Source organism: Myxine glutinosa, chromosome 6 (genome assembly GCF_964187855.1).
Source record: "Myxine glutinosa chromosome 6, kmMyxGlut1.1, whole genome shotgun sequence".
NCBI classification, from domain to species: Eukaryota; Metazoa; Chordata; class Myxini; order Myxiniformes; family Myxinidae; genus Myxine; species Myxine glutinosa.
Genome location: NC_136266.1, coordinates 176,693,476 through 176,837,654, shown reverse-complemented (window position 1 = coordinate 176,837,654; position 144,179 = coordinate 176,693,476). Strand labels below are relative to the sequence as shown.

General features: G+C 44.8%; 1 protein-coding gene across 1 annotated transcript; it reads left to right on the top strand.

The window, feature by feature from the left end:
* Positions 1-39,550: 39,550 nt before the first annotated feature.
* LOC137428975 (myosin light polypeptide 6) lies at positions 39,551-87,269 on the top strand. Its single transcript, XM_068118912.2, has 7 exons — positions 39,551-39,688; positions 39,770-39,797; positions 54,101-54,244; positions 57,993-58,166; positions 68,522-68,599; positions 68,880-68,920; positions 86,940-87,269. The coding sequence occupies exons 1-6, from the start codon at positions 39,686-39,688 to the stop codon at positions 68,906-68,908; spliced, it is 456 nt and encodes a 151-aa protein (XP_067975013.1). The 5' UTR covers positions 39,551-39,685; the 3' UTR covers positions 68,909-68,920; positions 86,940-87,269.
* Positions 87,270-144,179: the final 56,910 nt, after the last annotated feature.

Here is a 144,179-nt window from a genome sequence, read left to right as displayed (position 1 = left end):
GACAGTAGCAACGAATTTGTAAAGGTGTAGATTTTGTACATATGGGGTAAGGGCAAGGGTAGTGTAGGTGACAGGGGGGTGACGTACGGTAGGGACGAGCTTTCTCACTTCGCCCTCCGTACGCATTTCGCCTTGCATTGCCTTATTGGTGTGTACCCTTCTGACCTTACCCCTCGCTCATTGTCTTCCCCCTTTTGTCTCCCACATGACCATTGGGCGCCGAGGGGAGCGTGCGTGAGTCCTCCATTGTGCGCCCGGAATTCCCAGAACCAGCTGTCTGCATCGATGCACCACATGATGGACCACATGCCTGTGGCCGAGCACCACGTATGGACCCCATGGGTTGGGGCATGGCCCCTCTGCTGGAACCGGCCATGAGGGCCCGAAATCTTGCTGGCGGACCTTGGCCACAGGGCACCGATGCCCCACAGGTGAACCACACTAGTCGGCCCTGTGGGCCATAAATAAAGAAAAATAAAACGGACACATTGGGTGCATTTTTTATTACAAATAGGCCGCCAGTAAGAAAATCAAAGAAAGACAACAACTGGAAGACAATAATAATAACCAGCAGAGGGAGCCGAAGAGCAAGAGATCACCTGCAGGGTTAGGGGTTGTTGATTTATTTTTATTATTGAACATGCATTGAACACTGATGAACTATGGTGACTGCACCGATTGGTGCTTGAGGGTGCTTGTATTGGTGCGTTTTTGGGTGCTTTCATGGTGCGTCGATGCAGAGCAGACTGTCTCCCCCCCAGAAAGAACAATTACAGGTCCTGGGTTAGTTTTGTAAATAAAAGCAGAGTCATTGTAAATAATGCTCCCCACCGTCAGTGTGTAGTTTGAAGACCATTCCGCAATTCGGTTAACTGTGGGCGTAAGTCTGTTAGGCAGGGTGCAATGGAGCAGCGGGACACATTTATTTATGTTTTAAAACTGTCGCACTCAGGGTCAGGTTAAAAGTAGAGGGAACTACACCTACGTGTCACACTAAATAAAAGTTGTAGGCCCGGGCCGTGCCTAAGAGGAGGAGGGTGCAGTGTTGCGGATAAGAGGACTGTATTTTTTTTATTGTGTGTATTATTATTATTGTTATTCTGCGCCTCCTGCCTCCGGAGCTGTGTAAAGGTCAAAGGGCATCCCATAATTAGTCCATAAAGCATCCACACCACAGCTAATCATAGAATACCCCTGTTTGATAGCTTATATCTTATTATGTGTTTTAGGGTAAGGCTGTGTCTCCCATTAATTGAAATACTCCATTGCACCAGTGAAAGAGATAGATTCCCTTCATTCCCACTCCCAAAACTTCCATTCCCCCTTTTCGTCAATTGCCATTCGCATTGCCAACTGCATTTTGGGCGGTTTTCTCTTCATCTGCCATTGACCACGAGGCAGGGTTGGGGAAGAAAGGTGGGTCCCCACCTCGTCATAGAGGGGAGGAGTGAGTCAGCCCCACTCAACCAACCACGAACAAGGGGTTGGACTTGGAGAGGGTGTGGAAAGAAAGATCGAGGAGGTTCGCGAAGGTTGAGGGGCGGGGCCTATATAACCCGCAGGCAGGGCGTTTCCCGAGCGGCAGAAAGGAGATGAGCTTTTACAGCGAGGTGAGAGGGAGTCCAAGGAGTTGAGTCCGAGACAAGTCCAGAGTTGAGCTACAGATCGAGCCACCGAAACTGCGAGAGAAGTCCAGAGTTGAGCTGCAGATCGAGCCACCGCAACTGCATTTTTACTGCAGCTGGAGCCACCGAAACTGCAGCCACAGCAGCGTGAGGCCTGGACGGCAGTTTGGAGCAGGGCCGCGAAGGAGCGGCGGCTGCCCACGAGTCGATCGGTTGCAGGACCAGTTGGACCTCCCTATCCCGCAAGCCATCCATCTCCTGCCAGTCCTATCATCATTCCCCGCGTGAGTCTGTCCTTGTTTGTTCTGTCCCTGGGTTAATTAAGACTGCAGGTAAGCTAGCGTTGCACTGTGTATCTAATCTCGTCTGTAAATAAACGTGACTGCTTTCTTCTTGATTATATGTGTAGATAATAAATCCAATTACTCTTCTGTACGTCTTCTCATCTTATTCCTTTTCCTCTTTGTATTCGGTCGCTTTAGAGTTTTCCATATTGAGCAGCCGCGGAGCGATACGGCCAAAGTTTGGGGCAAATCGGGTATTAATCAAGGAAGCACTGTTCGGTCGTGGTAATACCACCGCTCGGTCAAAATAACATCTTTAACCGCGTCCGTAACAATATATATATATATATATATATACTGTTGCGGATCTTCGAAGCCCGTTCCCGTTACAAAGGGGAGATTAAACCCCTTTTTTCTCCCCTGGATCTTCGGGTCCGTGAGACCGAGTCGCCACTTCCGGGCAAACGTGGAAAAGGGTTTCGGGACAAATTCACATGTACCTTTGGTACCCATGCCGCAACGGAAGCTGGGATCGAGCCTCGCACGAGCCACGCTTAATCGAGTACGCCCGAGCGGATTTGCGTATCACGTGACTCGTGCTGTTACTTTTCTATTGGAACCCGATTAGAGTGGTTTTATTCGTACCATGCTAAGCCAATGATGGAAAAGATAGGATGGTCAAATCAGAAGAAAGAACAGGGTTTATTTACACTATGTACAAGGATTGGTAGAAGGAAAGGGACACAGGGCAGAGCTGAGTCAGTCTTAACCTTTCCCCAGACAATGGGCCCACTCACATACACGGGGAGATGGAGGAAGGATGTTCGCGCGCCAAACGCGCCTGCTTCGGTCGCTCCTGGAACAGCTCACCTGGCGTGGCCCTCTGGTGGTCACGGCACGTATCCCGGCGAAGGCAGGCTGGAGGAAAATCCTAGCGGCGCGTATGCAGGCAAAGGCAGGCAGGAGGAAATCGCAGGTCTGTGGCCCGGCGCGGGACGTTCTTTACAGCGCACGATTAATACTGCGCAGCGTGGGGAACAGGGCAAAGTTCGTGTACAACGAGGTAATTCAGTTCATAGGCGATACGATTCAATACGAGGCAATGCTGATGCGCGTTCTCAACTCATCTGCCGTATTCCTCCACTCATCTGACGTATTCCTCCACTCATCTGACGTATTCTCAGAACTCATCTGAGGTGGGGGGGGGGGGGCTCTGGGCAGGGTTATATGGCCCCGCCCCAGAGTCTCACTCGAATGTTCCAAACCCCGCCTCTGCCGCAGTGGTAAGCCACTCCCCTCGAGCCCTGATTGGCGGCTCGTGCTTACCAATGGCTCCTCCTGCCCCGCCTTCCATCGGCCTCAGTCGACTTGTTCAGGCCTTCCGAGTGGTATTTCAGCGCCAAAACCAAACCAAAGCGCCATAAGGACACCTAATTTCACTGGCCTACTCAATGCAAATCTAAACACAGGAAAGGGCTACGCTTACATTTACGAAGAAACAACTGAACTATCGCGAGGCTACATGTTGTGGTGTAACTAACTAAGAGGGGAAATTAACCTTTATTCCAAAACCGCAACACTACACCCCTCCCTCATCAGATTAGTCCCCAAGTCGAAACCACCAATGGAACGACCGGTAGAGAGTGACATGCAAAATTAACTTTACTTTTAAATGTGACACATAGGTGTGCACAGGTCGATGGTGCTGCACAGTTCGGCCTCCAAAATGGTCCTGGGGTGGGGGGAGAGACAAGGCACAACAAGCAAAGCGGAAAGCACACAATGGCACATAGAAAACAAGGCAACGCGGCGCGAGGGATGCGGAAGAGCGAGCAGAGCAGGCTCGTCCCTAACCGTCCGTACCCCCCCCCACCGTCGGCTACAATACCCGAGCCCCCCTTGTATTTACAATCCGTCTCTACATCTTGTCTCCCATATCCCCCTCTAATTCCAAATTCGTCTCCCAATCCCTCCCAGGAAGTAAGGGATGGAACAAACACAATGTCACCCTTACGTCGTGACGCGTCTTACAACTCAAACGGCCTACAGAGCCCTGGTGTGGAGCTTTGTCCTCCTCGGTGACTGGCAGTGGACGGTGCGAAGGGATTTCTCATCCTCACTACTCTAATAACATTAACTCATTTAACTACCCGGGGTCGTACCCTGCCAATCGGCCTCTTTAAACTAAGTGGTTCTAAGAACCCGAATTCCCATTGCCCACCCTGTGGTGCCCTACGAATTTGGGTCTCACTCCCGCAAATTTTCAATCTGTGCCCTTGCACAATTTCGAGGCTGGGTCGTGTGGCCCTACCAGCAGGTCTACCTACCTGCGCACCGCCGCCACTGAAGCCGCCACCCGAGCTTACCTGCTCCTGCGACTACCTAACCAGGGAAAGCCCTCCTCTGGCTCTTACCCCCTCTGTGCCTACCTTGGCATCGGGCAACCCGGGTCCTCTACTGGGATCCTCGGGCCCCACTCAACACTACAACTAACCGGCTCCCAGAGCCTAACTGCAGCCTCACCTGGCCGACAAACTAACAGTGGCGGAGTGCCCCAATAACTATACGCACCAATTAAGCCACACGCCCAGCCATGTCACTGACTCCTGCACCCAACAAAGCACTACTTGCTACTACCTGCACCACAGGTGTCAATATCCATACAATTTTGCCTATGCCCTCCACCTGGCTTTACACTACCCCCCCCCCCCACACCCCCGGGCTTCCGTGAATGGGTTCCACCTCCCCCCATTTACTCCTTCGCACCATGCATTCCACACCTTCTATTCCACACCAAGCATTCCACACTACTTATTCGCACACCATTTATCTCACACACAATTTTTCTCACACACCATTTATCTCGCACACCTTTTGTGCTCACACACCACTTTCCATACATCTTTTTTTCTCACTCCTCAAACCAATTCCATTTATTTTCCACACACAATTCCTCAAACACACAGCATCATATAGCTGACTACTTCCCCTAAAACTCGTGCTTCCCTGTCGTCCCTTTACACTATGCACTCCCTTTTCTTTATCATCCACCTAAGCTACCTACGTCCCCCCCATAGTCCAGGTGTCACTCCTTAAATGTTGGTCCCTAAGGTCTTCTAAATCCCTATCATTATCCTAGCCCTCCCTCGGCTAGCTTCGGTGCCCCATGGAGGTAACCATTGCTGGCACCTCCATGTGCCTATCACTGCCATCCCCCTAAACGAATGCTCATGGGCCCTGGTCGTGTGAGGAATGGTGACTACCATTCCCCCACGTGGGGTACACTACTCTCACAGCCCGCTTCACTAGGAGCCCCCATCTATGGAGGTGCATTGTCACGGCTCAGCCTCGAAGGGCCGAGCGATCCATGTGGGTGGTTGGTCTCCTGTATGGGGTGTCCGTCCGGCATTTTCGATCAAAGGGGGGAGGAATGGATGGGCCAAGGTGCAGGACTCCATCCCTGCATGGGGCCTCGCAGTCCCACGCACGATGACCCAACCGGCCACGGCCAGAGCACCGCACCTGACAAGGTGCGCGGCTCCGAAAACTCATACCTCCCCTTGAACCTCGCCGATTGCCTTTGCCGCCACGGCACGGCACCAACCATACAGTGTGGGGGCCGGTACGAATCGTGCACACCGGTCCTTGTGAGACCGACGCTGCACGAATTCCCTCCGGTCCCTGCAGCACACAACTCACCGGGGCCTCATGTCTGCTACCCGTCCCGCTAGGCGCTACCCCGGTCGGTGTCGATGCTTGAGCCACGTCCTCACCACTCATGACCCACAACATGCTCGCACACCCAGGCGCCCACGCGCCTCCCACACACTCCGTTATCACACACTCTTTTTTTACACACTCAGGTGTGCATTTTTCCTCATGCTCCGTACTCGTACCTGCACACCGAGGCGCACTCACGCCTTTCACACACTTCAGTACACACTTTTCCCGCACAGTCTGGTGTGCATTCTCCCTCGTACTCCATACTCATACTCTCTGGTGCACACCACCCAGGCGCACTCGCACCTTTCACGCAACCCATCATCGCACACCCTGGCGCACACTCTTTTTCCACGCACTCTTCTCATACACATTCCGTAATACCCTCAGGTGTGCACTCCTGTACACACTCTGTAAAAGGCTATGGTGTGCACTCTTGCACACACTCTGTAACACACTCTTTTCCTGCACACTCCGGCACACACTTTTCTGTTACACACTCGTCTCCTGCATACTCCGGCACACACTTTTCGGGTATGGACCCTCTCTCATACCGCGAACCATTTTCTCGCTCCACGTGATCTGGTATGGACTCCCTCTCATACCGCACAATGGCCCAACTGCGAACGCCCGGGTCTCGCCTTTGTCCCAAGCGCGCCGAAAACCCGTTCACGGCAAACACATTCACGCCATTTTCGCAACTCACCTCAGGGACCTCCTTCCCCGGCTGAACCTGCAAACTTTTTATTTCATTAGCAAGCCCGGCATCACGGTGCAAATACAGACTCTGTGCGTGTTCCATTTCCACCTCCCGCGATATGCTCCCCGTTTCTACCGTCTCTTCGGCCCCAATTATTTATTTTTCCTCAACAATCGTCGGCGCCCCCACAATTTTCTTTTCCAACTCAACCCTCGCCGGCGCCCCCGAAATTTTATTTTCCAATTTGATGATCGTCGGTTTTTCTACACCCCGTGTCATGACTCCCATAGCCCTGGTCAACTTGGCTGTCCTTCACTCTACCTCGCTCCCCACACGTTCCTCACACCGTGTCACCTCATCGCGTACCACCGCAACCTTCCCAGCCGGCTTGCACCCAATGTCCTCCCCTGCCTTCTTCATATCCCTATCCATTCGATCAAACGTTTTGTTCATTTCCTCCTTAAATAGAGTCATGAATAACTGCATGTCTTCAACACTCATTTGCACAACGGGTTTGGCCCCCGCCGCCACGTGCGAGGCGCCGCCACTTCCTTTACCTACTGCCGCACCATTTTCAGCTTCGTCCTCTACCAACTGCTCCTGTGGGTCCTGGGTCATTAATTCTTCCTCTTCTACCCCCACCGGTATTTGACCGCCTTGGCCAGCCATGGTACGAATTTAATTTGGTTTTACAACTAAATTTCGTCCACTCGTAATTTGGAGTGTGTGAAGTGCACTCTAGGTCCAATTATCACACACTCCCAAACACCAATTTGTCACGGCCAATTTGTCAAAAATATTTTAGGGTTCAAATCCCACTCCACTGACACCAAATTGTTGCGGATCTTCGAAGCCCGTTCCCGTTACAAAGGGGAGATTAAACCCCTTTTTCCCCCCTGGGTCTTCGGGTCCGCGAGACCAAGTCGCCAATTCTGGGCAAACGTGAAAAGGGTTTCAGGACAAATTCACCTGTACCTTTGGTACCCATGCTGCAACGGAAGCGGGGATCGAGACTCGCATGAGCCACGCTTAATCGAGTACGCCCGCGCGGAATGCGTATCACGTGACTCGTGCTGTTACTTTTCTATTGGAACCCGATTCGAGCGGTTTTATTTGTACCATGCAGAGACAATGATGGAAAAGACAGGATGGTCAAATCAGAAGAAAGAACAGGGTTTATTTACACTATGTACAAGGATTGGTAGAAGGAAAGGGACACAGGGCAGTGCTTAGTCAGTCTTAACTTAAGCCCAGACAATGGGCCCACTCACATACACGGGGAGATGGAGGAAGGATGTTTGCGCGCCAAACGCGCCTGCTTCGGTCGATCCTGGAACAGCTCACCTGGCATGGCCCTCTGGCGGTCACGGCACGTATCCCGGCGAAGGCAGGCAGGAGGAAAATCTTCGCGGCACGTATGCAGGCAAAGGCAGGCAGGAGGAAATAGCGCGTCTGTGGCCCGGCACAGGATGTTCTTTACAGTGCGCGATTAATACTGCGCAGAGCGCGGGGAACAGGGCAAAGTTCATGTACAACGAGGTAATTCAGTTCATAGGCGATACGATTCAATACAAGGCAATCCTGACGCGCATTCTCAACTCATCTGCCGTATTCTCAGAACTCATCTGTGGTGGGGGGGCTCTGGGCAGGGTTCTATGGCCCCGCCCCAGAGTCTCACTCGAATGTTCCAAACCACACCTCTGCCGCAGTGGTAAGCCACTCCCCTCGAGCCCTGATTGGCGACTCGTGCTTACCGATGGCTCCTCCTGCCCCGCCTTCCTTCGGCCTCGGTCGACTTGTTCAGGCCTGCCGTGTGGTATTTCAGCGCCAAAACCAAACCAAAGCGCCAAAAGGACACCTAATTTCACTGGCCTACTCAACGCAAAACTAAACACAGGAAAGGGCTACGCTTACATTTACAAAGAAATAACTGAACTATCGCGAGGCTACATGTTGTGGTGTAACTAATTAAGAGGGGAAATTAACCTTTATTCCAAAACGGCAACAATATATATATATATATATATATATATATATATATATATATATATATATATATATATATATATATATATATATATATATATATATATATATATATATATATATATATATATATATATATATATTGTTATAGATCGCGGTTAGATGTTATAGACCGAGCGGTGGTGTAAGACCGCGACCTAACAAAACTCACCCGATTCACCCAGACTTTGGCCGTATCGCACCCTAGCTGCTCAATGAGGGAAAAGACAAAAGCGACGCAATGTAAGAGGAAAAGGAATTAAAACGAGAAGACGTACAGACGAGTAATGGGGTTTATTATTTACACACACAAGCAAAAAGGAGCAATCAAGTTTATTTACAAGCACATAAGACGCAGGTGACACAGGGAAAATACTAGCTTATACAGACTTAATTAACTACCCAGGACAAAACAAACAAAGACGACTCACACGGGGAATTGCAGAGTGGATTGGCTGGAAGGCGGTGCGTGGCTGGAGGGGGAGGACGGCACGGAGCTGGCTGGAGCTTGATCCTGCACGGGACGTCGGGCGGGACCTCGACGGCCGCTGATGCCTCCGATCCTGTCGTGTGCGTGGGATCACGGGTCGGATCACGGTCAGAGCCGACGCGCTGGTGGGGGGTCTGGCGTGACGGGTTCTCTCCTCTCTTCTGTTGTTTGGTCCAACCACTCCGTCTCCAACGCAACCCCTCAACGCAATCACTGAACGCAACCACTGACGACCAACTCAGCTCTTTGTGACCCTCCTTGTCTCGGCTCAAAAGTGCATCTCCGTTTCTGCTTCCAAGCTCGACTCTGTAAAAACGCATCTCTCTCTTGGACACGCCCTGCCTTGGGTTATATAGGCCCCCGCCCCTCAACCTTTGCGAACCTCCCCGACCGCTCTTCCTCCGCCCTCTGTAGCCAAACCCCTGGCTCATGGTTGGTCGAGCGGGGCTGGTTCACTCCTCCCCTCTCTGACGAGGTGGGGAAACGCCTTCCTTCCCCCAACCCTGCCTCGTGGTCAATGGCGGCAATTGGATCGGAGGTAATATGGGCAATCGAGGGCTCAGCGGTGACGAGGGGGGATGTAATATGGAAATGGAGGTTTTGGGGATGGGAAGGAAAGGGAATCTATTCTCTTTCACTGGTGCAATGGAGTATTTCAATTAATGGAAGACACAGCCTTACACTAATACACAGAATAAGAGATAACTATCAACAGGTATATTCTATTACTTGGCTGACGTGTATGCTTGTGGACTATGGGACGCCCTTTTGGTCTTTACACAGCTCCGGAGGCAGGAGGCACAGAATAAACAATAATCACAATAGTACAGCACACAATCCAAAAAATATACAGTCCTCATATCCACAACACTGCACCCTCCTCCTCTTAGGCACGTCCCGGGCCTACAACTTTTATTTAGTGTGACACGTAGGTGTAGTTCCCTCTACTTTTAACCTGACCCTGAGTGCGACAGTTTTAAAACATAAATAAATGTGTCCCGCTGCTCCATTGCACCCTACCTAACAGACTTACGCCCACAGTTAACCGAATTGCGGAATGGTCTTCAAACTAAACACTGACGGTGGGGAGCATTATTTACACTGATGCTATTTTTATTTACAAAACTAACCCAGGACCTGTAATTGTTCTTTCTGGGGGGGAGACAGTCTGCTCTGCATCAATGCACCATGAAAGCACCTATAACGCACCAACACACCCTCAAGCACCAATCAGTGCAGTCACCACTGTTCATCAATAAAATAAATTCAACAACCCCTAACCCTGCAGGTGTCTCTTGCTCTTCGGCTCCCTCTGCTGGTGATTATTATTTGTCTTCCAGATGTTGTCATTTTCATTTTGCTTTGCTTACTGGCGGCCTATTTTCAATAAAGTGTGCCCAATGTGTCCTTCTTATTTATCTTTATTTATGGCCCACAGGGCCGACTACGTGTGGTTCACCTGTGGGGCATCGGTGCCCTGTGGCCAAGGTCCGCCAGCAAGATTTCGGGCCCTCATGGCCGGTTCCAGCAGAGGGGCCTTGCCCCAACCCATGGGGTCCATAAGTGGTGCTCGGCCACTGACATGTGGTCCATAATGTGGTGCATCGATGCAGACAGCTGGTTCTGGGAATTTCGGGCGCACAATGGCCGACCCACGCACGCTCCCCTCGGCGCCCAACGGCGCTCAGGTCCTCATGTGGGAGACAAAAAGGGGGGACAAGACAGATGAGCGAGGGGTAAGGTCTCAAGGGTACACATCAAAAAGGCAATGCAAGGCGAAATGCGTACGGAGGGCGAAGTGAGAAAGCTCGTCCCTACCGTACGTCACCCCCCTGTTACCTAGCCCACCCTTGCCCTTACCCCATATGTACAAAACCTACACATTACCAATTCGTCACTACTGTCACGTCTTCCCCATATTTCCCCTATATCAAATTCGTCACCACAATCCCTCTACTTCAAAAATTTGCCATCATCAATTCATCATCAATCCTCATAAGGAGGCAGAGATGGAACATCAAAGCACAATGTCACACCCACGTCATGATGCGTCTCACATTCCAAACATTTGCACAGTAAAAATAATTAAACATGGCATGGTGTGGAGTACCTGTCACCTCAGGTGAGTGGATGCAGATGGTGCGAGGAGATCCTTCATCCTAACTATCCTCTAAATGATTTTAACACACTTTACACTACCCGGGGTCTTTCTCTGGCCAAACCATTGGCCCTCTTACACTATGGGTTCTAAAAACCAATTCCCATTGGCCAAACTGTGGTGCTTTTCAATTTGGGGTCTCACTCCCCCGATTCATCTCCCGGTGCCCTCGCACAATTTCTGGGCTGTGGCGCGTACCTCTCCCAGTGGGTCTACCCACCTGCACACCTCCACCACTGCAGTTGCCTCCGAGCTTACCTGCTCCTCACCCTAACCTAACTACCTGGGGAAGGCCCTCTGGCGCTCTCCCCACTCGGTGCCCTCTCTGGCACTGGGCTACCCGGGTCCGTCCTCCGGATCCTCGGGCCCCATCCACAACTCTACCGGCTCCCAGAGCCCACCTGCGGCCTCACCTGGCCGACATCCTCACAGTGGTGGAGTGCCCAACCAACTACACACACTAACAGGCTACACGCCCAGCCATTTCCACAACACTAATGCACCCATTCACAACACCATTCTGCAACCGCACCACAGATGCCAATATCCAACCACAATTTACCTATACCCTCTACCTAACACTTGCACTACCCGCCCCGGGTATCCGTGATGGGGGTCCACTCTTCCCCCATTCACACCTTCGCACCATCCACTCCACTCCACAATTTCCACCATACTCACTCCACGACCATCCATTCCAATACTCCATACCATTTATTCCATACATCTGTCTTTCATTCACCTGTCGTTGCACACCTGTGCAATCTCACCTGGTGCCACCTGCACCCTCCTCCTCTTTCTGGACCAGTTGGTCAACGCAACACACATCACCATCACTCACTCATACACTGCTCCACACACCTGTTCAGTTGCACACCTGTGCAATCACACCTGTTCCATTCTCACCTGTTCAATCCTCACACACACGGCATCATCTCAGCTAACTTCTCCCCTCTGAAACTTGCGCTTCCCAGTCGTCCCTTTAAACTATTGCGCTCCCTCGTCATTATAATCCACACTAATCTACCTGCGTCCCCACTACCGGTATCAGTCACTAACTAAACTTAACGTCACCTAATGTCAATCCTCGCTAGATCCCTACACACCATATCCTAACCCACCCGGGCTAGTTTTCACTGCCATACACCCCATAATCTAGTGCTCCTTTGCCCCCACTTTTTGTGAGGGATGACAGAGTTGCCATCCCACCACATCGGGGGTCTCTCACTACCAATTTCGCTCGTCCAAATCCAACAATTCAAAAATTTTCCATTTACTGCCAATTCTATTCACTTTTCTAAATTTCGTTTTAAATCACTATCACTATCACCATCACCCGTCTACTTATTAGGTCCTCTCGGTGCGCCAATTCACATCTACAGCCCGGCTTCGTACAGCCGAGCAATGAACGCGGGTCGTTTTGTGCCAGCGGCTGGATACGTCCCGCATTCGGGGCAGGGACGGAGGCTTACCCGGGCCGAGATCCCATGCACCACCTCGGCGTGGAGCCATCCAATGTCCCGATCTCGACCTGCCGGCACGTCTCAATAGAAAGTGGTCGCCATGACGACCCTTCCTATCGGGCTGCCCACTCCGCCCAGTGGAGCCCGGACGCGGCCGTTCCACGCGAGGCCCAGCGTGGATCGCGCACGGCGGTTCTTTCGAAACCGCCGTGGTTCGGATCCCCGCCGGTTCTCGCGGCACGCGAAGCCCGGCACGCACCGAGGGTCCGAGTCGGCTATAAGTCGTTCTAACCTTTAACCCGGTTATCGTCGACCCTTCACCTGCAGGCTTACATGCATACGCTACCCCTTTCGTGCTCATACATGCAGCCGTTCCCATTCTCCTCGTACCTTTCCTTACACACCTCGGTACACTCATTCCGCTCACCGACTTGGTCACACACCTGACCACCGAACACCTTGGCACACATTCGTCGCTCGCACACCTCACTAATACACCTCTTCGCGCCCCTGTCTCGGTCACCTCCTTTGTGACAATCACAGGTGTGCTCTCACCCGCACACCCAACCACGTGTCTCACTACCAATTCCAGCGTGCATTCCCACTCACGCTCTACCATTCCAGGTGTGCATCCTTCTATTCCAGGTGTACATCCTCGCTCACCTGCCACCACCAACTCACGCTCCGTTTCACTCTCACTACTCTCACCTCCACTCTCGGTCGCGCACTCACCCTTACTCTTGACAGCATGCGCTTTCCCCATGCACCCGTCCGTTACACACCTTTCTCGCGCATCCTCCCGCGCACACTTCTTCGTTACTTCCTCCGTAACACTCACCACAGGCATGCATTCTCCCTTACTCTTGACAGCATGCGCTTTCCCCATGCACCCGTCCGTTACACACCTTTCTCGCGCATCCTCCCGCGCACACTTCTTCGTTACTTCCTCCGTAACACTCACCACAGGCATGCATTCTCCCTTACTCTTGACAGCATGCGCTTTCCCCATGCACCCGTCCGTTACACACCTTTCTCGCGCATCCTCCCGCGCACACTTTTTCGTTACTTCCTCCGTAACACTCACCACACCGCGCTTCCCTGTGCTCCCTCGCACACGCGCTTCGACCAACTCACTCTTGACGGCACACTCACTCCTCGGCGTGCACTTTTTCCTCACACACCCCATGGTCGGACATTCTCGCACACCTCTTTTTTTGCACACCTGTCCTGTCACACACCTCACCAATGGCCTTTCACGAACACCCGGATCCAAACCAATCCCCAAGCCGACTGAATCTCCCCTCACATCATGTACATTGCCACTCACCTCCGTACCTCGTCGCACCTCCTCTGCCACCTGCAAACTTTTTATTTGGTTAGTGAGCATCTCATCATGATTTGAACACAGACTTTGTACATTATCCATTTCTCCCTGCAATTCCCGGGCTACCTCCGTCATCTCTTCAATTTCAATGCCCACTTCCGCTTTTTCTGTACTCACGACGACCGTTGGCTTTAATAAAATTCCCTCTACCTCATCGGTCGCCGGCTTTTCCAAGCCCCGGGTCGCGATTTCTACCCCCGTCATTGTACCCGTGCTTTCCTCCGCTTCGCTCAACCAGCGCTTTTCGACTCGCGTTACCTCCTCGTGCACCCCTGGGACCCTTTCGCCCAACTTGCGGTCTCTGTCCCTCTGCTCCCCTTCCTCCCTATCGGCCCTCATTCCGTTCGTTATTTCTTCAATTTGGTTTCCCAATTTGTTCGTTATTGCTTCCTTTTGGTTTCCCAATTTGTTTAACAATCGCTCACTGTCAGCTTCCATTTGGTTTAACAATCGCTCACTGTCAGCTTCCATTTGGTTTAACAATCGCTCCCTGTTCCTGTCCAAAAGGGCCTCCATTTCAGCCATAATTAATTGCATGTCTTCCACCGTTGGTACAAAGGGCGCGGCAAAATTTGGTGCCGCTACACCCACATGCGTGAGGACGCCATTTTGTGCACCTGATACACCCTCAACCGCACCTTCTTTACTCTCCTCCACCATTTTTTTTCCTAAGTCCTGGGTCGATTCTACCCCGTCTATCTCTCCCACCGGCATCCCGTCGCCTTGAACAGCCATGGCGCGATTTCAAAATTCGGGTTTTGCTTAAAAAAAAAACAAATTTCGGCAGCTCGTAATTTTGACCAAAATTTTTTTTCTAGATGTTTTAAAAATTTGGTTCGGGCCCCGAATCTCACTCCCAGACACCAATTGTTATAGATCGCGGTTAGATGTTATAGACCGAGCGGTGGTGTAAGACCGCGACCTAACAAAACTCACCCGATTCACCCAGACTTTGGCCGTATCGCACCCTAGCTGCTCAATGAGGGAAAAGACAAAAGCGACGCAATGTAAGAGGAAAAGGAATTAAAACGAGAAGACGTACAGACGAGTAATGGGGTTTATTATTTACACACACAAGCAAAAAGGAGCAATCAAGTTTATTTACAAGCACATAAGACGCAGGTGACACAGGGAAAATACTAGCTTATACAGACTTAATTAACTACCCAGGACAAAACAAACAAAGACGACTCACACGGGGAATTGCAGAGTGGATTGGCTGGAAGGCGGTGCGTGGCTGGAGGGGGAGGACGGCACGGAGCTGGCTGGAGCTTGATCCTGCACGGGACGTCGGGCGGGACCTCGACGGCCGCTGATGCCTCCGATCCTGTCGTGTGCGTGGGATCACGGGTCGGATCACGGTCAGAGCCGACGCGCTGGTGGGGGGTCTGGCGTGACGGGTTCTCTCCTCTCTTCTGTTGTTTGGTCCAACCACTCCGTCTCCATCGCAACCCCTCAACGCAATCACTGAACGCAACCACTGACGACCAACTCAGCTCTTTGTGACCCTCCTTGTCTCGGCTCAAAAGTGCATCTCCGTTTCTGCTTCCAAGCTCGACTCTGTAAAAACGCATCTCTCTCTTGGACACGCCCTGCCTTGGGTTATATAGGCCCCCGCCCCTCAACCTTTGCGAACCTCCCCGACCGCTCTTCCTCCGCCCTCTGTAGCCAAACCCCTGGCTCATGGTTGGTCGAGCGGGGCTGGTTCACTCCTCCCCTCTCTGACGAGGTGGGGAAACGCCTTCCTTCCCCCAACCCTGCCTCGTGGTCAATGGCGGCAATTGGATCGGAGGTAATATGGGCAATCGAGGGCTCAGCGGTGACGAGAGGGGATGTAATATGGAAATGGAGGTTTTGGGGATGGGAAGGAAAGGGAATCTATTCTCTTTCACTGGTGCAATGGAGTATTTCAATTAATGGAAGACACAGCCTTACACTAATACACAGAATAAGAGATAACTATCAACAGGTATATTCTATTACTTGGCTGACGTGTATGCTTGTGGACTATGGGATGCCCTTTTGGTCTTTACACAGCTCCGGAGGCAGGAGGCACAGAATAAACAATAATCACAATAGTACAGCACACAATCCAAAAAATATACAGTCCTCATATCCACAACAATATATATATATACAGTCACGTGAAAAAGTAAGTACACCCCATGTAAAGATCCGGGCATTGACTTGGCCATTCCAGAACCCTCCATTTCTTTCTTTTCAGCCATTCCTTGGTGGATTTACTGGTATGTTTACGATCATTGTCATGTTGCAAGGTCTACCTTCGGTTGAGCTTCAGCTTTCCGACAGATGGCCTCACATTATCCTCAAGCACCCTCTGGTACAATGAAGAATTCATAGTGGATTCTATGATGGTGAGCTGCCCAGGCCCTGATGCAGCAAAGCTGCCCCAAACCATAATATTTCCAACACCATGCTTTACAGTTGGTATCAGGTTCTTGTGGTCAAATGCTGTCTTTGGTTTTCGCCAAACATGTCTTCTGGTACTGTGACTAAATAGCTCCACCTTTGACTCATCTGTCCAGAGCACATTGTTCCAGAAGTGCTGGTCTTTGCCTAGGTGTTCATTGGCAAACTTTAGTCTTGCCCTGATGTTCTTTCTGGACAGCAAAGGTTTCCTCCTGGCACACCTCCCATGTAGATCAAGTTTGTGCAGCCTCTTTCTCATGGTAGACTCATGCACTTTGACATCAACAGTGGCAAGAGCTACCTGTAGGTCCCGTGATGACATTCTGTGGTCCTTAGAGACTTCTTTCAGCATCTTGCGGTCTGCTCTCAGGCTGAACTTGCTGGGGCAGCCTGGCCTGATCAAGTTGGCAGTTGTTTGGAATCTTCTCCACTTGTAGATGATCTTCCGGACAGTCGAATGATTTATTTCAAATTTGTTGGAGATCTTTTTTAATCCCTTCCCAGACTCGTAGGCATATATAACCTTCTTTCTGAAGGCCTCAGATAGCTCTTTTGATCTAGGCATGGTGACGCCGAACACGTCAACAACAAAGAGCAAACCAAACTAAATGTCTGAGGTTTAAATAAGACAGGTTCCTCCAAGATCATCTCTAACGATGTTCTATTCATTTGCACCTGAGCTGGTGCACCTGATTCAAATTCTAGGTATTTGAAGTCGTGATAAATGTAGGGGTGTACTTACTTTTTCCACACGCGAAATTTGCATTTATGCTTATTTAAATTATACAATGGACTACAAAATGTAAATGTTTCATGATATTTGTTATATTATATCACCGTTATCTATCAATATTGTTGAAATGAAGATCAAATAGCTGTATGTTGAAATATGTTGAAAAAGTCATAACTTTACATGGGGTGTACTTACTTTTTCACGTGACTGTATATATATATATATATAAGACATGGATTGTGTGTATGTGTGCCATTCAGAGGGTGAATGGACAAGCCAAAAGATTTAAGTGACTTTGAACGAGGTATGGTAGTAGGTGCCAGGCACACCGGTTTGATTGTGTCAAGAACTGCAACGCTGCTGGGTATTTCACAATAAACAGTTTCCCATGTGTATCAAGAATGATCCACCACCCAAAGGACATCCAGCCAATGGTAGTCCAGTGGTCGTAAATGGCTCATTGATGAAAAAGGCGAAAGGAGGCCGACACGAATTGTGCAGAGCAACTCACGGGCTACAGTTAGTCAACTGACAGTCCAGTACAACATTGGTGCCGAAAGACCCATAAATTAATGCACAAACTGTCGTACCTTGACACGAATGGGGTATGGCAGCCGACGACCATACAGACAGAGTGCCACTTTTTCATTAATAAACAAGAACCTGCAGTTGCAGTGGGCTAAGGAACAAAAACACTGGACACTGGGGGATTGGAAAAACATTGCTTGGTCTGATCAGTCCTGGTTACCTCCGCCAAAGGTGGATGGAGGTTTTGTTTACCTCCACCACCAAATGTGGATGGGGGTTATGTTTTCACCCCTGTCTGTCCGTTTGTGAACAAAATATCTCAAAATGTTTTGGACGAATTTGGCAGAGATGTAGCGTATGTGACAAGGACGAAATTATTAGATTTTTGTGACGATCCTGATTCGGATCCGGCTACTAGAATTTTTAAGTGATTCTTCACCATTGGGAGATCGGGCTAAAACCAATATATAGCAGGATATCTCAAAAAGTTATGGATGGATTTGGGCGAAACTTGTTGGACAGGTTGTGTGTGTTACAACGACTAAGCGATTCGATTTCGGTAAAGATCTGAATATGGATTCGGCTACAAGAATTATATAATTTTTTAAAGTGATTCTTCACCATTGAGAGATTGGGTGAAAAGCGATTTATAACATGATATTTGAAAATTTTATGGACGAATTATGAATAAACTTGGTGGATGAGTTGGTTAGGTGACAAGACAAGCCGATTATATATTGGTTCAGGTCCGAATCCACATCCGGCCTATCAGTGGGATACAAAACGTAAACTGTTCACCAGGCGGAGGTATGCTCTTCACTGATGCCCATTCTCGTTCCTGCTGTTTCACACTGAGCGGAGGACTAGGGTATGGAGAAAACCACATGAGTACATGCATCTATCATGCCGGGTGCCATCATTGCAGGCTGCAGGTGGTGGTGTGGTGGTGTGGGGTGTGTTTTCATGGCACACATTAGGCCACTTGATAAGAGTGGAGCAACGTTTGACTGCCACAGGATATCTGAACATCATTGCCAATCATGTGCAATGTGCATCCCTTCATGGCAGCCCATCTGCGAATGGATTTCTTCAGCAGGATAACTCCCCATGCCACAAGGCTAGGATTGTCCAGGAATGGTTCAATGAACATGACAGTGAATTCACCTTACTGCAGTGGCCTGCCCTTTCACCAGATCTGAATCCAATTGAGCATCTGTGGGATGAGATGGAATGAGCTATTCGGAGTCGAGATCCACTACCAGCCAACTTGACAACTGTGGGAAGCATTGGAGTCAACATGGGTCAAATTCCCTGTGGAAAGCTTTCAACACCTTGTGGAGTCCATGCCCTGTGAAGTGCGGCTATGTTGAGGGCAAAAGGGCAAAATCTCAATATTAGGAAGGTGTTCCTAATGTTTTGTACACCGAGTGTATATACACAATGCGACCCACATCCCTGAGTGTGTGTGACCCACTCTCCCCCATGTGTGACCCGCTCCCCTGTGCAGTGTGCCTGATGTGGGAGGGATGGGAGCAGGGAGGGAGAGGATTTGAGCCACATTTTACATGAGATGTAATTACACATTTCAAACTGTATTTCACATGTGCATGTACATGCATTCACATGTTAATATAAGAAGTAAATAAATTATGTAGATTACATCATTTGTGGATCTGATAAATTGCAAGTCACCATTTTGTAAAACTAAATGTGCAGGTGCAGCATCTAACTCAATATGTCGAAAAGTCACACACGTCCATGCCCGTGGGATTCCCACGGGTGACCCCACTAGTGTGTGTGTATGTATGTATGTATATATATATATATATATATATATATATATATATATATATAATCTCCTTAGGTGATCCTGTCTGTCTGTCTGTCTAAATATATATATATATATATATATATATATATATATATATATATATATATATATATATATAATCTCCTTAGGTGATCCTGTCTGTCTGTCTGTCTGTCCGGGGTAGTGGCTACACCCGGTCTGGGAGTGGCCTCAAAAACAAATATCCACCATTTTGTTTCCTCGCATAGCTTTGAGGCCTCTTTTGTTAGGCCCGTGGTGTCTTGCTCTCTCTCACAGTTTTATTTAAACTCTAAATCGATATCTCATTTCATTTTTCACAGTCGCTAACATGCTTTTAGACTCGGTTGAAAAAAAACGGGAATAAAATTCGATGAAAGTTACCGTTTATAGAACAAAATGCATTTTCAAAGGTGGGTTAGGAAGGTTCTTCTTCTTCATTTTTTATGGACAGACAGCCAAATATTGAAGCGGCTTCACTATTTTTAAAAAACGCGTTTTTTTGACCGTTAAATATTGCCAATTGTCTTGGAATCTCAAAGATCGGTTGGCCTTCAAAGATATGCTTGCATCATAATAGTGCACCTGCGCTGAGGTTGTGCATCTGATATTTTGATTTGCGTCCTTAACCTACCTTTGTTTCGAATTGTGACCTAATAAACAAAAAACAACTTGGCAGGATATGCACGCTCACATCTGAGCCATCTCGCACTTGTTTCAATCTCAGTCCAGCTACAAACTATCACCCTGGTGCTTCACAGGCCTAGGGCATCAATGTGTGTGCCAGACCTGGGATGGACGACAAACTGGGTGTTCCGTCTGCCAGCATTAGTTGATGTATGGTAAAGATCCAATGGTGTCCTTGGCAAAGAGTAGGAGAGCTACCGCTGGCACACTGAACAAATAACAAATACCTGCCCTCACCTAAAGGTGGCATTGCATCAGCACTAAAGATGGCATTGCATCAGCAGCACAGGTTGCATCAGCGTTCCCCACAGCCAATTATATAGTAGGCCAAAAAATAATCGGAGAATTTCACGAACTGGGTGAACGCTACGGTTAATTAAAGTTTTCTCCGAAGGGTTATCCTCGTCGCCATGTGTTGTTCCTTCAAAATAACACCGATTCTGCTCAATTCAAAGTGGCTTTTATTGTGTGAGCAGCGAGCATGACGTCACTCCATACCCGCCAACCTGGATGTGACATATACATCCGTATCCAGTTGTTCTTTGTTCCCAGCATTGAGGTCGAGATGTTGCATACGTCACAATACGACAGCACGAATCTGTGCTGAATGTCCACTTACTAGTACCCGACTGCAAAGCCGCAATGAGCCGGCGAAGCCAAAGCCTCTTGCCACTATTTTACCAATCACTATGGCATAAGTAGGTTAGGTAGTTGGGAGTAGGTAGGTGGAGTAGGTACTGTAGGGAAAAGGAGGGCATTAAGCTCCAGGGGGCATTAGGCTCCACTACATTGTAAATCTTGAAAGTAAATATAATGCATTTACAATGTAGTGGAGCCTAATGCCCCCTGGAGCTTAATGCCCCTCTTTGCCCTACCTGGTAAGACTTGGTAAAAGAGAAGAGCAGACAGTCCTCCCCAATACCTACATACAATAAATGTCACAAGAAGCTTAAGGAAGTATCTATACGATGTGCGAGCTTCGGGCCCATTTTAAGAAATTTTAACTGGGCTTAACATACGTTTTCACAGTATGTGTTGTAGTCTTCTAACTTCAGTCGCTGTCAGGGCTGGTTCTCTCCGGGCACTGCGGCTGCCTCCACCAGAAGAAGTTAGCTTGCAGTAAGATCAGTGCCGACAGATCAGACGATAGCGCCGTTTCAACGGCAATGTGTGACTGTCGTTAATCAAACCGAGCTTTCTTTCTTTATGTAAAACGCTTATACCGGTAGGTGCAGGACAACATCATAAATCAGACAAACCTACTGAGCATGGGAGCATGGGATTGAAGCCAAGTTTGGCTTTTTAGGTCCACCACCAAAGAAGAGAAAAATTTCGAAAATGCCCCCAGAGTCGCGACTATTGTCGCGAAGGGTGCACTAACCGGAAGTTACGTAGTTCCGCAGGTGCCTAATGAGCTTTTTCGCAATTTTTTATGCTTACTTCAGCATCCGCAAGATGGCGACCTCCATGGAGCGATTTGGTGCGTCAAAGCTTCGAAATTCTTAAAGGATCCAGCAAAATCTGGCTTTTCAACATAAGATTGTGAATCAAAAAAGACGGGTGAAACAAACTCCTAATGAACTTTTTCGAAATTTTTTATGCATACTTCCGCATCCGCAAGATGGCGGCCTCCATGGAGCGATTTGGTGCGTCAAAGCGTCGAAATTCTCAAAGGATCCAGCAAAATCTGGCTTTTCAACATATTAGATTGTGAATCAAAAAAAGACGGGTGAAACAAACTCCTATTGAACTTTTCCGCAATTTTTTATGCATACTTCCGCATCCGCAAGATGGCGGCCTCAACGGAGCGATTTGGTGCGTCAAAGCTTCGAAATTCTCAAAGGATGCAGCAACATCTGGCTTTTCAACATAATACGTACGCGTTCATTCACAACACCGGCTTCGCCGGCTATTAAAGCTTTGTACCTGTTGTAAAGGACAAACAGGTAATGAGGGTGTGGTTTTAGGGTAGGTACTTTATACATGTGCACACTTCCCGATAAGGTGAACTAAGGTTCAAATTCCATTACACAGAGACAGTTATAATTATATGATGTATTTATTTTCCGAGCTATAACTTGTTCCTTTTTCGAATGTATTCATAATGTAAAGTACCATGGGATTAATGGTTCGACTACAGCAACAGTGATGATACAAACAGATCGTAGTTAATTCTTCGTGGAAACATCATGTTTACCTGTTATGTGCCCCCCAATGTCCCCCCTGATGTTCATTCCATGATGTTCATTCCATGATGTTCATTCCATGATGTTCATTCCATGATGTTCATTCCATGATGTTCGTTCTATGATGTTCGTTCTATGATGTTCCTTCCATTCCTTCGGGGAGCTCATTCCATGATGTTCCTTCAGTGAGCTCATTCCAATATGTTCCTTCGGTGAGCTCATTCCATAATGTTCCTTCAGTGAGCTCATTCCATTATGTTCCTTCGGCGAGCTCATTCCATGATGTTCCTTCGGGGGGCTCATTCAATGATGTTCATTCGGTGATGTTCCTTCCATGATATTCCTTCCTTCATTCGGTGATGTTCCTTCCATGATGTTCCTTCCATGATGTTCATTCGGTGATGTTCCTTCCATGATGTTCATTCGGTGATGTTCCTTCCATGATGTTCATTCGGTGATGTTCCTTCCATGATGTTCCTTCCATGATGTTCCTTCCATGATGTTCCTTCCATGATGTTCCTTCCATGATGTTCATTCGGTGATTTTCCTTCCATGATGTTCATTCGGTGATGTTCCTTCCATGATGTTCCTTCCATGATGTTCCGTCCATGATGTTCCGTCCATGATGTTCCTTCCATGATGTTCCTTCCATGATGTTCCTTCCATGATGTTCATTCAATGATGTTCCTTCGGTGAGCTCATTCAGTGATGTTCCTTCGGTGAGCTCATTCAGTGATGTTCATTCCGTGATGTTCCTTCCGTGATGTTCCTCCCACGATGTTCCTCCCACGATGTTCCTTCGGTGAGCTCATTCCATGATGTTCCTTCCATGATGTTCTTTCGGTGAGCTCATTCAATGATGTTCATTCGGTCATGTTCCTTCCATGGTGTTCCTTCCATGATGTTCCTTCATTGATGTTCCTTCATTGATGTTCCTTCCATGATGTTCCGTCCATGATGTTCCTTCCATGATGTGCATTCGGTGATGTTCCTTCCATGATGTTCCTTCCATGATGTTCCTTCCATGATGTTCATTCAATGATGTTCCTTTGGTGAGCTCATTCAATGATGTTCATTCCATGATGTTCCTTCGGTGAGCTCATTCCATGATGTTCCTTCGGTGAGCTCATTCCATGATGTTCATTCAATGATGTTCCTTTGGTGAGCTCATTCAATGATGTTCATTCCATGATGTTCCTTCGGTGAGCTCATTCCCTTCGGTGAGCTCATTCCATGATGTTACTTCCATGATGTTCTTTCCATGATGTTCCTTCGGTGAGCTCATTCCATGATGTTCCTTCAGTGAGCTCATTCCATGATGTTCCTTCGGTGAGCTCATTCCATGATGTTCCTTCAGTGAGCTCATTCAATGATGTTCATTCGGTGATGTTCCTTCCATGGTGTTCCTTCCATATTGTTCCTTCCATGATGTTCCTTCCATGATGTTCCTTCCATGATGTGCATTCAATGATGTTCATTCGGTGATGTTCCTTCCATGATATTCCTTCCATGATATTCCTTCCATGATGTTCCTTCCATGATATTCCTTCCATGATATTCCTTCCATGATATTCCTTCCATGATATTCCTTCCATGATGTTCCTTCCATGATGTTCCTTCGGTGAGCTCATTCCATGATGTTCCTTCAGTGAGCTCATTCAATGATGTTCATTCGGTGATGTTCCTTCCATGGTGTTCCTTCCATGTTGTTCCTTCCATGATGTTCCTTCCATGATGTTCTTCCATGATGTGCATTCAATGATGTTCATTCGGTGATGTTCCTTCCATGATATTCCTTCCATGTTCCTTCATGATATTCCTTCCATGATAGTTCCTTCCATGATATTCCTTCCATGATATTCCTTCCATGATATTCCTTCCATGATATTCCTTCCATGATATTCCTTCCATGATATTCCTTCCATGATGTTCCTTCCAATGATGTTCCTTCCATGATGTTCCTTCCATGATGTTCCTTCCATTATGTTCATTCAGTGATGTTCATTCAGCGATGTTCCTTCCATGATGTTCCTTCCATGATGTTCATTCCGTGATGTTCATTCCATGATGTTCATTCCGTGATGTTCATTCGGTGATGTTCATTCGGTGATGTTCATTCGGTGATGTTCATTCGGTGATTTTCCTTCCATGATGTTTCTTCCATGATGTTTCTTCCATGATGTTTCTTCCATGATGTTTCTTCCATGATGTTCCTTCCACGATGTTCCATCCATGATGTTCCTTCCATGATGTTCATTCGGAGGAGTTCTTCCATGATGTTCATTCAATGATGTTCCTTTGGTGAGCGCATTCAATGATGTTCATTCCATGATGTTCTTTCCGTGATGTTCTTTCCATGATGTTCTTTCCATGATGTTACTTTGCTGAGCTCATTCCATGATGTTCCTTCAGTGAGCTCATAAAATGATGTTCATTAAATGATGTTCCTTCCACGACGTTCCTTCCACGACGTTCCTTCCACGACCTCATTCGACGATGTTCCTTCCACGATGTTCCTTCGGTGAGCTCATTCGACGATGTTCCTTCCATGATGTTCCTTCCATGATGTTCCTTCCATGATGTTCCTTCCATGATGTTCCTTCCATGATGTTCCTCCCATGATGTCCCTCCCATGATGTGCATTCGGTGATATTCCTTCCATGATGTTCCTTCCATGATGTTCCTTCCATGATGTTCCTTCCATGATGTTCCTTCGGTGATGTTCCTCCCATGATGTTCCTCCCATGATGTGCATTCGGTGATATTCCTTCCATGATGTTCCTTCCATGATGTTCCTTCCATAATGTTCATTCGGAGAAGTTCCTTCCATTATGTTCATTCAATGATGTTCCTTTGGTGAGCTCATTCAATGATGTTCATTCCATGATGTTTTTTCCATGATGTTCTTTCCATTATGTTACTTTGGTGAGCTCATTCCATGATGTTCCTTCAGTGACCTCATTCCATGATGTTCCTTCAGTGAGCTCATTCCATGATGTTACTTCAGTGAGCTCATTCCATGATGTTACTTCCATGATGTTCTTTCCATGATGTTACTTCGGTGAGCTCATTCCATGATGTTCCTTCAGTGAGCTCATTCCATGATGTTACTTCAGTGAGATCATTCCATGAAGTTACTTCCATGATGTTCTTTCCGTGATGTTACTTCGGTGAGCTCATTCCATGATGTTCCTTCAGTGAGCTCATTCCATGATGTTACTTCCATGATGTTCTTTCCTTGATGCTGCTTTGGGGAGTTCATTCCATGATGTTCCTTCAGTGAGCTCATTCCATGATGTTACTTCAGTGAGCTCATTCCATGATGTTACTTCCATGATGTTCTTTCCATGATGTTACTTCGGTGAGCTCATTCCATGATGTTCCTTCGGTGAGCTCATTCCATGATGTTCCTTCGGTGAGCTCATTCCATGATGTTCCTTCCATGATGTTCCTTCCATGATGTTCCTTCCATGATGTTCCTTCCATGATGTGCATTCGGTGTTGTTCCTTCCATGATGTTCCTTCCATAATGTTCCTTCCATGATGTTCCTTCCATGTGCTCATTCCATGATGTTCCTTCGGTGAGCTCGTTCCATGATGTTCCTTCGGTGAGCTCATTCCATGTGCTCATTCCATGATGTTCCTTCGGTGAGCTCATTCCATGATGTTCCTTCCATGATGTTCCTTCCATGATGTTCCTTCCATGATGTTCCTTCCATGATGTGCATTCGGTGATATTCCTTCCATGATATTCCTTCCTTCATTCGGTGATGTTCCTTCCATGATGTTCCTTCCATGATGTTCATTCGGTGATGTTCCTTCCATGATATTCCTTCCATGATGTTCATTCGGAGAAGTTCCTTCCATGATGTTCATTCAATGATGTTCCTTTAGTGAGCTCATTCAATGATGTTCATTCCATGATGTTCTTTCCATGATGTTCTTTCCATGATGTTCTTTCCATGATGTTCTTTCCATGATGTTCTTTCCATGATGTTCTTTCCATGATGTTACTTTGCTGAGCTCATTCCATGATGTTCCTTTAGTGAGCTCATTAAATGATGTTCATTGAATGATGTTCCTTCCACGATGTTCCTTCCACGATGTTCCTTCCACGAGCTCATTCGACGATGTTCCTTCCACGATGTTCCTTCCACGATGTTCCTTCCACGATGTTCCTTCGGGGAGCTCATTCGACGATGTTCCTTCCATGATGTTCCTTCCACGATGTTCCTTCCATGATGTTCCTTCCATGATGTTCCCTCCATGATGTTCCTTCCATGATGTTCCTTCCATGATGTTCCTCCCATGATGTGCATTCGTTGATGTTCCTTCCATGATGTTCCTTCCATGATGTTCCTTCCATGATGTTCCTTCGGTGATGTTCCTTCCATGATGTTCATTCGGAGAAGTTCCTTCCATTATGTTCATTCAATGATGTTCCTTTGGTGAGCTCATTCAATGATGTTCATTCGGTCATGTTCCTTCCATGGTGTTCCTTCCATGATGTTCCTTCATTGATGTTCCTTCATTGATGTTCCTTCCATGATGTTCCGTCCATGATGTTCCTTCCATGATGTGCATTCGGTGATGTTCCTTCCATGATGTTCCTTCCATGATGTTCCTTCCATGATGTTCCTTCCATGATGTTCATTCAATGATGTTCTTTCCATGATGTTCTTTCCATGATGTTCATTCCATGATGTTCTTCCCATGATGTTCTTTCCATGATGTTACTTTGGTGAGATCATTGGTGAGAACATGATGTTCTTTCCATGATGTTCTTTCCATGATGTTACTTTGGTGAGCTCATTCCATGATGTTCCTTCAGTTAGCTCATTCCATGATGTTCCTTCAGTGAGCTCATTCCATGATGTTACTTCCATGATGTTCTTTCCATGATGTTACTTCGGTGAGCTCATTCCATGATATTCCTTCAGTGAGCTCATTCCATGATGTTACTTCAGTGAGCTCATTCCATGATGTTACTTCCATGATGTTCTTTCCATGATAATAATAATAATAATACATTTATTTTATATAGCGCTTTTCAAGAAGCCCAAAGGCGCTTTGACTGTACAAAAAACAAGTGCAAAAAGACAAAAATCAAGAGGTAAATAATCAAAGCAAAAGGAAGGAGAAGGAGAAGAGATAGTCAGGGGTTAAATGCTGTGGGTTAAATGTTGAATGCAGTGTTGAACAGGTGGGTCTTGAGTGATATTTTGAATGTGGTGAGTGAGGAGGAGTCTGATGGTGTGAGCTAGTGAGTTCCAGAGGGTGGGAGCAGCGATGGAGAAGGCCCTGTCCCCCCAGGATCTGAATTTGGTCCGCATGGTGGGGGGGGGGGGGGTCAGGAGGTTCGTACCAGCAGAGCGGAGGTTGCGGGTGGGAGTGTGTCTGGAGAGGAGGTCAGTCAGGTAGGATGGGGCCAGGTTATGGAGGGCTTTGTAGGTCAAGAGGAGGATTTTGTACTGGATTCTCTGGGGGATGGGGAGCCAGTGAAGCTTGTAAAGGACGGGGGTGATGTGGTCACGGGTCCGGGAATGGGTGAGTAAACGGGCAGGGAGTTCTGAATGTATTGGAGTTTATTGATGATTATTGAGGGTGAACCAAAGAGGAGGCTGTTGCAGTAGTCCAGACGGGAGGTGATGAAGGCGTGGATGAGGGTTTCTGCAGCCGTGGAGGAGAGGGATGGACGGAGACGGGCGATGCTTTTCAGGTGAAAAGGCTGTCTTTGTGATCTGTTTAGTGTATTTGTCGAAGGAGAGGGTTTGGTCGAAGATGATGCCAAGATTCCGGATGTGAGGGGAGGTGCATATTGGGAAACCGTCGATGTTGAGGGCAAAGTTATGGGTGGATTTGGTGAGCGTTTTTGGGCCAATGATGATTATTTCAGATTTATCATAGTTAAGTTTGAGGAAGTTGATTTGAAGCCAGGATTTTATTTCAGTGATGCAGTTTGTCAGGATAGAGTGGGTGGCGGTGGAGATGGACTTGGTGGAGATGAAAAGCTGGATGTCATCGGCGAAGCAGTGGAATTGGAGACCATGACGGCGGATTAAGTGACCAAGGGGGGACAGGTACAGGATGAAGAGGAGGGGGCCAATAACTGAACCTTGGGGGAGGGGAGCAGTGGGGCATTTGCAGTTATTGATGGAGATGAACTGGCGTCTGTCAGAGAGGCATGATTTGATCCAAGAGAGGGCAGTGCCGGTAATGTTAAAGGTGGTTTCAAGTCGGGTGATGAGGATGGTGTGAATGATGGTGTCAAAGGCGGCGCTGAGGTCGAGGAGGATGAGAATGTTGAGGTTGCCAGCGTCAGAGGAGAGGAGAAGGTCGTTGGTGATTTTGAGGAGAGCAGTTTCAGTACTGTGGTTGGAGCGGAATCCGGATTGGAATGTTTCATACAGGTTATTGGCAGAGAGGTGTTGTTTGAGTTGAGTGGCTACAGCGCGTTCCAAAACTTTTGACAGAAAGGGTAGGTTGGAGATGGGTCTGAAGTTGTTTAGGGTGTCAGGGTTGAGTCCAGGTTTTTTCAGAATGGGGGTAACAGCAGCAATTTTGAGGGATGGTGGGACGATGCCTGTAGACAGGGAGGAGTTTATTGTTGCAGTGATAAGTGGAGAGAGAGCAGGAAGGGAGGCCTTGACAAAGCTGGAGGGGATGGGGTCAAGAGTGCAGGTGGCAGTTTTCATTCCTATGAGGAGTTCAGAGAGGTCAGGAGGGGAGACTGGGGAGAACTGAGACAGGGGTTGGCAGGATAAGGGGGGGCAGGTCGTTTGAGGGGGAGCAGGTGCGGTGGTGGTTAAGCTGCTGTCGATGTTGTCAATTTTGCTTTGGAAGAATGAAAGGAAGGAGATGCAGTTGTCTACTGTGAATGACTGGGTGGTGGTGTTCAGGGGGCTGAGGAGTTTGTTTATTGTAGAGAAGAGTGCTTTTGGGTTTCCAGAGCCAGAGTGGATCATTTGAGAGTAGTAGGCGGAGCGGGCGTGGGAGAGGGCATCTTTGTAGTGTTGTAGGTGGTCCTTGTAGGCTTGGGAGTGAATTGTGAGACCTGTTTTATTGCGGAGTCTTTCAAGTTGGTGAGCACGAGTTTTCATCAGGCGGAGTTGAGGGGTAAACCACGGAGCAGAATGGGTGAAAGAAACTGTTTTGGTTTTTATAGGCGGAAGCTGGTCAAGGCAGGAGGAGAGAGTGTGGTTGTAGTAGTCAGTGAGGTCAGAAGGGGTGTGGAGGTCAACAAAGGGAGAAGTGGACATTTTTTCAGAGAGGGTGGATGAGAATGAGGTCGGTGAAAGAGCGTTTAGCTTACGGAAGTTGATAGTGCGATAATGCCTTGGTGCTGGGGTGGGGATGTTGATGGTCATAGTGATGGCTAAGTGGTCAGAGAGGGTGAGGTCGGAGCCAGAGAGATGGTGCAAAATTAATCCAGTAGAGCAGATAAGGTCCAGAATGTGCCCACGGTTATGGGTAGGAAAGTTGACATGTTGAGTGAGGTTAAAGCAGGTGAGTAAATCAGTGAAGTCAGTGGTTATTGTGGAGTCAGTGGAGTCCATGTGGATATTGAAATCACCGAGGAGGAGGATTGAGGGGGAGAGGGAACAGAGCTGGGTCAGAAAGTAGGAAAAGTCAGACAGGAATGATGGGTGTGGTTTGGGAGGGTGGTAGACGACAGACTGACTGTGTGTGAACAGAGAGTTTAAAAGCCAGGTGTTCAAATGATGGAGCAGATGAGATGGAGATGAGGCTGGTCTTGATGTCCTGTCGGTGAATTACGGCAATTCCACCACCTCGGCCCTCCGAGCGTGGTTTATTGATGTAAGAATGTCCATTGGGTGTAGTGAGGTTGAGTGAGAAGTAGTCCAGAGGTTGTTGCCAGGTTTCAGTGAGACAGAGAAAGTCCAGTTTATTTTCCAGAATGTCGTCGTTCAGGATGAGGCTTTTGTTGTTGAGGGACCGGGTATTGAACAGGGTGAGCTTGATGTTGCTTTGTACGGTGGGGATGAACTCAGGTGATTTAGCCAGGGTTTGCAGACAGGAAGTGCGATCGTGTGCGTTGCTGTGACCAGGTGCGCTGAGCCGACCAGAGTACGGGAATGGAATTACTTCGGTGAGCTCATTCCATGATGTTACTTCCATGATGTTCTTTCCATGATGTTACTTCGGTGAGCTCATTCAATGATGTTCCTTCAGTGAGCTCATTCCATGATGTTACTTCAGTGAGCTCATTCCATGATGTTACTTCCATGATGTTCTTTCCATGATGTTACTTCGGTGAGCTCATTCCATGATGTTCCTTCGGTGAGCTCATTCCATGATGTTCCTTCCATGATGTTCCTTCGGTGAGCTCATTCCATGATGTTCCTTCCATGATGTTCCTTCGGTGATGTTCCTTCCATGATGTTCCTTCCATGATGTTCCTTCCATGATGTTCCTTCCATGATGTTCCTTCCATGATGTTCATTCGGTGATTTTCCTTCCATGATGTTCATTCGGTGATGTTCCTTCCATGATGTTCCTTCCATGATGTTCCGTCCATGATGTTCCGTCCATGATGTTCCTTCCATGATGTTCCTTCCATGATGTTCCTTCCATGATGTTCATTCAATGATGTTCCTTCGGTGAGCTCATTCAGTGATGTTCCTTCGGTGAGCTCATTCAGTGATGTTCATTCCGTGATGTTCCTTCCGTGATGTTCCTCCCACGATGTTCCTCCCACGATGTTCCTTCGGTGAGCTCATTCCATGATGTTCCTTCCATGATGTTCTTTCGGTGAGCTCATTCAATGATGTTCATTCGGTCATGTTCCTTCCATGGTGTTCCTTCCATGATGTTCCTTCATTGATGTTCCTTCATTGATGTTCCTTCCATGATGTTCCGTCCATGATGTTCCTTCCATGATGTGCATTCGGTGATGTTCCTTCCATGATGTTCCTTCCATGATGTTCCTTCCATGATGTTCATTCAATGATGTTCCTTTGGTGAGCTCATTCAATGATGTTCATTCCATGATGTTCCTTCGGTGAGCTCATTCCATGATGTTCCTTCGGTGAGCTCATTCCATGATGTTCATTCAATGATGTTCCTTTGGTGAGCTCATTCAATGATGTTCATTCCATGATGTTCCTTCGGTGAGCTCATTCCATGATGTTACTTCCATGATGTTCTTTCCATGATGTTCCTTCGGTGAGCTCATTCCATGATGTTCCTTCAGTGAGCTCATTCCATGATGTTCCTTCGGTGAGCTCATTCCATGATGTTCCTTCAGTGAGCTCATTCAATGATGTTCATTCGGTGATGTTCCTTCCATGGTGTTCCTTCCATATTGTTCCTTCCATGATGTTCCTTCCATGATGTTCCTTCCATGATGTGCATTCAATGATGTTCATTCGGTGATGTTCCTTCCATGATATTCCTTCCATGATATTCCTTCCATGATGTTCCTTCCATGATATTCCTTCCATGATATTCCTTCCATGATATTCCTTCCATGATATTCCTTCCATGATGTTCCTTCCATGATGTTCCTTCGGTGAGCTCATTCCATGATGTTCCTTCAGTGAGCTCATTCAATGATGTTCATTCGGTGATGTTCCTTCCATGGTGTTCCTTCCATGTTGTTCCTTCCATGATGTTCCTTCCATGATGTTCCTTCCATGATGTGCATTCAATGATGTTCATTCGGTGATGTTCCTTCCATGATATTCCTTCCATGATATTCCTTCCATGATGTTCCTTCCATGATATTCCTTCCATGATATTCCTTCCATGATATTCCTTCCATGATATTCCTTCCATGATATTCCTTCCATGATATTCCTTCCATGATATTCCTTCCATGATATTCCTTCCATGATGTTCCTTCCATGATGTTCCTTCCATGATGTTCCTTCCATGATGTTCCTTCCATTATGTTCATTCAGTGATGTTCATTCAGCGATGTTCCTTCCATGATGTTCCTTCCATGATGTTCATTCCGTGATGTTCATTCCATGATGTTCATTCCGTGATGTTCATTCGGTGATGTTCATTCGGTGATGTTCATTCGGTGATGTTCATTCGGTGATTTTCCTTCCATGATGTTTCTTCCATGATGTTTCTTCCATGATGTTTCTTCCATGATGTTTCTTCCATGATGTTCCTTCCACGATGTTCCATCCATGATGTTCCTTCCATGATGTTCATTCGGAGGAGTTCCTTCCATGATGTTCATTCAATGATGTTCCTTTGGTGAGCGCATTCAATGATGTTCATTCCATGATGTTCTTTCCGTGATGTTCTTTCCATGATGTTCTTTCCATGATGTTACTTTGCTGAGCTCATTCCATGATGTTCCTTCAGTGAGCTCATAAAATGATGTTCATTAAATGATGTTCCTTCCACGACGTTCCTTCCACGACGTTCCTTCCACGACCTCATTCGACGATGTTCCTTCCACGATGTTCCTTCGGTGAGCTCATTCGACGATGTTCCTTCCATGATGTTCCTTCCATGATGTTCCTTCCATGATGTTCCTTCCATGATGTTCCTTCCATGATGTTCCTCCCATGATGTCCCTCCCATGATGTGCATTCGGTGATATTCCTTCCATGATGTTCCTTCCATGATGTTCCTTCCATGATGTTCCTTCCATGATGTTCCTTCGGTGATGTTCCTCCCATGATGTTCCTCCCATGATGTGCATTCGGTGATATTCCTTCCATGATGTTCCTTCCATGATGTTCCTTCCATAATGTTCATTCGGAGAAGTTCCTTCCATTATGTTCATTCAATGATGTTCCTTTGGTGAGCTCATTCAATGATGTTCATTCCATGATGTTTTTTCCATGATGTTCTTTCCATTATGTTACTTTGGTGAGCTCATTCCATGATGTTCCTTCAGTGACCTCATTCCATGATGTTCCTTCAGTGAGCTCATTCCATGATGTTACTTCAGTGAGCTCATTCCATGATGTTACTTCCATGATGTTCTTTCCATGATGTTACTTCGGTGAGCTCATTCCATGATGTTCCTTCAGTGAGCTCATTCCATGATGTTACTTCAGTGAGATCATTCCATGAAGTTACTTCCATGATGTTCTTTCCGTGATGTTACTTCGGTGAGCTCATTCCATGATGTTCCTTCAGTGAGCTCATTCCATGATGTTACTTCCATGATGTTCTTTCCTTGATGCTGCTTTGGGGAGTTCATTCCATGATGTTCCTTCAGTGAGCTCATTCCATGATGTTACTTCAGTGAGCTCATTCCATGATGTTACTTCCATGATGTTCTTTCCATGATGTTACTTCGGTGAGCTCATTCCATGATGTTCCTTCGGTGAGCTCATTCCATGATGTTCCTTCGGTGAGCTCATTCCATGATGTTCCTTCCATGATGTTCCTTCCATGATGTTCCTTCCATGATGTTCCTTCCATGATGTGCATTCGGTGTTGTTCCTTCCATGATGTTCCTTCCATAATGTTCCTTCCATGATGTTCCTTCCATGTGCTCATTCCATGATGTTCCTTCGGTGAGCTCGTTCCATGATGTTCCTTCGGTGAGCTCATTCCATGTGCTCATTCCATGATGTTCCTTCGGTGAGCTCATTCCATGATGTTCCTTCCATGATGTTCCTTCCATGATGTTCCTTCCATGATGTTCCTTCCATGATGTGCATTCGGTGATATTCCTTCCATGATATTCCTTCCTTCATTCGGTGATGTTCCTTCCATGATGTTCCTTCCATGATGTTCATTCGGTGATGTTCCTTCCATGATATTCCTTCCATGATGTTCATTCGGAGAAGTTCCTTCCATGATGTTCATTCAATGATGTTCCTTTAGTGAGCTCATTCAATGATGTTCATTCCATGATGTTCTTTCCATGATGTTCTTTCCATGATGTTCTTTCCATGATGTTCTTTCCATGATGTTCTTTCCATGATGTTCTTTCCATGATGTTACTTTGCTGAGCTCATTCCATGATGTTCCTTTAGTGAGCTCATTAAATGATGTTCATTGAATGATGTTCCTTCCACGATGTTCCTTCCACGATGTTCCTTCCACGAGCTCATTCGACGATGTTCCTTCCACGATGTTCCTTCCACGATGTTCCTTCCACGATGTTCCTTCGGGGAGCTCATTCGACGATGTTCCTTCCATGATGTTCCTTCCACGATGTTCCTTCCATGATGTTCCTTCCATGATGTTCCCTCCATGATGTTCCTTCCATGATGTTCCTTCCATGATGTTCCTCCCATGATGTGCATTCGTTGATGTTCCTTCCATGATGTTCCTTCCATGATGTTCCTTCCATGATGTTCCTTCGGTGATGTTCCTTCCATGATGTTCATTCGGAGAAGTTCCTTCCATTATGTTCATTCAATGATGTTCCTTTGGTGAGCTCATTCAATGATGTTCATTCGGTCATGTTCCTTCCATGGTGTTCCTTCCATGATGTTCCTTCATTGATGTTCCTTCATTGATGTTCCTTCCATGATGTTCCGTCCATGATGTTCCTTCCATGATGTGCATTCGGTGATGTTCCTTCCATGATGTTCCTTCCATGATGTTCCTTCCATGATGTTCCTTCCATGATGTTCATTCAATGATGTTCTTTCCATGATGTTCTTTCCATGATGTTCATTCCATGATGTTCTTCCCATGATGTTCTTTCCATGATGTTACTTTGGTGAGATCATTGGTGAGAACATGATGTTCTTTCCATGATGTTCTTTCCATGATGTTACTTTGGTGAGCTCATTCCATGATGTTCCTTCAGTTAGCTCATTCCATGATGTTCCTTCAGTGAGCTCATTCCATGATGTTACTTCCATGATGTTCTTTCCATGATGTTACTTCGGTGAGCTCATTCCATGATATTCCTTCAGTGAGCTCATTCCATGATGTTACTTCAGTGAGCTCATTCCATGATGTTACTTCCATGATGTTCTTTCCATGATAATAATAATAATAATACATTTATTTTATATAGCGCTTTTCAAGAAGCCCAAAGGCGCTTTGACTGTACAAAAAACAAGTGCAAAAAGACAAAAATCAAGAGGTAAATAATCAAAGCAAAAGGAAGGAGAAGGAGAAGAGATAGTCAGGGGTTAAATGCTGTGGGTTAAATGTTGAATGCAGTGTTGAACAGGTGGGTCTTGAGTGATATTTTGAATGTGGTGAGTGAGGAGGAGTCTGATGGTGTGAGCTAGTGAGTTCCAGAGGGTGGGAGCAGCGATGGAGAAGGCCCTGTCCCCCCAGGATCTGAATTTGGTCCGCATGGTGGGGGGGGGGGGGGGTCAGGAGGTTCGTACCAGCAGAGCGGAGGTTGCGGGTGGGAGTGTGTCTGGAGAGGAGGTCAGTCAGGTAGGATGGGGCCAGGTTATGGAGGGCTTTGTAGGTCAAGAGGAGGATTTTGTACTGGATTCTCTGGGGGATGGGGAGCCAGTGAAGCTTGTAAAGGACGGGGGTGATGTGGTCACGGGTCCGGGAATGGGTGAGTAAACGGGCAGGGAGTTCTGAATGTATTGGAGTTTATTGATGATTATTGAGGGTGAACCAAAGAGGAGGCTGTTGCAGTAGTCCAGACGGGAGGTGATGAAGGCGTGGATGAGGGTTTCTGCAGCCGTGGAGGAGAGGGATGGACGGAGACGGGCGATGCTTTTCAGGTGAAAAGGCTGTCTTTGTGATCTGTTTAGTGTATTTGTCGAAGGAGAGGGTTTGGTCGAAGATGATGCCAAGATTCCGGATGTGAGGGGAGGTGCATATTGGGAAACCGTCGATGTTGAGGGCAAAGTTATGGGTGGATTTGGTGAGCGTTTTTGGGCCAATGATGATTATTTCAGATTTATCATAGTTAAGTTTGAGGAAGTTGATTTGAAGCCAGGATTTTATTTCAGTGATGCAGTTTGTCAGGATAGAGTGGGTGGCGGTGGAGATGGACTTGGTGGAGATGAAAAGCTGGATGTCATCGGCGAAGCAGTGGAATTGGAGACCATGACGGCGGATTAAGTGACCAAGGGGGGACAGGTACAGGATGAAGAGGAGGGGGCCAATAACTGAACCTTGGGGGAGGGGAGCAGTGGGGCATTTGCAGTTATTGATGGAGATGAACTGGCGTCTGTCAGAGAGGCATGATTTGATCCAAGAGAGGGCAGTGCCGGTAATGTTAAAGGTGGTTTCAAGTCGGGTGATGAGGATGGTGTGAATGATGGTGTCAAAGGCGGCGCTGAGGTCGAGGAGGATGAGAATGTTGAGGTTGCCAGCGTCAGAGGAGAGGAGAAGGTCGTTGGTGATTTTGAGGAGAGCAGTTTCAGTACTGTGGTTGGAGCGGAATCCGGATTGGAATGTTTCATACAGGTTATTGGCAGAGAGGTGTTGTTTGAGTTGAGTGGCTACAGCGCGTTCCAAAACTTTTGACAGAAAGGGTAGGTTGGAGATGGGTCTGAAGTTGTTTAGGGTGTCAGGGTTGAGTCCAGGTTTTTTCAGAATGGGGGTAACAGCAGCAATTTTGAGGGATGGTGGGACGATGCCTGTAGACAGGGAGGAGTTTATTGTTGCAGTGATAAGTGGAGAGAGAGCAGGAAGGGAGGCCTTGACAAAGCTGGAGGGGATGGGGTCAAGAGTGCAGGTGGCAGTTTTCATTCCTATGAGGAGTTCAGAGAGGTCAGGAGGGGAGACTGGGGAGAACTGAGACAGGGGTTGGCAGGATAAGGGGGGGCAGGTCGTTTGAGGGGGAGCAGGTGCGGTGGTGGTTAAGCTGCTGTCGATGTTGTCAATTTTGCTTTGGAAGAATGAAAGGAAGGAGATGCAGTTGTCTACTGTGAATGACTGGGTGGTGGTGTTCAGGGGGCTGAGGAGTTTGTTTATTGTAGAGAAGAGTGCTTTTGGGTTTCCAGAGCCAGAGTGGATCATTTGAGAGTAGTAGGCGGAGCGGGCGTGGGAGAGGGCATCTTTGTAGTGTTGTAGGTGGTCCTTGTAGGCTTGGGAGTGAATTGTGAGACCTGTTTTATTGCGGAGTCTTTCAAGTTGGTGAGCACGAGTTTTCATCAGGCGGAGTTGAGGGGTAAACCACGGAGCAGAATGGGTGAAAGAAACTGTTTTGGTTTTTATAGGCGGAAGCTGGTCAAGGCAGGAGGAGAGAGTGTGGTTGTAGTAGTCAGTGAGGTCAGAAGGGGTGTGGAGGTCAACAAAGGGAGAAGTGGACATTTTTTCAGAGAGGGTGGATGAGAATGAGGTCGGTGAAAGAGCGTTTAGCTTACGGAAGTTGATAGTGCGATAATGCCTTGGTGCTGGGGTGGGGATGTTGATGGTCATAGTGATGGCTAAGTGGTCAGAGAGGGTGAGGTCGGAGCCAGAGAGATGGTGCAAAATTAATCCAGTAGAGCAGATAAGGTCCAGAATGTGCCCACGGTTATGGGTAGGAAAGTTGACATGTTGAGTGAGGTTAAAGCAGGTGAGTAAATCAGTGAAGTCAGTGGTTATTGTGGAGTCAGTGGAGTCCATGTGGATATTGAAATCACCGAGGAGGAGGATTGAGGGGGAGAGGGAACAGAGCTGGGTCAGAAAGTAGGAAAAGTCAGACAGGAATGATGGGTGTGGTTTGGGAGGGTGGTAGACGACAGACTGACTGTGTGTGAACAGAGAGTTTAAAAGCCAGGTGTTCAAATGATGGAGCAGATGAGATGGAGATGAGGCTGGTCTTGATGTCCTGTCGGTGAATTACGGCAATTCCACCACCTCGGCCCTCCGAGCGTGGTTTATTGATGTAAGAATGTCCATTGGGTGTAGTGAGGTTGAGTGAGAAGTAGTCCAGAGGTTGTTGCCAGGTTTCAGTGAGACAGAGAAAGTCCAGTTTATTTTCCAGAATGTCGTCGTTCAGGATGAGGCTTTTGTTGTTGAGGGACCGGGTATTGAACAGGGTGAGCTTGATGTTGCTTTGTACGGTGGGGATGAACTCAGGTGATTTAGCCAGGGTTTGCAGACAGGAAGTGCGATCGTGTGCGTTGCTGTGACCAGGTGCGCTGAGCCGACCAGAGTACGGGAATGGAATTACTTCGGTGAGCTCATTCCATGATGTTACTTCCATGATGTTCTTTCCATGATGTTACTTCGGTGAGCTCATTCAATGATGTTCCTTCAGTGAGCTCATTCCATGATGTTACTTCAGTGAGCTCATTCCATGATGTTACTTCCATGATGTTCTTTCCATGATGTTACTTCGGTGAGCTCATTCCATGATGTTCCTTCGGTGAGCTCATTCCATGATGTTCCTTCCATGATGTTCCTTCGGTGAGCTCATTCCATGATGTTCCTTCCATGATGTTCCTTCGGTGAGCTCATTCCATGATGTTCCTTCGGTGAGCTCATTCCATGATGTTCCTTCCATGATGTTCCTTCGGTGAGCTCATTCCATGATGTTCCTTCCATGATGCTCCTTCCATGATGTTCCTTCCATGATGTTCCTTCCATGATGTTCATTCCATGATGTTCATTCGGTGATGTTCATTCGGTGATGTTCCTTCCATGATGTTCCTTCCATGATGTTCCTTCAGTGAGCTCATTAAATGATGTTCCTTCCACGATGTTCTTTCCATGATGTTACTTTTTTGAGCTCATTCCATGATGTTCCTTCAGTGAGCTCATTAAACGATGTTCCTTCGTTGAGCTCATTCGATGATGTTCATTCCAGGATGTTCCCCGTGATGTTCCTTTTTAATATTCGCCTGTGTTGTTCAATCAAACAAGCGCAGTCAGTGTTTCGATGGGAAACCTCCACGGAGGGCCGGATGTTATTGTTTGAGTGTTAGCGGGATAGTCCGGTTGGTCGGGATAGCGGGATAGCCCGCTTAGTGTTTTCGCTTATGTTCTCCCCACTCATGGATTTGTTTCCCAGTCGAGTCGCATCCAACGAAAGAAAATGCCGTCCCTGATCCTGATGCGATGTTGGGAGCAAGCTGTACGTACTTTGTAGACGTCAAACATCTCACGTCCTTTCGAAAAGAGTAGGACATTGTGTGCAGATGCCGTAGCTACAAATTACCTGCGTATAAATGGAATGTTTTAGTTTGGACATATAAGATAAGTGATTTGATATTGATTATAAAGTTAGTGGAGTGGTAACACCCAGGGCGAGGCACAAACAACACAATAACTTCCTCGTGTCGAATTGCTTGCGCATCGCTGCATAAATTAAGAGAGGCGAAAAGTTTGAATGTTCCGTCTTTAAAAAAATAATAATCACATTTAATAAGGTTAGAATATCAATCGAGATTGGGGGGAGGAGTTAGATGGTGATGGAATAATGAAGAAGAACCCGCAACGATTTCACGACCTTTCTTTCGCTTTCAAAAGCTGCTCCTCTTCCTTGGCAAGCCACACCCCCTAACTTCAAGCTCCGCCCACTGAAGGCAATCAAGGCACGCCCCACACGGCACACGTTCACGATCAGACTCGTAGACATCATGGTGAGTTTCAGACTGTTAACCCGCTGCGGACACTTTCCTAACTAACTCGCCGCTAACATCGCCATGGTGTTTCTCTTGCAGTCGGACTTTTCGGAAGATCAGATTGCGGGTAAGCACGGCCCGGGACACACACGTGCGGACAATGGGCTTGTACACTGTAAAGGGGATGTGGCGGGAGTCCCGCTATGTACGATCGTGGTGATGTACGTGTAACGAGGGAGAACGCACGGATGGAGTTCACGACGTGAGAACGTTCAGCTCGATGAGTTGGTTGTTTGTGATGGCGGAGCGAGTTATAATGTGATGTTTGTTAACTCGTATAAAAGTTCACTCAACGTTTCGTTTATGGCATAGGAAGGTTTGTAACGTTTCACCCTTAAAAGTTAAATTACACCACTGGCACATGTACCCAAGTTAAACTTTACTATTTGGGATCAATTTGTTCTTTTAAAGTTTTATACCAACCTCTTTGCCCCCCCCTCTTCCCCTCCTCTTCCTCCCCCCCATTCCTCCCCCCCCCGTTCCTCCCCCCCGTTCCTCCCCCCCCGTTCCTCCCCCCCCCCCGTTCCTCCCCCCCCCCGTTCCTCCCCCCCGTTCCTCCCCCCCGTTCCTCCCCTCTTCCTCCCCCTTACCCTCCTTTGCCACCCTTCCCCCCTCCCCTTTCGGTTGTGGTATTGAAATGTGTGTGCAAGGTCTCTGTTGCCCTTCAATGGTTCCCCGAGACCCGAGTCGTGTGTACAGGGAGGCAAAGAAAGCGATAAACAAAGGCCGTGTGTCGGTGTCCTTATAAGGAGCTGACTCGCTCCACTCTCCCTCTCTCTCTGCATTCTTGAAGACTTTCATCGGTGTCTGCCACTTCCATTGGACGGCTATCCCACCCCCACCCGCCGGAATTGGGGAGCCTGGAATACCACTTCAACTTGCATGTTCTTTAGGTTTAATATGTTGATGTCGCATAAGGTCGTAAATATGTCAAACCTGCCACCCTTATTCTGTAAGTGCAGACCTCCATTTAATAATAATAATAATAATAATAATAATAATAATAATAATGGGTTTCCCTGACGAGGCTATTGTTGCCAACATATGGCTGTTTGTCCGTGCTCTGTCCTATTTAAATGCTGAGCATCAAGCAAGTAAGCAGCACGTGCCACATTTTAAGTCTGTGCCACATTTTAAGTTTTTCGCATGACTTCTCCAGGGTTCGAACCGCCGACCGCCCAGACTCAGAGTGGACCATTACATCACCCATTACATCACCCATTACATCACCCATTACATCACCGAAGCTGTTTTATTTTTGTTTGTTTTCGAAAACGGATGCCCCCATTCCATTTGCACACACGTGACACGTGCTACCTACGACCTGTGCCCTCGTAGCCCAATGGTTCGTGGGTTGGCACGCCACGAGCTTGCCCCAGACACCGTGCCGCTCTTCTGTGATGAAGTGCCGGTGTGTTCGGATGGTTGTGATTGGTGAGAGTCAGTACCTTGCCCAGTTAGCCGTTACTCGAGTAACAACGGGGGAACTTAGTTTGTTGAGAAAGGTCTCTGAGCAATGACCAGAGGACTTGCTTGAGAATGTAATGGCTGATTGAAGTTTGCTCGACTTTGCACACGCATGGCCTTGGTGAGGGTGTGGACGTGCGGTTATTGTTAATGTTAACTATAATGTCAGCTTGACTTCTTCACCATCAGAGGTGAAGGTTGATGGTAACTAAGAACTGTGTTGTGGAATCTTTTGACCACCTCAAAGTCTATACTTATGATGTTGGGTATCTGTGTATATATATATACATACATACATGTTCAAAACGCACCTGGTCACAAGTGTGCCGCACTGACCGGGTCCTCAGTCGAGGTCCTCGGCATCATCCCGTTTCGGCCCTTCAACCTCGATATCGTCAGCTGAGGTGGGCCAGCGGGGGCACATACACATCCACATGCAGCAACTGCACCTGGATGCGTACATACTCCCACCCCCAGCGAGTGCGAACAACAACAACAACAACAACAACACCAACACCAACACCACCTCCACATCCAGAATCCACAGCACCAAACAAACATGGTGGAACACTCAAACACCCACCTTTATACCATTCACCACTCGCCAACAAAACACACCAGATCATTCATACACACACATACACACCCATACACACATACACACACAACACCAACCAACCAACCACCTACCCTTACATCATACACCACTCAACACACAAAAATACACTCATGCAAAAATTAATTCATGCAAAAACACACACCCTCACCCACTCACTCATATACACAAAATAAGAAATAATAATGGTAACAAAAACAAAAAAAAACAGACAACCAACCTACACCGTTCGACGTGCCTCCATAAACCTCCTCCATATCCAAAATGATATATATATATCTTCTTTTTTTGGCAAAAGATTGATGCTAAAATTCAAAAATACCCAAAAATTCCATCACAATGGAGACATTTTCCAGTCAAAGTTTTTCACCCCAAGTTGTTCCATTCAAACCTGTCACTCTGTGAATAATTATATAATTAATCTCAACTTTCGAAGGGTTTATTCGCACGAGTTCAAACTACATGCTTAATTCGGTCACGAGGTCTTCTTGACTCACCTCTGATCAGCCTCGTATAAAGCTCGGTGTGGGCTTAACGGTTAAGGTGGGTGGCTTAGGGTCTTGAGTTCTAGTCCCTGTGGTGACGTTAAATAACCCCAAACGGATTGGCTCAGCCTGTCGTCTTTCCGAGGTCGGCAAAATGAGTACCAGCTTATTGCAAATGGGGAGCGCTGCATCAGTGGCACAGCTGTGCTTCCAGGAAATTATTGAACCAGCGGCCACAGACTGAATATTCAATAATAAGACTTGTATGAAGCAGCAGCTTCTTTGGCTTCATAATCGGACATCGTATGACTGGGTGACAATATTTCCAAATTTCCCTTTAAAGGCAGACGCCATTTTGGTATTGTCTGTTAAACAACGATTCTTTCTTTGCGAAACTTGGCTTATTGGCAAATGTAGACTGCCATGGAATGCAGTTTCCTACAGTTGGTTGGGGTCTCGTCTTTCTACCTTGCAGCTCTGATTGTGGAATCTCAAGTCATGGACATCATTACTCCCTCCAGGGAGTAATGCATTCACGTGTGTGTGTGTGTGTGTGTGTGTGTGTGTGTGTGTGTGTGTGTGTGTGTGTGTGTGTGTGTGTGTGTGTGTGTGTGTGTGTGTGTGTGTGTGTGTGTGTGTGTGTTCTCGTTCGTGAACAAGATATCTGGAAAAGTTCCGAACGGATTTGGATGAAAGTTGGTGGGATGATTGCCCTTGCGATAAGGAAGAATTGATTAGTTTTTGGTGAAGCTCAGGATATTATTCCCGATCCAGGAATTTTTTGAAGGATTTTTTTTACCATTGGAAGATAGGGCTCATTTTTTTTTAACATTACCTTCTATATGTTCTATATATTTCCCGGTGTGTACCCCGGTTTAGAATAGGTACACCGTATCCCTGCGCATCGTAACGGGCGACTAAGGGTTGGCGTCAGGAAGGGCATCCGGCCATAAAAACTGCCTCAAAAAGGGAACCATGAGGTCATGGGGCCCGCAAGGCTAACCCCTGCTTTAGCGGGGAAAAATGGCCTCAAAACGATCATTCATATATTCATTTATATTACCTTCTATATATTCTATATTTAAAATTGTGATATGAAAATAGTTTTCATATTTGTTGTAAATGTCGTTTAAACTCGTGGTTATGCTTTAGAGCGGTGTATTTTTTAGCGTCGTCTTCAATGTTCATTTTTTTTTCTAATAAAGACGTATTCTGTCATTTTAAAACCACCAAAGTGTGTATTAAGTTTCACCGTTTCATAAAATGTATCATTTGATACGAATAATGCTTTAAAACTGTTTTTTTTGTTTTGTTTTTACCTCAGAAGAGATATCAACATTTAGCTCAGCGAATGTCATTCACGGTGTCAGTATTTGATGAACTTATAAAGACTTAGTTCCAGATTTGTCAATGGCTGAGGTATATTAACAAACGAATAAAACAGATTTGGCAAAATTCCAACTTTTTTTTTTAAAGATCGCATATTCACCCAGGGTTGTGAGAGGCTGAAGAAGAAGAAACCTCGCATGGGCTTCCCAGATCAAATAAATAATTATGGTTCTGGCTCTGCGATTCTCAGGTTTATTACTCCCGCCAGGGAGTAACGCATTCGATCGTGTCCGTCCGTGTGTGTGTGTGAACAGGATATCTGGAAAAGTTCTGAACGGATTTGGATGAAAGTTGGTGGGATGATTGCCCTTGGGATAAGGAAGAATTGATTAGTTTTTGGTGAAGCTCAGGATATTATGCCGGATCCAGGAATTTCTTTTGGAAATTTTTTTGGGAAAGATTTTTTCTGTTTTACTGCATTAAAGCTTTTATTCTTATTCTTAAATGATGTTTTTCTCCTCTCATTCCGAGATATATCAAAATACATTCTCTGACAGTTAGGGCTTACTTTTTTTTTCATTTATTGTTTTGGGGAGAGGGGATGTTAAACAAAACGTATTATTCCAACTAAACCCACGGTGGGAGTATGCGCTCTACTGAGTGGCGTTCTAGTTGGTGCTTGTGATGTAATTAAGACACGCTGCCCATGCTGTGTTTGTTCTTTCCTTTTATGTACTGTGCAATGATCTCATACCTGCACTTCTTCCTGGTTACTCCCCTCCTCTTTTCTTGATCCATAATATGGTTGCTCATTAACCATTTGACATCACTCGATGGACACAAGGCTATTTCCCCGCCTCCACAAATCTAGCAGTCCACCAATGTTTATGGAACCACCTTCCTGTTCCCCATCCCCTTTCCCATTGATTACCTCCGCCACCGAAGGTGGATGGAGGCTGGAGGGTATGTATTCACCCCTGTTTCCCTCTGTTTTTTTTTTTTGTTTTTTTTTTATATGTTGGAGGCTCCAGGCATAGACTGTATAGCCCTCATCGAGGCCAGGCCTTAAAAGAGAAGAAAAGCGTATGATGAAAAGTGTATGATGTTTGTTTGCGAGAAAAATTAAAGCTAGCACTGTAGCTATAGTTTGAGTGACAGAGTAAGACCAGCAATCCTTACACGGAGAGTGTAAGATGGTTCCGGGCACCACTTTAACGCTCCGAAGTCAGAACGGTAGTACCACCCTGGGCAGTTGCTGTCTACAACTTACTACCTAAAGACAGGTGTAGCCGTGGCCTGTTTGTGAGCAGGCTTTCTATAAACGTTGTGGATGGATAATGACAAAACTTGGTGGATGAGTTGGTTAGGTGAGGAGAACAAGCCGATTCGATTTTGGTTCGAGTCCGAATGCAGATCCGGCCTTTCAGTGGATACAAAACATAAACTGTTCAGCCTGGCGGAGGTTTGCGCGATACCGAGGGCCGTTCTAGTTTTCTGTTTGGTTTTATCAACATACACTCCACAGTATCGTAATCCACTTGTCAGCAGCCTAATCGTTCGCCAGTTTAGTCCATATACGGGCTGCTTTAAAACTTGCAGCACAAGCTACATAATCAAATTCAAAATTGGGCTGTGACCTCAAACAAACTCTTACAGGATATCTTAGCAGGATATCTCAAGAAGTCGTGGACGGATTTGGACGAAACTTGGTGGACGGGTTGGGTGTGTGACAAGGACGATTCGATTCGATTTTGGTGAAGATCTGAATATGGATTGAGATATGAGAATTATTTAATTTTTTAAGTGATTCTTCACCATTGGGAGATGGGGACAAAAACTATACATAGCAGGATATCTCAAAGTTATAGATGGATTTGGACGAAACTCGTTGAACAGGTTGTGTGTGTGACAAGGAAAAATCTATTCAATTTCGGTGAAGATCCAGATCCAGATCCAGCTAGTAGAATGTTTTAAGTGATTCTTCACCATTGAGTGATATTGCCAACCAGGTGGAGGTATGTATGCTCTCCAGTGAATGCTGTTCTAGTTTGTTTATTTGTTTATATATGCGTTAAAAACTAAAAAAAAAAACACTGAACCAAATTCAACCAAATTTTGTTTGTTGCCTAAGGGTAGCCCTAGTATGGTTTCTGTCAGGGTGGCGTATCTGGGGGAGGGGGTTCATGGTGGGGGAAACACCCCACTTCTGTCTCTGTAAATGCATAACATATAGTGCCCCCAGTGGTATCCGGTATTACAAATCATCATCTTGTATGAAGAAAGTTTCAAGAACTTAACTTACTGTCTCACTCAAACTATCACTACCGGGCTAGCTTCAATCTCTCATTCTCGTAAACAAACACCATACACCTTTCTTATCTTTTATTTAAGGCCCGTCCTCGATGAGGGCTACACAGTCTGTGCCTGGAGCCTCCAACATAAAAAAGTAATAATAATAATAATATGCATTGCGGTGATGTTGAAATCTGAGAAAATAATTCGAAATTTTTGTAAAGTTAAATTTCACTCATTTTAAGCGGAGCTTCAAACCAAAAAAATCCAACACTGACCTCGTAAGCGAAGTGGAAGTGATTTTTGGCCACGCCATATATAAGCAGCAAAGCTGGTTCATGAAGGTGATGTTAGCTGAATTCCACGAGGATGGAAGATTATCGCTGGCAAATTATAGCGTGAATAGAGCAGAGTTTTTGTGAAGTGCAACATGTTGTCTTCTCATTAAATCCATTAGGAAAGTGACGGATACTTTTGTATAATTAATATGGTATGGTATATGGTTTCTGTCTGGGTAGCAATCTGAGGGAGGGGGTTCAGTGTGGGGGAGACCCTAATTCTTTATGTAAATGCTGTCATATGGCACCACTCCCATTATGTATGGGTGGGTATTACAAAGCATCCCTTCCATATTTTGGGGGAAATTCAGTTCTCCATAGCGATTGGATCTTCACCACTCCTACTGTAATTACCCCATGGGGGAAAGCAATTGATTCACTATGCATCTGTAGTCGAGGAACTACTTTATTACCCCGCACTCGCGAAGCGAAAAGCAGGGTTGGCATTCAGTTGCGTTTGTACATGTGGCGTGTCTGCATTTAAAAAATCCATTTTCTCGGCAACCGTTGGTCCAATTGACACGAAATTTTACCATAGGAGCGCCTCGGCCTGGAGAATTTTTTATTCATAATTATTACTTCATATGTCACGTGGTATGGACGCCATCTTGGAAAAACGTCACACCTCTATATCTCCCAAACCGCTCAATGGAAAAAGTTGAAACGTGGCTCATTGTCAAGCACTCTGGTGAATTGTCAAGTACTCCAAATATCCTTCCATTGCATTTTTTTTTTTTTTTTTTTTTCTATACTGAATCGAGGCTCGTGAAAGAGCTAACATTTACTTCACAAACAAATCAACCAGACAAACAAAATATATAAAAAGAGGGAGCGGAAGACAAGATGGGGAGAGAAGGGGAAGCACACAAACACAACATTTGAGAGCAGCAGGATGTGTGGAAGGGAGAGGGCTTGGGGGGAGGAGGCGTGGGAAGGGGGGAGGGAGAAGTATAAAACACAAGGACACCAAGGACTTCCAGGACAGAAGTTGGTATTTCAAAAAAGTGGAATTAGGGTGAAATTAGCGGGGGTAGAAAAGATCAAGGTTTTGGATGGGGGAAGATAAGAGATGGTGAACAACTGTTTTAAAGACCTGGAGGGTGGAGTGGGATTGAAGAGAGTGAGGGAGTTTATTCCAGAGGTGGGAGAAAACAGGAGTGAAGGTGAGCAGAGAGTCTTGATTTTGGCAGTTTGACCATAAGAGGGTTGCAGGCAGATCTTGTGCGACCTGTAGGAATATTTGCGGGACAGAGCCCAGAGAGAGCTGGGGGGGCAAGGCCAGAGAGGAGTCGGTTGAAGACAGAAAGACCACCAACCTGCCTGCGGTGAGTGAGTGAGAGGCCCTTGGAGTTAGCTTCATCGTGGGAGATTCCAATGATTCTGAATGCTTTGGTTTCAACAGCATGAAGACAAGCTAGGTGTGAAGCAGGAGCACCAGCCCAGAAGGGAGAGCAGTATTCCATTGAGCTGCGGATGAAAGCCTTGTATGTGGTGAGGAGCTCAGGTGTGCCAAGGAAGGACTTCGCACGATGGAGGATGCCCAGTCGGCGACTGGCTTTGGAGGCCAGATTTGAAATGTGGTTTTCCCAGGAAAGATCATGGCAGATTGTTACGGATTTATGTGAATTTATGTGAATTACTATTCAGGTCATTGCTTATTAATGTTTATTCGATTAAAGGTTGTTGTGATTAAAGGGTCAGGAGCCCTTCTGGGGAAAAGGAGACCGGAAACGGAAGGAGAAAACACACGAGGTCCGGGAGAAGCGGCGATCTTCTTCTTCCTCGCCCAGCTCCGACGCGAGCGGTGTCGATATTGAGCAGCGTGGGGGACGCTGCGTTTGAAAGCCCATCTGGCGAAAGGAGTTACCTGCGCGGGGTAATTACCGATTACACGTCAAGTTGCCGTGGGTTCGTGCACGGAACCAAGCGTCCGGCACAGTTCGCCTCAACATCTACAAGGACACGTACGGGTCGCACCTTGGGCCTCGCGCACTTTGCAAGCCGCGCTTTGCTTTGCCCGCTTTGCTTAGCAAGGTGGTGTGCGCTGCAGCAGCTGTCCCCGGTACGCGACGTGCACGTTTGGAACACGTCAGCCAGGGGTTCGTTCAACCGCCCGTGTGCGGAGAAGTTGACCTTCACCTTGGTCTGGAGGGGCCCAGAGACATTGTGAGGGACAGTGACCATTGAGGGGTCGTGAGTGGGGAAAGGGGGGACATATATAAGATGGCCATCTTAGTAATATTGGTGATTGATTGTTGATGGTTGTTGATTGCTTGGGGAATATATTATTGATTACTCCGGATCCTTGGTGTGGGGTTTCTTATTGACTGGAATTCATATTGATTGCGTTACGAAAGCGTATAAATCATAGATCTTTCTGGCGGAGTTCCTCTCACGGTCCGGGGGTCACCGAGACCAGGTAGTCACCGGGAGGACCACATAACAGAAATTGGGGGCTCGTCCAAATTACAATTTGCGGATTCGCAATTGGGTCTACGTCCGGGATCTATAAAATTTTCTAAATTTTAGTCAGGGAAAGAATTCCCAAGAGTGGGAACTTTTCCAACGTTCCCAAAATTGTTTTGCTCTGTCAACGAAACAACAACAACAACAACAACAACAAAAAAATAAAAAAAATAACAATAGCAATAATAGTAATACTGTTGCTTTTCTTTGTTGGAAATTTCTGGGGTGAAGGTTAACAGGTGTTACCAGTAGTCACCATGGCGTTTGTGGCACAGAACTTTGCGGTAACCCCTAGTGAGGCACAGTTCCGAGCATTACTAAAATCGGACCTCTTGAAATTGGCCAAACATTTTAACTTGGAGGTCCGAACTAATTTGAGGAAGGCAGAGTTGCAGACCACGGTGATACAGTCTATGGTGGGATTAGGAACATGGGACGAGTTAGCCTGGGAGTGGCTACCCGAAGAACCAGAAGACGTTGAGCTCCGGAAACTGGAGTTGCAATTACGGAGCCAGGAACGGATCAAAGAAGAAGAAAGGAAAGCAGAAAAGGAAAGAGCAGAAGAAGAAAGGAAAGCAGAAAAGGAAAGAGCAGAAGAAGAAAGGAAAGCAGAAAAGGAAAGAGCAGAAGAAGAAAGGAAAGCAGAAGAGAGTAGAGAAGAGAAACAAGCAGAGGAAAGGAGAGTGGAACGAGAACTCCAGGAAAGGTTAGAAGGGAGAAAAGCAGAGGAGAGGAGAGCTGCCAGGGAACTCGAAGCAGAGGAGAGAAAAGCCGAAAGGGAGTTGAAGGAACGTGATCTGGCGCTTCAGCAAGAAATTAAATTCAAGGAGCTGGATTTAATGAGAGAACGGGGAGAGGTACCACCCTTGCTGATGGGGTCGACACCTAGCCAGAACACCTGGGAGGTGGGCAGACATGTGAGGCTGGTTCCACCCTTCAGTGAAAAGGAAGTCACTCAATTTTTTCCACACTTTGAGAAAGTGGCTCGACAGTTAAACTGGCCGGAGGAGGCCTGGACCATACTAGTGCAAAGTGTGCTGGTGGGTAAAGCTCAAGAGATTTATTCGGCGCTACCAATGGACCAATGTGCAGATTATGAGGTATTGAAGAAGCACATCCTCAAAGCCTATGAATTGGTTCCTGAAGCTTACCGGCAAAAATTCAGGAATGCCAGGAAGAGGGAGAGTGAGACCCATGTGGAGTTTGCCAGAGTGAAAGAAAGCATGTTTGATCGGTGGTGTGAGTCGAAAGGAGTCGGGAACGACTTCGAAGCATTGCGTGACCTGATGCTGGTGGAGGAATTTCAACAGTGTGTCCACGAGGACATCAAAGTGTACCTGCAGGAAAAGAAAGTACCAAAGTTGTGGGACGCAGCCACCATGGCAGATGATTATGCCTTAACACACCGGATAGGGGTCCACACACCTAGCTCCTCGCCTAGACTTCAGCAGGGGAGTTATGGAACACCCGGTGCAGAGAACGACAATACATGGCGGCGGCCTCGAGAGGATTATGGGGACAACGCGGATACCCCAACTGTTCGAAATCAGAGGGCTACGGGCCCAAGACAAACTTATTTCCCGGGGGGCCCAAGGCAGACCACGAGTTTTTCCTCCGGGCCTACTTGCGCCTTTTGCAAAAAACCTGGACACTTGATGTCCAGTTGTTACCTCATGAAAAGGGAAAACCCAGAGCGGAGTCCAACTATTACAACTCCGAATGCGATGGCAAGCGTAAGAAATCGCCCACAGAAGAGTTACCAACCATTTATTTATGAGGGGTTGGTCTCACTCGAGGGAGACTTGACTAACCCAAGACCTGTTAGGGTATTGAGGGACACAGGAGCCCATCAATCCTTAATGCTTGAAGGCATTTTGCCATTGTCAAAGAGTACCGCAACTGGTGATAGTGTTCGGTTACAAGGGATCGGTGGCTGTGTTAGTGCCCCACTTCATGTCATCCATTTGGAATCCGATTTGGTGTCAGGACAGGTCACCGTCGGTTTACAAGCCACGCTTCCTGTAGAGGGAGTATCTGTGATTATCGGGAATGATTTGGCCGGGGGGCAAATTTATGGTAACCCGAGGGTGGGTAAAGAGCACCGCAGGGGAAATAACACCACCCCAGCTCGGGATGGCGACAAAAGTTCCAAGTTATTTGTAGGGGGACTGAACTTCAACACAGAGGAAGAAGTTCTGACCTCTGTCTTCAACAGATATGGGCCGCTGGTGGAAGTGCGGGTGGTAAAAGACAGGGAAACGCAACGGTCAAGAGGGTTCGGCTTTGTCACGTTTGCAAGCCCAAAAGATGCCAGAGAGGCAGAGAAGAATTGGAATGGTAAGGCTTTGGAGGGTCGGACCATAACAGTAGGGAAGGCATTTTGTAGGCGTCGAGAGGTCTACAGAAGAGGACAACTTGGCGGTAGTTTTGGGGTTGGCAGCAGCCGATATTACTATGGAGGCTCCCAGAGTTACGGCACCTCCCGAAAGAATGAATGTCAGAGCACTGGCCGAGAAGGAGACCGCCAGTCAGGTAACGGCTGGGACAAGGGGTCCCACCGTAACTGTTAGGAGTCTGGAGAAGTTGAAGCACTATATACGGTGGAGCCGCCGAGCCGGGGCTCCTACATGGACTAACCGTGAACGCCACGTTCTTAAAGGCGTCCAGGTAGTGAACTTTCCTGCACGGACTAACCGTGAACTCCACGTCTTCAAGGCGTCCATGTAATGAACTTTCCTCCCCGGACTAACCGTGAACTCCACATTCCTTAAGGCGTCCATGTAGGGAATACTCAGCTGGGCCTCCCGAAAAAGTGCTATCGAGAGGTAACTTTGGGGCTTTGGTCACCACCTCTTAACCGTCATTCAAGAGAAACTAGAAGTGGTTGACGCTTGGTCCAGAGTGAATTAATCTAGGGGTTTTGTGAAATTTTGTTGCTTTATTTTTAAGTGATAATTGTGCCCGGGGGGAACGGATGATTTGGGGGGGGGGGGGGTGAGTTATCTGGTTTGTTTATCAAAGTTGGCCGGCAAAGAAAGTTTTCGCTGGGTTCAAACTTTCTTTCTTGAAGGGGGGGAGTGTTATGGATTTATGTGAATTTATGTGAATTACTATTCAGGTCATTGCTTATTAATGTTTATTCGATTAAAGGTTGTTGTGATTAAAGGGTCAGGAACCCTTCTGGGGAAAAGGAGACCGAAACGGAAGGAGAAAACACACGAGGTCCGGGAGAAGCGGCGATATTCTTCTTCCTCGCCCAGCTCCGACGCGAGCGGTGTCGATATTGAGCAGCATGGGGGACGCTGCATTTGAAAGCCCGTCTGGCGAAAGGAGTTACCTGCGCGGAGTAATTACCGATTACACGTCAAGTTGCCGTGGGTTCGTGCACGGAACCAAGCGTCCGGCACAGTTCGCCTCAACGTCTACAAGGACGCGTACGGGTCGCACCTTGGGCCTCACGCGCTTTGCAAGCCGCGCTTTGCTTTGCCCGCTTTGCTTAGCAAGGAGGTGTGCGCTGCAGCAGCTGTCCCCGGTACGCGACGTGCACGTTTGGAACACGTCAGCCAGGGGTTCGTTCAACCGCCCGTGTGCGGAGAAGTCGACCTTCACCTTGGTCTGGAAGGGCCCAGAGACATTGTGAGGGACAGTGACCATTGAGGGGTCGTGAGTGGGGAAAGGGGGGACATACGTATATAAGATGGCCATCTTAGTAATATTGGTGATTGATTGTTGATGGTTGTTGATTGCTTGGGGAATATATTATTGATTACTCCGGATCCTTGGTGTGGGGTTTCTTATTGACTGGAATTCATATTGATTGCATTACGAAAGCGAATAAATCATAGATCTTTCTGGCAGAGTTCCTCTCACGGTCCGGGGGTCACCGATACCAGGTAGTCACCGGGAGGACCACGTAACACAGATAGTGAGACCCAAAAGCTTGAGTGACAGAACTTCTTGGAGAGGGTTATTCAGAAAGTGGATGGGAGGGTTGTCCAGTCGGTCTTTTTGGAGAGACATCGTAAGAGTGTGAGATTTGTCAGGATTGAAAGACATGTTCCACTTGTTTGCCCAGTCTGTGATTTTGTCCAGGTCTGCAGAGAGTGAGGAGGCTGCAGACTGCCGATCTGAGGGATGAAGAATGGAGCGACAGAGAGTAGAGTCGTCAGCAAAGAGATAGAGAGGATTTTCAAGAGAGTCAGAGAGATCATTGATGAAGACCAGAAAAAGCACAGGGCCCAGAACACTGCCTTGTGGAACTCCAGCCTGAACAGGAAGAGGAGATGAGAGAAACCCATTCGTGGCCACACGTTGACTACGACTCGAGAGGAAGTCCGCCAGCCATGCGTGGAGATTTCCATTGATACCAAAAGAGGAGAGTTTGGTGAGCAGAGCGGGGTGCCAGACCGTATCGAAGGCACCTGATATGTCAAGGGAGACTGCTCTAATTTCCTGTTTGGCATTGAGGACCTCCATCCATTGTTGAGAAAGCAGAAGCAGCATGTCCAGAGTAGAGTGTCCACGTCTGAAACCAAATTGATGATCAGTGATCAAGCCATTGGAGAAGAGGAAAGATTTCATATCTGAAGCAATGATGGATTCCATGACTTTGCTGATAATTGGGAGAAGGCTGATTGGTCTGTAGTTGCTGGGATCTGTTTTTGCACCTTTTTTGTGCAAAGCGGTGATGTTGTCAGATTTCCAAGCAGATGGAAGATGACCTTGAGCAAAAGAGAGGGTGAAGAGAACAAAGAGAGGGAGTGAAAGAGCGGAAGAACAGGATTTTAGGACCCGTGGGCTGATGCCGTCAGGTCCAGTTGCAGAATCCGAGTCGAGGGTTGACAGAAACTTTTCCACCTTGTCAGGAGGAAAGGACACAGAGTCCAGGAGCAGCTGGGTACGACATTGACACCAGGTAGGTTGATTCAGCCTGTCATCCTTCCAAGGTCGGCAAAATGAGTTCCGGCTTACTGGGAAGAATGAGCCGTTCCACTATCTTTCGTCGGAGTGGCAACCTGTCCAAGATTGTGCCTATGACTGCTTCGGCATCATCACAATGCAAAAAGGAGTGATCTTCTTTTTCTTCAATGACTTACGGATTGTATTAATGTAAAAATATATGATGGATGTCTTATTTTATGAGTGTTTATCTGAGTTTGTAACTGATTAAATTTTGTTTTAAGTTCCTCTGTTCCAACAGGATGTGTAACTTCATATTCGTTGTCTGTGTTATATAATTTTGGAGATTATGATTAGTATGACAGGTGTTTCCTCCAATTGCTTTTGCCTCATAAATGTATTTTGACATACCATGACTACTTCCGGCAATAATTGTTCTTCCTTTTGGCTTCAGCAGTTAATTGTGTTTGTGCAACAGAGCTGAGAGAAGCGTTTGCCCTCTTCGATCGAACCGGCGATATGAAGATTACATACAGCCAATGTGCTGACGTCATGCGAGCTCTTGGCCAGAACCCAACCAATGCCGAGGTCCTAAAAATTCTGGGAAATCCCAAGTCTGATGGTATGCCATAAAATTTCCAACCTGTCTGTGGAGTTTGATCTTTACTTTTACAATGTAATCCTCCTTTGGATATGCAGGTATCCCTCGATTTTATGAATGCTCAGTTTACGTTTTTTTCACGATAACGATGTTATTTTTATGTTCTTCGATTTACATTCACATTTTTCGCCACAACGAAATTCTAATACTGTACAGTGCAGTAGAGCACTATGGAAGGAATGTCAAAAAGCGTTCCACTCCTTTAGTGAGCCACATCACAGCCATGCGTACATGTGTATGACACATCTCGTGTAACATCCATCGTGTGACATTCTTTGCCATCTTGTGCCTCTCGTTGAGAAGTGCTATGTCATTTAAAATCGGCCATAATGTTGCTCATCTCAAGATATCGAGCAAGAGACCTTCCTTGATCTCAGCTGTTGCTCCAGTGTGACATTCTCACCAGGTTCTAATGTTAGACATGAAGATGTGCATAATAAAATGTAATGAGAAGGGCACGAAACTCACCTTTGCAAGGTGTATGTACTCAAGTCCGTTCGTGTTGAGTACGTACATCTTGAAAAGGTTAATAATTTCATATTTATTGAGCAGTCGGATTTATTAATGGAAATGTCGTTTTATTTCCGGTTTTTGTTAGTTATTTGTAACCGTATTTTTCTTATGTTAGAGTGAAAGAAAATATTATGTTAGGGAGGCCGAAATTTTTTGGTCAGGAACGCATCCTCTATTTTTTTGTCCCCCGTCGCACAGCGGAGCGAAAGGGGGACTATGGTTTTCTCCTCCGTCCGTGTATCCGTGTGTGCGTGCGGGTGTGCGTGCGTAAGCGAAGGACCGCATTCGAATTTGGTGTGTGGGTGCAACCCACGTCAAAATCCAAGATGGCCGCCGCCATGTATGTCTGATGCCATGTATGTCTGAACCTTGTTATCTTTAAATAATAGGAAAAGTGTTTTCGGTTTACATTCCTTTCTTCAGGAGCGCGATTTCCATTGTAAATCAAAAGCAAACGCAAACCTGGAGTTTGTTGTTATTTAGTCGGTTGCTGAAATGGAAAGCGGTAGCTGTAGTATTAATTGGGTTTAGGGGGAGGTGCCAGTAGATGAAGTATTGCTCCATCACTTAAGTCCTGGGACAGGATACTGCTGACAATTTCAAGGTTGATTGCCTGGGTAGCAAAGGCAAGATCATCTGCATAGGCAAACTTTCTGGAGGTAGTACAAGGCATGTTGCTCCCATATACATTGAAGAGGATTGTAGCTAAGTCAGACCTTTGGGGAAGGCCATCATTACCCTGCGTTCACGAAGCGAAATGTGGGGTTAAGCAATTGATGGTGTGCGTGCGTGTCTGCATTTTAAAAATTCATTTTCTCGGCAACCGTTGGTCTGATTGACAAGAAATTTACCAAAGGAGCACATCCGCCTGTAGAATTTTTTGTATTCATAATTATGACGTCATAGGTTATGTGGTACAGACGCCATCTTGGAAAAACGTTACACCTCTCTCCGATCTCCGAAACAGCTCAATGGAAAAAAATTTAAACATGGCTCATTGTCAAGTACTCCCCATGGGGAATATGATATGTTAGTGATGATGCAATCAGGGCCTTCATTATGACATCGCCATAGGATTTGTCAAAATTTTCACCATAGCCAGTATAATTTTAGTGATAATTATGACGTCATAGGTCACGTGGTACAGGTGACATCTTGGAAAAACTGAAAAACGTTGCACTTCTGTCTGAAATCGCTCCATGGAAAATATTGAAACGTGGGTCATTGTAAAGAACTCTGCATGGGGAATAAGTGTTGTTAACAATGATGTCATTGATGCCTTATGACGTCATAATTCGACATGGACAACGCTTGGTCTTTTTGAAATTTCTTGAGCGTGATAAACTCAACAATTATATTAGAGAATATAAATTTATGATGTCATCGCTTACGTGGTCTGGCAGCCATATTGGATCAAAGAAAAAAACAAAAACTTCACAAACAGAAGAGTTGACTCACACCATGTTGACTGCCCAGGGTAATTATTCTATGAATACCATCTAGTTCAGAGTTGTTATGAAGGTTGTTTGCTCTCCAAGTAAAATCCTATATCTTGAATTGCTAAACATAGAATAAAGGACACACATTGTGGCTTGGTACTGGAAAAGTTTGGCACCTTTCAGGAGAAGACCATGTCACCCTACCATATTATCGGTTGATTAGTCAGTGTAACACCTGTCTTGAGTGCACATTGTGAGCCAGCCTCAATTTGGGTGGTAAGTGCCTTAGATCCACACAAGTATTAGATACACATAACTCCTACCAGGTCTGAAAACCAACTTCTTCCTTGGGAAGGTTGTGTTATACCATTGGAGAGGGCCTGGCTAGAAGGACACGCCCAAACAAACTTGTATGTTGTACATAGCAGAGATGTGGGTCAGCAGCAGGTTTCCTTTTATAAAAGAGGAACCCAAATGCTCACACCACGTTTACGCTAATTTGTCCCTTGATAATTTGTCCTGTCATCAAAAACGTAGTGGTGAGAGGGTCATTAACCAATGTGGCAGCTACATTCAAATGTAAGGTGTGCACAGAGGGAGCTGCAGATGGAGGAAATGTTGAGTTGGATCTTGGAGACGGCGTGAAGCTGGAAGGTGTGAAAACATTTTGCTACCTCAGAGACATCCTGAATGGAGAAGGTGGATCAGACGGTTGCTAGAGTGAGATGTGCATGGAAGAAGTTTCGGGAACTGAGTGGCGTGCTGATGAGGAGGGGAGTGTCATTGAAGCTGAAGGGAAAGGTGTATGCTGCATGTGTGAGAAGTGTTATGATTTATGGGAGTGAGACATGGGTAATGAACGTAGAGCAGCAACGAAGGCTGGAAAGGGTGGAAATGTGAATGGTTCGATGGATGTGCGGAGTATCGTTGAGAGAGAGGAAGACAAATGATGAATTGCGAAAGATGATGGGAATAGAGCCTGTGATTGATGCTGTGAAGAGGAACAGGTTGAGATGGTTTGGTCATGTGTTGAGGAAGGATGAAAGTGACTGGTTGAGAAGAGTGATGGAAATGAATGTCGAAGGAAGTAGAGGACGGGGAAGATCGAGAAAGACTTGGCTAATGATGGTGGAAGAAGAAATGCAGGCAAGGGGGTTAACAAGGAGAGATGCAGATTGCAGAAAATAGGGCAAAATGGAGAAGATTGTCATGGGGACCGCAAGGCAGCAGGGAAAATGACGTTAAAATGCATGTTGTTTTGTTGTATACCCTACCAAATAGACATGATGCATCTTTTTCCGATTTATAAAGTAGCTGATTTTATGATTAAAAGTTGAAATCTTCTTCCTCACGATTAGCCACGACTTCACACTCGGAAGTTGACCGCCATATCCGTACTGTCTACGGGTTACATCGCGGTTCGATTAAACTCAAATGGCGAATAATTTTCGAATTTCTACAAATATGCCTCGTTGATGTGTCTTTGGTGGTTGTAGTAATACAAACTGAGATATGGTTTCATGCTACACCAATGGCTGAAAGATCCCAGGGTTGCCAGAAATTGGACGAGGTTTGTCTGAAATACCCAAGCATGGACCGGGCCTTCAAAATGTTCGCTTTTGTGCTCAGAACATTTTACAGAGCGCTGTGATGAAACAATAGAGATGGCTGTAGATATTGTTGCCTCACTTGAAACTGTGTTTAGATAAATCTGGCAGCAGCAATTTTAACAGTTTGCATTTTAAAACGTTTTTCAGAATTTCACCGGAAGACCTTGGATTTTGAGCAGTTCCTGCCAATGCTGCAGACCATTGCCAAGTCCAAGGACCAAGGCACATTTGAGGATTTTGTTGAGGGCCTACGGGTGTTTGATAAAGATGGAAATGGTACAGTGATGGGTGCTGAGCTCCGCCATGTTCTCACTACCCTTGGTACGTCCAACAAACATGCTAAACAGAAATGCTAAAGTATTGTTTGAGATTCCATCCTTTCCTCCTGGAAAAGGCAGCATAAGGAAAGCTGGAGAGAGACAACTTCAATAGTTCAATCGAGTTTGATTTACTTCTTACAAAGTGCTTTTCATTTGAAATAAAATCTCAAATTTGCTTTACAAAGAGGTGGGAATTAATTTTTTTAAATGACACGAACGAGGGTAGATTAAATTAAGAAAAATCAACCTTAGAAGACCAGACTTTCAATTATATTTAAAGAATTGAATGTTGCGGCAGTGCAGATTTTAAAAAAGCAGACTTCCTTAGTCTCGGATCATAATTTATGTTTGATCACCTAAAGTTTCCAGTGCTGGACATTGTATGGGGGAGGTAAGATGTAAGATGCAGTGTGCTCAGATCTATAGATAGGAACCAATCTCTGTATTGCTTTAAAGGAAATTAACAGGATTTTAAAATCTATGACGTTGACGTATGGTAAGCGAGTGTTTTGATCTTGAGAGTTGGAATGATGTGATCAATGACCCCTGAACCACAAAGCTGGGTGTTGCATTCTGCACGAGTTGTCGGTCTCCGAGAGATGAAGCAGGCACGTCTGCCAATAGGGAATTGAAATGGTCCAAACGTGATGTTCTAAGAGTGTGAAGTTTCGGTTATCTTTTGGTTCAGTCGTGAGCGGATTTGGGCAATATTGTGCAAATGGAAGAAAATCGATTTGCACATCTTAGCAATGTGTGGATTGAATTGAAGAGTTGGGGCCATTTTTGACATTTAAGTTGTCGACCAAAGCGGCAATGCTCAGGTGATGAGCTCCAGGTTTCACTATTTGAGGTTGTAGCTTTGCGAGGACTGATGCAAGAGCCAAGGATAAGCACGTTGTTCTTGGCAACATTAACTTTAAGAAAAGTAATGGACATCCATTTTTGAGTTTAAGTGAGACGTAATTTCAATGTTGTGGAAGACCAAGCTTCGTCGGGTTTAATGAACAGGATAATCAGCGTAAAAAGAAAATCTAAATTGAGTTAAATTGTACCAAGCGGATACAGATAAAGACAACAAAAGTGGACCAAGAACCGATTGATTATTGTGTCAAATAAATAACCAGCAATATTTACAATGAATATACGATTTGTAAGATATGATTTGAGCCATTTGAGAGCGGGTTCTGTAATACTAAATCAACCATAAGTATTAATATTGTAGCTGATCCTCAGTCTGAAATTGACAGGAATTCCCTTGGTAACCTCCAGGGGGTGGTTGTTAACCTGTGCGACTTCAAAACCAGATTAAGGGTTCTTTTAAAAGACGATGCGGATGCAAATGTAGCAGCTTTATGGCAACGATGTATTCAATAAACTCACAGATGAAAGGGATGAGAGAAGATTTGTTGGAGTGATTAGTTGTTAACCTTTAGTGATTCAAACTACTATTTCACCTTGCCAATGGTTTCACCACATGATAGTTATTGTATGCACATACTGTCACAAATGATGGTTCAATTAATTTTATTTTTTGCCTTCATCATCATACTAAAATACGCAATTTGGTGTCTGTCTGTCTGACGATTTTTGACATCGATACATTCGATCGTTACTTGTCCAAACTCAACCAAACTTGACAGGAGGTCTAACAATCACACAATGAAGGTTGTAGCGAATTCCTTTGCCCTCTTCCCCAATAGAGTTTTCCCCACCAATGGGGATGCTTGTTGAGGTGTATATCCGTATTAAGATAGCTTATCGTGGCGTTTTTCCAAGGCCGCTTCTAATAACAAAACTAATGATAATAGCATAATACAACACAACAACAACAGTCATTTAAAGGCCATTTTCCCTGCTAGAGCGGGAGTTAGTGTTATTCAATATTAATACTATCAATACATTCAATTAAGCATAATATTAATGTTATTCAATATAAACACTAATAATATCCTATCTCCCCAAGGGGTGTTTCCTCCTTTACAAATGTTAATATAAACACATTATCGTGGTGTTTTCATGGGAGCACCCCTACCAGGGATAAAATATTTATAATCCCCAAACATGTATGATGACCTTTTTAAACATTCGCTAATGCTGGTTAACACTAAACTGAAAGGGAGGAAACCCGAGGTGTTTTCAGTTACCAAGCAGCTAGCTGGCCCTTGCCAAGCCCACCGTTCCTTCTCGACGGTTTTGAATGGAGTGCTTGATCAAATGCTTAAACCACTTGGAGAGCGCTCTACACAAAACTTTGGAACTGAACACGCTTACCCCCCCTCCCCCCCCCCCCCCCCCAATGTTATTGAGGCCCTGACAGTAGATCTACTGTAATCTATATCTACCAGAGAGGAATGACCCTTCCAGCTGCCCCCTTAGAGAATTGGTGTACTAGTATCATAAATGTGTCTTCTTTTCTGAAAAACTATCAAATGTACAGAAAAAACATATATATATATAAATATATATACATACATACATACATACATACATACATACATACATACATAGTCACGTGAAAAAGTAAGTACACACCATGTAAAGTTTTGACTTTTTCAACATATTTCAACATATAGCTATCTGATCTTCATTTCAACAATATTGATAGATAAAGGTGATATAATATAACAAATATCATGAAACATTTACATTTTGTAGTCCATTGTATAATTTATATAAACATAACTGGAAATTTCGCATGTGGAAAAAGTAAGTACACCCCTACATTTATCACTACTTCAAATACCTAAAATTAGAATCAGGTGCACCAGCTCAGGTGCAAATGATTAGAACATCATTAGAGAGGATCTTGGAGGAACCCGTCTTATTTAAACCTCAGACATTTAGTTTGGTTTGCTCTTTGTTGTAGAAGTGTGTGGCGTCACCATGCCGAGATCAAAAGAGCTCTCTGAGGCCTTCAGAAAGAAGGTTATAGATACCTTCGAGTCTGGGAAGGGATTTAAAAAGATCTCCAAACAATTTGAAATCAATCATTCGACTGTCCGGAAGATCATCTACAAGTGGAGAAGATTCCAAACAACTGCCAACTTGTTCAGGCCAGGCCGCCCCAGCAAGTTCAGCCCGAGAGCAGACCACAAGATGCTGAAAGAAGTCTCTAAGAACCCCAGAATGCCATCATGGTACCTACAGGTAGCTCTTGCCACTGTTGATGTCAAAGTGCACGAGTCTACCATTAGAAAGAGGCTGCACAAATTTGATCTACGTGGGAGATGTGCCAGGAGGAAACCTTTGCTGTCCAGAAAGAACATCAGGGCAAGACTAAAGTTTGCCAATGAACACCTAGGCAAAGACCAGCACTTCTGGAACAATGTGCTCTGGACAGATGAGTCAAAGGTAGTGCTATTTGGCCACTGTGGTGAAAATGTACCAAAGTTGAACCCAGGTGTGATGCTCACTTAAACCGCTGGGCGGTGTCTATAAGACCTCGGACGTCCGCGACTCGAGGCCACTCCTGCGACTTTATACAACGACATGTAGAATTGAATGGTACGTACCCACTTATATTCTAGGCTTGCTTGCATTGACTGATATATCCAATCTTTCTCATATGATGCCTTGATCCTGACATATATATATATATATTGCATGGTGTATTTTACAGGATGATGTAAAGATCTTATTGAGATTAAACCTATCTATGGGACGAGTTGTGGATTTGGTTGATTTTCACAACACTTAATCTCAATAAGATCTTCGGAAATGGCGGGACACGAGTCTGGCGATGGCCGGATGAACGCAGATCTCAGACGAGCATTTCCCGACATTCTCCGCGCTCCTGCGAGGCCCACCTCGGAGAAGAATGACCGGCGGAGGACCCGTCGGGCTAGCTCCAGCTACGGAGCTCCGACTACTCTCACTGCTGGCCTGCCTCGAAAGGACCGGATGCGATGGGACCTCGCAAGCCTTTTGCGGGACCGCGTCGTCAAGGCGCGAACTGCTCTCCTGAGGCCCGAACGCCGGAGCAGGCGTGACGGACTCCGGCAAGACGCCTGGAGAACGATGCCACTGGGCAACGTCCTGCGGCCGAAACCCCGTCGGAACGACGGACCCGCTTGGAGCCGACGGCCTACCCGACCAACTGATTTGCGTCCCTCGGCCCGAGATGAGATGAGATGTCCATGCGAGTGTTCACGACTCCCTTGACTGTCATGCCACACTCGGCCGGCCTACCCGACCGATCGCTGCTCGGAAGCGCCTCCACGCGCGAATCGCGCGTGCGGCACCCGTCGCGTGCACTACTCTGTGAGGCCTACGATTCCGATCGCTGCTCGGAATCACCTCCTCCTACGCGACGCCGCACGCTGCACCCGTCGCGTGCACTACTCTGTGCCCGACCGATCGCTGCTCGGAAGCACCTCCACGCGCGAATCGCGCGCGCTGCACCCGTCGCGTGCACTGCTCTGTGAGGCCTATGATTCCGATCGCTGCTCGGAATCACCTCCTCCCACGCGACGCCGCACGCTGCACCCATCGCGTGCACTACTCCGTGAGGCCTACGATTCCGATCGCTGCTCGGAATCACCTCCTCCTACGCGACGCCGCACGTTGCACCCATCGCGGGCACACTCTGCGAGGCCGGCGATTCCAATCGCTGCTCGTCGGAATCACCTCCAACGCGCGAATCGCGCGCTGCCCCATCGCGGGCACAACCCGACCAAACGCTGCTCGGTGGAATCACCTCCTACGCGCAAATCGCGCACTGCGCCCTTCGCGTGCACCACTCTGCGAGGCCGGCGATACTGATCGCGGCTCGTCGGAATCCCACCTACATGTGACTACTCAACGAGGCCGGCGAACTCCGCTGCCCGGATTCGCCTCAATGGAGGCTCGCTTGGCACCATTCGAGGACTCGCCGCAGTACGGATGAGTTTCTAAGGACGTCGAGCGGGACCTTCATAGCCTTTCACGGCACTCGGGCTTATGCTTATGATAGATGATCGTATACCATATGTATTCTATATGACTAACTATGTCTAAAATTCCGGACAAAACACGGCCCGAAAGCTAACAAACGAGACGCTACTTCAGGGCGTGATATGTATTCGATCCTTTGACCCGAAAGCTAACAAACAAGACGCTACTTCAGGTCGTGCAGTTTATCGCTGCCAAGCATGCTCGCCCACTCGACTCGGCGTGCTCGCCCTCTCGACTCGGCGTGCTCGCCCACTCGACTCGGCGAGCCGCACTGGTTCAACGGGCCGAGCTCGACTTTCGGTTTCCCTCGTACGCAGTGCGCCCTAGATAATACATTTCACTCGTCGGCCGGGTTCGTATTTCGTACACCAATCTCGAGCCCGCTCGAATGCTGGAGCCCAATGGACGCGAGACTATAGATTTCGGTGTGCTACTTTACTCCATCTGGGGATACCGCTCAGCTGGAACTCGCCGTCAAACCCTCCCGCACGCGCCCGAACCAATTGATGACGTCATCGACTAAATCACGCGTTTGCTCTACAGCGCCATTAACTGCTTCCCGCGCTTGCGTCATCAGAGTACGTCTACCTGGGTACCTCTACAGATAGCAGCAATACTCAATCTGACCGCCCCTGCCCAAGAGTGCGTGTCATAACGTGACGGCCTTCGAGGGCGACTAGCCAACATCGAGGACTTATGCCGTTAATCGATAAGGCACGGGGCATGTGGGAGTGCACGGTGACCCCGTGAGACGGTAACATTGAGCGTTGCGCCTGACTCCCTCGTCTCCTGAGCAAGCCACGTGGGCACCGGCCCGCCGGATCGCCCTTGACTCTGGGCTTGTTGCTTCTAGGACAGGTCTCTTGGCTTGCCTCCACGACACATTTCGAGACTGCGAGACGCCTCGCCCGGCCGCTGTTTGCGTTCCCTCTGACCCAGACTGTGAAGGTCGCTCGACTTTGGTACGCGGTGCGCGGCTGCTATCTCAAAATTGACAACGGGGGGGGGGGGGGTGGGGGGGAGGGATGGATGAGTGAGGGGGTGAGATGATGGTCCATCCATCCGGGCCATCCTCTCGGTATATCCTCTCGGTATGTCGATCCATCCATCCGGGCCATCCTCTCGGTATTTCGATAGGACAGGCCATGGATGGCCAATCCATCCGGGCCATCCTCTCGGTATATCCTCTCGGTATGTCGATCCATCCATCCGGGCCATCCTCTCGGTATATCCTCTCGGTATGTCGATCCATCCATCCGGGCCATGCTCTCGGTATATCCTCTCGGTATGTCGATCCATCCATCCGGGCCATCCTCTCGGTATATCCTCTCGGTATGTCGATAGGACGGGCCATGGATGGCCAATCCATCCGGGCCATCCTCTCGGTATATCCTCTCGGTATGTCGATCCATCCATCCGGGCCATCCTCTCGGTATATCCTCTCGGTATGTCGATAGGACGGGCCATGGATGGCCAATCCATCAGGGACATCCTCTCGGTATATCCTCTCGGTATGTCGATCCATCCATCCGGGCCATCCTCTCGGTATATCCTCTCGGTATGTCGATAGGACGGGCCATGGATGGCCAATCCATCCGGGACGTTTTTCATTTCTCGATCTCGACGTTTTCTCAATCCATCCGGGACAATCCCTCCAGGACGGTAGTCAATAGGACGGGCCATGGATACAATCCCTCTGGGACGGTAGCCGGTATAGCCGGTATAGCCGATCTTCTCCGATCCTCTGAGCGCTGTGCTGCAGGACGGGATTGTGGAGATTCTGCGCGCTTCGCTGGGAAGGCGCATTTCGGTCGTTTTGTGTGTCGTCGTAATCTGCCATGCCGGTCGTTCGGGCAGCCTTCGGAGGGCACTCGTGGCAAACGTTTTGCTTGTAGAAATTTGCCGGAGCTTGTAATTCGTACGCGCTGCCGTCAGAGGGCGCTCGAGTCTCGTGATTTCAAAAAGGGGACTCCGGGGTATCGAGTAACTCTCGTTATGGCTCTCGTCGGTTCTCTCCCTCGGCAATTCCATGACATGGATCTAACGTGGATCGACCATATACCCTTGGGAGCCATGGCAGGTACAGACTTACTGTAATGGACTTACTGTAATGGCCTCCTGTCATGTAATCTTACTTACTGTTACAGCTCCTAGGCCGGTACAGACTTACTGTAATGGACTTACACTGTAATGGCCTCCTGTCATGTAATCTTACTTACTGTTACAGCTTACTGTAAAGAGGCTTACTGATTTACACATCTTCCACATCGACACATCTTCCTGTAATGTGTTGCATTGCGACGAATGGACATGGCTTACTGATTTACACATCTTCCACATCGACACATCTGCCTGTAATGAGTTGCATTGCGACGAATGGACATTCGCTCTTCGACAAGGTACACCTTACATGCAAGGTACACCTTATGTAATGAGTTGCATATCGACAAGGTACACCTTGACAGCGAGCACACCCAAGGTACACCTTATCCAGCACATAGGCCTGTGAGACTAGACTATTGTGACCCACAGGCTCATCGTCTGCCGGTATCGGACATGTTTGCTAACCAGGCTATGAGTGCGCCTCGGGAACATCTGCCGTCCCTCCCTTCGCCTGATACACCCCTGCCTGAAGCGGTGAGGGCACTGAGGTGCCCCTCCGACACCTGCCTCCAGCGGCTACTCCGAAGCAGGGGACTCCGGGTTTGGGGACATCGTACCCGGTAGTTTCCGAACCTGTGCTGGCAGGGTAATTCGCCACACTGATCGCTACGGATGGACCGACTGACCTGTAATAATGATAATGGATTTATTTCATATAGCGCTTTCCAGGAAGCCCTGAAGACGCTTTGACAGAGTGCGAAACATAAAACAATTGCGCAAAGACAAGAATCAATAGGGATATTTATTTGACACCTCAATAATGATATAATGACTTCCTCTACCCATTAATGCTGACGCGCGCTCGCTTCCTGCCTAGTGGCAGCATAGTTCTAACGGCGGGGAGAATGTGGTGAAAATGTACCAAAGTTGAACCCAGGTGTGATGCTCACTTAAACCGCTGGGCGGTGTCTATAAGACCTCGGACGTCCGCGACTCGAGGCCACTCCTGCGACTTTATACAATGACATGTAGAATTGAATGGTACGTACCCACTTATATTCTAGGCTTGCTTGCATTGACTGATATATCCAATCTTTCTTATATGATGCCTTGATCCTGACATATATATATATTGCATGGTGTATTTTACAGGATGATGTAAAGATCTTATTGAGATTAAACCTATCTATGGGACAAGTTGTGGATTTGGTTGATTTTCACAACAGCCACAGTACCAGAAGACATGTTTGGCGAAAACCAAAGACAGCATTTGAACACAAGAACCTGATACCAACTGTAAAGTATGGTGGTGTAAATATTGTGGTTTGGGGCAGCTTCGCTGCATCAGGGCCTGGGCAGCTCACCATCATAGAATCCACTATGAATTCTTCATTGTACCAGAGGGTGCTTGAGGATAATGTGAGACCATCTGTCTGAAAGTTGAAGCTCAATCGAAGGTAGACTTTGCAACATGACAATGACCCTAAACATACCAGTAAATCCACCAAGGAATGGCTGAAAAGAAAGAAATGGAGGGTTCTGGAATGGCCAAGTCAAAGCCCCGATCTAAATCCCATCGAGATGTTGTGGGGGGATTTGAAACGAGCTGTGCATGCAAGAAATCCCTCAAACATCGCACAGCTGAAAGAATTCTGCACGGAGGAGTGGGAAAAAATTTCTCCCAGTCGATGTCAGAGACTGGTAGACAGTTATAAGAAATGCCTACTTGAGGTTGTTTCTGCCAAAGGGGGGCAATACCACCTATTAGAGCCAAGGGTGTACTTACTTTTTCCACATGCGAAATTTGCATTTATGTTTATTTAAATTATACAATGGACTATAAAATGTAAATGTTTCATGATATTTGTTATATTATATCACCTTTGTCTATAAATATTGTTGAAATGAAGATCAAATAGCTGTATATTGGAATATGTTGAAAAAGTCAAAATTTTACATGGGGTGTACTTACTTTTTCACGTGACTGTATATATATATATATATATATATATGTACGTACATGTCGAAAGATTTGTAGCTCAGGATTCATCTATCTATAATTCCAGTAATCTCTGTCTGTCTGTACGTTTGTTTGTCTGTGACCGCTGTTTCTCGACAACCACGGGTCCGATATACTTTTAACTTGCCAGGTATATTGCTGGGGACCCGAGGATGTGCCTTTTCAAGGTTTCATATTAATCGGACAATTACTTACCGAGCTATGTCCAAAAAACGATTCAACCAATCAGAGAGCAGCGAACGATCGCGTGTGCCGAACGTGGCGGGCACACTCTGCCTCGGATGGCACATTTGAGAGCGTATTCATTTATTTCACGTTTGCAAACTATGTTGGCGTTAAACTATGTTTTACAACTAATAAAAACGAATTGGCGATTCATTCGCTTTCCTGCGCGTTTGTGCACGCGATGGCGATTTCTTTACCAAACTCCGGAAGCCGTTCGCTTTGGACCAAACCATTGCATGTAAATAGAGGGGGGGGATTGTCACCACTCGCAAGCCGTTCGCTTTGGACCAAACCATTTCATGTAAATAGAGGGGGGGGATATAATTTTAGATATAGATATAGTACGGGCATGCCCTAGTATTGTAAATGATAGCAAACTGAGCAGTAAAATAATTAAAAATTCTTCATTAATAGTCTGACGTTTCAAGTACAAACTAGTTCGCTTCCTCGGAGGCGTTGAGTGTGGTGTTAACCGTTAAGTTCCGTTGGGGACGGTTCACGTGATGGATTGGTCCAAGTCCTTGCCAATCACACGGCTTCCTTGCATTCAAATGACTGCCGTTTTTATTTAAAATTTCTCGTGTCAAAGCATCCTTTGTATTCAAGCAACTACTGTAAAAGCTCTTAGAGCTGGTTATATGCACACAATGTTCATTTACGATGGAAGGTGAGCTGAAAGCAGATGAGACATGTACAAATACTTGATGGACCTGGAAATCTCTTGGGAGAATGCTCTTATGCTGATCATGATTACATAGATAAAGCGCTGACGAGCTAAGAGAGATAAGGTTGACAGCCATTTGTAATAAATATGTCTAAACCGCATCATCCGCGAAGTTTGTTTGCGGCTCGTATCTACCTTACACCACAATGTCTAAGTGCCATGCTGAGTAAACAGCTATATCCTTGTCCACATTGATGAAAAGTAGAGCATTAGACTCCAAATTCAAAAATATATTGGTGATGTGGCACTACATTGTTTGTTTTTCCTTTATGTGTATGGTTATGAATTCCTTTTTCAGAAATTCAGTTCATAATTTGAATGTGTTTTTCCTTTTCTTGAATGGTCTATTCAGGTGAGAAGTTGACTGAGGACGAAGTGGAAACATTGCTGGCTGGACACGAGGATACCAACGGCTGCATTAATTATGAAGGTACAGTAGCTGTGTAAAGACAAAAGCTCTTTACTCGATTCCCACAACGATGGAGGGAGGAGTGCGCAGGTGGATTCCATGGGCAGGCAGGTGTTCTTGCCCCTTTGTTGATGTAGGGATGTTTGTAAATGCTTTAACTCAAGTTTAATCGTTGAAGAGAATCCAAATATGAACGTGTACTGTAACCCAGGAGCTTTTGATTTAGATGAACTATTGATGTCGTAATGTTTCATTCCCCACTTCCCATCTTCTAATTACTTGAACGTTCTTTCTTTGGCAGCTTTCATCAGGCACATCATGGCTGGTTAATTGTGCGTGCCAGTGAGTAGTTATTTTTGACATTTCTTTCATACAAGTGGGCATTATATAAAAATTGCAAGAACTTGCATGTGGGAAGTTTGGCCAAGCGTGCTCTTTTCTTGTTCACATTTTGCTTCATTAAAAATACGACCATTTTGTGGCCAACCAACCACCATTTGTCCCATCATGCCAACTGGACCTGCAGGTTTCCTGTTCGTGGCAGATAATGTTTGTTTGTTTTTGCTTGTTCTTTTTCGCTTCTCTTTGTGTTAACCTAAATGGTGTCTGGTTGAGGATTTCAACGTCACAGTCGTATGCCTGTTTATTACTTGCGAAATCGAACATTTTTCAAGTATATTGTTCGGTTGAGTTTGTTATTCTGTCTGTTTGTCTGTTTGTCACTCGCCTATAGGTCACAATTCTAAACAGTCATGAAAACTTCATCAAGTTGTGGAGATCGTCACATATTGATTTTGAGGTCAAAGGTCATCGAGGTCAAATTTCTAAAGTCAACATTTTAAATCCAATTGACTTGAAAATTTAACAGCATTTGCATATTGCCTCATTGAATTGGGAAACCAACTATTTTTGAGGTCAAAAGGTGAAAGGTCAACTCGAGGTCAAACTTCTAAAATCCATTTTTTATCTGAAAAATCACTTTTCATCCTATTAACTTGAAAATTAAACAGCAATTACACAGTGCATCACTGAATTGGGAAACCAACTATTTTTTTTAGGTCAAAGGTCAAGTCTGGGTCAAACTTCTAATATCCATTTTTCATCTGAAAAATTATGAATTTTAATTCGATTGCCCCGAGTTTTGATTAAGATCGACAATTATAATCATACTAAAATACGCAATTTGGCGTTTGTCTGTCTGTCTGCCTGTCTGATGATTTTTTGACCACGATACATTCCATCATTACTTATCCAATATCAAAAAACTTGAAAGGATGACTAAGGGTTACAAAATGAAGTTTGTAGCGCATTCATTTGCCCCCCTCCACAAGGGGGTTTTCTCACCCAAGCAGGTTTTCTTCGCCAGTGCCGCCAATGGGGGATGCATGTTGAGGTGTATATCCGTGTTGAGTTAGCTTTATCGTGGCGTTTTTCCAAGGTTGCTTTTAATAACTAAATGAATGATAATAGCATAATATTAAAGTTATTACAAAATAATGTTATTACTAATAATATCTCACCTCCCCAAGCAGGTTTTCCTCGCCATTTCCGCCAATGGGGATGCGTGTTGAGGTGTATATCCGTGTTAAGTTAGTTTTATCGTGGCGTTTTTCCAAGGTTGCTTCTAATAACTAAATGAATGATAAATAGCCGGCGAAGCCGGTGTTGTGAATAAACGCATACGTATTATGTTGAAAACCAGATTATGCTGGATCCCTTGGCTTGAGAATTCCGAAGCTGTGACGCACCAAATCGCTCAATGGAGGCCGCCATCTTGCGGATGTGGAAGTATGCATAACAATTTGAAAAAGGTTCAATAGGAGTTTGTTTCACCCGTCTTTGTTTGATTCACAATCTGATGCACCTCTAATGTGTAATTAAAATACTTCAAGACCAACCTCGTTATCTTCAACGAAAATCGTCACCAAACACCGGAACCAATGAGATTCGAGCATTTCAAAAATTATTTCAAAAAAGCTTATTACGTGTTTCGGAGGGTGTAAATGGCGTCAAATATTCTAAAATTGATGAAGAATTATTTTTTAGAAATCTCGCAGCCGCAGGGGATAGTTTTTCACGGCCGGAAATACCCGAAGTTGAGACGGAATTCACCGAATTAATCAAGAAGTAAATTTTATCAATTTTAATCTCATCCAGAATGCAAATGGTGTCATTTTAGGTCTGAATTTGCGAAATTTTGTGAGCTGACCAATCAGCGATCAGCTTAGGTCAGCCAATCAGCGCCATCGACACGGTTTGATTAACGACAGTCACACATTGCCGTTGAAATGGCGCTATCGTCTGATCTGTCGGCACTGATCTTACTGCAAGCTAACTTCTTCTGGTGGAGGAAGCCGCAGTGCCCGGAGAGAACCAGTCCTGACCGACTGAAGTTAGAAGACTACACACATACTGTGAAAACGTATATTAAGCCCAGTTAAAATTTCTTAAAATAGGCCCTAAGCTAGCACATCGTATAGATACTTCCTTAAGCTTCTTGTGACATTTATTGTATGTAGGTATTGGGGAGGACTGTCTGCTCTTCTCTTTTACCAAGTCTTACCAGGTACGGTACCTACTACACCTACCTACTACCAACTACCTAACCTACTGATGCCATCGTGATGGGTAAAATAGTGGCAAGAGGCTTTGGCTTCGCCGGCTCATTGCGGCTTTGCAGTCGGGTACTAGTAGCATAATATTAATGTTATTATAACCACCTTTAGAAAGTTATTACAAAATTTTAATTTATTAATAATAAATATTAATATTTATTAAAATATTTATTAAAAATAATAATATGAATGTTATTACAAAACAATATTAATACTAATAATGTCCCACCTCCCCAAGGGTTTTTTTACTCCTTGAACAAATGCCATGTCCACGTTTATAAATAGCTTATCATGGTGTGGGAGCAACGGGCCAACGGCCTCTACCAGAAATAAAAAATATTGTAAAACACATACACAATTTTTAAACAGTCGCTAATGCTGTTAAAACACTAAACAAAGAAATTTGGAGGAATCCAAACATCATTTATGCTTATCACATCGACGAATGCACCTGATCAAAGATCTACTGTAGTCTATATACTCCACAAAAGTTAATAATACCACCCTTCCAGCTGCTAACGTGGAGTTCTTCCAAGGTGTATGGCGTTTTTCCAAAGCCGCTTCTCAGTACAAAAGTAATAACACTTATTATAATGGCATAATATTAATGATATATTTTCAATGACTTGGTCTAACATGTTATAATGTCACGTATGGTCTGATCCTTTCAATGACCTAATCTAACATAAATAATAATAATTGGCAATAATAAAAAGTATAACTAGAACGGGCACTCGGTAGAGCGCATACCTTCGCCGCAGCTACTTTTGTTGCCAAAATAAAAGACTACAAGATCTGTGTAGCAAAGCCCGGGCCTGCCTAGAACGTAGAACCTTCTAGAACGGGCGGGATAGAACGTCTAGAACGGGCACTCGGTAGAGCGCATACCTTCGCCGCAGCTACTTTTGTTGCCAAAATAAAAGACTACAAGATCTGTGTAGCAAAGCCACACCTACGTTGTCATGCGGGAAGATTTGTTTCAAATTAAACCATTCTATCCCGCCAAAAGTTTGATATTGTAATCACATCCATGTGGTGGTACTTGATAACATTTGGACTCTATGTGCTGCGAAGTGCTGCAAAAATATGAGACAGAGAAATGGTTGTTCTGTTGATATGTATTTTATTATATTTTTCTGACAAGTACATAACTATACATGTCCAAAGCCGGACGTTCGTGAAACAAGTTCCCTGAACATTACCATTAAATTGTGTAACATCCATAAAAAAATGAATGAGAATTAATACCTTTAATTTGTATTACTTTTGAAATTCTTGTTTTGCAATTGAGAACAATTGGAGAAAAGTTACAGCATAATGTAAACATGCATACTCCTATTGAAAAACAATACATGAACTATATGTTACTAACAATACATCAGCCTAAAATAGAACGTAGTATTCCAATTGACCTAACTGTATGCAGTCATACATGAACTAGTGATAATTGTGTATAATATAAAAGAACTAAAAGTAGGAATACATCTCATCATAGGTGAAAAGTCACATTTGCAGAGAGACGCAAATGATATCGTGGTCTGAATAATATGTGTCCACGACATCCACATGTACAGTGACTGGCTGGTTGACGTAGACGTGGTCCAGTAGCGATCCTTGGTCAGTCGTTGGTCCGGTCACACACTGGCGAAACCCGTGGTGAGCCATCAGCTGGAGGATGTCATGGTCAGGGGTGTCCAGCAAGTCAAAATTGAAATCTCCGAGGAGGACCGTCAGGTTTTCTGTGTTCAGTGTGGTCATCAGTTGTTGAAGACGGTCTTTGAATATCCTAGGACCCTGTGATGGAGGCCTGTACACGGTCACGATGTTGATTGTCCTTCGGTGGGCGTGGAGGGCGATTCCTGTGTACTCCAGTGCTGTGGATGGTGTGTCCAAACTCGCTGGAGTCATCTCCTGTGGAGCCTGAATCATAATGCCTCCTCTGTGAATCCCGTGGTCGAGGGGCCTCTCAGCTCGAAAGCATTGAACGTCCTGCTTGAGCATTTGTTCCGGTCCTAGTCGTTGGCCGTCATGCAAAAATGTCTCAGCAAAACAGAGCACATCCATCTTTCTGATAGCTGGATCGTTCCTCATGTCATCAAAGTGCTCGAGATAAGATCGGACGTTCAGAAAACTGATTTTGACGCATCTGTTATCAGCTTGGTAATGCGGCAAGGGGTGATTCTTTTTTGCAGCGTTGTTCAGACGATCCATTTCTTGTTGAACGACTGGGTTGATGCGGATGTGACTTGCATCGAACCCGAGAAAGAACAGTCCTTGCAAAGATCGTACACGGCTCATGGCGACGTATGCCTGTCCTGGCATAAATTTCCCTCTCCCTTCCATGGCAACTACAACTTGCTCCAGCGTTTTTCCTTGGACTTTGTGGATGGTACAGGCCCAGGCAAGTGTGAGTGGAAACTGTGTTCGTCTGGCCTCCACGGATTGTCGTCCTCTTCCTGTGAAGAACTGGACGTCCTGCCTCATAATCGGAACTGCGTCAGGATACTGTTGCTTGTATTGACTCTGGGCGATGGCATCTTTTCCGACTCGAGGACTGTCAAACTTGACAAGGATGACGATCACCTGATTTCCTGTGGTCTCAATCCCAACGACAGTTCCACAAACACCGTTGGCCAGGCCGTCGGACACGTTGATGTTGACAGTGACCATGACCCGTGCCCCCATTGTGACCACGACAACTTCTCGCAGTCCTCCAGTGTCGGATGCTTTAGATGGCATCACCACGGTAAGCTGGCCTGTGTGGACATCCTTACGCTTGTCAATGGCCTTGATCTCATGGATGTGTGATTGTGATTTCTTGATGTGTGACAAGTTATGGTTGTCGACTTCTTTGTTGGTCTTAAAGACGTGTAGGGCATCAGCAGGGTAGGTGTTGTCAGATGAAGTGACGACTCGAGTCTTCAGTAGCTTGATGTCGTCCTCTGTGCAGGTAGCTTTTCTGGCCCTCATGAGCAGGTCAGCAAATTGCTTGTCGTCCTTCTGCCTCATGCTCTCAGTCAACTCGATGACAGAGAAGTTTTCTTCCCAAAGGGATCCATGTAACCTGGCGTAGCAATCAGAAGGAAGACCAAAGACATGATTCTGACCCACTGGTTGCAGCTGAAAAAGGTCCCCGACGGCAAGGATGCTGACGTTTCCAAAACGGGAGTCGGGATCTGATTGCCCTGTGATGTCCTGTAGTCGCCGGTGGATGTGATAGAGCAGATCTGCTCCAACCATGGACACCTCGTCTATTATGAGCAATTTGAGCTTCCCAAGGCGCGATCTGAGGGAGTTGAGTTTCTCGCTACTCGCAGGCATGTATTTTCTCTTGCTGCGTGGTCCACAAGCAAAGCTGAAGGCAGAGTGCAATGTCATTCCCTCGATGCCGAATGCAGCCGTTCCTGTGAAAGCAGTGAGGATAACGGGCAGCTCGTCAGGCTCAAAGTACCCCGACAAGGGTTTCAGTAATCTCATTGTCTCGTGGTGCACCAGTTTGATCAAGTGGCTCTTCCCGACACCTCCCGGTCCACTGAGAAATAACCTGTAGACGGGAACTGGTCCATCAGACTTCAGAGCGCGTATCATGTCCTTGCACCACTTGCGGTGCACCTTGATGACTTCCATTTGTTGGACATTCAAGGTTCTCATCATTTCTCTGTATTGTTGAGGTGTCATGAGTGTCTTCCCAAGTTCTGCATTGAAACGAGCATGAAATTCCGAGTTGTTGGAGCGTGCTTCGGGGCCCAAATCGATATTCTCTGCCATGTCTGGTTGCTCCAAAAATCTGTCATTCACTGCGCCCTCCTCTTCCTGTTGTGCTTCTTCGTGTAGTGCGTTCGGTGCCATGGCGTCCCAAGCGTGTTCAGGGGGACCAAACTCGTGAAGGTCCTGCAGTGCTTGGTCAATTTCCCCGGCATTGTGGGTGAATTTCTGCTCGTTGTTTCGGACAAGAGCCTGGACTTGTTGATACTTCTCCAGGAATGACGCGCAATTTCCCTTGATGTCGGTTTCCTCATTCCGCCAAGGTTGGTATAGCATGAGGAGGTTGCGGTACTTGGCTTCTCCCTCGGCTTTTTCTTGGTGGAATCTGATGATGCAGGGTTTTCTTCGTCTGTGCATCTGTCCCAATCCGTTTGTTAATTGGATTTTCGTGGTAGCTGCACCTCGTGGTTCATCGTCCTCTTCAGCTTCATCATCAGACAAGACTTGTGGTTGATGGTCATGTCCCTCTGCAGCATTACCAGCGGTCGTAGTGGTATAATTTGCTGCAAACTCAGCCAGCGACATGTCCTCCAGAGTTTGTGGCCGAGCTGAATACCTGTCGAGAAGAGATGTGCAGTAGATGCTTTCTGAGTCATCGTCCATGTCCATCAGTTGAGCCCGCGGTTTAAGCATTGCCACTCGTTTCTCCTTTGGGGAAGTGTTGACGAAAACGACTGTTCGACTGGCTTTCTTCAGTGGCAGAGAAAGAAGTCTGTATGCAGCTTCCTGAGCGCTGACCTCTCGATTGTGCAGGAAAGCTGAACCCACTTTTCGAAGTCTTGACTTGATCTCTTCCCCTCGACATTCGTCTACGACTGCTCTGAGTAGTTCTCCCATAGCTCTCTCACTTTTCAGCATATAGCTCGTCACGTACATGATGCAGGAATACGGATCAAGGATGAACTGGAGATCCATGTTTGCTCTCCATGTATGGAGGATGTCCGGATTGTATTGGTTGACCATGCCTCACGTGGTTGACGCTTCAGAATGATCTGTTTTCCTGTCTTGGCCACTTTCACCGCTTCTTCATATTGGAGCTGATCAACCTCGGCTCTCTGCAGCAAATCCGGAAGTGTGATGTCCCGAGGACACTCAGGACTTTCTAATTCCCGTTTCACTTTCAGAAGAACCTCTTGCTTCTCGCTGATCTGGCGTGCTGCGAGAACAGGATCTTCTTCTGTTGGTGGCTTGGCGATGAGTGTGGTTTGGCTCGGTGGATGAGGAAACCTGAACCGACAGTTTTGGCCTTTTCTGCAGGTGCGCGAGTGGGTGTGGCTTTGGAGAGACGTGATGAGCTCATGTAGATCGTCATCATCTTCAGGTAGGGAGCAGGATTGGTAGCGGTCAATAAACGCAGAGACTTCTTCATCCGTGTTGACTCCGATCTTTGGGGCGTCTTTTATCCACAGGATCGTGTGCGCATGTGGCGACCCACGAGCTTGGAATTCCACGCGGATCATGAAGTCCTCAAGCTGTCCAATGGGATTGCTCTTTGAGCCTATGAACTCCTTAAAGAAAGTCTCGAGTCTGTGTTGAAATTGTCTGGCCGCTGTGACTGGGTTGTTTCTGAGCCATTTGCATTTGTCCTCCCAGCTCATGTTCTTCACATCGTCATCACTGAGTTTGGTCCCGTACTGCCTGGCTATGCTCTGGATGACCTCAGGCCATTGCATGTCCGCTGCTGAGAGTGTCAGGAACCAAGTGGGAGTGCCGAGTTGCCGCACCATGCCTAGCAAATCCAGTAGCGTCGTTTTCCAGTATGCAGGTGATCCACGTACGTTTTTCAGAAACCTGAATGCTGTGTCTGTGCGGATCATTGCTTGTACATTGTCAGATGACTTCAACAAACCGGCGTTGATTGGGCGGTTCTGGAAGCTCATTCCGTGTGTTTGTCTCATCGATATTTGCAGATCATCCAGTATTTGCTTGGATTCCACTGTGTACTGTGCAGCAAGCAAATAATCGATGTCCTTGGCAAAGCGTCCATCGGCATCCAGTAGTCTTTGATTGAAGTACTTCCTTGGAGTGATGCTCTTGGGTCTTTTCGCGGAAAGTCCACCACTGCCATGTGGATACTTTGACGGATTGGCGAGTTCTTCGAATAACTCATCAAGCAGAAAGGCACAGGGTTTTAGATTTTCTGCTGGAGCCACGGAGTAAGTTTTGTCTGCATTTCCTTCTTCTTGGAGGAGAGTATCGTAGGGAATCCCTCGCAGTCTGTCGTCCGGTTCCGATGCGACGTCATCTTGTTGCTCTTCGTGTGTGCTCCTGGGGCTGTTGCTTGGTGTTTCCTGGTGGTTGGTGGAGTTTTCAAGAGCTACGTAGTGTTGTTCTCCAATGAGACCCAATGTGATGGTGTTGTCGCTTCGTGTGCCTGTCGGGTGAATGTCGTGCATCCAGTCTGGGGTGATGGTGTTGAGCACCCGGATGTTGATGTTGAGCATTTGAGCAATAGCCTGCACTGCGATGTTATCGGCCCATTCTCCACCGCGAAGTGCTGTAACATATCTGGTCATCCTGCGGTTTGGAGATTCTTGTTGACTTGGAGTTAGTCCTTGAGAATTCCTGGGAACGAAACCAGCATAGGTACGAGACGAGGTGGAGTCTTCAAGGAAGTGTACTAGTTGGGCCCTCAAATCAGATGCACTTGTTGACTGAACGCCTGATGCTTGAAGGGATACAGAGACGGCATGAAAGAAGCAGTTCCCATCCGCCGGTACGTTGACGACATCAAGATGTCGCGATCTTGCTAGGTGTTGTAGACCCTGATAATTATTTTGAATTACCAGTGATGATGACATCGGTGATTGTACGTTGGCTTCCCGGGGTGCTCCTTCATTGAGAGTCATGGCTTCCCACAGATCTGATTCATCCTGTTCCCATATTGCCTCCCAATCCATACAAAGTGTGATGTCCTTGTACAGTGGATTGTTGAGCTGAAGCCACTTTAGAGCCGCCATGATCTTCTTAGGACGTACATATTCGTGCATGTAGTGGCCTTTGTACGCGAGCTTGCGTTTGAGTTTCAGTGGAACAACTTCTGCGTCCTGCGGCAATCGTGGAAGAAGTGTTGTCACTGTGTCAAGTTTTGATGGCACATTCACCGCACTGCCGTGAATGCATTTCTGGCCACCTTTCGGCAGGGATACAAGCTTCATGAAGGGAATCCTTTGGCTGATGAGTCGTACTTCCAGTGGCCGGAGGTCACTCATCTCAGGCGGGACATCGTCAAGTGCTAACCCGTTGGCCCACGACTGAGTCGGGATTTCTCCTCGCTTCAGTGTTCTGTGGCACGTTGTACAGAGCCACAACTTTCCATTGGTTTCCAAGGCACCACCATGTTCCATGATCTGTTTTATCAGTGCACTGTTGTACTTTTCATTGTTCATTTGGACAACAGATCTCCTGTACATGAGGCGATGGCAGGAGCAGCATATATAAATGGGGCCCTCTTGGATCTTGGCTCTGAAGTTTGCGGCACACTGTACAACAGTAGGTATAGCAGAAGCCTCCATTTTGCGAGATCGTGTGGTGGAGTCTCTATTTGAAGCCCTGCGTGTATCTGTCTGTTCAGGCGTCTCGACTTGAATGGTTTTCTGCATTCGTATTCTCATCGAAGTCCTGCGAGTATCCGTCTGTTCTTGCGTCTCGGCTGCAATGTTTTTTTGCATTTGCTCCCTCATTGAAATCCTGCGTCTGTCTGTCTGTTCTGGGATTTCCTCTTCTCGTCGACTACGCGCCCTTTCTCGTAGTGTGGCGCGACGTCGTTCAGTATCTTCCAAAGACTCCCCTTCTCTGTCTCTCTGGGTCGATTCCTTGTCAGCTGCACGACGTCGTTCAGTATCTTCCAAAGACTCCCCTTCTCTGTCTCTCTGGGTCGATTCCTTGTTAGCTGCACGACGTCGTTCAGTATCTTCTAAAGACTCGCCTTCTCTGTGTATCTGTGTTGATTCCGTGTTATCTGCTTGACGTCGTTCAGTTTCTTCGAAAGACTCTCGTTCTCTGTGTCTCTGGGCCGATTCCCTGAGTGATGCGCGACGTCGAGCAGTTTCCACTGTTGATTCCTGTTCACGCCGAGCCCGCATATTTTCCCTCTGGTCTTTTCGTTTTTGCTCATGGCTTCTTGATCTGGATCGAGGCATATCATTCGAGGCATATCGAATTTCATTCGAGGTTGAAATGATTGCGGGAGATCGCGTTATAGTGATGACGTCTTGGATGGACATCCTCTTCTTCAGTCGCTCATAACTTTGAGTGAAATACGATCGAGTTAAAAATAGTCAGAATTTGAGCAAATCTGTTTCATTCGTTTGTTAATATGCCTCATCTCTTGACAAATCTGCAATTATAATTTTTTTTGAGGTTGAAATGATCGCGGGAGATTGCGTTATAGTGATGACGTCCTGGATGGACATCTTCTTCTTCAGTCGCGCATAACTTTGAGTGAAATACGATCGAGTTAAAAATAGTCAGAATTTGAGCAAATCTGTTTCATTCGTTTGTTAATATGCCTCATCTATTGTCAAATCTGCAATTATAATTTTTTTTGAGGTTGAAATGATCGCGGGAGATCGCGTTATAGTGATGACGTCCTGGATGGACATCTTCTTCTTCAGTCGCTCATAACTTTGAGTGAAATACGATCGAGTTAAAAATAGTCAGAATTTGAGCAAATCTGTTTCCCAAAATCTAATCAAATGTGTCCCGTATAATAACCAATCATCCCACCAAATTTCATGCAATTCGGTTGAATACTTTTTGAGTTATGCGATTAACATACACACACACAGACATACAAATAAATACACAGCGATCAAAACATAACCTTCCGCTTTTGCGAAGGTAACTAGAACGGCACTCAGTAGAGAGCATACCTCTGCCAGGTGAACAGTTTACGTTTTGTATCTGAGTAGACCAGAAAATCACAATACAGAATCACATTTGATTAAAATCGTCCACCCACAACTTTTTTTTTTTTTAGATATCCTGCCATATATCGTTTTTGGCCCTATCTCCCAATGGTGAAGAATCGCTTTTAAAAATTATACGAGCCAGATCTGGAGCTTCACCAAAATTGAATTGATTCTTCCTTGTCACACACACAACCTGTCCACCAAGTTTCGTCCAAATCCATCCATAACCTTTTGAGATATCCTGCAAGATGTTGGTTTTAGCCGTATCACTCAATGGTGAAGAATCAGTTAAAAAAACAAAACTTCTCATTTCCGAATCCATATTCAGATCTTCACCAAAATCTAATCTATTTGTCCTTGTCAGACACCCAACCTGTCCACCAAGTTTCGTCCAAATCCGTCCACACCTTTTTGAGATATCCTGCTATGTATCGTTTTTGGCCCGATCTCCCAATGGTGAAGAATCACTTTAAAAATTCTACCAGCCGGATCCGAATCCGGATCTTCACCAAAATCTAATCATTTCGCCCTTGTCACATTCGCTACATCTCTGCCAAATTTCATCTGAATATGTCCACAACTTTTGAGATATCTTGTTCACAGACAAGTGAACCCCAGACAGGGGTGAAAACATAACCTCCATCCACCTTCGGTGCCAGAGGTAATAACATGACTTCCCCTGCCACTCCCATCGCGAGTGGGTGTACTCATCTTAATGAAATGGACAATTTGATGTTTTCATGGCAACTTTTTTTGGGGAAAGGGTGGATGTTACAAGTATCGTGATCTGCATGACGTCTTCTTGTTTGTTTATTTATCTCAGCTTGGAAGTTATCAATAACAAAATTGTTGTTGGGAAATGTATATATTTTATTTATTTATGCGGATTAACTTGAGTCTTGTACAGGTGTTTGATAAGGAGGAATTTAACTTGGCTGTTGTGTAAATGTTGGCATGGAAAGTATTAAGTGTGGTTTGCTGGCTCTCTCCTTTTGGGATATAAAATATCAAGCACACTCTGTATGTAGTATGTGTGGTGCACAATGACTTGTGTTGTTATCATGCTTTCCAAGAAGGTTTTCAAAAGTTCTGCAGAGGACAAAATACAACTTGGCAATGAAAATTAGGAGACAGAAAACTAATTATAGGTGTTGGTCACAAGTTTTTAAGAATGAGATACAATAGTACATGACATGCCAACTTAAAAAAAAAAAAAATTCACTACAGCACTCCACGACTTCAATAGACTCGCTGTCCATGTGCTCGTGCATGGTGGTGAAAATTGTCTTGAGGAATTCGAAGTTCTGTGGCTATTTTGACAACCTTAACACACCAATCTTCCATGATTAATACCTCGACTTGTGCCACACTTTTTGGGTCATTTGCATCTGCTCATCATCCAAACATTGGATTATCTTCAAGGGGCTTGTGTCCTTGCTCAAAATCATCCTCGTTTGGTTACTGTAGAAGGAAAGGTCCACTTTCACCATATCCGACTATCATGTGTTTGTGGATTTCATAAGAGCTGGAACCTCAATGCTAAGTTTTCGGAAGAGCTCTTTCTCTTTCTCTTTCCTCATCTTTCTCTTTCTTCATCTTTCTCTTTCTTCATCTTTCTCTTTCTTCATCTTTCTCTTTCTTCATCTTTCTCTTTCTTCATCTTTCTCTTTCTTCATCTTTCTCTTTCTTAATATTTCTCTTTTTTCATCTTTCTCTTTCTTCATCTTTCTCTTTCTTCATCTTTCTCTTTCCTCATCTTTCTCTTTCTTCATCTTTCTCTTTCTTCATCTTTCTCTTTCTTCATCTTTCTCTTTCTTCATCTTTCTCTTTCTTCATCTTTCTCTTTCTTCATCTTTCTCTTTCTTCATCTTTCTCTTTCTTCATCTTTCTCTTACTTCATCTTTCTCTTTCTTCATCTTTCTCTTTCTTCATCTTTCTCTTTCTTCATCTTTCTCTTTCTTCATCTTTCTTCATCTTTCTCTTTTTTTTTTTCTTTTTTTTTTTGTATACTGAATCGAGGCTCGTGAAAGAGCTAACATTTATTTCACAAACAAATCAACCAGACAAACAAAATATACAAAAAGAGGGAGCAGAAGACAAGATGGGGAGAGAAGGGGAAGCACACAACCACAACATTTGAGAGCAGGGAGAAGTGTGGGAGGGAGAGGGCTTGGGGGCAGGAGGCGTGGGAGGGGGAGGGGGGGGGGGGGGGAGAGGTATAAAACAAGGGGACCGAAATTAGCGGGGGTAGAAAAGATCAAGGTTTTGGATGGGGGAGGATAAGAGATGGTGGTGAACAGCTGTTTTAAAGACCTGGAGGGTGGAGTGGGATTGAAGAGAGTGAGGGAGTTTGTTCCAGAGGTGGGACAAAAGAGGAATGAAGGAGTGAAGGTGAGCAGAAAGTCTTGATTTTGGCAGTTTAACCATAAGAGGGTTGCAGGCAGATCTTGTGCGACCTGTAGGAATATTTGGGGGACAGAGCCCAGAGAGGGCTGGGGGGGCAAGGCCAGAGAGGAGTCGATAGAAGACGGAAAGACCACCAACCTGCCTGCGGTGAGTGAGTGAAAGGCCCTTGGAGTTAGCTTCATCGCGGGAGATTCCAATGATTCTGAACGCTTTGGTTTCAACAGCGTGAACACGGGCTAGGTGTGAGGCAGGAGCACCAGACCAGAGGGGAGAGCAGTATTCCATAGAGCTGCGGATGAAAGCCTTGTATGTGGTGAGGAGCTCAGGTGTGCCAAGGAAGGACTTCGCACGACGGAGGATGCCCAGTCGGCGACTGGCTTTGGAGGCCAGATTTGAAATGTGGTTTTCCCAGGAAAGATCATGGCAAATAGTGAGACCCAAAAGCTTGAGTGACAGAACTTCTTGGAGAGGATTATTCAGAAAGTGGATGGGAGTGTTTTCCAGTCGGTCTTTTCGGAGAGACATCGTAAGAGTGTGAGATTTATCAGGATTGAAAGACATGTTCCATTTGTTTGCCCAGTCTGTGATTTTGTCCAGGTCTGCAGAGAGTGAGGAGGCTGCAGACTGCCGATCTGAGGGATGAGGAATGGAGCGACAGAGAGTAGAGTCGTCAGCAAAGAGATAGAGAGGATTTTCAAGAGAGTCAGAGAGATCATTGATGAAGACCAGAAAAAGCAAAGGGCCCAGAACACTACCTTGGGGAACTCCAGCCTGAACAGGAAGAGGAGATGAGAGAAACCCATTCAGGGCCACACGTTGATTACGACCAGAGGGGAAGTTCGCCAGCCATGCGTGGAGATTTCCATGGATACCAAAGGAGGAGAGTTTGGTGAGCAGAGCAGGGTGCCAGACCGTATCGAAGGCACGTGAAATGTCAAGGGAGACGGCTCTAATTTCCTGTTTGGCGTTGAGGACCTCCATCCATTGTTGAGAAAGCAGAAGCAGCATGTCCAGAGTAGAGTAACCAGGTCTGAAACCAAATTGATGATCAGAGATCAAGCCATTGGAGAAGAGGAAAGATTTCATATCTGAAGCAATGATGGATTCCATGACTTTGCTGATAATTGGGAGAAGGCTGATTGGTCTGGAGTTGCTGGGATCTGTTTTTGCACCTTTTTGTGCAAAGCGGTGATGTTGGCTGATTTCCAAGCAGATGGCATATGACCTTGAGCAAAAGAGAGGGTGAAGAGAACAGAAAGAGGGAGTGAAAGAGCGGAAGAGCATGATTTTAGGACCCGTGGGCTGATGCCGTCAGGACCAGTTGCAGAATCCGAGTCGAGGGTTGACAGAAACTTTTCCACCTTGTCAGGAGGAAAGGACACAGAGTCCAGGAGCAGCTGGGTACGGTGGGTACAGAGAGGGATGGGTTTGGGACAAGATTTAGAGGCAAACACAGAGTTGAGGCATTCAGCTTTTTCACGTGCGGAGTCAGCCATTAAGCCGTTTTAGGTGAGGGAGGGGATGGAGGGGGAACAAACACCAGAAACAGATTTGACCAGACGCCACCAGGATTTGGAAGAGGGAGGCAGATAAGAGAGTTCGGTCTTGAGAACGGTGAGATATTGTTTCCTGGCTCTCCTGAGGGTGGACACACACTTGTTTCGGGCTTTGTGCAAGGAAATGAGATTTCCTTCCGTTGGATTTGCTTTCCAGGAGACGAAAGCAAGTTGTTTCAGGGCAACAGCCTCACCACAAGATTCCGTGTACCATTGACGGGAGGAAGGGTATGACAACTGAAGACGAGATGGGATAAATCTGTGCATGAGAGAGAGCAATTTACTTTGAAAGAATTCCCAGGATGAGTTGATGTCAGAGGCGGTAGAGATGGGAGACCAGTCCAGATGATTGATGGCTGCTTGAAGACCGTGCCAGTTGGCCTGAGTGAAATGCCAGACTCGTCGACGCTGAGGAGGCTCTCTGAGAATGGTCAGAGAGATGTCCACTTTGACAAGCACATGATCAGATGAGCCGATTGGAGCAGAAGAAGAGCAGCAGACATTTTCAGGGAAGTTTGTCCTAACCAAATCCAGAAGAGAAGATGCTCCGTTGACTGAGATCCGGGTCGGGAAATTGACAGATTGTGTCAGTCCCAGTGAGTCGCAGAAGTCCTTTGCTGAAGAGCCATGGCTGGTGAGAGAGGTACCCACACCCAGCCAACTGGCATGGTGACAATTGAAATCACCACATATGAGGAAGAGAGAGTTGGGATGGGTAGATAGAAGTTGGTCCATATTATCAGACAGCGAGATGTAGATGGAGTCATCGCTGTTTGGTGGACGGTACAACACACATATGAACAAAAGGTGGGAGCGAAGGGGAAGCCGTAGCCAAAGGTATTCCTGGGGGTGAGGTGGAGAGAGGGCAGTGGAGGGTGAGTGAGGAAGAGAGTTTTTTATAAAGATAGCAACCCCACCTCCAGGACGAGGCTCAGGTCTATCATACCGGAGGAGGGAGTAACCTGGGAGGGATTCCAAGGCATCAGAGACATCATGAAGGAGGAAAGTTTCTGTTAAGCAGATCACATCTGGTTTGTCAGAAGCAACCTGTATGGAGAGGTCAGTCAAGTTTGAGCGAAGGCCCCGGATGTTTGAGGTCCATACCGTTAATGAAGAGGAAGGGGGAGCATCGAGTCCAGAACAGGGGGGGGGAGGGCTAGGGTAAGATGTGGAAGAGGAGGAAGAGGTAGGGAGAGCTGTTGAAGGTGTGTCAGATTTCAGAATAGCTTGGAGAAAGGGAAGAATGGGGTGGACAAAAGGTTTGATGGAGATTGGGTGAGGCACAGTGAGGTGTTATTTGAGGAGGGGGAAGAGCGAGGCAGAAGGTTGGGGGAGATGAAGGTGAAAGTTGGAAGGGGGAAGAAGCAGGGAGGATGCTTTGAGGAGGAGGGATGAGAGGGGAGGGGAGGAGCGAGGGAGAGTCTCGGAGGGGAGGGGTGTGGGGGGGAGTTTAGGAGGGAGGGGAGGGAAGGGACAAGGGGGGAGATTTGAAAGGGATGGGTGATGGGGAGGATTTGGAGGGGAGGGGTGAGATTGGATTTTGAAAAGTGTACGATTCATGGGAAACGAACATTTTTTGCAAAATGAGTTTGAGACCTTCGAGTCAAAAATACGTTTGAGGACACTGAAGGAGGGGTGGAGTTCTGGATAGTTTAGGGAATGTAGAAAGGAGGAACTGTAAGAGATGGTATTATATATATTTTTTGGAATGAATAGATTTGGTGAGCAAGACGAAAGCATCCTTTTGTAGGAAAAGAAGAAAAGGGTGTTATAATATGTGAGAGAAAATAGTTGTTCAGGGGAGAGATTATACATTTCTAACCACGTGATCGCGTGATCGCGAACGAAGAACGAACGAACAAATAAGAACAACAAATAAACGAATAAGACCTGGGAAGGAAATATTTATTTGGGTTTTTTTTTTTTTTTTTGCGTAGAGATATTAAACAATGAGGTATGGGGTGAACGACTGGGACGAAACGGAGAACGAAAATAATTGCAGCGCATTCGACGAATCGCTGAGAGAAAAACAAAACCACAAGGTCGGATACGGTACGGTAGCCTAAGCCTACGAGTACTAGGCCGCAGAATACTCGATACGCATTAACCGACGATTGTGTATACATGTACGAAAAATGAGATTCTTCATCTCTTTCTCTTTCTTCATCTCTTTCTCTGTCTTCGTCTTTCTCTTTCTTCGTCTCTTTCTCTTTCTTCGTCTCTTTCTCTTTCTTCGTCTCTTTCTCTTTCTTCGTCTCTTTCTCTTTCTTTGTCTCTTTCTCTTTCTTCGTCTCTTTCTCTTTCTTCGTCTTTCTCTTTCTTCGTCTCTTTCTCGTTCTTCGTCTCTTTCTCTTTCTTCGTCTCTTTCTCTTTCTTCATCTCTTTCTCTTTCTTCGTCTCTTTCTCTTTCTTCGTCTTTCTCTTTCTTCGTCTCTTTCTCTTTCTTCGTGTCTTTCTCTTTCTTCGTCTCTTTCTCTTTCTTCGTCTCTTTCTCTTTCTTCGTCTCTTTCTCTTTCTTCGTCTCTTTCTCTTTCTTCGTCTCTCAGTGTGTGTGCCTCTTGACCTCGGTCTTTCTCTGTCACTCTCTCTATTGGTCTCTGTGTTTCTCTGTCCCTCTCTCTCGGGTCTCGGAGTATCTTTATCCCTCTCTCTCTTGGTCTTGTAGTTTATTTGCCACTCTCTCTATTTGTCTCGGTGTTTCTCTGTCCCTCTCTCTCGGTCTCGGAGTTTCTCATTCCTTCTCTCTATTGGTCTCGGTGTTTCTCTGACCCTCTCTCTATTGGTCTCGGTGTTTCTCTGTCCCCCTCTCTAATAGTCTCCATGTTTCTTTGTCCCTCTCCCTATCGGTCTGTGTTTATCTGTTCCTCTCTGTCTTGGTCTCGCAAAAGTTAAACTCGTCATCCGACATCACGCCACCCCCCCCCCCTCCCACCCCCCTCATGATTCATGCAAATGCTTATTCTACGTATGTCGCCACCGCTGACCAAATAATTCGTAAATGTGCACACAAGTGTCAGTCTAATGTTGGGTGTTAACCTTATTATAATCATTGTTATTTTTTATTACTATTTAACCCATTGTTGAAATGTAATCTTTCTTTTTCTAGACGGTGAAGGTGCAGAAGCTCCGAAGGCCATCGATGATGCCTTTTGTGTTAGACCAAATGAAATCTTTCCAAAAAAGCATTCCTCCCCATCCTCATTCCAACTTTATTTGATGCCTTGTCATTCCAAAATCCAACTTATTGCCAACATTCCTGCTCGTTTTGAAGTTGAGTACAGGCGATGCTTTAGTTATTACACGTAGCTCTGCTGTGAGTTTTTTGTTTGGATTGACGCAGAGGAGCATTTTCTATTCATTCGCTTGATTTAGTTTGCGCTCAAGCTGTATTGCACTTTATATACTTGCAAACAATAAACTGGTGCTTTGACTTTAACGTGCGCGTGTGTGCTCTCCGTGGCTGTGACTTGGCCTTTCATGGAATTTTCAAATGTGACTTTATGATTTATGTTTGACCTCCAAATCATATTAAGGTTAATACTTTCATATACCGTAGTCGTACATTAAACATATTGATGTCACAGCATGGCAAAGAGAACTAGACACTGCGTAAAGGTGAGTTCAAATGCACAGGTCAGATCGAAACAAAATAGATCAAAACTGGAAGCATGGAATGAAGTGATCTACTCCATTGATCATGTAGAACATCTCGAAATGGAGGTTTCTTCAAAAATGGGTGCTTGCACTGAAATTGATTCGGAGACGAGAGGCAAGTGTGGAGTGAGTGACTTGTGATTATGGTGAAGCCAGGAGAAGCAGAAAAAGCATGTACTTCCTCGGGGCAGCAGTTGATGGAAGTTGAGGCATTTGTTTTTTTGCAAATGGCGACAAAAAAAAGCAGATATAGCCAAAAAAATACCGAAAACTAGAACGGCAATCTATAGCGCATACCTCCCTCCATCAGGCTGAACAGTTTGTTTTGTATCCCACTGATCTGGATTCAGACTCAAAACCAAAATGTAATCGACTAGTTGTTGTCACCTAACCAACTCATCCACCGAGTTTAGTTAGAACTCGTCCATAACTTTTTAAAATATCATGTTTTATATATATATATATATATATCACTTTTCGCCTGATCTCTCAATGGTGAAGAACCACTTAAAAATTAAATAATTATCGTATCCGAATACATATTCAGATCTTCACCAAAATCAAATACGTTCGGTCTTGTGACTCACCCAACGGTCCACCAAGTTTCGTCCAAATCCGTCCACAACTTTTTGAGATATCCTGCTTTGTATCGTTTTTGGCCCGATCTCCCAATGGTGAAGAATCACTTAAAAATTCTACTAGCCGAATCCGAATCATCACCAAAATCTAATCATTTCGTCCTTGTCACACACGCTACATCGCTGCCAAATTTCGTCCGAATCCGTCCACAACTTTTTTGAGATATCTTGTTCACAGACAGACAGGGGTAAAAGCATAACCTCCACCCACCTTTGGTGGAGGAGTTAACAATGATACTCATCGTCCACTAATTTCCATCCAATTAGCCATCCAAACTTTGGTTCATTGAAAAACAAACTTGAGGTCAAACTTCAGAGAGAAATATTTGATTCCCCCTCTTCTCTGTCTTGTTAAAAAAAAAAAAACATTCGAAGGCTTTAGATGTACGTATCTGTCGTGTCATTACGAGGGTTTTTTTTCATACTCCCCTCACCTGCCCATAGGTGGAGCTCAACGTTTTGATCACTGGATTTGAAAACCTTCAAATCGGTTGATTTTTTTCAAGGTTGAAATAAAAACATCTAAAAACCGGAAATTGAGAGATCTCACAGAGCTGCTCATTTTAACATATATACTGTTACATTTGTGGGTGTAGGTGGTGGCATACCATAGTGGAGATAGAGTTGTGTTGTATTGGCATGGACCGTGGGCGCGTAGGAGACATTTCAATGTACATAAGCAGGGAAACTGTGAGCTTAAGGTTGTTTATGTGTTCTTCACATGGGGGTAAAGACATGCTAATTAGGTTGGGTTTAAGGATAATTTCCCCAGTGTGTGCTTCCCCCTGTGATCAATCCCCTACGTTTTTACGTTAACACGGCTGGCCATCAAAAATGAGCGCCATTAACCAACAACACCGACATGTTTTCGACGGAAATCCAGCACATTCACCATTGGGCTAAACCCCGCCCCACCATGGCCAACATAATCTGAACATTCCTAAACTAAACTAAACTAAACTCCGCCTCGAAGAGATCATACGGACAGGCCATGCTCCGAGCTTCATCATTGGTCGTGGAGACATGGGATGATTCGATAGAGCTCGGTAATTGGCCAGGGGTGACGTCAGATCGAGCAGCTCGGGCTGGTGGAGAAGACGAATCTCTCTTTTGTCCTGGTTGCGCTGGTGGATGGCTGTTTCGTGCCCATGGCCGCTGGTGGAGCGAATTTCGGAGCCTTTGTGCCACTTGGAATAAATGTGGAAGGACGTATGGTTGATCTGTGGTGCTCTTCGTGGGAGCTGTGGCCGCGCTGTGCTTTCTGGCGAGGAGTGAGAGGATGTCTTGCTGCCGCTATGTGGCTCGGGGTGCTTGCTTGGTTGACCGGCGTCATTGTGGACACTCAGTCCTTTTGCCGACTGACCGGACCAGTTAAATGACCAAGAAGCATCCAAAAGTCCTCGTTGAGGTCGGGGCTGAGTGTCGGCGGACAAAGAACATTTATTTTTCTTTTACCTTTCCCCTTGTCCGTATTTGTTTCTGCGTGGAGGGTCCCTCGAGTTAGATTTATAGTTTTACCTCCATTCATTTTTATTGTCTTACCTTTATTTCATTAAATTTCTTATCGTGGGATTTTTTATTGTTGTATTGTTGATTTTCCTTGTCTCGTTTCTGTGTTTGTGGGTTCGAGGAATAAACCCCTTGGCTTTCGTCCGTGCAGGTAAGCACCCTGGTTTCCTTTGTCTGCGCACGTCGGACTGGCCGCCAATTTTCGGCCTGACTGCCTCGGAGTTAAAACTGTTAGGCTATCTGCCGCCCGTGATATTAATCACCGGCAACACGACAATACGTACATACGATACTCAACACAAATGCAGTCAACGCGAGGGGCTCGACACACTTGAAGTTGTTAACAATTCGATTGTCTGAAGATGAAAGTGAGCAGCAGGAACTCTAATCCAAAGTATACAGGGATATTATTTTGGAGTGGGTAAGAAACTTTTAAAACGGTAAGAATTAGATCATAAGGTTTTAACTGGAGATTATTTTTGAAACGATTTAGGTGATCACGGAAATATGTGTTCTACCTCGGTGTAAACAGTCAAGAACTTTCCATTTCGTATGATGTACTGTATTTTTAAAAAAAAAAAAAATTGTATCGGTATGGAAATGTTTTAGAGAGCACGTGCTGTGTTTTTAATTTTGTGAGTGAACCTTCACCATTGAAGGATCGGGGGAAAAGCGATATATAGCGTGATATTTATAAAAGTTGTGGACGAATTATGACTAAACTCGGTGAATGAGTTGGTTTGGTGACAAGAACAGGCCGATTAGGTTTTGGTTCAGGTCGGAATCCAGATCCGGCCTATCAGTGGGATACAAAATGTAAACTGCTCAGCCTGGTGGAGGTACACTACATGACCAAAAGTATGCGGACACCCCTTCTAATTAGTGGATTCGGCTGTTTCAGCCACACCCAATGCTGACAGGTAAATATAATCAAGCACAGTCATGCAAACTGCATTGACAAACATTGGTATTAGAATGGACCGTACTGAAGAGCTCAGTGACTTTCAACGTGGCACCATCATAGGATTTCCAACAAGTCAGTTCGTCAAATTTATGCCCTGCTAGAGCTGGCCCAGTCAACTGTAAGTGCTGTTATTGTGAAGTGGAAACGTCTAGGAGCAACAACAGCTCAGCTGTGAAGTGGAAGGCCATAAAAGCTTACAAAACGGGACCGCTGAGTGCTGAAGGGCGCAGCGCGTAAAAATCGTCCCTCCTCGGTTGCAACACTCGCTGTCGAGTTGCAAACTGCCTCTGGAAGCAACGTCAGCACAACAACTTTTTGTCAGGAGCTTCATGAAATGGGTTTCCATGGCCGAGCAGCCGCACACAAGCCTAAGATCACCATTCACAATGCCAAGCGTTGTCTGGAGTGGTGTAAAGCTCGCCGCCATTGGACTCTGGAGCAGTAGAAACACGTTCTCTGGAGTGATGAATCACGCTCCACCATCTGGCAGTCCACCGGACGAATCTGGTTTTGGCGGATGCCAAGAGCCACCTGCCAGAAACGCCACCTGCCCGAATGCATAGTGCCAACTGTAAAGTTTGTTGTTGGAGGAATAATGGTCTGGGGCTGTTCTTCATGGTTCGGGCCCGGCCCCTTAGTTCCAGTGAAGGGAAATCTTAACGCTACAGCATACAATGACATTTTAGACGATTGTGTGCTTCCAAATTTGTGGGAATAGTTTGGGGAATGCCCTTTCCTGTTTCAGCATGACAATGCCCCCATGCACAAACGGAAGTCCATACAGAAATGGTTTGTCGAGATCGGTGTGGAAGAACTTGACTGGCCTGCACAGAGCCCTGACCTCAACCCCATTAAACACCTTTGGGATGAATTGGAACGCCGACTACGAGCCCGGCCTAATTGCCCAACCTCACTAATGCTCTTGTGGCTGAATGGAAGCAAATTCCCACAGCAATGTTCCGACATCTAGTGGAAAGCCTTCCCAGAAGGGTGGAGGCTGTTTTAGCAGCATAGGGGGGGACCAACTCCATATTAATGCCCTTGATTTTGGAATGAGATGTTTGCTGTTCGGGCGTCCACATATTTTTGGTCATGTATTGTTTGTGCTCTATCGAGTGCTGTTCTAGTTTTCCCAATGATTTGACTTCAATGTGAATGATCCCATCAAATCTCCAACACTAAGCCAAGTTCAACTCATTGGGAGAGTTCCATGGAAGGCCTGGTGATGAACAGAAGGACTTTGGGATCGTGAATCTTCTGTAGAAGGCAGGTGTTTGCTTAACGATTCAGGTGGGCTGGCTTGAGACCTTAGGGTCCTCAATTCGAGCCCCTGTCACGTCGTTGAATTAACCCCAGGTGTGTTGACTCAGCCTGTCAACCCTCTCAGGTCAGCAAAATGAGTACCAGCGCACTAGTAATGGACAATTTCTTAATTAGATGGGGAACGTAGGGACATGGTACATCATCACCGTGCCCTGCCCCTTCCTCTAAAACAATGGGGTCACCCCTAGATCTGTGGGGTCAGATACCCCCTGGACATGTGTTCATCTCACTGTTGCGAACGGTGTGCACCTGTGCCACATTCATCACATCACACCGGGTGTGGGGTGTTGCGACATATTGCTCTGAGACTGCAAGCTGCTCAGAAGGAGAATATGAATCTGGTCTTGTAGTTGCACCATCCTGTTCTGTTCATGTAAGCTGCATGGTAATTCAAATATGGCGATTGTAATGAATTTGTACATCGAGTTTGTGGCCCGAGGGGATCTTTTATAGGCTGCAGGCGGCGCTGTGTGCTGATGGTCTTGGAGTGAAGCCGCCTGGGTACTCTGGAGGATGATGGGTCCACATGACACAACACCTTTCCTGGTCATTTACACTGAAGCGCAAAATGTGTTTAATCATCGCCTACTTTATTAGGTTTTGCTAAAACTACAATAGATTGGATCCATGAACCATGTAATCCACTCCACTGTTCAAATGGGAACATTCTGTGCTTGTTGGAAGATTTGTGATAAAACAAACTTTATAAAGTTTCCAATCACATTATATCCGCCATTTTGTGGGTTAAGGGCCATGATGTGGGTAATCGGAGCGCAGGCTTTGATGGGTCTGATGACCTGTGTCAAAATTGCTTGGAAGGAAACCTTCATTACTTGTCAAAATCTAAGCTTTTCAAGGTTATTGGTTCGTCTTGTTCGTTATTCTGTCCGTTTGTCTGTCCCTTTGTCTGTTTGTCTGTATGTCAATCGCCGACCTTTAAAACGGCCAAACAATGATGCATCCGTGGTTCCCACACAGGTCCGTGGTTCCCACACAGATAAGTGGTTCCCACACAGGTCCGTGGTTCCCACACAGGTCCGTGGTTCCCACACAGGTCCGTGGTTCCCACACAGGTCCGTGGTTCCCACATAGATCCGTGGTTCCCACACAGATGCGTAGTTCCCACACAGGTCCGGGGTTCACACACAGGTCCGTGGTTCCTACACAGGTCCGTGGTTCCCACACAGGTCCGGGCTTCACACACAGGTCCGTGGTTCCCACAGAGATCCGTGGTTCCCACACAGGTCCGTGGTTCCCACACAGGTCCGTGGTTCCCACACAGATAAGTGGTTCACACACAGGTCCGTGGTTCCCACACAGGCCCGTGGTTCCCACACAGATAAGTGGTTCACACACAGGTCCGTGGTTCCCACACAGATCCGTGGTTCCCACACAGGTCTGTGGTTCCCACACAGATAAGTGGTTCACACACAGGTCCGTGGTTCCGACACAGGCCTGTGGTTCCCACACAGATAAGTGGTTCACACACAGGTCCGTGGTTCCCACACAGATAAGTGGTTCACACACAGGTCCGTGGTTCCTACACAGGCCTGTGGTTCCCACACAGATAAGTGGTTCCTACACAGGTCCGTGGTTCCCACACAGATAAGTGGTTCACACACAGGTCCGTGGTTCCTACACAGGCCTGTGGTTCCCACACAGATAAGTGGTTCACACACAGGTCCGTGGTTCCTACACAGGCCTGTGGTTCCCACACAGATAAGTGGTTCACACACAGGTCCGTAGTTCCCACACAGATACGTGGTTCCCACACAGATAAGTGGTTCACACACAGGTCCGTGGTTTCCACACAGATCCGTGGTCCCCACACAGATCCGTGGTTCCCACACAGATCCATGGTTCCCACACAGGTCTGTGGTTCCCACACAGATCCACGGTTCCCACACAGATCCATGGTTCCCACACAGGTCCGTGGTTCCCACACAGATCCGTGGTTCCCACACAGGTCTGTGGTTCCCACACAGGTCCGTGGCTCCCACACAGATCCGTGGTTCCCACACACGCCCGTGGTTCCCACACACGCCCGTGGTTCCCACACAGGTCCGTGGTTCCCACACACGCCCGTGGTTCCCACACAGGTCCGTGGTTCCCACACAGGTCCGTGGTTCCCACACAGGTCCGTGGTCCCCACACAGATCCGTGGTTCCCACACAGGTCCGTGGTTCCCACACAGACCCGTGGTTCCCACACAGGTCCGTGGTTCCCACACAGACCCGTGGTGCCCACACAGATCCGTGGTTCACACACAGATCCGTGGTTCACACACAGATCCGTGGTTCCCACACACACCCGTGGTTCCCACACAGACCCGTGGTTCCCACACAGGTCAGCGGTTCCCACACAGATAAGTGGTTCACACACAGGTCAGTGGTTCCCACGCAGATAAGTGGTTCACACACAGGTCCGTGGTTCCCACACAGACCCGTGGTTCCCACACAGACCCGTGGTTCCCACACAGATCCGTGGTTCCCACGCAGACCCGTGGTTCACACACAGATCCGTGGTTCACACACAGATCCGTGGTTCACACACAGGTCCGTGGTTCCCACACACACCCGTGGTTCCCACGCAGACCCGTGGTTCACACACAGATCCGTGGTTCACACACAGGTCCGTGGTTCCCACACAGACCCGTGGTTCCCACACAGGTCCGTGGTCCCCACACAGATCCGTGGTTCCCACACAGGTCCGTGGTCCCCACACAGATCCGTGGTTCCCACACAGGTCTGTGGTTCCCACACAGGTCAGTGGTTCCCACACAGATAAGTGGTTCACACACAGGTCCTTGGTTCCCACACAGGTCAGTGGTTCCCACACAGATCCGTGGTTCCCACACAGATAAGTGGTTCACACACAGATCCGTGGTTCCCACACAGGTCCGTGGTTCCCACACAGATCCGTGGTTCCCACACAGGTCCGTGGTCCCCACACAGATCCGTGGTTCCCACACAGGTCCGTGGTCCCCACACAGATCCGTGGTTCCCACACAGGTCCGTGGTTCCCACACAGATCCGTGGTCCCCACACAGGTGCGTGGTTCCCACACAGATCCGTGGTTCCCACACAGGTCCGTGGTCCCCACACAGATCCGTGGTCCCCACACAGATCCGTGGTTCCCACACAGGTCCGTGGTTCCCGCACAGATCCGTGGTTCCCACACATGTCCGTGGTCCCCACACAGGCCCGTGGTCCCCACACAGGCCCGTGGTCCCCACACAGGTCCGTGGTCCCCACACAGACCCGTGGATCAGGACTTAAAAGCAGAAAGAGAGGGCAGCACAGCAACAGCATGTTTGGGGGACAAAATACAGGAAGACCTGGACACAATAGACCGGCTCCTCTGTGGAGCACATACCTCCGTCAGGTTGAACAGTTTACTTTTTGAAATATCATGATATGTATCGTTTTTTGGCCCATTCACTCAATAGTGAAGAATCATTTGAAATTTTTTAAAATTCTCATATCCGGATCCGTTTTCAGATCTTCACCAAAATGTAATCATTTCGTCCTTGTCACACACACAACCTGCCCACCAAATTCCATCTGAATCCGTCAACAACTTTTTGCGATAACTTGTTCACCACAGACCAAAATACAAACAGGGGTGAAAACATAACCTCGATCCACCTTCAGTGGAGGAGATAACAAAGGATGTGGGGAAGAATGAGAGTTATCAGAGGATGCACAAGATGACTACAGACGCAATCTCTCAAGAAGGAAAAACTGGAAATTTGGAAAAGGTTGGGTTTGGGGAGGGTAAACGGGGGTACAAAGGATCATGGTTTTGGATGAGGGTGGTGAATGCCTGTCTTGAAGATCGAGAAGGAAGGAAGAGGTTGAAGAGAATGTGGAAGTTGATTCTATACAGGGGAAAAAAAAGAGGAACAAATGAGTGAAAGTCAACAGTGATTCTGGATCTTGGGAGGAGTTTTTTTTTTCCAGAAGGGGGTTGCTGGCGGACCGTGGAAAGAGAAGAGGGTGCCAAACCAAAAAGGAGGGAGTAGAAGACAGAGAGACCACTGACCTGTCTGCAATGTGAAAGGGATAGGCCGATAGACACAGGTTCATAGTGGGATATTCCAAAGATCTTGAAGTTCTTGGTTTCCATGGAGTCAAGCTGAACAAGATGTGAGGCAGGAGCACCAGCCCAGAGGGGAGAGCAGTACTCCATTATTAAGCTGCGGATGAAAGCCTTGTAGGTGGTGTGGAGCTCAGGTGTACCAAGGAAGGACTTTGCACGATGGAGGCTGCCCATTCATCGACTGCCTTTGTAGGGCAACTTACGAATGAGCTTACACAAGTAAATGTGGTTTGTGGTTTGCCCTTCTTCTTCCCAAACAATTTGATGGTGAATAAACCCTGTGTGATGTGAACCCGTTTTGTTGCCATTGGTGGAAACAAAACTTCCCCCATAAGCACAGAGCAAATTGAAATAAACCCGTTAAATGGTGAATTGGGTTCACGCATTCAGGGAAATTCAAAGAGAGACATCTGTCTCGGTCTGCTCAGCCATTTTCACAAGCGGATTGGCCAACTTTCTTGCTGACTTGATCGCTAACGCGTACGCAAATTATGGGCAGACGTGACCTCTCGTCCCCTACCTGCCTGGCGAGCGCATCGGTCTTAGAGACCCCATGACCGCGTTACTGGTGTCCAGGAGCAAAATGCTGGCATTGGTGATTTGGTGAGATTTGAAGAACCAATTAATGCTGACAAGTGCAAGAGGTTCCTAATCCACCATCGTATCCTGTCAGGAAGGACGCCAATTGGAGACAACATTGTTTTCCAGCACGAGAACGACCCCAAGCACACTGCGAATGTCATTGAAACATATTTACAAACGAAAGCTGTCAGGAATTCTACAACTACTGGAATGCCCCCTCAACGTCCTGACTTCAGCATCATATAAGCTGTCTGGGATTTTTTGGACAAGAAGAAAAATAAAAAAGAAGAAATATGTCGTTCATAGCACGATACTTGCGAAATCCCTAAAATACGTTGTTGACCTTTGGCCTATGTTGACCTTTTGGCCTATGTTGATCTCAAAAATAATTGGTGGTTGAATTCCGTGATCTGATATGCAAATCCTCTTAACTTTTGAAGTCAATCGGATGAAAATTGAGGATTTTAGAAATTTGACCTATGTTGACCTTTTGGCATATGTTGACCTACATATAATTGGCGGTTGAATTAAGTGACTGGATATGCAAATTCTGTTCAAATTTCTAGTTGATCGGATGAAAATTGAGGATTTTAAAAACGTTACCTAAATTGTTAACCTTTGGCCCATGTTGACCTTTTGGCCCATGTTGACCTTTTGGCTCATGTTGACCTCAAAAATAATAGGTGGTTGAATTCCGTGATCTGATATGCAAATCCTCTTCAAATTGCAAGTCAATCGGAGGAAAATTGACAATATTCCAAATTTGGCCTTTGTTGACCTTTTCACCTTTAGGCATCAAAATAATTGGTGGTTGAATTAAGTGACCGGATATGCAAATCCTGTTCAAATTTCAAGTTGATCGGATAAAAATTGAGGATTTCAGGAATTTGACAGTTGTTGACCTGTTGACCTTATTATCAATAGGCTTCTTCCTTATGACCAACTCTACCGTTTGGTGAAGTTTCCTAAAGATCGGTTTAAAATTGTGACCTCTAGGTGATTGACATACAAACAGACAGACAGAATAACGCACAAGATGAACCAATATACTTCAACATTTTCGATTTTTACAAGTAACGACCAAAATAAAAAGATGAATTCTGGGACACGTGGCAGAATGCGTGAACAACCTCCCAATGGAATTTCTCCAGAAATTGCAGCAAAACATTCCAAAATTGATATTTTTATTTTTTATTTTTTTTGTATACTGAATCGAGGCTCGTGAAAGAGCTGACATTTACTTCACAAACATATCAACCAGACAAACAAAATATATAAAAAGAGGGAGCAGAAGACAAGTGAAGGGGGGGGGGGGGGTGGGAGAAGTATAAAACACAAGGACACCAAGGACTTCCAGGACAGAAGTTGGTATTTCAAAAAAGTGGAATTGGGGTGAAATTAGCGGGGGTAGAAAAGATCAAGGTTTTGGAGGGGGGAAGATAAGAGATGGTGGTGAACAGCTGTTTTAAAGACCTGGAGGGTGGAGTGGGATTGAAGAGAGTGAGGGAGTTTGTTCCAGAGGCAGGAGAAAAGAGGAATGAAGGAGTGAAGGTGAGCAGAGAGTCTTGATTTTGGCAGTTTAACCATAAGAGGGTTGCAGGCAGATCTTGTGCAACCTGTAGGAATATTTGCGGGACAGAGCCCAGAGAGAGCTGGGGGGGCAAGGCCAGAGAGGAGTCGGTAGAAGATGGAAAGACCACCAACCTGCCTGCGGTGAGTGAGTGAGAGGCCCTTGGAGTTAGCTTCATCGCGGGAGATTCCAATGATTCTGAATGCTTTGGTTTCAACAGTGTGAAGACGAGCTAGGTGTGAGGAAGGAGCACCAGCCCAGAGGGGAGAGCAGTATTCCATTGAGCTGCGGATGAAAGCCTTGTATGTGGTGAGGAGCTCAGGTGTGCCAAGGAAGGACTTCGCACGACGGAGGATGCCCAGTCGGCGACTGGCTTTGGAGGCCAGATTTGAAATGTGGTTTTCCCAGAAAAGATCATGGCAGATAGTGAGACCCAAAAGCTTGAGTGACAGAACTTCTTGGAGAGGATTATTGAGAAAGTGGATGGGAGGGTTGTCCAGTCGGTCTTTTCGGAGAGACATCGTAAGAGTGTGAGATTTGTCAGGATTGAAAGACATGTTCCACTTGTTTGCCCAGTCTGTGATTTTGTCCAGGTCTGCAGAGAGTGAGGAGGCTGCAGACTGCCAATCTGAGGGATGAAGAATGGAGCGACAGAGAGTAGAGTCATCAGCAAAGAGATAGAGAGGATTTTCAAGAGAGTCAGAGAGATCATTGATGAAGACCAGAAAAAGCACAGGGCCCAGAACACTGCCTCGGGGAACTCCAGCCTGAACAGGAAGAGGAGATGAGAGAAACCCATTCAGGGCCACATGTTGACTATGACTCGAGAGGAAGTCCGCTAGCCATGCGTGGAGATTTCCATGGATACCAAAGGAGGAGAGTTTGGTGAGCCGAGCAGGGTGCCAGACCGTATCGAAGGCACGTGATATGTCAAGGGATACAGCTCTAATTTCCTGTTTGGCATTGAGGACCTCCATCCATTGTTGAGAAAGCAGAAACAGCATGTCCAGAGTAAAGTGACCAGGTCTGAAACCAAATTGATGATCAGAGATCAAGCCATTGGAGAAGAGGAAAGATTTCATATCTGAAGCAATGATGGATTCCATGACTTTGCTGATAATTGGGAGAAGGCTGATTGGTCTGTCGTTGCTGGGATCTGTTTTTGCACCTTTTTTGTGTAAAGCGGTGATGTAGGCTGATTTCCAAGCAGATGGCAGATGATCTTGAGCAAAAGAGAGGGTGAAGAGAACAGAGAGAGGGAGTGAAAGAGCGGAAGAACAGGATTTTAGGACCCGTGGGCTGATGCCGTCGGGTTCAGTTGCAGAATCAGAGTCGAGGGTTGACAGAAACTTTTCCACCTTGTCAGGAGGAAAGGACACAGAGTCCAGGAGCAGCTGGGTACAAAATTCTGTAATAATCAAATGAAAGACCGAATAAGCAAATATAATATAGTCATCAGGAGGCACCTGGATAGGATTCGGATAGGATTTGGATAGGACCTGGATCGGATTCGGATAGGACCTGGATAGGATTCGGATAGGACCTGGATAGGATTTGGATAGGACCTGGATAGGATTCGGATAGGACCTGGATAGGATTCGGATAGGACCTGGATAGGATTCGTATAGTACCTGGATAGGATTCGGTTCGGATAGGACCTGGATAGGATTCGGATAGGACCTGGATAGGATTTGGATAGGACCTGGATAGGATTTGGATGGGACCTGGATATGATTTGGCTGGGACCTGGATAGGATTCGGATTTAGCAGTTATTCCTCTACCCGCAAACCCACGCAACACCTTTTATCCATAAAATTATGCCAATCTATTTAATAAAGCAGGACGTCTGTGTCTGTCTGTCTGTCCGTCCCGAACTACTTCCTCAGGTGTGGGGCTAGGCCCACCAAACTTTATGTGGAACCTTTTGGGATCCCAGTGTGTGCCCTTCGCTTTCATAAATTTCTCAATACAATTATGATTTTGGGTTTCCACCTGTACAAATATTACATATCCGCCCTTGCTTTCCGGCAGATTCGTCTGTAGCGGTTATCATGTTACAACGGCATTTATATTCGTTTACCTCACCATGTTTATAACATTGTTTTTTGTTATATTAATGGTGTAGTATTAAGTTGTGATTGGAATGATGCTGCTTGGAATCAAAATATAGAGAGATTCCGTTTAAAGGAGAATGAGGAAATGATGTGAGGGATTCCATCCATTAAATGCCATAATTTCACTCACATTCATTGATTTGGCATTTGCAGTTTCGCCATTGTTCGTTTATAAAAACATTATACCCGCATTATTGTGGTCAGCTGCAGTAATTTTTTTTTTTTTTTTTTTACCCAAGTCATTCACGAACCGGCTGTTTCTATCTGACGTTCGACTGAAGGTGTCACAGTGATGTGGAATTTATTGGTTCATGGTTTGGCACTTGCTGCTTCTGCATTGTCAGTAGGGAGATAATGGGGCTTCCAGGACACCCATGTATTTAGATGGGACTTTTTCCCAAACTGCCCATTTTTCCCCCGATTACCGCGACACCCCCTTCTCCTTTTACATGTAAGTGAATGGGGGAGTCCTTACTTAACCTCCAAGGACCACGCGACATTCAAAATTCCTCATTGATCCTATGAATATTTGCTCATTTTCTAATTTTTTAAACAACTCCATTCTCTTATGGAACTCATCCCCATCTAGGATATTGATAAACTTTACATTAAGCACCTTTCTCTGTGCGTTTATAAAATGGTATGTTTCACGGAGGGACCTGGTCTGTCCTCCTCCCGATCCACATACCATTTTAAAATTATAATATTTATTATCCGGTTGATAACCATCAAAGTTCTCACTCCACTCTAATATATTTTTCTTCCCGCCCTCCATTACCCCACTTAACAAATGAATACGTTTATCCGTCTTGAGGACCTTCTGACCCTCTCAACCTCTCGGATCTGGTATTTCTCACACTCATTATGTTTACCATTTATATACCAAGGTTGATTACACCTCCACTCTTTATCCATTTATATATAACCAAAAGGTACACACATAACACCACCATCTAAAATATATCGTTTATCATCATATGCCCCCAGTGCTAGTTTATTTATCTCTTCTGAATATAATTCATGCTTATAACTCCTAATCCCTTTTACCTTTCTATACTGTTCCTCCCCACTCATCAAACATTGATAATAATGACCAAAATTGATACTTTCTTTAATTACATTTTTCTTAATCCCTTTGAGCTTCTGATCACACTTCTCCACATTCCCAACTCTATATTTATACGCATAAGCCTTTGCTCTCAATGCTATGAACTCACTCAGAATATTTCCACCAAGCTCATCCTTGAACTTTCCAATCACCTTTTTATTTTAATTCGAGAACAATTCACTCTTTTGATCATAGTTGCTTGTATCATAAATTACAGAATCAGCTTTCATATCATCATAGACGTCATCTGTCTTGATACTCAGAATGAAGCTGCCCGTATCCATATACATCAACATGACGTTATCATCATACTTTGTTTTCAAATTCTCATAATAATATTCATACATCAGTAGTTTTGATAGATCGAGAACAGTAGTACCAATATAAATCGGTTTATCCATCTCAATTTCTTCTTTCATCATATGAACAGCACAAAAGTTTTCTGTAAAGATTTCAACACGCTCAAAGCTCGGTCTGTTGATTAGTTTGGAAGTTTGTTCCCAGGAAGTTGTCAACTTGATATTTTGTCTCTTTCTAACATTTTCCATCGTCTTCCCAAACACTGCGTTATTCATCAACTTATAAAAATCTTTCTCAAAGTCAGTCTTTCCAAGCGTTCTCTTTCGAGTGTTAAAATCAATATATTTCATTAACCAATAACTCTGTTTGAATTTCAGGACCCGATGAACTTTCTCAACAATTAGACCATGTTTCACAAATTGTAAAAGATTTCTCTGATGTAGTACATAGTTCTTCTTATCAAAGAATGTTGTTAAAAGTTTTTCTGTTCTTGATTCCTTATCAAATGATTTCTGATATTCACTCAACCACTCTGGGTTTGTTAATTCTTTCTCACACCCGAAAGGAAGATCTTTATGTTTCTCAAAGAGTTCTTTTGGATACTTTAGATCAACCTCCAGGAAATACCCTTCTTTCCTTTCATCCAACTCTTTTTGTGTTGAACTCAAAATCTTTTCTAGAACACCCTCATGATCACTCTCCCATTTCAATCCTCCATAAGGTTGTGCTTGGGACATTGCCCACCCATAGAGGTTGTTGGCGTCATAATACATGAGATAGGAACTATCTTTCTTTGGATCATAATCTGGAAGATATTTGTTATTTGCTTTTGAATATCTTGATGAGCAGACTTGTGAAATTCCCCCTCTCTTTGCTCTCTCTATCATCAGGAGCATATCAACATCGGTTATCAAATCCAAATCTTGTTTAGTCATTTTTAGCATAGCACTCCAAGCAAGACCCGGCCGGTGCTGTGAAATAATGAGCAGGATCCAAGCCATATCCAGAAAGACACACAGATCTAAATGCTTCGAATACATCTGCTAGAAGAAGGACATCAGTCTTGAGATAGAGATCATGATAATCACCCATATTATTGATATTATATTTTTTCCAAACATTTTGAGCATGTACATAATCATCATCTGAAACATTGCTATTATTTAGAATATTATTAAAATCTTCTTTTGAAGGAAGTTTCTTTTCACCAAATCTTTTAAATGAATCCATATAGTCGTACGGGTAAATTCCCTTTTGTGTTAGGAGTTCCGTATCCTCATAATTACTCTCCAAACATGGAAATTTTTTCAAATTTTTAACTAGGTTAGCAAGAGGACTAGCCATGAATTTATATGTATCCAAGAATCGAATTCTTGTAGTTGGTCTTGTTGGAATGATTTTTGTAAAGGAGATGTATTTTTGATCTGTACTTGGAATAGCACTGATACTCCCAGGAGTCTTTGACAACTCTTTAATAAACAAGTGTGTATCATAATGAGCGTTGTTATGAAGAAAGACAGGAATGAACGAGGGGAGTTTATAATTAATATTACAACTTTGATGAGCCGGACCTCTATATTTACCAGTGAGATGACAATGATCTCTAACCTTTAGGCTTTCACCAATTTTCTCCCCACAAATATGACAGGTAGCCTTTGGCTGTCTAAATTCTCTTTTTTCTTTACTTGTTAAGGACATTGGTTTATTGGTTTCTCTCATTATCGTGGTTAATCGAACACAGTCTTTTTCTAGTCGTTTCACAAACTCCTCTGGGGCATTTGAGCCTCTATACTCCTCTAACTTGTTATATTCATCACAAACGGATGATTTGATATAACAAAATCCGCAAGGAGTATGTTTTTGATACTTATTTGTGTATGATTCTTTTGGATCTGGAGCTGCTGTTGCTATTTTTTCCAAGATACTCTCAAAATCAGCATATATCACAAAAGGATGTTTAATTGTTTTATTTTGATCTTTGAATGAAATTTTAGAACCAGGCTTTGGAAGTGTAATGACTGTTGCTTTCTCATTTGAACAATATTGTTTATGAGTATCCAATCTCTCCTGTGAATGAAATGTATTCAAACACCGACGACATGGATAAACTTTACATTTTCTAGAATAGACTTGTGATTTAATTAATCTTGAAAAGTTCTTGATATAAGCATAATGTTCAATTTCACCAGATCGGAAATACAAGAGATCAACATGTTTTTCTTTCTCATCATCTGAGATTTGTAAAATCTGCACTTTATTCTTTTCAGTCAACCCATAGACATTTATAGAAATATTATTTAACTTTTCAAACTTTGGAATATTATTAAGAGTCATCGGAAATTTCAAATTTTTCATATTCAATTCATTTTCATATTTCATATAATTGCTTACTCTTTCAGCATGTTCTTTTGCTGGATGTAGATATGCCAGTACAGACCACAAGAAACACTTGTTATCAGTATTCTGAATATTTACTATAGCGTTTTTATCTTTGATGATTTTAGGAAGTTGAATATATGATCTTGCTTGTAGTGGATCAGATTTAAAAATGTGAACATCAACAAACAGAACCTTTTCAACAGTGAGACCGCTTCCGACAATAAGATCATCAATATTATATTCACTATATTTAAGCTCATTAAAGACCTGTTCTTTATTTCTATTATAATCATTTTTATTAAGTACCATGTAAGTTGTTGTATGTAGGTAAAAGTTAAATGGTGGATCTTCCTTTTTACGAAGAACCAATTTAGTCCCCAAATAATATTTACAACTTCCCATTTCAGATATAGTCTTATCAATCTGATCATCTATTCCTTCCTTTGTAAGATCAACAGCAGCTCCCAGAGAACGGGGGACTGGATCTTTGAAATGGAACAATCTAATTTTAATATTTCCTTTGAAAGCACCATCTAAATTTTCAATCTCATAATATGGAACTTGGTGTTTCTTTGTCTTCTCATGACGCTTCCAATCCTTCTTGAGGATGTAGTGTTGACAGCGCTCACAATAGACCTTTGGAAGAACCTTTGGTTTGAGATTCTTCAAATGTTTTTGAGTATCTAAGTGTTGATCATACCCACTTCTCAGAACCCATGTCTTACAAATCTTACAATACTTATTATCTTTACTCTTTAAATGTTTTTGTGTTCTATAATGTTTTTTGATATGTTTGTAGTTCTGCTCACAACTCTCACAGTAAGTAGAATTCGTCATATTTATATAGTAAAAAACTTCACTATTTACTAGTTATCTTTTACTTAAAATAAAACATGAAAAAATTGAAAACAAGAGTCAGGAAACTCAATTAAATTTGGGGCAACTTATTCATATGATTCTTGGTTAGGATGTGATATCTATAACTAGTCTTCTTCATATCCTTATCACAAAGATCACAATGTTTCATCTCTTCTTCTTTATAACCATTAAGAACATTATCTAAATGGTGCTTTGTTTGTTTATGTTTCCTTTTATCAAGTACTCTAATTAGCTTATTACAAGGTTCACATCTTATCATATTTTTACTCTTATCAGATGTATTGATAGCATGTTTAATGGTCCTGATATGAATATCATATCGATTGTACTGTTTATCACAGGCGGAACAATAACCAGATTTCATGTTATTTATATAGTGAGAAACTTCATATTTCTTCATCACTAAACTCTATATAGTAATCGGAATCATCAATAAAACTACTCTCATAACTATCATTTGAGCACAAACTATTAGCATCATAACTATCATCTGAGTTCAATGAAATACTATCATCACTATCGTCCGAGTTCAATGAAATAGTAAAATCTTCACTGCTGTAATGACTCATATTTATTTAGCAGAAAAAACCTTTCCATCTATACCAATATACTTTCTTTCATTAACGGATTCAATCTCTACATTTTTAATATCAAAAGTTATCTTTAAATAATCTCTAACTATCATAGAACGAAATGACATTTCACCAGAAATATTAACATCATTCATTTTACTTAGATCTACACCCTTTGGATTATTAAAGTAAATAGAAATTTCTCCACGAGTATTGTTGATGGTCTTATCATTCTTTTTCAAAGTATCGTGGTCAATCACTTTTTCAAGCTTTGAATAAATTGCCAGGAGTAGAGGAGAAACTTTTGTTAGATTTACTTTAATGGATGTCTTTCCAGGTATAGTTAGAGCTCTTCCTTTAAATGAAATAGAGGGGCTCATGTTATTTTCCATAACTGGTTTTACCCAAAAATTTCCATATTTATCTTTGTTCAATTTAACATCTTTGACATATTTTTCTATATCTTTCACCGAAGTAGAGATTGATTGAAATTTGTCTTTTGTGCTTTGAAACATTGTATTTATTAATGAATAAACTTGCGTTTAGTTTAAGTAAAAATTTACCATATAAATATGATAAGTTCTGAAGGATATTTAGAATTTCCAGACTCTCCATATGATAAATTAGAGAATTGTCTGGCTTGTGATAGAATAGGGCTTAATAATGAGGGTTCATATAAACAATGTATTTTCTGTGATTTAATTTTAATTAATGATAATAAAAAATATAAAAAAATATATAACACTTTTAAATTAGAACCAAAAATGAATTACTTCACAAGATTAATAAGAGAGATGAATGTTAAGTATTGTGATGATAATACACCATTTCTTTCAAGGGAAGAGACTATTTGTATTGAGGAAATGTATAAGGGTTTAATGATATTTATTATTCAAAATAATTTTAATGGAAATGTTAATACAAGATACTACATAAATAAAATAATGAATTATTTTGAAATTAAACCCAAACTCAGGATAAAATATAGAGTTTCTAAAATAGCTCAAAAAAAGTTAGATGACTTGTTTTCCAAATATATAAATGAATGATTTTTTACCCGTTTGGGAAAATAAGATAAAATTTAATAACCATAAAAACATTCCAAATTCATTGAGACGTCTAATAGTTGGTTCAAGCGGATGAGGAAAAAGCTGTTTACTTTTAAAGATGCTCCTTGGTCCTAATTTTTTAGATTATGATAATTTAATAATTTTTACAAAGTCTCGTTTTCAACCCGAGTATCAACTACTCTCACAGGGTTTTAATGCAGGTCTTAAAAAGGAAGACATTATCGGTTTATTTAAACTTCAAAACAAACTAAATGATTATAATATTGAAGATATAATACAATTATTTTGTGATACACAGAAATCAAAATCGAAACCAAAACCCATAACTTGTATTCTCAGTGATAATACGGATGATATACCTTCACCTCAAGATTTAGATAAATCAAAAAAGAACCTCGTCATCTTTGATGATTGTGTTAATGAGAGAAACCAAACAGTAATGGATAGCTACTATACAAGAGGGAGACATTCTTCTTGTAATTGTATATATCTTAGTCAATCATATTTTCAACTCCCTCGACGCTCAATAAGAAACAATGCCAATACTTTTATTTTATTTAAGTTAAATTCAATAGATGTAAATAATTTTTGGAGAGATAATTGCTCTACGTTATGTAGTAAAAAAGAATTTGAAAATTATATGAAACACACGATTGAAAAATATAAATATATTGCTATGAAACAAGATGAGATATTAAAGGATGTATTTCTATTTTAAACATAATTACATATATAAATGATAACTATTATTATTAATCTTGTGGGTAAATCTGCTTCAGGAAAGAACTTTCATAAATCTAAACTCTTGAATAGTAAAAATGAAAAGATTGTAAGTTTTTTTTAAAAACACCCTATGATTCGTTTTGTGAGTACTACAACCAGAGCAAAGCGACCAGGAGAAGTAGAAGGGAAAGATTATTACTACATTTCAATGGAGGAACATATGCGATTGAGGAACGAAGGTCAAATATTTGAGGAGGTCTCTCTTGGTTCTACAAAATATTCACATTGTAAGAGTGAGTTAAATAAAGTAAAATCTAATGGTCTTGGGATTTTAGAAACTAATCCTGAAGGAATGAGACAAATTATTAAACAATTGTGTGGTGATGGAGTTAAGATTTTATCATTCGGTTTTGATATCGATGAGGAGACTCAACGCAAACGTATGAAAAGCAGAGATACAAGTATTAGTGAAGAAGAAATAACAACTCGTATTAATACCAATAAAGAATTTGATGAAATATTTAAAGAAAAGGATTTATTTCAACACATTTACTATAATGATGAAGAAAAGGAAAATTTTCCCATTGACCTTTACAATTCATTAAATGATATTTTTCAATACTAAATGAATGCCAGAGAAAGAGAAAGAAAGTTTAAGGAACATCAACAATTAGTTTCAAAAGTTGTTAAACAACAGGAAGAGATAAAGAAGAAACGGAGACAGAAACTAACTGGTGAAGAAGCCTTTGAAAGAAAACAAGAGAAATTTTTTAAACCGCTTTTAAAAACTCAACACCCTACAGTTCCCACGGTAGAATTTACTCCGAAAAAACTTCAAATGCTCAAAGATTTTAGTCAGATAACAAAACAAGAACTTGGAAAATTAGAATATAATGATGAAGAATTATTTCAGAAACTTGAGGAGGTAAATCAACCCCCTAATTATGTAGTGGAAGCTCTTCAAAACAATGAATATTTGGCAGATTCAAAAACCAGAGCAGGTCTCATTCCAACAGAAGAACCAGCAGTGTTCCATCTTGTGGAAGAAAAGGTATTGATATTTAATGATGAATTGATGTTCTTGAGTTCTACTCAACCAAATGTTAAATTAACTCCAAGATTAATGTTTCTTCTAACAAACCCCGGATTCAGCGGCTCAAAATATTTTGAGGAACCACTTGATATGGAAAGAGAGGAAGATAGGGTATATATTGAGTTGCGAAATGCACTTGATTATGGAGTTTCTGTTGCTGGTAAAAGTAAAAAGAATGAGAAGGAGAAACATATTATTGATGCTTTAAGTAAGCTTGGTTCAGGTGTTAGTTTTCTTCCAAATGACCCATCACAATTAGTTAATAGGCTATTATTGTTGTTAGGTAGTAAGAAGGCTGGAAACAATAATTGTTTTAATGAATCCTCAGCCATTTTAGATCAGTTGATGAACATGAAAATAATTAATAAATGTCAATACAAAGATATTTTATTAGATATTAAATAAGATGAGAAGCACAATTCTTAGTTTTAATTTCACAACGAGCGATTACACAGCTTCATTCCCTTACCCACTACAACTTGACCCCCTTACCTCATATGAGGCATCTTTGTTGTCAATGGAAACTTACAATACCCTTTTTAATATCACAGAGAAAAACAACAAGTTTAGTTATAATCCAGGAAGTGGATATAAAACTATAACCGTTTCACCTGGAGCTTACGAGATTTCTCAAATATCTTCAGAAGTCTCTCGCCTTATGAAAGAAAAAGGTGATGAACCAAAAAATATTGTAATAGATATTCAAAAACACACTTCAAAATCAACTATTAAACTTAAAAATAATTATAAAGTTGATTTCACGATTGAAAATTCGTTTAGAGAGCTATTGGGTTTCTCTTCAAAAAAGATTGAAAATAACGGGACGTTTTACAGTGATAATGTTATCCAAATATCCTCCGGTATAAATTCAGTATTAATTCATTGTGATTTGATTGATGGTGCTTATAACGATGGAATAAGAACAAATACAATATTTTCATTCAGTGCATACTCAACCCCGATTGGTTATAAATTTAATATGGAACCAAAAAATCTTATCTGTTTACCTGTGTCAGGAAAAACCATATACAGAGTAAATTTTAGGATAACCGACCAAGATAATCGTATGATATCCTTTAATGATGAAATTATATCCATCAGAATTCACCTACGTGAAGTTTTTCAATAAATAAATAATGGTTATTGTGAGAAAACACGAGTTGGGAAAATATAAAATAATTACAGGGGAGGGCATGTACCTTTCACCATACTATACAAGGTATGTGGGTAAAGGATACTATAAACCTAAGAGACAATGAGGTGTAGGTCATCAATTTCGAAATAAAGGAGATGGGATAATTGATACTCTAATGGGTATTGGTTCAACCATCCTTAAACATAAAGACCTAATTGGTTCAACTGCTTCTGCCATGGGCTCCGTTGCGGGTGCTATAAAGAGTATAAAAGATGCTCAAAAGGAGTCTCATAAATTACAAGCAATCAAAGAAATAAAAAAAGGTAAAACTCAACTATCTTCACAAGAACGACAAAAAATCATTAAAATACTTGGGTCAGGATTTCAACGATTTTAATACTATATAAATACAAGTATGGAAGCGATTGATAGTACCTATGATTTGGATGATACAATTATCATTTCAAACTCCACAAAAAAGGAAGACTATTTTAAGGTAAATGCTATAACAGGAACAGACTGGAATTCAAACGGAACAAAAAGTTTTGAAATAAATAATCAACAAACTTACTTGAATATAGCTGATAGTTTCTTGCTGTGTAAATTTAAATTCACTAAGGCTGCGAATAATACTAATGCTACACTCGTAAATGATTTCTCCTGGAAAATGTTTGATAGTGTTCGCCTGTATATTGGAACACAAGAGGTTGAAGCGGTTGATTATGTCTCTGCTACATCTGAAATGATGAAATTTACACTATATTCGTTTGGTGATAGAATGGGTAAGGGAGCTGTTGAAGGTTTTATTCCTGATATGTCAACGGGTACAAACACAGACCCTGGTTATAGTCAAAGGAAGGCAATGTATAATGATGACACAAAACCAGAGAATAGTTTTACCGTAGCAGTACCTCTGAAAGGTATATTTGGATTTTGTGATTATGACAAAGTTTTGTATGGTCTTAAAATTAGATTTCAACTACAAAGGAATGATAATGTAAATAGGTTGCTTTTTGGGGTTGAAAATGCTTTTGGAGACAACAATAAATTTGTTATTAATGATTTGTGTTGGTATATCAGTGAATATACTCCTAATCTTAAAACGGAAGAGATGTTAAATAGAAGACTTAACTCAAAGAAACCGCTAAATGTATCATACCTTAAAAGAAGATGTCAACACGTTAAACTGGAACACACTACCTACACTTGGAATTTGGGTGTTCTTCAAGGAAAGCCACGATACCTCTGGCTCATTTTTAAAAAACCAGATGGAGAGGACGGTACTAATAAGAATAATGCGCTGAGTGATAATGCTAAGGTGAAACAACTTCGGGTTTCTCTTGATGGCACATTTTATCCGCGAGATAGATTGGAAATTGATTGGGGAAAAAATGATTATGCGGAAGCCTACAAGTCCTACCAAAAGGTGTGTGAAAGTAATGGTAATAATGATCCTATTTTGGATATGGTTGCGTTTCAAAAACTTTATACAATCTATGCAATTGACCTGAGTTCACAAAAAGAAACTATAAAGTCTAATAGAGTGGATACTTCTCTATACATTGAAAGAGGAGAGAATGAAGAAGTTAACGCATATTGTTTACTTTTGGAAGAAACAGAATTACAGATTAATACAGATAATGGTGTTATGATTAATATCACATAGGTTTTTTCTCATAAATAAATGGTAGGGGTATATGTTAATCAAATCAATCTTAATAAATTAACATCTTGTATTCAAAATCAAAAGCCTTGTATTATTAATGTTAATACATTTCAAAGAAAAGGAGCTGTAAGAATTGATGTTTTACTCACACACACACAAATAAAAACACTAAATGATACTGGTTCACTTAAAATTAAAATGACGAAACCTATGTTAAAGAAATATTCAATAGACGAGTCAAGAGGAGGATTTCTCCCGTTTCTAATTCCTTTATTTGCTGGTTTAAGTGCGGCGGGAGCATTGACTGGTGGTATTTCAGCAGCGGTAAAAACTGCTAACGAAAGGAAGGCACAACTAAAAGCTCAAAAAGAATTGGAAAGACATAACAAGGAGTTGGAGAAACAAATTAGTGGAAGTGGTGTAATTGTAGATTTTGCTCAAAAACTTGAAAGTCTACCTGATAAAGCCAGATTGTTGGTTGGAGATATGCTTTCCTCTATCGCTCAAGCGGGTGTTAAACTAACTAAACGGGGTAATGGATTGTATCTTTCTCATAAATAAATGGATAAATGGTTTAAACAATTTGGAAAGAATACAACGTCAAATATAGAACTAGCTAAGTATTGTAAAACACTAAAAATTGATAATGTGGTTATTTGTATGAGAGATGAATTAATACATATAAATAAGAATACAAAGAATATTATTATGAATTTAGACACACAGAATGGTTCTCATTGGGTTTGTATTCATAATAGTCAGGATAAATATTATTTTGATAGTTATGGTATGCCACCACCTGTTGAAGTAATACAATTCTTACAGAATGGTGTTTATCAAACATTTCAAGTTCAAGAAATTAATTCTAAATGTTGTGGTCAATTATGTTTATATGTATTATTTCAACTCAACAATAATGAAAATTTTTATGATATCATTTTTAATCTAATATAAATGACTTATGTTGGAAAAGATGGTTCTATCTTTGGAAAATCCTCTCAGGATATTGATTTATCAAATTATTATACAAAGGCACAGGCTGAACGACAAAAATATAGTGTAAGTAAAAATATTAATATGAAGAATACTTATAAATTAATCAATTATCCAAACCCTACAGATGCGAATGACTTAATTAGATTAAGTGATTTATCACAATATATATTTTTAAAGAAAACAGCACGTTTTGTTAAACAAGTAAAATTTACAACCACAACACCTGGTTATACTGACCATACACCTTTCCTCATTGAATTTAACTACCTGCTTAAAATTGAATTTTATAAAGAAGGACATATAGTTAATATGCGAATTAATAAATGGGGGTATGATATGCCTGATTTAGGGTATAATTGGTCTTTTTCAATAAACATAGAAGACCTACATGATTTGAATCAGTCTCGTAAAGAAGAATATTATCCACTTGGTGAGGATAAGGATTTATGTGGAAGTACAATTAATAAACAACAAATACATGGTTTTAAGAAAAGAAAAATATATGATAGTATAGCGATGGTTAGCATGACAAAGAAGGAAGGTCATGAGATAAGGATAGAAAGCCAAGGAATACAAACCAATTTGGTTGTGGGAAGATGGGGTGGTATTACCTGTCATAATATTAATCTCACATATATTTCTGATACATAAATGGCAGGAAGAAGACTACAAGAGAATTATAATTTTTGTATTCAAGGATACCTACAAGAAAAGGGTGCTCGGTATTACATACCTTATGATTTGGAGCATATACATGGGAATTTTGTCATTAAAAACTGGCCTTATACTGATATTGTTAAACCCACAAATAGAGACTTGTTTAAAATATTAAATAAAAATGAACTTCTCAAAGTTATGAAATATAAAACTCTTTTAGAAATCGTCAACAAATCTTATTGGTATCCTATTATGAGAAAAATAATTATAGATACAAGAATATCTCAAAATCCAGATGAGTATATGTATAATATTATTTGGAGCTCAAGCTCAAGGGTAGCAAGGGATGAGGAAGGAGTTAAAGAAGAGAAGGAGGAAAGAGAGAAGGAGGAGAAGGAGGAAAGGGAGAAAAAGGAGAAGGAGGAAAGGGAGAAAAAGGAGAGGGAGAAAAAGGAGAAGGAGGAGAGGGAGAAAAAGGAGAGGGAGGAAAGGGAGAAAAGAGAGAAGGAAGAGAGGGAGAAAAAGGAGAAGGAGGAAAGGGAAAAAAAGGAGAGGGAGGAAAGGGAGAAAAGAGAGAAGGAGGAGAGGGAGGAAAGGGAGAAAAGAGAGAAGGAGGAGAGGGAGCAAAGAGAGAGGGAGGAAAAATATAAAAAGATGGAAATCAGTGAGATTAATAAAAGATTGAAGGTATTACAGCAAATAAATCAAACTCAACGCACTGAGGAGGAAAATAAAGAAATGAAAAGTCTAATGGAAATATTATTTTCAAGAATAACGGCGTCAATGTCTTCACTTTCAGGGAGGAGATTTAAACGAGAAAGTGGTGAAGAAGAAGAAGAAGAAGAAGGAAAAGATTATGTGGTTGATGATGTTGGTGTTATTGACTTTAGTTAGTTTTATTTGTAAATAAATGGAGGAGAGAGTGAAGGCATTCCTTAGGATTCTTTATGTTTTAAAAATTAAGATAGAAATGTATATGTTGAAAACCAAAAAGGTTTTGATCCTCTGTCGGAATTTTTCTGATAAATAAATATGAGTTATTGTCTCAAATGTAAAACGAAAACTAAATCTAAAAATATCTCATGTTAAAGCTAAAAATAATAGAGTTTATCAAAAAGGAATATGTCAAGTGTGTGGCTCTAAAAAGTGCCAATTCATCTCTCCTAAAAGTGGAGGAGACATACAAAAGTTTCTCTCAGGAAGTAAATTTACAACAACTGGAATTCCAGGGGAATTACACCTTCCAGGGTATTCTTTCTGTAGTCCAGGAACAAACTTGGATAAAAGATTAGATGAGGCTGACAATCCTAAACTTTGGTCTAAACCTATAAATAGGGTTGATGAAGTGTGTATGAAGCATGATATTGCTTATGGGAATACCACTACATTGGATGAAAAACATGAAGCAGACAGAGAAATGTTATATAATTTGTCTTTGATACAAAATCCTACATTGAGAGAGAAAGTTGATCGGTTTATTGTTAAAAAAATGATAAGTGTCAAATTGAAACTTGGTCTTGGTTATTCACCCTCAAAAAACGATTAGACTCCAATGATGTCATCAAGGCTGAGGAGCTTTTGGCTAATGAATTACACAAACCTATAATCACAAAGTTTAAAAGAAGGAAAGTTTATTCTAAATACACCGACCACATATGGTCCGCTGATTTAATTGAATTGAATAATGACAGGGGATACAGGTATGCTTTAACCGTTATTGATTTGAGGAGTAGATTTGCCTGGGTTGTTCCGTTGAAAAACAAGAGAGGTAATACTTTAATGTTAGCCTTTAAAGTTTAAGCTAATATTTGATAGGGATAAAAGGAAACCAAAGAAGTTATGGACTGATGAGGGAACAGAGTTCTATAACAAAATATTTATGAAATTTCTTAAGGGGGAGGATATGAAATTATACAGCACCTTTAATGAAGGAAAGGCAGTTGTTATTGAGCGTTTTAATCGTACTTTAAAAGAAAAATTATATAAAAAATTCACACAACTCGGTTCTCAACAATGGGTGTATTTAATCCAGAATATTGTTGATAATTACAATAATACAGTTCATTCATCAACAAAATCAAAACCATCAGAAACATTTACAAAATTAAAATATGAAATGGGGATTAATTTGAAAAAACCCAAGTTCAAAGTTGGTGATATGGTAAGAATATACAAATGGAAAAGCCATTTTGAAAAAGGTTATGCACAAAAATGGACTCGTGAATTATTTAAAATCATTGATGTAATGGATACAGTCCCTTGGACTTACAAATTATATGATATGAATGGGGAAGTTCATTTTACTCACAAGAATTACAAAAAACAAAACTGATAAGCCATTAAACAACAACCATCCATATATTAGTGATAAGATAATGGGGTTAGGGATTTTAAGGGCTACCGCCGCCTTTTTTATAAATAAATAAATGATAGAACCAAGTATTAACCAGACTAAAGGGTGGAGGTGTAATCAACCTTGGTATATAAATGGAAAACATAATGAGTGTGAGAAATACCAGATCCGAGAGGTTGAGAGGGTCAGAAGGTCCTCAAGACGGATAAACGTATTCATTTGTTAAGTGGGGTAATGGAGGGCGGGAAGAAAAATATATTAGAGTGGAGTGAGAACTTTGATGGTTATCAACCGGATAATAAATATTATAATTTTAAAATGGTATGTGGATCGGGAGGAGGACAGACCAGGTCCCTCCGTGAAACATACCATTTTATAAACGCACAGAGAAAGGTGCTTAATGTAAAGTTTATCAATATCCTAGATGGGGATGAGTTCCATAAGAGAATGGAGTTGTTTAAAAAATTAGAAAATGAGCAAATATTCATAGGATCAATGAGGAATTTTGAATGTCGCGTGGTCCTTGGAGGTTAAGTAAGGACTCCCCCATTCACTTACACGTAAAAGGAGAAGGGGGTGTCGCGGTAATCGGGGGAAAAATGGGCAGTTTGGGAAAAAGTCCCATCTAAATACATGGGTGTCCTGGAAGCCCCATTATCTCCCTACTATTGTCTGTTTGCATTTGGGCTCACACCCATTGCCTTGCATTGCACCCATGCATTTGCGCAGTACGTATACCTCACAGGTACCTCACTAGCATGACAATAAAACTTGTTTTTCAACGAGGCTAAACATTTTGCACAGTATTTTGTACATTTGCAATAAATAAATTAATTAATTAATTAATAAATTAATAAATTGATTAATATACAAATAAATATATAAATAAATACATAAATAAATACATAAATAAATATATAAATATATAAATATATATATACAGTATATATATAAATAAATATATAAATAAATATATCAATAAATATATCAAATATATCAATAAATATATCAATAAATATATCAAGAAATATATCAAATATATCAATAAATATATCAATAAATATATCAATAAATATATCAATAAATATATAAATATAAAATATAAATATAAAATATAAATAAATAGAAATAATAATATATAAATAAATAAAAATAAACATAAATATATAAAAAATAAAAAATATATATATATGTAAATAAATAAATAAATATAAATAAATAAATATAAATAAATAAATAAAATAAAATACATATATATAAAACAATCACCTGTGCGCTCCGTTCTGGAAGGAGAAAGGGTAGTCAAACATTGCCACCATACTTGCATACTTAATAAAGAGATGGCGCTTTACATCAGCGAAATGTGATTTTTATAATTATAGCCTGTCGCTTGCTGGGGAGCACCGGGTGTTAAGACAATTCATTACCTTTGAGGTATCCAGCGTCGTTCCTGATTGGCTGCAATATGTGCTTTCAGTGGTGCTGCCATGTCAGGATGTTCAAAAGTAGAAATTGGCTACGAGACAAGTAGGCGAGCTATCGCCGGCACCTTGGCCAAATTCCTAAATCCTGCACTGATATACAGGGGGAGGTGCACCAGCGGCACAGCCACGCCCCCTGTCACGATGTTACTTCAAGCCTGGTTATAAATAAGAAGAAGAAGAAGACTAGCAGAAACAAGTTAGTGAGAAATTAAATATCTCATTTTCATATGAGGATGTGAAGTTAAAAATGCATTCGTCGTCACATCGAGTTATTGTGAGTTTGTGATATTTGAATTATATAATTAATCTTCACAGAGGGATGGAGTGGCGGGATGTCGGGCATGATGCCCCATCCGATTTCGTGGGAATTGACATTGTGGCCATTTTGAAGTTCGAGCCCTTTGGTTCCCACGAATCCCACATGCGACGCCGTTGAATTAATACCACGTGGGTTGACTCAGCCTGTCATCCTTCGGAGATCGGGGAGAAGTAGGACCAGCTGACTGGTAATGGGGGCACTGCATCAGCGGCACAGCCACGCCCCCAGAAGATGATGCAACCAGCAGCGGAAGGCTTCATTCGAACCACCACAACCACAACATAATTGTGAGTGGTGAAATCACTTTGAGATGACTTCAATGTGGCTTTGAAGATCTGAGCTTTTGAGGAAGGGGATAGAGAGGGGAGGGGGGGTAATGCTGGATTGGTGGGGGAGGGATGAAGGGGATAGGAAGGGGAGGGGGGGGGGGGGTAATGCTGGATTGGTGGGGGAGGGATGAAGGGGATAGGAAGGGGAGGGGGGGGGTAATGCTGGATTGGTGGGGGAGGGATGAAGGGGATAGAAAGGGGAGGGGGGGGGTAATGCTGGATTGGTGGGGGAGGGATGAAGGGGATAGAGAGGGGGAGGAGGGGGGTAATGCTGGATTGGTGGGGGAGGGATGAAGGGGATAGGAAGGGGAGGGGGGGTAATGCTGGATTGGTGGGGGAGGGATGAAGGGGATAGAGAGGGGAGGGGGGGGTAATGCTGGATTGGTGGGGGAGGGATTAAGGGGATAGGAAGGGGAGGGGGGGGTAATGCTGGATTGGTGGGGGAGGGATGAAGGGGATAGAGAGGGGGAGGAGGGGGGGTAATGCTGGATTGGTGGGGGAGGGAGGAAGGGGATAGAGAGGGGGAGGAGGGGGGGGTAATGCTGGATTGGTGGGGGAGGTAGGAAGGGGCTGGAGAGAGGAGGGGGGGGGGTAATGCTGGAATAGTGGGGGAGGGAGGAAGAGGATAGAGAGGGGGAGGAGGGGGGGGTAATGCTGGATTGGTGGGGGATGGAGAAAGGGGATAGAGAGGTGGGGGGTAATGCTGGATTGGTGGGGGAGGGAGGAAAGGGATAGAGAGGGGGGGGGGTAATGCTGGATTGGTGGGGGAGGTAGGAAGGGGCTGGGAGAGAGGAGGGGGGGGGGGTAATGCTGGAATAGTGGGGGAGGGAGGAAGAGGATAGAGAGGGGGAGGAGGGGGGGGGGGTAATGCTGGATTGGTGGGGGATGGAGAAAGGGGATAGAGAGGTGGGGGGTAATGCTGGATTGGTGGGGGGAGGGAGGAAAGGGATAGAGAGGGGGGGGGGGGGGTAATGCTGGATTGGTGGGGGAGGGAGGAAGGGGATAGAGAGGGGAGGGGGGGTAATGCTGGAATAGTGGGGGAGGGAGGAAGAGGATAGAGAGGGGGAGGAGGGGGAGGGTAATGCTGGATTGGTGGGGGATGGAGAAAGGGGATAGAGAGGTGGGGGGTAATGCTGGATTGGTGGGGGAGGAGGAAAGGGATAGAGAGGGGAGGGGGGGGTAATGCTGGATTGGTAGGGGAGGGAGGAAAGGGATATAGAGGGGGGGGGGGGTAATGCTGGATTGGTGGGGGAGGGAGGAAAGGGATAGAGAGGGGGGGGTAATGCTGGATTGGTATGGGAGGGAGGAAAGGGATATAGATGGGGGGGATAATGCTGGATTGGTGGGGGAGGGAGGAAAGGGATAGAGAGGGGGGGGGTAATGCTGGATTGTGGGGGAGGGATGAAGGGGATAGAGAGGGGGGGGGGGGGGTAATGCTGGATTGGTGGGGGGAGGGATGAAGGGGATAGAGAGGGGAGGGGGGGATAGATGCTGGAATGGTGGGGGAGGATGAAGGGGATAGAGAGGGGAGGGGGGGTAATGCTGGAATGGTGGGGGAGGGAGGGAGGGGATAGAGAGGGGGGGGGTGGTTGGATGCAATTACTTCACCATACAGCGGGCATGGCAATAGTATAAGCATTCCCTTTCGGCATGCAAGGTTTGTTTCAGCACCCACTGCACAGGATTGTACTAAAACAAAGTGCATTAAACATTTTCTCACAAAAGCACCTGTTTGTGTTGATGTATCGCCATTCTCAATGTCATCCATATCACACAGCTTGTTATTAGCAGGAGCTCACATGGGCGCCATCTTGGTACCTTTTGACGAAGCTACAAATCTCAATTTTCTTTTATTGGCCCGTTTTCTCCATATTGGCAGATCACGTGTTACCAAACGAAGAATTGCACGGCGTCGTGCAGGTGCAGGATGTGTACCGAGTCTGACTTTGTAAACGTGATCATTCACTGTTAAAGACGTAATATCAATTTGTACGATGAGTATCCGCCATGAGCCTCTGTTCAGCAGTTCCACCCCTCTCTTGCTCGCACTAATTTATTTATTTATTTACAAAATAACTGCTCCACTAAGGTCAGGGTATCACATGCCAGCATTCCATCATTGATCCATGATTTTTACTCTCTGGGATAATTTTGCTGTAAGCATCAAACTCCACCGAGAGCTCTTCTTCCTGCCTTCTTCCTGAGCTCTTTGATCCGCCTCCAATGGCTGGGGCGCGATGTGGACTGGCATATAATTCCACTAATCTTCCCCTTTTATATCCGGCCATTCATCACCCGCACAAGGCGCCCGGGAAGCTTCTCTGAACCCACTCGACCCCTAAAGCCTCCGGAGAGTCACGAATAAGGGTCTGCTTGGTTCCTTGGGGGAGTCGCCATGCCTTGTTTTATTTAATTGTTCGATTCCGGTCATTCCTCTGCAAGGCCTTCGTGGTCCATTCTCAATACAAATAAATCTTCATGTGAATCTGACTTTGTTTTGTAATACAAGATCGAGGCTCGTGTAAGCGCTAACATTGATCACAAAAGACAAACTGACACATGAAACATAAAACATGTGATAAAGGGGGCGGGAGAACAAGATGGAGAGCAGGGACATCGGGAGATCTGTGGGAGGCAGAGGGCTTGGGGGGAGGAGGCAGAGGCTTGGGGGGAGGAGGCATGGGAAGGGGGAGGTGGGAGAAGTAAAAAAAAAAAACACATGGACACTTCTCGGACTTCCAGGAAAGAAGTCGGAATTTCATAAAAGTGGCATTGGAGTGTATTAACGGGGGTAGAAAAGATCAAGGTTTTGGATGGTTGAAAAGATAAGAGATGGTGGTGAACAGCTGTTTTAAACACCTGGAGGGAGGAGTGGGATTGGAGGGAGTGAGGGAGTTTGTTCCAGAGGCGGGAGAAAAGAGGAACGAAGGAGTGAAGGTGAGAAGAGAGCCTAGATTTTGGCAGTTTCACCATAAGAGGGTTACTCGCAGATCAACATTGCAATCTTTCCACTTTCTCTCACCCACCGGTGTATCCAATCTAATCTGGGACTTCCCCATCCATCCCCTTGACCGTGACACCCTGAATTCTGTGGGGAGTGGGTAGGGAGATTACCGTCAAGCAGCTTGTTTTCTCAGCTTGGAAAAGAGAACCCGACTGAGGGTAACTTTGTTTCATTATGTAAGGCTCGCAACAAGGGTGTCTATCCTGAGGCAAGGCAGAAAAACATCGTCTTGCAAATCTCAATTCTGAGGTCTCCAACCTTCCTCCTTCCTCCAAGTCATGGTGTCACCTTGTCAGGTCTCCCCGACGTTTGCTCCCTCGATCTCCATCCAATGTCTCACCTCAAATGGAAGTTCGGCAGACTCTGCGTAAGACAAGGCAGAATGTATGAACTCTGTCTTTGCCTCCAAATCTCGGGTACCCAAACCCATCCCACGCTCTGTCTCCATATTACCCAGATGTACCCACTGTCGACTGGAATCTGTGTCCTTCTCACCCGAGAATGTAGAAAAAGTCCTGTTTGATCTTGACCCTGCTGCATTGACAGGAGCAGATGGCGTCAGTTCTCAAATAGTGCTCGGCCGTTCTTGCTCCCCCTCTATCTTCCCTATTCATCCTGCCCGTCTCTGGCCACTTCCCCACTGCATGGAAGTCAGAAAAGAAAATCACTCCAGTCCACAAGAAGAGTGAAAAAACAGACCCTACCAACTATAGGCCAGAAACAGACCCTACCAACTATAGGCCAGAAACAGACCCTACCAACTATAGGCCAGAAACAGACCCTACCAACTATAGGCCAGAAACAGACCCTACCAACTATAGGCCAGAAACAGACCCTAACAACTATAGGCCAGAAACAGACCCTACCAACTATAGGCCAGAAACAGACCCTACCAACTATAGGCCAGAAACAGACCCTAACAACTATAGGCCAGAAACAGACCCTACCAACTATAGGCCAGAAACAGACCCTACCAACTATAGGCCAGAAACAGACCCTAACAACTATAGGCCAGAAACAGACCCTACCAACTATAGGCCAGAAACAGACCCTAACAACTATAGGCCAGAAACAGACCCTACCAACTATAGGCCAGAAACAGACCCTACCAACTATAGGCCAGAAACAGACCCTACCAACTATAGGCCAGAAACAGACCCTACCAACTATAGGCCAGAAACAGACCCTACCAGCTATAGGCCAGAAACAGACCCTACCAACTATAGGCCAGAAACAGACCCTACCAACTATAGGCGAGAAACAGACCCTACCAACTATAGGCCAGAAACAGACCCTACCAACTATAGGCCAGAAATAGACCCTACCAACTATAGGCCAGAAACAGACCCTACCAACTATAGGCCAGAAACAGACCCTACCAGCTATAGGCCAGAAACAGACCCTACCAACTATAGGCCAGAAACAGACCCTACCAACTATAGGCCAGAAACAGACCCTACCAACTATAGGCCAGAAACAGACCCTACCAACTATAGGCCAGAAACAGACCCTACCAACTATAGGCCAGAAACAGACCCTACCAACTATAGGCCAGAAACAGACCCTACCAACTATAGGCCAGAAACAGACCCTACCAGCTATAGGCCAGAAACAGACCCTACCAACTATAGGCCAGAAACAGACCCTACCAACTATAGGCCAGAAACAGACCCTACCAACTATAGGCCAGAAACAGACCCTACCAACTATAGGCCAGAAACAGACCCTACCAACTATAGGCCAGAAACAGACCCTACCAACTATAGGCCAGAAACAGACCCTACCAACTATACGCCAGAAACAGACCCTACCAACTACAGGCCAGAAACAGACCCTACCAACTATAGGCCAGAAACAGACCCTACCAACTATAGGCCAGAAACAGACCCTACCAACTATAGGCCAGAAACAGACCCTACCAACTATAGGCCAGAAACAGGCCCTACCAACTATAGGCCAGAAACAGACCCTACCAACTATAGGCCAGAAACAGACCCTACCAACTATAGGCCAGAAACAGACCCTACCAACTATAGGCCAGAAACAGACCCTACCAACTATAGGCCAGAAACAGACCCTACCAACTATAGGCCAGAAACAGACCCTACCAACTATAGGCCAGAAACAGACCCTACCAACTATAGGCCAGAAACAGACCCTACCAACTATAGGCCAGAAACAGACCCTACCAACGATAGGCCAGAAACAGACCCTACCAACTATAGGCCAGAAACAGACCCTACCAACGATAGGCCAGAAACAAACCCTACCAACTATAGGCCAGAAACAGACCCTACCAACTATAGGCCAGAAACAGGCCCTACCAACTATAGGCCAGAAACAGACCCTACCAACTATAGGCCAGAAACAGACCCTACCAACTATAGGCCAGAAACAGACCCTACCAACTATAGGCCAGAAACAGACCCTACCAACGATAGGCCAGAAACAAACCCTACCAACTATAGGCCAGAAACAGACCCTACCAACTATAGGCCAGAAACAGGCCCTACCAACTATAGGCCAGAAACAGACCCTACCAACTATAGGCCAGAAACAGACCCTACCAACTATAGGCCAGTGAGTTTGCTTCCAATTACAAGCAAATCCATGGAACACATCATTGCTTCTATTGTCAAGTATTTCCTGTTTACAAACAACCTGATCTCCAACCGTCAATTTGTATTCCAACCTGGACACTCAACTCTGGACATGATTGTGCTCCTCTCAGCAATGGTTTGAGGTCCTCGATCTCAAACAAGCAAACAAGAGGTCTTCATTCCTGGATTTTTGACTTTGTCCACTGCCATAGTCAACATGTTTCCATCAATGGAACTTCTTCTCTCCTCTCCCAGTAGAAGCTGGAGTTCCCCAGGACAGCGTTTTTGGGCCCAGTCTGAATCCACATTCATAGTAATGACCTCTCTAGTGCCTTGGAAAACTCTCTTCCTTTTTGCAGTCGACTCCACATTGTCTCATACAGCACCCATCACTCTGCTCGATAGACAAAATCTGTGTCTCTGTCTGCCAGTCAAAGACAGGGGATAACAGTTCTCTGAGGATTCTGGATTGGGGGAGGTGGATGGAGGGGGAGGAAGAAGGGGATAGAGAGGGGGAGGATTCTGGATTGGTGGGGGGTGGGGGTAATGAGATAGAGAGGGGGTGGGTAATTCTGGAATGGTGGGGGAGGAAGGAAGGGGATAGAGAGGGGGAGAATTCTGGATTGCTGAGGGGGGGGGGGGGGAAGGAAGGAGATAGAGAGGGGGAGAATTCTGGATTGGTGAGGGGGGGGGGGAAGGAAGGGGATAAAGAGGGGAAGAATTCTGGATTGGTGAGGGGGGGGGAAGGAAGGGGATAGAGAGGGGGAGAATTCTGGATTGGTGGGGAGGGGGGAGGAAGGGGATAGAGAGGAGGAGAATTCTGGATTGCTGAGGGGGGGGAAGGAAGTGGATAGAGAGGGGGAGAATTCTGGATTGGTGGGGGGGGGGGGAAGGGGAGAGAGAGGAGGAGAATTCTGGATTGCTGAGGGGGGGGGGGAAGGAAGTGGATAGAGAGGGGGAGAATTCTGGATTGGTGAGGGGGGGGGGAGGAAGGGGATAGAGAGGAGGAGAATTCTGGATTGGTGAGGGGAGAGAGGAAGGGGATAGAGAGGGGAAGAATTCTGGATTGGTGGGGGAGGGAGGAAGGGGATAGAGAGGGGGAATAACTCCCCCCTCTCCGAGGTCACAATTTAAGTGCAATTTCTTAAATCCTCAATTTTCATCTGATTGACTTGAAATTTGAAGAAGATTTGCATTTCAGATCACTCAATTCAACCACCAATTATTTTTGCGGTCTAAAGGTCAAAAGGTCAATAAAAGCCTAATTTCCAAAATCGACAATTTTCACCCGATTGACTTGAAATTTGAACACCAATTATTTGAAGGCATATCAACACTGAATTCAACAACCAATTATTTTTGAAGTCAATTTTGGCCAAAAGGTCAACATAGGCCAAAGGTCAACAATTTTCTAAGGTGAAGTTCCTAAAATCCTCAATTTTCATCCGATTGACGAAACTTGAAGAGGATTTGCATATTTGGTCTTTGAACTCACCAAGCAATTATTTTAATGTCATATTTGTTTTGGGGATTTCACCAAGAAAATGGATTTTATAAGTATCGTGCTCTGCGCATCTTTCTTGTTTGTCTGTTTGTCTGTGAGCAAAATATCTCAAAAAGTTCGGATTCAGACGAAATTTGGTGGAGAGGTTGGGTATGAGAGAGGGACGAAATGATTCGATTTTGGTGACGATCCGGGTCCGGATCTGGATCTGAGAGTTTTAAAGAGATTCTTCACCTTTGAGAGATGGGGCAAAAAGGATACATAGCATGATATCTGAAAAATGTGAACTGATTCGGACGAACCTTGGTGGATGAGTTGGGTAAGTGACAAGAACAAGCCAATTGATTTTCGTTCAGGTCCGAATCCAGATCCGGCCTATCCATGGAATACAAAATGTAAACTGTTCAGCCTGGCGGAGGTATGCGCTCTACCGAGTACCCTTCTAGTTTTTTTTTTTGTGTGTATGCATGTGTATTTTTTTGTGTTTTTGCATGTGTGTTTTTAGGTGTTTGCCACGCTACTCCTCCTTACAGCTCTGGCCCGATTACATTCAGACTAGTTACATCGGATCAGCATGACCTCAATTAGTGTATGGAGGTGTTTTTATATTTGCTGGTGGATTTGGGGGAAGGGGTGGATGGGTGATGCAAATTCTCTATGTAAATGTGTAGCATGTACGCCACCTTTAGGTGAGAGAAGGTATTACAAGTCCCCAATCCTTACAGCCCAGTCTTCCTGTACCAACATTTTCCAGTGCAGAGTATTAAGAATATTATAAGCTTGAATAATTATATCTCGAATTATAAGCTGTAGGCATGTTTTTGCTCTATGTACGTAACCCGTGTTATTTTTTATTATTTTCCGGAGTGATTGTAGAAATGGTCTGTTGCCTATACACCACCCAAATAAAGGTATGTGTCAGAAGAACGTGATGCCTGCTCAGACCAAGATCTCCCATAGGTTGGATACTCTGCAAGTCGTAACAAATCACAGTTTTTGCGGCGTAGTCCGTAGGGCAATGCTGCTTGGAAGAGTGTTTGTCTGTCTGTCCGGTGTATTTGTGTATGGCCTCACAAACGTCCACCAATCAGAGCTGAGGATCTGGTCACACGATAGGGGGACAGCAGATCCTACACTCAGTAGATCCAAGCCCCGGCTACACTTTTGTTAGACTATCGGGCTTGCTTATTAGAGGCAGGAACAACCATGATCTCTTCTACCCCCAAAATCCCGCTCCCACTCTTACCCACCCCTCCCCCACCAATCTCCATACTCTCACCCCTGCACCCGCAAGCCCACCTCCTTCCAAATTTCCAGTTTTGCCTTCCCGAGGGTTTGCTTCTGTTTTCCATCTTGTCCACCCCATGCATCCTTCCATACCCCTCATTTGTCTTAGTCTCCCTCGACTTAGTCCTTCAACACTGCAGCTGTTTTTGGTGTCTCCCCTCTCTTTCTACTGTTCCTTTTGGTCTGTTGCATCCTGATCCGTTTCGTGTTCTTGCTCTTCCATCAACCTTGACTGTGTATACAAAAAAGAAGAATGTATGCTTCTGTTTGTCCAGGTTCCAAAATGCTTGCGATTTGCACATTTTTGTCCTGCAGAGAAGCTCCAAAAAGCATCAATGGTGAACTCGTACACGGTGACAATGTTCTATCACACCATGACTTTTCTTATTCTCTTTCTTCAGCTAAAGCCTCTTTCCCACTCACACAATTAAGTGGAATTAGCCTGGTGTTCGCTTAGCAGTTAGGGTGCAGGCTTGGGACCTGGTGTTCGCTTAGCGGTTAGGGTGCAGGCTTGGGACCTGGTGTTCGCTTAGCGGTTAGGGTGCAGGCTTGGGACCTGGTGTTCGCTTAGCAGTTAGGGTGCAGGCTTGGGACCTGGTGTTCGCTTAGCAGTTAGGGTGCAGGCTTGGGACCTGGTGTTCGCTTAGCGGTTAGGGTGCAGGCTTGGGACCTGGTGTTCGCTTAGCGGTTAGGGTGCAGGCTTGGGACCTGGTGTTCGCTCAGCGGTTAGGGTGCAGGCTTGGGACCTGGTGTTCGCTTAGCAATTAGGGTGCAGGCTTGGGAGCTGGTGTTCGCTTCGCAGTTAGGGTGCAGGCTTGGGACGTGGTGTTCGCTTAGCAGTTAGGGTGCAGGCTTGGGACCTGGTGTTCACTTAGCGGTTAGGGTGCAGGCTTGGGATCCTAGGATCCTGAGTCCGAATCCCGGTCAATCGCTGAATTAACACCAGGGGAGTTGACTCAGTCTGTCATCCTTCCGAGGTCGGCAAATTGAGTACCAGTTCACTGGTAATTCCCTGTGTGTCGGAAGAGGTGACTAACAGGGTTGGTGGCAGGAAGGGCATCCGGCCATAAAACATTGCTTCAAAAAGGGGACCATGGTGCCCAAAAAAGGCCAACCCCCGCTCTGCTGGTACAAAATGGCCTCCAAAGGTGATTCTATTAATTAAGAGGAATTGTGGCATTATAAATGTACTTTGCTGCATTGTGGCTTCACATTTGTGGGAGCTTCGCACACTCGGAGAGGAATTCTGCGCATTCCCGTGACAGGTTAGATTTGCCTTACTGATGCTTGTTGTCCTGACACCGACTCACTTAAGTGCAAGAGGAACATGGGAGTCAGCAAATTGTAAAAAGCACCTGGCTGAGAAGCCATGGTGCAACACTACCATCTGAGGATTAATGGCCGACTCGGTGGCGTAATGGTTAGACAGTCTGCCCTGAGTCTGCGAGGGCGGTGGTTTGAACCTCGACCTGGGCTGAGTCATACCTGCCATACCAATGACTTTAAAAATGGTACGTGCTATTTTCTTTCTTGATGCTCAGTATTTAAAAAGGTTAAAGCAAGGACAAAAAACCATAGGTTGAATCTTCAGGCTTGAAGGGGGCAGACTAACCATAGCAAGAAGAAGCCGATCACATCTGAGCATAACCCCACTGAAAAAGGATGATAACTGGTGCACAAGGAACATCATTGAAGCGAACTTCAAAGTCATGAGACTGAATGATATTGAAGTGCCCGACGTGTTTCAAATTTTCCGTATAGTTGCATCCACAGCAAAATAATGCACAAAAAGCAATATAAAAGAGGTAGAATTCCAGTGACACATATAGTGCATTTATATATACAGCACCCTCCATAAATATTGGAACAGTGAAGTCAAATTTGTTATTATTGCTACTAGCAACGGTAGGGGCGGGGCATCAATTGGGAGGCCCAAATGAAAAGGTAAAATATAAGAAATTGAAGGATTTTTTTTATTTTAAACGATTTATATAAACATCCGTTAAATCACATCACGTGCAAATCATCAAAATCTAAACAGTATTTGTAGAATTTCAATAAAAGCCACATTACTGTTCATATCGGTAAATATTACTCCATCGTGTTTGGAAAAACTAGAAAATTGGAAAAATTGGAAATTGGAAAAATTGGAAATTGGAAATTGGAAAACAAATTGGAAAAACAATATCGCCTATTTTACTCCAGGGGGTCCCAGGATTACCCACCCAAAATTTCGTTGCGATCGATTCAGCCGTTTTTGCGGTACCTGGGAACAGACAGACAGACAGACAGACATTTGGTGAATTATAGTAAGATATTGTTGCGGATATGGGATTTGGCCTCCATATCCGCTTGTAAATATTCCCCTATTTCCCCAATACTCCCCAACTATCCCCAATCCCCCATTCCCTAGTCCCATTGTCTGTAAACAACACTCTGTAGAACCGACCTTCCCCTTTTTCCCCCATTAAATGTCGTGCCCAGGTTCACCGCATCTCACGTAGACAACTATAGGACATCTTGCTAGTTATTCTTAGTCTATGTCAGTTAAGGACTCGTTTCCATTAATTCTGACTCTTCGTTGCACCAGAATGTGATTGTATGGCACCAGTAGTGAGTTTAGGACCTCCCCATACCTCCTCCCATCTTCCCCATGAAACAACAACAACAACAACAACTACCACAACAGCGCGCGGGGAGTGTGCGTCCTCACTCCGGCTCGGTTAGCCGCCATTGCCCATGTGCGCCGACGGGGTTACCACGAAGGGGCTGCCTGTCGGCCCCTCGTCAAGGGCGGAGCCCGGTAACCCCCCGCACCCAATAAGAAGCAACGGGCCGATTCCATCTGGGGCGGAGCTAACGAGCCGAGGGCATGTCACTCCCCGCCGGATATACGCAGCGGCTTACCGGACGTGACGTCAGATGCGCCCCCAGCTTGGAAAAGAGAAGTCGCCACCTCCGAGCGCTGAGAGACCTCCCGCATCTCTGGACCGGACCGGGTCGATTCTGCCCCTGAGCCAAGGTGCACCTTGAGCCTCGACTACCTGCCCTTCCTTGCCATCAATCCCTGTGTGAGTCAGTTTTGTCCTGTTTATCTGTGGTCTGTCGGGGCTACTATAAGACCGCAATTAAGTGCCTACCTTCCTATGCTGTCTCTCTTGTCCTTGTAATCTAACGTTCCGAAATATTATAACCTCCTCCGGAGGTCTTGAGAACTGTACCCCTGGTGTCGTGTCATTTAACCCAGCCATTGTGTCCTTTCCTCAATTGATTTAGCGTAGCGCGACTCGGCCAACGTTCGAGTATAATCGGGTAAACTGTGCAGACGCGGTCATACCAAACCGCTCGGTAAACTAACATCCAAAACCGCGTCTGTAACAATATACTCAAGAAGTTTGGATTTGACATGAAAACTATGAGGCAAGAGTACAGAAGGTGAGATTTTATTTCTTGGTATTTCTATTTATATATGTTTAACCATTGTAGGTGTGTACACCATTCCCGGTGTGTACCCCAGTTTAGAATAGGTATACCGTATCCCTGCGCATCGCAAGAGGCAACTAAGGGTTGGCGTCAGGAAGGGCATCCGGCCATAAAAACATTGCCTCAAACAGGGCACCATGATTGTCATGGGGCCCGCAAGGCGAACCCCCGCTCTAGCGGGGAAAATGGCCTTAAAAACGATCATTCATTTTCATTCATTCATTCATTCATTCATTGTAGGACAAATAGCACTTTTATGTTCAGTCCCCCCATTTTAGGTAAGCATAAGTATTGGAACAGATTAACTTTTAAAAGTAAATTAAAGTATTATAATTGTTACTATTTTGTTACATATTCCTTGAAAACAATACACTGCTTTTTTTTTTCTTCTTCTTTTTTTTGTATACTGAATCAAGGCTCGTGAAAGAGCTAACATTTATTTCACAAACAAATCAACCAGACAAACAAAATATATAAAAAGAGGGAGCGGAAGACAAGATGGGGAGAGAAGGGGAAGCACACAAACACAACATTTGAGAGCAGGGAGATTTATGGAAGGGAGAGGGCTTGGGGGGAGGAGGCGTGGGAAGGGGAGGGAGAAGTATAAAACACAAGGACACCAAGGACTTCCAGGACAGAAGTTGGTATTTCAAAAAAGTGGAATTGGGGTGAAATTAGCGGGGGTAGAAAAGATCAAGGTTTTGGATGGGGGAAGATAAGAAATGGTGGTGAACAGCTGTTTTAAAGACCTGGAGGGTGGAGTGGGATTGAGGAGAGTGAGGGAGTTTGTTCCAGAGGCGGGAGAAAAGAGGAATGAAGGAGTGAAGGTGAGCAGAGAGTCTTGATTTTGGCAGTTTAACCATAAGAGGGTTGCAGGCAGATCTTGTGCGACCTGTAGGAATATTTGGGGGACAGAGCCCAGAGAGAGCTGGGGGGGCAAGGCCAGAGAGGAGTCGGTAGAAGACGGAAAGACCACCAACCTGCCTGCGGTGAGTGAGTGAGAGGCCCTTGGAGTTAGCTTCATCGCGGGAGATTCCAATGATTCTGAATGCTTTGGTTTCAACAGCGTGAAGACGAGCTAGGTGTGAGGCAGGAGCACCAGCCCAGAGGGGAGAGCAGTATTCCATTGAGCTGCGGATGAAAGCCTTGTATGTGGTGAGGAGCTCAGGTGTGGCAAGGAAGGACTTCGCACGACGGAGGATGCCCAGTCGGCGACTGGCTTTGGAGGCCAGATTTGAAATGTGGTTTTCCCAGGAAAGATCATGGCAGATAGTGAGACCCAAAAGCTTGAGTGACAGAACTTCTTGGAGAGGATTATTCAGAAAGTGGATGGGAGGGTTGTCCAGTCGGTCTTTTCGGAGAGACATCGTAAGAGTGTGAGATTTGTCAGGATTGAAAGACATGTTCCACTTGTTTGCCCAGTCTGTGATTTTGTCCAGGTCTGCAGAGAGTGAGGAGGCTGCAGACTGCCGATCTGAGGGATGAAGAATGGAGCGACAGAGAGTAGAGTCATCAGCAAAGAGATCGAGAGGATTTTCAAGAGAGTCAGAGAGATCATTGATGAAGACCAGAAAAAGCACAGGGCCCAGAACACTGCCTTGGGGAACTCCAGCCTGACCAGGAAGAGGAGATGAGAGAAACCCATTCAGGGCCACACGTTGACTACGACTAGAGAGGAAGTCCGCCAGCCATGCGTGGAGATTTCCATGGATACCGAAAGAGGAGAGTTTGGTGAGCAGAGCGGGGTGCCAGACTGTGTCGAAGGCACGTGATATGTCAAGGGAGACTGCTCGAATTTCCTGTTTGGCATTGAGGACCTCCATCCATTGTTGTGAAAGCAGAAGCAGCATGTCCAGAGTAGAGTGTCCAGGCCAAATTGATGATCAGAGATCAAGCCATTGGAGAAGAGGAAAGATTTCATATCTGAAGCAATGATGGATTCCATGACTTTGCTGATAATTGGGAGAAGGCTGATTGGTCTGTAGTTGCTTGTACACTGTATAGAGCCTGTGACGCAGTGACGTCACCAAACTCTTGGTATCTTCCTTTGAGATTTTCACCACATACAAGGCTTTCATCCGCAGCTCAATGGAGTACTGCTCTCCCCTCTGGGCTGGTGCTCCTGCCTCACACCTAGCTCGTCTTCACGCTGTTGAAACCAAAGCGTTCAGAATCATTGGAATCTCCCGCGATGAAGCTAACTCCGAGGGCCTTTCACTTACTCACCGCAGGCAGGTTGGTGGTCTTTCCGTCTTCTACCGACTCCTCTCCGGCCTTGCTCCCCCAGCTCTCTCTGGGCTCTGTCCCCAAATATTCCTACAGGTCGCACAAGATCTGTCTGCAACCCTCTTATGGTTAAACTGCCAAAATCAAGACTCTCTGCTCACCTTCACTCTTTCATTCCTCTTTTCTCCCGCCTCTGGAACAAACTCCCTCACTCTCTCCAATCCCACTCCTCCCTCCAGGTCTTTAAAACAGCTGTTCACCACCATCTCTTATCTTCCCCAATCCAAAACCTTGATCTTTTCTACCCCCGCTAATTTCACCCCAATTCCACTTTTTTTAAATACCAACTTCTTTCCTGGAAGTCCTTTGTGTCCTTGTGTTTTATACCTATCCTGCCTCCCCCCAAGCCCTCTCCCTCCCACACATCTCCCGATGTCCCTGCTCGCAAATGTTATGTTTGTGTGCTTCCCCCTTCTCTCCCCATCTTGTCTACCGCTCCCCTTTTTATATACTTTGTTTGCTTGTTTGTTTGATTTGTTTGTTTGATAAATGTTAGCTCTTTCACGAGCCTCGATTCTGTATAGAAAAATAAAAGAAAAAAAACAGATGCTTTGCCAAACTTTTACTGCAGCCATTTTCAGTTTTTGTTTGTTTTGGGGGTTTCTGACTTTAGTCTCCTCTTCAGCAAGTGAAATTCATGCTCCATTGGATTTAAATCATGAGATTGACTTGACAAGTCTAAAACCTTCCACTTTTTCCCCTGATGAATTCCTTCGTTGTGTTGTCAGTGTGTTTTGGGTCATTGTCTTGCTGCAGGTGAAACGCTGCCCAATGAGTTTGGAGGCATTTTCTTGTACATAAGCAGACAAAATGTTTCTGTACACTTCGGAATTGTTTCTGCTGCTGCCATCATTAGTTACATCATCAATAAAGATGAGTGAGCCTGTCCCAGAGGCAGTCATGCAAACCCAAGCCTTGATACTACCTCCACCATGCTTCACAGATGAGGTAGTATGCTGTGGATGATATGCAGTTCCTTCCTTTATCCACACTTTCACCTTTCCGTCACTTTGGTAAAGGTTTATTTTGGTCTCATCTGTGCATAAAACTTTGTTCCAGAACTCACTGACTCACCTCTGTACCTCTTGGCAAATTCTAATCTGGCCTTGGTATTTTTGGTGCTGATGAGAGGTTTGCATCTTGCGGTGCGGCCTTTGTAATTCTGCTGTTGAGGACTTCTGCAAATGGTAGATTGTGATGCTTTAACTCCTCCACTCTGGAGATTGTTGGTGACGTCATTGACAGTTATTTTAGGGTTTTTCTTCACGGCTCTGATGGTTTTTCTGTCATACACTGCGGTTTTTTTTCTTGGCCAACCTGTCCAGCGTCTCTTGCCAAGAACGCTTGTGGTTGGTTTCTTTTTCAAGATACCGAGAAGCTGCTGCTTCTTTTTCAAGATACCGAGAAGCTGCTGCATATGACGCAGCAGTTTGTCTTCACCGGTACACATATATCAATAAATAAACCAATAAATAAAATCTGACCTTCCGTACTCTTGCCTCATATTCATCATTTGATCTCAAATCCAAATTTCTTGAGTATAATAGCAATAATAACAAATTTGACTTCACTGTTGCCATACTTAAGGAGGGCACTGTATCCCAGTTATGGAACAAATCTGTGCTTTGCTTTGCGTTTGTCCCACCTCCTACCCCTCCCAGGTGGCCCTAATTTCAATTTATGTTACCTCCTCCAGATTGTCCAATTTGGCTGTTTCCCCTCCTCCAGGTGGACATAGATGGCTTTTCCCCCTCCTCCAGGTGGACAAAGATGGCTTTTTCCCCTCCTCCAAGTGGGAAAGCATGACTTTTTCCCCTCCTCCATGTGGACATAGATGGCTTTTTTTCCCTCCTCCAAGTGGGAAGGCATGACTTTTTCCCCTCCTCTATGTGGACATAGATGGCTTTTTACCCCCCTCCAAGTGGGAAGAGATGGCTTTTTACCCTCCTCCAGGTGGACATAGATGGCTTTTTCCCCTCCTCCATATGGACATAGATGGCTTTTTTCCCTTCTCCAAGTGGGAAGAGATAGCTTTTTACCCTCCTCCAAGTGGGAAGAGATAGCTTTTTACCCTCCTCCAAGTGGGAAGAGATGGCTTTTTACCCTCCTCCAAGTGGGAAGAGATGGCTTTTTACCCTCCTCCAAGTGGGAAGAGATGGCTTTTTACCATCCTCCAAGTGGGAAGAGATGGCTTTTTACCCTCCTCCATGTGGGAAGAGATAGATTTTTACCCTCCTCCAAGTGGGAAGAGATGGCTTTTTACCCTCCTCCAAGTGGGAAGAGATAGCTTTTTACCCTCCTCCAAGAGGGAAGAGATGGCTTTTTACCCTCCTCCAAGTGGGAAGAGATGGCTTTTTTCCCTCCTCCAGGTGGGCATAGATGGCTTTTTCCCCTCCTCCATATGGACATAGATGGCTTTTTTCCCTTCTCCAAGTGGGAAGAGATAGCTTTTTACCCTCCTCCAAGTGGGAAGAGATGGCTTTTTACCCTCCTCAATGTGGGAAGAGATAGCTTTTTACCCTCCTCCAAGTGGGAAGAGATGGCTTTTTACCCTCCTCCAAGTGGGAAGAAATAGCTTTTTACCCTCCTCCAAGAGGGAAGAGATGGCTTTTTACCCTCCTCCAAGTGGGAAGAGATAGCTTTTTACCCTCCTCCAAGTGGGAAGAGATAGCTTTTTACCCTCCTCCAAGTGGAAAGAGATGGCTTTTTACCCTCCTCCATATGGACATAGATGGCTTTTTTCCCTTCTCCAAGTGGGAAGAGATAGCTTTTTACCCTCCTCAATGTGGGAAGAGATGGCTTTTTACCCTCCTCCACGTGGGAAGAGATGGCTTTTTACCCTCCTCAATGTGGGAAGAGATAGCTTTTTACCCTCCTCCACGTGGGAAGAGATGGCTTTTTACCCTCCTCAATGTGGGAAGAGATAGCTTTTTACCCTCCTCCAAGTGGGAAGAGATGGCTTTTTACCCTCCTCCAAGTGGGAAGAGATAGCTTTTTACCCTCCTCCAAGTGGGAAGAGATGGCTTTTTACCCTCCTCCAAGTGGGAAGAAATAGCTTTTTACCCTCCTCCAAGAGGGAAGAGATGGCTTTTTACCCTCCTCCAAGTGGGAAGAGATAGCTTTTTACCCTCCTCCAAGTGGGAAGAGATAGCTTTTTACCCTCCTCCAAGTGGAAAGAGATGGCTTTTTACCCTCCTCCATATGGACATAGATGGCTTTTTTCCCTTCTCCAAGTGGGAAGAGATAGCTTTTTACCCTCCTCAATGTGGGAAGAGATGGCTTTTTACCCTCCTCCACGTGGGAAGAGATGGCTTTTTACCCTCCTCAATGTGGGAAGAGATAGCTTTTTACCCTCCTCCACGTGGGAAGAGATGGCTTTTTACCCTCCTCAATGTGGGAAGAGATAGCTTTTTACCCTCCTCCAAGTGGGAAGAGATAGCTTTTTACCCTCCTCCAAGTGGGAAGAGATAGCTTTTTACCCTCCTCAATGTGGGAAGAGATGGCTTTTTACCCTCCTCCACGTGGGAAGAGATAGCTTTTTACCCTCCTCAATGTGGGAAGAGATAGCTTTTTACCCTCCTCCACGTGGGAAGAGATGGCTTTTTACCCTCCTCAATGTGGGAAGAGATAGCTTTTTACCCTCCTCCAAGAGGGAAGAGATGGCTTTTTACCCTCCTCAATGTGGGAAGAGATAGCTTTTTACCCTCCTCCACGTGGGAAGAGATGGCTTTTTACCCTCCTCAATGTGGGAAGAGATAGCTTTTTACCCTCCTCCAAGTGGGAAGAGATAGCTTTTTACCCTCCTCCAAGTGGGAAGAGATAGCTTTTTACCCTCCTCAATGTGGGAAGAGATGGCTTTTTACCCTCCTCCACGTGGGAAGAGATAGCTTTTTACCCTCCTCAATGTGGGAAGAGATAGCTTTTTACCCTCCTCCACGTGGGAAGAGATGGCTTTTTACCCTCCTCAATGTGGGAAGAGATAGCTTTTTACCCTCCTCCAAGTGGGAAGAGATGGATTTTTACCCTCCTCCAAGTGGGAAGAGATAGCTTTTTACCCTCCTCCAAGAGGGAAGAGATGGCTTTTTACCCTCCTCCAAGTGGGAAGAGATAGCTTTTTTACCCTCCTCCAAGTGGGAAGAGATAGCTTTTTACCCTCCTCCAAGTGGGAAGAGATGGCTTTTTACCCTCCTCCATATGGACATAGATAGCTTTTTACCCTCCTCCAAGAGGGAAGAGATGGCTTTTTACCCTCCTCCAAGTGGGAAGAGATAGCTTTTTACCCTCCTCCAAGTGGGAAGAGATAGCTTTTTACCCTCCTCCAAGTGGGAAGAGATGGCTTTTTACCCTCCTCCAAGTGGGAAGAGATAGCTTTTTACCCTCCTCCAAGAGGGAAGAGATGGCTTTTTACCCTCCTCCAAGAGGGAAGAGATGGCTTTTTACCCTCCTCCAAGTGGGAAGAGATAGCTTTTTACCCTCCTCCAAGTGGGAAGAGATAGCTTTTTACCCTCCTCCAAGTGGGAAGAGATGGCTTTTTACCATCCTCCAAGTGGGAAGAGACGGCTTTTTACCCTCCTCCATGTGGGAAGAGATAGCTTTTTACCCTCCTCCAAGTGGGAAGAGATGGCTTTTTACTCTCCTCCAAGTGGGAAGAGATAGCTTTTTACCCTCCTCCAAGAGGGAAGAGATGGCTTTTTACCCTCCTCCAAGTGGGAAGAGATGGCTTTTTCCCCTCCTCCAGGTGGGCATAGATGGCTTTTTCCCCTCCTCCATATGGACATAGATGGCTTTTTTCCCTTCTCCAAGTGGGAAGAGATAGCTTTTTACCCTCCTCCAAGTGGGAAGAGATGGCTTTTTACCCTCCTCCAAGTGGGAAGAGATGGTTTTTTCCCCTCCTCCAAGTGGGAAGAGATGGCTTTTTACCCTCCTCCAAGTGGGAAGAGATGGCTTTTTACCCTCCTCCAAGTGGGAAGAGATGGCTTTTTCCCCTCCTCCAGGTGGGCATAGATGGCTTTTTCCCCTCCTCCATATGGACATAGATGGCTTTTTCCCCTTCTCCAAGTGGGAAGAGATAGCTTTTTACCCTCCTCCAAGTGGGAAGAGATGGCTTTTTACCCTCCTCCAAGTGGGAAGAGATGGTTTTTTACCCTCCTCAATGTGGGAAGAGATGGCTTTTTACTCTCCTCCAAGTGGGAAGAGATGGCTTTTTACCCTCCTCCAAGTGGGAAGAGATGGTTTTTTACCCTCCTCAATGTGGGAAGAGATGGCTTTTTACCCTCCTCCAAGTGGGAAGAGATGGCTTTTTACCCTCCTCAATGTGGGAAGAGATGGCTTTTTACTCTCCTCCAAGTGGGTAGAGATAGCTTTTTACCCTCCTCCAAGAGGGAAGAGATGGCTTTTTACCCTCCTCCAAGTGGGAAGAGATGGCTTTTTACCCTCCTCCAAGTGGGAAGAGATGGTTTTTTACCCTCCTCCAAGTGGGAAGAGATGGCTTTTTACCCTCCTCCAAGTGGGAAGAGATGGTTTTTTACCCTCCTCCAAGTGGGAAGAGATGGCTTTTTACCCTCCTCCAAGTGGGAAGAGATGGTTTTTTACCCTCCTCAATGTGGGAAGAGATGGCTTTTTACCCTCCTCCAAGTGGGAAGAGATGGCTTTTTACCCTCCTCAATGTGGGAAGAGATGGCTTTTTACTCTCCTCCAAGTGGGTAGAGATAGCTTTTTACCCTCCTCCAAGAGGGAAGAGATGGCTTTTTACCCTCCTCCAAGAGGGAAGAGATGGCTTTTTACCCTCCTCCAAGTGGGTAGAGATAGCTTTTTCCCCTCCTCCAGGTGGGCATAGATGGCTTTTTCCCCTCCTCCATATGGACATAGATGGCTTTTTTCCCTTCTCCAAGTGGGAAGAGATAGCTTTTTACCCTCCTCCAAGTGGGAAGAGATGGCTTTTTACCCTCCTCCAAGTGGGAAGAGATGGTTTTTTCCCCTCCTCCAAGTGGGAAGAGATGGCTTTTTACCCTCCTCCAAGTGGGAAGAGATGGCTTTTTACCCTCCTCCAAGTGGGAAGAGATGGCTTTTTCCCCTCCTCCAGGTGGGCATAGATGGCTTTTTCCCCTCCTCCATATGGACATAGATGGCTTTTTTCCCTTCTCCAAGTGGGAAGAGATAGCTTTTTACCCTCCTCCAAGTGGGAAGAGATGGCTTTTTACCCTCCTCCAAGTGGGAAGAGATGGTTTTTTCCCCTCCTCCAAGTGGGAAGAGATGGCTTTTTACCCTCCTCCAAGTGGGAAGAGATGGCTTTTTACCCTCCTCCAAGTGGGAAGAGATGGCTTTTTCCCCTCCTCCAGGTGGGCATAGATGGCTTTTTCCCCTCCTCCATATGGACATAGATGGCTTTTTCCCCTTCTCCAAGTGGGAAGAGATAGCTTTTTACCCTCCTCCAAGTGGGAAGAGATGGCTTTTTACCCTCCTCCAAGTGGGAAGAGATGGCTTTTTACCCTCCTCCAAGTGGGAAGAGATGGCTTTTTACCCTCCTCCAAGTGGGAAGAGATGGTTTTTTCCCCTTCTCCAAGTGGGAAGAGATAGCTTTTTACCCTCCTCCAAGTGGGAAGAGATGGCTTTTTACCCTCCTCCAAGTGGGAAGAGATGGCTTTTTACCCTCCTCCAAGTGGGAAGAGATGGCTTTTTCCCCTTCTCCAAGTGGGAAGAGATGGCTTTTTACCCTCCTCCAAGTGGGAAGAGATGGTTTTTTACTCTCCTCCAAGTGGGAAGAGATGGCTTTTTCCCCTCCTCCAGGTGTGCATAGATGGCTTTTTCCCCTCCTGCAGGTGGACATCGATGGCTTTTTCCCTCCTCCAGGTGGACATAGATGGCTTTTTACCCTCCTCCAAGTGGGAAGAGATAGCTTTTTCCCCTCCTCCAGGTGGACATAGATGGCTTTTTTCCCTCCTCCAAGTGGGAAGAGATAGCTTTTTCATCTACTCCAGGTAGACATAGATGTCTTTTTGTGCCATCCTGAGGGTGGGAATAATTGGCTTTTCATCCCCTCTTCCAGGTAGGCGTAGTTCCTTTTTGTCCGCTCCTCCAGGTGGATATATCCCCCTTTAGCAACCCCATGCAAATAGGCATAGTTCCCTTATCTATTCAACAAGCGTCCACCTCGTGTCCATTCATGTTCCCTTCTTCAGTTATTTAAGATCACCTTTTGTCGGACCCTTCGTTTACTTTTCGGCTTTCTTACTTTTTCCAACTATTTGACCTTCTCTTTCCACTCTCACTATATTATTCAATAACAATAGCTCTTTCATGAGCTGAGACATCTATAAATAAAGCGCTTCTCTTTAGCATGTAGGTAGGCAATTACCATGAACGGATGAAGTAACGTGCAATTACACTTAGCAAGGAAATCGACACAGACTGCTTCTTTATCATCAAGGAAACTGAATTAAGCAATACCATTTTTTCACTGTAGTAATTCTAATAGTATACAGTACTACCTTCAATAACAATAAAGAAAACTTAAAAATTCACAAAAGCAGTGTACGCATGGGGAATAGCAAAAATGCATGTCCCCAAATTGGGTGGCCCCCTTGCATTTGATGCAATTTGTTAGAAATGGTTAAGGAAGCCTTTTCAATACACAGCAGATTCCGCCATCTTTACGATGTCAATGTGACATCATTGGGATCCGATCTCAACATCCCTTCGCTACCCAGTTTTAGTGACTGGGGATAGGTACACCTTTAGTATCTTACTATAATTCACCAAATGTCTGTCCGTCCGTCTGTTCCCAGGTACCGCAAAAACGGCTGAACCGATCGCAACGAAATTTTGGGTGGGTAATCCGGGGACCCCCTGGAGTAAAATAGGCAATATTGTTTTTCCATTTTTTTTTCCCGAATTTTCCGATTTTTTCAATTTTCCATTTTTTCCAAACACGATGGAATAATATTTACCGATATGAACAGTGATGTGGCTTTTATTGAAATTCTACAAATACTGTTTAGATTTTGATGATTTGCGTGTGATACGATTTAACGGATGTTTATATAAATCGTTTAAAATAAAAAATCCTTCAATTTCTGATATTTTACCTTTTTCATTTGTTCCTCACAATTGAAGCCCCGCCCATAGTGTGGGAACCGTTGCTAGTTTACACAATTCACTATTTATCTTTATTGACATGGTGACTTCTTTTGGGGCTGAGGTTACTCCCCATATTGACAAAGGCACTGTGACGTCATGACTATTGTTTTGGTAAAATGTGTGTTTCGGTGCAATATTCAGTTGAGGTTGGCAAAGAGTGAATCCAATTTTATTTGATTCTTCCAGGTGGGCATAGTTCCTTTTCGTCCCCTCCTCCAAATGGGCAAAGATGGCATTATTTTAGTGAAACCAACTGTAAAACAGCTTCAGGTGTCTTCTTTACAAAGCCTTAATTGTATAAATTGACAAGTAAAACTATCCTTAGGGTATGACGTTGGTGAGTGCTCGCCGAAACGACCTGTAAAATAATTTTCACCTTTGGTACCGGTAATCTGTTAAAATTGCGCAGTACTTGGATACCTGCAATCTGGTAACCTGATGCGGTACTTATACATACCTGTAATAAATTAAAAGGGTGCAGTACTTCTGTAGCTGTAATGTCGTGAAAAGGTACAGTACTTGGATATAATGAGATAAAATGATCTAGTACTTGGATACCTGTAACATGGTTAATTTGGGTAGTCCGTGTACATCTTCACAAGGATGTACGGTACATGTACTGTTACCGCCTTTAAATATTTGCAGTTTCCACTGAACCAGCTTTGTAACACATTTTGTATTTACACTTCTCGTTTGTCCTTGTACACCATATTATGTTACCCTGCACTTCAGTATGGTACAGGTACAGTACTCTGGTGTTTAGAAGGTTGATGAATCGAATATTATAATATTTTTTTATCCACAATCGAGGGTCATGCATGTGCGAGTTGATAAAGGGTAAAAAGTCAACATAGTGACAGTGGGCCCAGAGTTGGATATAACAAATGAGCTCAAAGAAAGATGAGATCGAGTCTCTCCGCACAGCACGGGATCATTGGTATCTGTCCGATGAAGAGCCAGGGCTCGACGTCAGACTCGTCTGCGATCCAAATTCTCCACTCTCACCCAACTCAAAAATCTGCTGGGAACTTGTCAGATCCGTCTCAAGTACACATCCGGCCTCCATCCCTTCCCTCCTGAACGATGGTTCTCAAGCTGTCAACTGCTCCAGAAAAAGCAGAATTCTTTAACTCTGTCTTCACTCAAAAGACCAAGGTCCCAAACCCTCCCCTTCCAATACACACTATCACAAAACCCAAAGGTTCTTTTTTTTTTGTATACAAGATCGAGGCTCATGTAAGAGCTAATATTGATCACAAAAAAAAACAATCTGAAAAACAATACATACAATAAAGGGAGCGGGAGACAAGATGGGGAGAGAGAGGGAAGCACACAAGTACAACAGCAGAGAACAGGGACATCGGGAGATCTGTGGGAGGGAGAGGGCTTGGGGGGGGGTGGGGGGGAGGCACGGGAAGAGATGGGGGAGGAGGGGGGAGTGGAAGAAGTATAAAACGTATAAAACACATGGACACTGCTAGGACTTCCAGGAAAGAAGTCGGTGTTTAAAAAAAGTAGATGGGGGGTGAATTAGCGGGGGGTATAAAAGATCAAGGTTTTGGATGGGGGAAGATAAGAGGTGGTGGTGAACAGCTGTTTTAAAGACCTGGAGGGAGGAGTGGGATTGAAGGGAGTGAGGGAGTTTGTTCCAGAGGAGGGAGAAAAGAAGAATGAAAGAGTGAAGGTGAGCAGATAGTCTTGATTTCGGCAGTTTAACCGTAAGAGGGTTGCTGGCAGATCTTGTGCGACCTGTAGGAATATTTGGGGGACAGAGCCCAGAGAGAGCTGGGGGAGCAAGGCCGGAGAGGAGTTTGGCTTCTGACCTGTCCATTCCACCTTGGATATGTGTCACTGTTTTGACACAGCATTGGATGGATGCCCTCACGAGTCACAAGCAATCGGCGTAAGACCTCGTGTGGTACCGCTCGCCTTTGACTGTCACTGTCTTATCATTGGCGTCCTCGAAGCAACTCGGTCCCAGCAAATCCCATCTGACGCACAGAAGCAAGTGGAAGTGGGGCCATTGTCAGGCATCTCAGACACCTCCTCAAGGAGGCTCAGTACCCGAGAAGATGTTGTTGTGATCGCTGATGGCTCCATTTAAATGGAAGTGCGCTTCATCACTGAACCACAAGGAGTTGATCCAATTTGGATACCTTTCCGTTCCATTGGGTCACTCAACCGATCAGACATTGTTAGTCGTTCTTGCAATGTCATTCAGAGTTAGTTTGTTCCTTAAAGACATGATGTGGGGTTAGAGCTTGAGATCAGAAGTGAGAAATGCAACACACAGATTACGCTGAGATCGCCAGTTCTCAGGAACGTATGGAAGGTGGGATTTCTTAGGACTTTGACAGCAGAATCTCTCACAAGATCAATGTTGCCTTGGTTCTTGGTAACACTTGGTGGTGGCCACTGTTGACTTTATTTTGATTTTTCACGCTTCCATGTGATTGGAAGTGCTCCACAAACCGCTGATTGCTCCTATTGGAAGGTCCATTACAGGTGTGAACATTGTTATATTGACTATCATTGGCGCACCTGTACGTAGGATTTTGTCTCAAGCCACAAAGTCACGATTTTCACTTTTTGCTCCACTGTGAACACCATAGTTGATGTTGGGTCCTACTGACTGAACCACCTTTGGAGTCCATTTTCCCTGCAGAGCAGGGGTTGCCCTTTTTCGGGCACCATGGTCCCCTTTTTGAAGCAATGTTTTATGGCTGGATGCCCTTCCTGCCGCTGAGTTCCAGAGATCCTGTGTGGAGATGGGAGAAACTTCCAGAAGGACAACCATCACTGCAACACTCCACCTATCTGGGCTTTATGGCAGAATGGCCAGATGGAAGCCTCTCCTCAGTGAAAGACACGTGAAAGCCCGCTAGGAGTTTGAAAAAAAGCACCTAAAGGACTCTCAGACTGTGAGAAACAAGATTCTGTGGTCAGATGAAACCAAGATTGAACTGTTTGGCTTCCGTCTGGCCACTCTGCCATGAAGCCCAGATCGGTGGAGTGTTGCAGTGATGGTTGTCCTTCTGGAAGTTTCTCCCATCTCCACACAGGATCTCTGGAGCTCATCCAGAGTAACCATCTGGTTCTTGGTCACCTCGATTACCAAGGCCCTTCTCCCCCGATTGCTCAGTTTGGCCGGGCCGCCAGCTCGAGGAAGAGTCCTGGTTGTTCCAAACTTCTTCCATTTAAGAATTATGGAGGCCACTGTGCTCTTGGGAACCTTCAATGCAGCAGAATTTTTTTGTAGGCTTCCCCTGATCTGTGCCTCGACACATTCCTGTCTCTGAGCTCTGCAGACAGTTCCTTCCACCTCATAGCTTGGTTTTTGCTCTGATATGCATTGTCAGCTGTGAGACCTTATATAGACAGGTGTGTGCCTTTCCAAATCATGTCCAATCAATTTAATTTACCACAGATGGACTCCAATCAAGGTGTAGAAACATCTCAAAGATGATCAAGAGAAATGGGAGGCACCTGAGCTAAATTTCAAGTGTCATAGCAAAGGGTATGAATACTTATGTCAATGTGATATTTCAGTTAAAAAAAAAAGAGAAATTTGCAAAACTTTCTAAAATCCTGCATTCTCTTTGTCATTATGGGGTATTGAGTGTAGATTGATGAGGGAAAAAATGAATTTAAACGATTTCAGCACAAGGCTGCAACATAACAAAATGTGAAAAAAGTGAAGGGGTCTGAATACTTTCTGAATGCACTGTATATTGCGATATATGTGTTGTGATGTCATATATATTGGGTATATGTGTTGTGTTGTCATGTCATATATATTGGGTATATGTGTTGTGTTGTCATGTCATATATATTGGGTATATGTGTTGTTATTATATATACAATATATACTGCTGTTAGCACAGTGCGTGTGTTGTGTGTGTTGTCCTGTCTTGTCAATGAACTACTTACTCCCCAAAACTTTTGTGAAATCGTACCAAACTTACACTTTGCACCTACCTCTCCCGTGTGTATGTCCTAAGTGGTTTTGTTTTGAAAATATTTGAATAAAATTGTTTTTTAAAACATATAGAATTTTCTTTGTTTTGTTTCAACTTACATTTCCTTCAGAAAGTATTCACACCCCTTAACTTTTTCACATTTTGTTGTGTTGCAGTCTGAATTTACAAATGGATTAAGTTGAGATTTTTTTGTTACTGATCGACACATAATCCCCCATAATGTAAAAGTGGAATTTTTTAGTTTAGAAAGTTTTACAAAATAATTAAAAATTATATATAGAAATAATGAATTTACATAAGTATTCACCCCCTGAGTCAATACTTTGTAGAAGCGCCTTTGGCAGCGATTACAGCTTTGAGTCTTCTTGGGTATGTCTGTATCAGCTTTGCACATCTGTATTTGGGGAGTTTCTCCCATTCTTTCTTGCAGATTTGCTCAAGCTCTGTCAAGTTGGATGGCGAGTGTCGGTGAGCAGCAATCTTCAAGTCCTTCCACAGATTCCCAATGGGATTCAAGTCTGGGCTTTGGTTGGGACACCCAAGGACT

What these genes read in the sequence shown, in the direction of transcription:
- LOC137428975 (XM_068118912.2), top strand. An exon ending in TTCGGAAGATCAGATTGCGG is followed by an intron (nt 39,798 to 54,100) that starts GTAAGCACGGCC and finishes TTTGTGCAACAG; the next exon opens with AGCTGAGAGAAGCGTTTGCC. An exon ending in CGGCTGCATTAATTATGAAG is followed by an intron (nt 68,600 to 68,879) that starts GTACAGTAGCTG and finishes TTTCTTTGGCAG; the next exon opens with CTTTCATCAGGCACATCATG.